The sequence below is a fragment of the Pseudochaenichthys georgianus genome, chromosome 2 (genome assembly GCF_902827115.2).
Source record: "Pseudochaenichthys georgianus chromosome 2, fPseGeo1.2, whole genome shotgun sequence".
NCBI classification, from domain to species: Eukaryota; Metazoa; Chordata; class Actinopteri; order Perciformes; family Channichthyidae; genus Pseudochaenichthys; species Pseudochaenichthys georgianus.
In genome coordinates, this window is record NC_047504.1 from 3,985,088 (window position 1) to 4,129,266 (window position 144,179).

Here is a 144,179-nt window from a genome sequence, read left to right on the forward strand (position 1 = left end):
ACACAGTATTTCTAGTAACTACATTTGGTCCACATTGACAAACTACAACACTAAAGTGCTCTTACATGTATAAAACAGGATAATATAACAACCATGATATATAATACTGTGAAAAGATCCATTCTGCATACTTTTAATACTTGAAGTACATATAACTAGCTATAACTGTTGTACTTTAAGACCATAGTATTTGTACTATTACTTATGTAAAAGATCTAAGTATTTCTCCCAGCACTGCAGATAGATCGTACAGTATCTAATGTGTAGCCCGGGTTTAAATAGCATCTGCCATATTTGATATATTCAAGCAGAGTATCTGTAATCATGCTTAAAGCCAAACTGTCTTCTGGTATACTTGTTGTGAACACTCCCTCCTTTTAAATGTGAGCATTTGTGACAAACATTTGTATCTGCAGCACACTCTTCTCAAACTAGTATTTTTATTTTCATTAGCTAAGCAACATTTCGATTAGTCAGATCTGAAAGACAGAATTAAAGGTATTTTGAAGAAGCCTGATACAGCAAGGCGTTACCAGGAAAGGTTTTAATTGGAATGAGGATATGTTAACGATACTTCATTTACTCAAACCTAAATATGTTGCCTTGTTTTCCCTGCAGTGGTTCATTTATTAGATTACTCGATTGCTGAAGAGCTACAATTGCACAGAAGCATATTTTGAGTAAACATGCTACATCATGCGACTGAACCTTGGATAACACAAAGGACGAAAGAGACACGTTATGTTAACTTAGGATATCTTCTTGCAGGCATCCAACTCTTTCTGAAGGACGAATCACAATCGCTCTATCAGGTATTACAGATAAATGGGATACATAGTGATTTTATGCTGATGCTTTTGACACTTTATGTGTTGCTTTCAAGAGGCTAGATTTGTCAAAAGCCTGAGTATAAAAAAGGGGAAGGATTTAACAAATGATTTGATAAGAACACTACAAATTGGCTTCAGGTGAATAAATGTATGACTCATGTTATCCTATTGTGTGTACTACAACTGTTCCAACCACTTATACTGCCTTGTAGTGTTATATCACTGCCTAGTGTATGAATCACTGTCCTGTCTTTATTCTTAGACTTTCTTTTTATAGCAACTCCAACTGTCACTCGCATGCTGTCTCTGCCTGTCTCTCTCACACACACACACACACACACACACACACACACACACACACACACACACACACACACACACACACACACACACACACACACACACACACATATATTGGTAGATAACATTATCTAAAAGGGTTGGAGTGTGGGAGCTTGCGTGCGTGCGTGCCTGTGTGTGTGTGTGTGTGCATGCCTGTGTGTGTGTGTGTGTGTGTGTGTGTGTGTGTGTGTGTGTGTGTGTGTGTGTGTGTGTGTGTGTGTGTGTGTGTGTGTGTGTGTGTGTGTGTGTGTGTGTGTGTGTGTGTGTGTGTGTGTGTGTGTGTGTGTGTGTGTGTGTGTGTGTGTGTGTGTGTGTGTGTGTGTGTGTGTGTGTGTGTGTGTGTGTGTGTGGGTCATACTTGGCAGCCCAAGAAATGTGACCTATCCGTGGTGCAGCTGTCGTTCCCAACCTGAGGGAGCTGGGGGTGAAGCAGTGAGATGGGAGAGAGGGAGACAGATAACATGAACTGATTTAAGAACTAAGAGGCCTAAAAAGGTTTAAAAAATGTCAAAATGCAAAGGTAGGTAAAACACAGTAAATCAGAGGGCATGAGTGCTTTGACATTTGGCGAAAAGGTCTCTCTCTCTCTGGGTCCCACCTCTCTTCACCGGGGGTTAAGCTGTTGAAAGGGACCAAGGCAGTGGCTGCTAATGCTACATGATCTAGGGCGGACTTACACCTCCAGCCAGTGCTCGCTAAAGGACACGTAGCGACACAGGCTTTAGAAAATGGTTTGAGATGAAATACTTCACTCCACGGATCTTGTTACTTTACCTTGGACTTTGCGGGCATGTCCAGATGGATTCCTTTCGGCTTTAATGGGTGAGGTAAGATGCATTTCTTTTCTAATATCGGGCTAAGTTTATTTTAAGAAATGCTTTGGATCAGCGTATTAGTGCAAACCCATGAAATAACATTTGGAGAAAATCCAAAAACGAAAATGTATTATTTGGGATTTCTATGAACTCAAATGACACATTTACAAAAATATAGTTCACTTTCAAAGTGTTCATGACATTGCAAGAGAGAGATAAAGAGAGACATCTTGACTTTTGTCCCTCTGTAAATTCCAAAAAACGATCCTACTTTTCCCATAATGCAACTGGATAGCACCTCTACTTAGGCCACCCCACCTATTTTATTTTCACACTTTCATTTTCCTAGTTTGTCAGGCTTTGGAAAACACATCTTGACCTAAAACCAAAGCTGTAATACCCAGTTGATGTCACAATATAAATATATAATGTCACTGTTTTCTCAGGTAGCAATTCAGTAAGCTTTTTGCACTCCAATGCTGTCATTCTTTTATTATGAAATTATTATTCTGTCACTGTAAAATATTTGTCACAAGAACGTCAAAATGTGTTTTAATCCATTTGAAAAATCCACCAATGATGTCATTGTGTATCTGATAAGCACATAAACAAACAAGAAGTGTATGTAGTCAAACTGTTTCATACTCAAACATATTTGTAATCTAATTCTGATGTGCTCTGGTCCTTACAGTACTCAGTGTAACAGCCCAGCTCAAACATCTGCAGCAATGCAGACTTTCAGAAGAGGCAGAGAATAACTTCAGCACATCGAAATCAGTTACCAGAAAAGGTTAAAGAAGTCTAAAAGAAATCAAGATGGCTGATGGTCCAGGATCCAGTCCCGGCCTCCCATCTAAGAGGCCCAAAATCACCAAAGACAAGATTGTTCCGGATACTGGTTCATCAGAACCCACAGCGCCATTTTTCACCCGCAAACTCCGTAAAGCAGCAGTGGGAACAAGCTGTGATATCCGACTGCGGGTGTCCGTGGGAGGATTTCCAAAAGCTACTCTCACCTGGTACCACAACAATGAGCCGCTCCCTCCATCAGAGGCCCAGGATGCGGGCGGGCTGTGGATACGGGACTGCCGCACGAGCGACGCTGGCCTGTACACCTGCATGGCAACCAACGAGCTGGGAGAGGCGAGCTGCAGCGCTGTCCTGGCCATCATGGACCTCGGTGAAGGTAATCACAACCCTAACGGAATGACTCTTTCTTCAACAGGAAGCTTCAATCACATTTTCTTTTAAACAAGTTAATGCGGACCCCCGAACAGGTCCTCAAATAGACTCAATGGCATTCTTGACACCTTGTCTATTATTTGATTCTTTGAAACATTATCCCTGTCAGTGAAAGCTCACACACAATTATAGATACAAGAGTTTGTTTTGAGCATCAGGCAGTACACTTGTCTTCCATTTCTGCAGACCTGCGCTGTGAGATACTTGAATTAGCGTGTGTATGTAAGTAGAGACTTGGCGGAGGAGAGAAGTGACACCTGCCTTTGCTGTAGCTGCACGGCTGAACCTTTCGGGTGTTGATTGTTGCTGTTTACTGAGCCGAGGAAGTCGTGATGTTGGCACCTGGTGCATCTATTAGGATACATTGTGTCTCATTTGAGCCAGGAAACGTGGGGAAATTCCCCAAAGTCATGTTTAAGACATTCAAACTGTGACAAATCCTCAGACTGTATGACTGATTTGTAGGTAGACGCTCATCAGTTGTATCATCGATCTGAGCATCTGAAACGGATGTTTGTATTAGCCAAGTTCATGCTTTTTGATGTTACAGTATGACCACAGTTTAAACTTGCAAAAGTCATTTGTGTTGGTTGTTCTATTAGCATACATTCAGACATTGCTGACTCTCTTGTCTGTCCCCTGCCCTTATCTTTATCATGTCTCAAACTCTTAGTCTATTGCTCCCCTTTTCAGTGCACTTTGGAGCATGATATTCAGTAAACTAACAGCTTAGCTTGAAGATGCAATGCTCTCCATGCTGCAGAGCACTTGGAAGGGAATCACTAAGATGTCTTGCATGGTGGGTTTGAAAGGATTGTCTAGTATTTCCCAGGGTGTCTCATCACCTCTGCCTTGCAGAGATAAGAATAGCATTTGTCAGTGAAGCTTTAGTCTTTTTTTTTTAGCTCAACTCTTCTCTGTGCCACAGTGAATAACTCCACGATAAGTAGATCCCAGAGCCCTGTCACATTAAGCCCTGTATGTCCTTGTTTGCTGTAAAGGCATAGTACACAACATATTTGAGTGAACTCGTAGTTTATTATTGTAGTAATGGCTTTTATGAATTCATGTCGTCAACAAGAACGAAAGAGAACATGCATTTGGAATGAGATAACAAAACTTCCTGACACATATCAAGCTCACTTTTGAAATGTAGAAATCCATTTTTAAATATAGTCAACATATGATAGTATTTAGCTTAAACATGCAGTTGCATTGTGTAGCAGTCCATGACACCGTAGTTAATTATATCCAAACCTCAATTGAGAGGTGTTTTTTTTATTTCTGTCAAAGTTCTGCTACACATATAGTTGTAATGATCTTTAGAGCTGGATGACAAATGCATTGTTCAAGAATATAATGACATCACATCTAGTGGAATAAAAACTCCTGACCGGTTTGCGTCATCCATTTGTGTCAAGTGCGTAGAAGACTGAATAGATATTCAGTGAGATCATTGTTATGCCGGCTACATTTGATGGTGGTGGTGTTTCCTTGGCCTGTGCAGCTCACATATCAGTCGCGCTCACACTATGAGCTGGCACACACAGTCCAGCTGGCATATCACTCAGCACCTCTCTGTCTTGCTCTTCTACTTTTTCAAATTCTCACTTCAATTCAGCGCTACTTTCCTAGTTTTCACCTCTGTTCCTCAGTGCCTATTTCTGCTCTTTTTTTCATCTGTCACATGTTTTGTCTAGGTGCGCTAACTTCAGCTTCATTGGAGTTATGTTTAAAATGTATTTAACAGCTACAAGACAGCACAGATAGTATACCCTTATCGTTCTTGTCCGTAATTAAATCGATCTAATTGGGCTCTTGGAGCACAGGTAGGGTGACCAGATGCCCCGCTTTGCGCGGGACTGCACAGCATTTTCACGACTTTTGGTGCGTCCCGCAAATTGAGACGATGTCCCGCATATTTCATTTTGATTGGCTAATACGCTTTTCTTTAAAATCAGATGTATCCAATTGCTGTTGAGAAAGCAGGGAAGGCTATCATCACGGGGGTGTGTTTGCTGTCAATCAAACTGTAACACACGGCGGGTGCTGGTCAAGTGTTAACCAATGAGAGTAACTAGGCTTGTTTGAGACACATTAGAGGCTTCTCAATACTCAAATTTCCCCTCCTCGACTCCCCTCCTCGAGACTTAGACCCGCCCACAGGAGATGCGAGCGGAGGACCGAGGAGGGGAACCGAGGAGAGAGGAGGGGAAGCAGCAGACGTTTAAAGAAATGAGAACTCCTCTCCTCTGAGCGGTCATATTAAAGCGACGTCCGTTCATTATTACGTGGCAACAGCTGCATCAGCTGTCGGGTGTTTTGTCATATTTTATAATCTCTGTTAGATCAGCTGAACATTGTTCCCCCACATATTTACTTTGAATTCATTGAGAGTGCGGTATAATGAGACAATAACAGGCTACAGATGCACACACACACACACACACACACACAAATATATTTATATAAATATATGCAATTTAAAGTATGAGAGCACTCTCATAATAACGTAACACAATCAGAGACTGGATATATCCCCCCCTCTCTCTGGTCGCTGAAATGGGGAATTGAAATTACGGGCCAAAAGTTGTATTTGCAAGTATTAAAAGTAAGGACATCAAACCAACTGAGACCCGTCTGTCCGCGGCACCTAAACACTGTACAACACACACCTACACACTGTACAACACACACCTACACACTGTACAACACACACCTACATACTGTACCACACACACCTACAGCTGCTAAAGCATAATCAGGCTACAGCCGTTGTGTATTTTATTATGTGAAGCACTAAATGGTTTTAGAAAAATATGGACTCTTTGTAGATATCTACTAAACTAAAGCAAATAAAGAGAGTAGGCCTGTTATACTGAGTGATATATATTTTACACACTGCTCTGCTTTCTGCAGGACCTCACAGCTGTTCTCACTGTAAACATCGCGTTGCGATGAGAGCAGGTTCTCAAATAATATCCAGGGGATGCATGCAGAGCTGTCATTGGCTGAGATAAGTCCGGCCGTGCGTCACGCCTCCACCGTTCCCGGAAATGCATCCGCGGAGGAGCCGTGGAGGAACCATCAGTGTATCCTCGGTTATAGCTCCTCCAGAGAGCCTCCTCGATGCTCGATCCTCGGTCCTCGGTGTGCATTTAGAGAAATGAGACGTCCTTCAAAATGGCGCGCTGAAATTCATTTCCGGGTCACTACCGGAGGACCGAGGAGTCGAGGAGTCGAGGAGGGGAAATTTGAGTATTGAGAAGCCTCTATTGAGTATGTTTGTGTGGGACAATGTGGGCCACCCTCTCAACAGCACCCCCCCCCCCCCCCGTTTAATTTGGTTTATTCAACAGCATCCAATAAACAATGACAGAAAGTGAGGTCAAAATGCAGTAATAATTTAGTATTTTAAGAAATAAAAGTAAACTAAGGCTAACCAAGGCAGCAGGCATTATTCTATTCAAGTTTTTAGAAATGCATCTTCCAAATTCAACTAGTGTATTACCTGTAAACGTAGGCACAACATAAATTAATAGATCAAATAAAACCATAATTACATATGAAAACAGTCCAGGAGGGAACAAAAACATAATAATACATAAAATAAAATAGCTTTCAGTTTTGTCCATCACAGCAACAACAGGTGAGTAGGAATGTCTCCATCGAGTGGGATGTCTCTTTTTGAGCGACACGTTTCTTGTGAGAATCGCATTCTCGGTGTCTTTTTACGTCGTATTCACCGCTATGTGAAATTGAAAAATTACTCTTGCAAAGATTGCTAAAAACTCTCTGATGCGGCTTTCACACCAGCGCTTTTCAGTTTCTAGCTCCGAGCGGGAGCTTTTCTGGTTCAGCTCCGGTTTCCCTTTTCAGCTCCCGCTCTGTGCACACCGCCCACTGGCGCCCCAGAGCTGCCCCTGCTGCGTCATGACGTCACCGTTTACATCGCTGATTTGCCCCCCAACGGCAGCTCACAACAACAACAACAACTGCGTCGGGTCAATGATCGTGTTGCTTTTAATCACACGAAGCCAGAATAAATTGAATAACGACTTCTCCAACCTTATACTTTTCTCCAGAGTGCCGTGGTTCATTGTTTATTAATGTGTTTCTGCAGCATTTACCGACCGCTGCAGTGCTGCTCTTCCACAGGAGTTTATTCTCCCGTTAGCTCCCGGTTAGCTCACACTGCAGCGGCCGCTCTAAAGTATTCACTGTCCGACTCACACAAGCAGCTGATGCATATCCCCAGTTCCCTTAGCCTAAGTGAATGTGTGTCAGTCTGAATTGACACTGTTTGGTATCACAACGCTGTTATGAAAGTTTCTCTGGTATAAAACGGGTGATGTTGGCATAGCAACCGAAGCTAAACTGACTACTTGCATCCGATAGCTGCAATAATACAAAACAACACGTCTGCCTCTCTCCACGATGATCGATAACAGTGAACGGATGGTCAAAGTAAGGCACAAATAAACAGAATCACACGAAGCCTGGTTAGTGTTGCCTGACTTTATAAAGTGTGTTTATAGGCACTACTGCTTGTAGGCAGGCATAACAGTCGACCCATGGGAGGTGGGTTTAGTTTCCTGCACGCCTCGACGTAAGAGAGACGTAAGCGACGTCACCTCTTAGTTCCAAAGCTCTTGCCTCTGGACCGACAATTTTTTGGAGCTGGAAATGAAGCGGATTCCGGAGCTAAGAGCCGGCGCAGCTCCGGTGTGAACTGGAAAACCCGGCGCTTTTCAGGCTCTAGCTCCGAGCCGGAGCTGAAAAGGCGCTGGTGTGAAAGGGGCATGTGTATCGCCCTGCACTGGGTTCAAGTGTCTTCCCAGTCTTTGTTGTATGTGCATCTTCTTTTCTTCTTAGCTGTAGTTTCAGTTTCCTCCATTTTCCATAACCTGCTGCCTCGCCTGCGTTATTGACTGACCAGTGACTTTCGTTGTTGTTGTTTGGCGGGGGCCGCGGGGGGGGGGGGGTGTGTGAGTGAGTAGGCTTGTTTGAGACAAGCAAGACCTGCGCAGACCTGCGCAGTTGCGATCAACGTCTTGCTAGTGCGTGCATGATGGTTAGTCATTTTGTCCGACTTGCTCTGGAGGCTCGCCCACATGAGACTTTGAAATCTCGCGGGACAAAGACGCCCGCAGCCTTGAGAGCGAGGCGAGGCGAGTTGGCGCAGTTGCTCTCCACGAGCTGCGGAAGCGAAATGCTTGATGGGAAACGGCTCGCTGGTATCTCGAGCTGAGCGCTCATTGGTGGTTTTTACCACGTGCTGCTGATGAAACTCTCCAATTGGCTGGCAAAAGTTTGTTGTTGTTTTGTGTCAGTTTTACGTCGCCACATCCATTCCCATTTGTCATCATTGTTCCACAATGTTTATCATCATGAAATTAATATCTATATATTTTATACTATACTGCTTACCGTTTTCATACTTTATATATCTTAGCATATTCATACACACTGTTCATACTGCTCACAGGCTGATATCTAGTGTTTACCCCACTGTTCATTCATCATTCAATTCATTCTATATGTTATTCTGTAGATTGTGTACATTACTTTCCTCTTCACTGCTTGTTGCACCTGGTTAGAAGCTAAACTGCATTTCGTTCTCTCAGTACCTGTAATATGTGCAATAACAATAAAGTTGAATCTAATCTTGAGCAGGAACAAATGTATTTACTTAGTACATATCTGACATTAACGATTAAACACATTTGTGCATTCTTTATAAATGCAAACCGAGTCAAGCCGACTCCGGAGGTGGCGGTATGCACCTTAAAGTTGTTTGCAATCCGCCAAAAAACCGAGAGAAGAAGAAGAAGATGAAGAAGCCGTCTCCGATCTGTCCGACTTCAGGCGAGCTTTTTGAGACCTCCCCCGGCTGCGATCGGCTACTCTCGTCTACTTTCGATGCGAGCCGCAATAGAGGCTTCTCAATACTCAAATTTCCCCTCCTCGACTCCTCGACTCCTCGGTCCTCCGGTAGTGACCCGGAAATTAATTTCAGCGCGCCATTTTGAAGGACGTCTCATTTCTCTAAATGCACACCGAGGATCGAGCATCGAGGAGGCTCTCTGGAGGAGCTATAACCGAGGATACACTGATGGTTCCTTCACGGCTCCTCCGCGGATGCATTTCCGGGAACGGTGGAGGCGTGACGCACGGCCGGACTTATCTCAGCCAATGACAGCTCTGCATGCATCCCCTGGATATTATTTGAGAACCTGCTCTCATCGCAACGCGATGTTTACAGAGAAAACAGCTGTGAGGTCCTGCAGAAAGCAGAGCAGTGTGTAAAATATATATCACTCAGTAGAACAGGCCTACTCTCTTTATTTGCTTTAGTTTAGTAGATATCTACAAAGAGTCCATATTTTTCTAAAACCATTTAGTGCTTCACATAATAAAATACACAACGGCTGTAGCCTGATTATGCTTTAGCAGCTGTAGGTGTGTGTGGTACAGTATGTAGGTGTGTGTTGTACAGTGTGTAGGTGTGTGTTGTACAGTGTGTAGGTGTGTGTTGTACAGTGTTTAGGTGCGTGTATTGTACAGTGTGTTGTACAGTGTGTAGGTGCGTGTGTTGTACAGTGTGTAGGTGCGTGTGTTGTACAGTGTGTAGGTGCGTGTGTTGTACAGTGTGTAGGTGTGTGTGTTGTACAGTGTGTAGGTGTGTGTTGTACAGTGCGCAGATGCCGCGGACAGACGGGTCTCAGTTGGTTTGATGTCCTTACTTTTAATACTTGCAAATACAACTTTTGGCCCGTAATTTCAATTCCCCATTTCAGCGACCAGAGAGAGAGGGGGGGGGGGGCGTATATCCAGTCTCTGACTGTGTTACGTTATTATGAGAGTGCTCTCATACTTTAAATTGTATATATTTATATAAATATATTTGTGTGTGTGTGTCCGCATCTGTAGCCTGTTATTGTCTCATTATACCGCACTCTCAATGAATTCAAAGTAAATATGTGGGGGAACAATGTTCAGCTGATCTAACAGAGATTATAAAATATGACAAAACACTCGACAGCTGATGCAGCTGTTGCCACGTCATAATGAACGGACGTCGCTTTAATATGACCGCTCAGAGGAGAGGAGTTCTCATTTCTTTAAACGTCTGCTGCTTCCCCTCCTCTCTCCTCGGTTCCCCTCCTCGGTCCTCCGCTCGCATCTCCTGTGGGCGGGTCTAAGTCTCGAGGAGGGGAGTCGAGGAGGGGAGTCGAGGAGGGGAAATTTGAGTATTGAGAAGCCTCTCTTGTCGCACATTTGGTTTGTTGGGACCAGGGGCCTATACTACGAACCTGGTTCAACCTAACCTGGATATGTTTGAGTTAGCCGGTTGGCCTAATCCAAAACATACGCGCTCTCGCTAAACTGTACTACGACGCTGGTTATCAAGTGGATCGCTCAAGCCAGCCGTGTCCTATCTAGTTAGGTGCGCGTTCACATGAAAGGGGTGGTATTTGGAGCATTCGACCAATCACAAACATGGAGAAGCGCACTGACAGCGCAGCGTCATACTTCCTGAATGAAAAGTGAACTTTAATACTAGTCAAAAATGAAGAAGTTAAACTTTAAACATCCATGACTTAAACACTTGATCCAGGATCAAAGCCACAGAGCTGCACCTGCAAGGTGAATACAGCTGGGAACAGAACAAGTGTTTGAATGCGTACATTAACAGGTTTATGATATCACTGCTCCGTCTAAAACACGATCTGACTTCAATTACATTTGTCTCGAGTATTTCGTCAACTTAATGTGTTGCTTAAAATAATACTTCTGCATACAGTATGTGACACTGTGAGTGCTGCACGGCCAGACACGGCTCAGCTGACTCAGATATGGAGATATATGATACATTATGAAGTGATATGCCGCGGACTGTACTTAATGTACTCTGATCCGGTTACTTATCTTGTGGCCGATATTTAAGTAAGCTTTCTTAACGCTAATGTTATAATAGTCCGATTGCTCTGAAGATGGGAGGTGATATTCTATTAATGTTCACGTTCACACAGTCGGTGATTTTTGCCGGCCGTCTTTCCTGCGACGGCAGCTTTTCTGTATTTCCTTTCTCCTGTAATATGACTTGATCGCTTTAAACTCCGCACACTGAGCTCTGATTGGTCAGCAGGCGGTGCTTTCACTGAGTTGAGCTCTTAGCCTGCAACCTAACCTGGTCCCGACCAGGTTAGCCGCTAAGCATAAGTTACCATGGAGATCTAGCCTGCTAAAAAGAGAACCAGCTTCGTAGGACCGGAAAGCCGGAGTTTTCCCTGAATTTAGCCGGCTAAGCGAAAATCCTGCTTCGTAGTATACCCCCCTGGTCACCCTAAGCACAGGGGAAGTGTCGGTGTTTACATCGCTAGCAAAGGAGCTACAGGAGGCTTTAAAGGCCTATGCTAGCTGTGTCGTGCAGAACCGGGGGTCACGCAGGCCGGGTACTAACACTAGTTGCTATGTCTTGTGGTGTTGCACTTGATTGATGTGATGTCATGTAAGCATCTACGCTTGTTTTTGATCTTGAGTAATGTCATAAGAAGAACTGCATGCGTAACATTACAGCTGTCCGTATTTCCGACACCTGAAACTGTAGGGGCAGTAAATGACTAAGTGTTGCTTCAAGAGACTTCGAAAAAGCCCCCTTTCTGTGTTTCTTGCAATAGATAAATGCACATGAATGATAAACTGGTAAAAGACATACAAATAAATGTTTGTCTGTTTTCTGGTTCCGAGATGTCTCACTTTATCTCTGACCTCTGCCTCCTTCCTACCTCCTCTCTCTCTCTCTCTCGCTCTCCTTGTGCGTATTTATGGCCCGGTATGTGCCGAGCTGGCCAGAGGACTCGTACTCCACTGATGTGTGGATGCCGCCGGCCCCCTCTCCGATTGCACCAGCATACATCACAGATAATTATAGCTTCACCACGGTCAAGATGTGGCGCTGTCGCACTCAATCACGGTCTCGGTGATGAAAGAGAAGACTGTGTGTGTATGCCGGCGCAGGGGAAAGGCAGTGAGTGTGTATCTGTGTGGGTGTCTGTTATTGTGCAGTTACACACGTGTGGTCAGTTTTAATGGCTGTCCAGTCTGCTTTTGAGTGAGTCAGTTGGATGTCTGTCACTTTAAGATATCACCCTGAGACCAGACCAACCAGAAACCAGAGTAGTGCTGTGTCACAGGTCTAGACCACTTTATTGACGTCACCCTCAGGTTTACAGCGTTGTATTAACATACTGTCAGGCCTCTAAGGGCCCGATAAGCAGTCTGATAGAAGCTCTGAAAAAGCAGCACATCCGTCACGTGCAGTTTTTAAAACTACTTTTACAATATCAGATTACTGTGGCAATGGGACGCAGGAGAATTACAGATATGACTTGCAGTTATTCATGATTAAAAAAAAAGATATATGTATATTTTGAAAGCAGGGTTTTCCAACATGTGGGCCTAAAGACCTTTATGTGAAGTTGCTCTTTAGGGACATCCACTGGGCTAATATAAAGAAAATAATTTAAATTTAAATTTAATAATGAATGGCTTGAATGTCAAGGCAGTGATATCTTAATTCTTTACATCAGCTAGTAATCAAATCTAATGTGGTTAAAGTACATTAAAGGAAAATACTGAATGTAACAGATAGCATATTAACATGTGAATAGTATATACAGACCAATTCAATCAGATCCTGTCAAATACAGCACTAATTCTGTTGGAGAAAGCTGTTCATTTATTTGAGATGCAATTTCCCAGCAGCATGGACCCTAATATGAATACCAGAGGGTCTGTTACATCACCTGAAAGTGTCTATAAAGAGAGTGACAGCTTGAGAAAGAGGGCTCAGTTCCACAACAGCTCTAATAAAAGTTGCACCCAGACTGTGGTCAGCATTTGATATTCTTACACAGTCTTAGTAAAAGCCCCTGGTGTTCTATAATCACATGACACACATTCAAGGCTACGGCGTTATTGTCACCTCCAGCACCAAGGTTTATCAGCCGTCTGAAAAAGATCCCCCTCACTTGTGCCTTTTTCCCATTGTCTCGTAATGTATAGCAGTTGTAGCATAACCTCAACGGTGTTTGACAACATGTCTGCCTTGTAATGAACTTTTAAAAAGTCTCCGTGACCCACAGAGGACGGCAAAGGTCGTTTTGTATCCGTGTAGAAGTGTGCTTAATCTCCTGCTCTAACTGGGGGGGCAGGCTCTGTGAAAGGGGGTGCAAAGGGAAAGTACAGTACAACTGGAGGGGTTGTACTATGCAAGACTGGAAATAGACTGCGAAGGCTGGCTGTCAAAGTTGGGGAGGACTGGGGGGAGACAGGGAGAAAAAAGACAGACGTGGGATAATGAAGATGAAGTAGCCATTTTAAGAGAGCATATGCTGGCTTGACCAAAACAAGATTGTTGGAGAAATAGGCCTGTTGGAGCCATTATGAGGTAGTTGGTGGTGTGGTTCGATGGACTTGTTGGAAGACTGTTCATAAAGGATGCGTGTTTTTGGGGCATCTTGACGTTTTTTTTTTTTTTAGAGGAACACACAAAAGTAGCTATGTTACGGAAGGAGCTGCTTGATGCACGGAAAGCTTTGAGGAGCGCTCAGGAGGGCGTGAGTGGGCCGAGAAGCAAGAAACAGAGAGGTGAGTGGGAGCAGGTATCAATGCTAAATATTTGTTGGAATAAAATGGTCCAAGTAGGAGAAGGAGAAGGATCACACTGAAGCAGGGGTATTTACTGAATGCAACTGAGTGGAACAGCTGTAATGGAAATGCAAACAAGGTAATACACTTGAGGCAGTTATTGCCGCTGCCTAATTGGATTTAGTTAGCGTGTCCTCTATGCCTTGCACTATTGTACAAATCCCGAGCTATACATGGATAAGGCTTTTTACTGCAGGCTTTACGCTACATCAATCTTGTTTGTCATAGTGCAAGTATAGAAATGGCAAAATAAAGACTGTTGTTTTCTCTCAAAATGTCACTCTTAGTTTAAAAATGGTGAGGGTTTCATTTGTGACTCAAGAGCTGGGAAACAGCATGTACAATCTTGTTCAACTAGTCCTCACGTCGATAGAACACAACTATAGTAATCCCTTTAGAGGGCAAACTCCACGATCAAAATGTAAACAAAGGGTCATCCCATCCTCGAAGTCCAGAGAAACTCCCAAAAATGATTGACAGGTCTATAACCACATGGACTACGAGAGAATTAATGGTTTAATATAAGATGTTCTGATGCTTATAAAGGTTGGTTTTACAGTGGTACCATGTTTACGAAATTAAAACAAGCCTGATGTTATAACAAGTGAAACTCTTCAAGTATATATAAGTACTCCACATTTCTCATGTCACAAATGTGGCGTTTTAATGAAACGGCGAAAATAAATAACTGGCCTTCCAACTTGCAATTCCAACGGCTATAAAAGTAATAATTGAATGTTTTCTATCTGCATAAGACATTTGCATTTGAAACGCAAAGCCATGTATCTGCTCAGGCAGTGTCTGTTGTGGAGCGTGTATAGCATGGCATTCCTGCTCTCACTATTTCTTATCGACCCTTACATCGGCATCCTGGCGCAGAGATCATCTATAGCCGCTTGATGATTTCACATTCTCTGAATATTACGTTCAAGTGGATTAAGGAGACAGTACAATTAATGATCTTTTCTATTATCATCAGGCAGCTGAGGCAATACGTGGGGCTGAAGCCAACGCTGTTTCTCTGGTGATTAGTCTGGCAAAGCGTGTGTTTGTGTTCCATTCCGGTGGTACACAGCCTTTCACAGGGACCCTCGGGGATTTGGGGAGGATTAGGTGGTAGGATCGGGTTGCAGTGTGACTGTCAACATTAGCCACTGTCATTTAGGATTTCCAAACCGCCTCGCTTCCACATACCATCACTCATTTGCCTCGGGAGGATGATTGGGGGGGCAAATAACAAAGCGTCTTTGTGTTTGGTCTCTAATCTTAAAGGGCCCCTATTATACTGTTTTTCATCAATATATTATAGGTGTCAGATATATACAGAACATGTCTCTGAAGTGTGCTCGAAATACCAAACAGATCATTGCAGCTTCCCATAATCCCCTCTGTTTCAGCCCTGTTTCCAAAGTGCTGATTCTCTGTCTGTTACTTTAGATGAAAATAAGGAGCCCCTCCCCACGCCCCTCTGAGAGACATTTGGTTACAAAGAACACAATGGTGCTCTAGGAGGAGATTCGGGTGATAAGGGGGGGGGGGGGGGGGGTTACCTTGGCTGCTGATTGGCTAATGGTTACACAAGCCAAAACATCGTTATGACATCATAAAGTGTCCAAAATCTGATCAGCTCATTTTCAGACAGGTTTTTATAGAAATGGATCAGGATAAAAAGAGAGAGAATCTTTTTTCCTGAAACTCTCAGAATGTCTTTCCACAGAGGGGACACATGTTGATGTAGAAGAGACATGAAGAAGAGGGGACACATGTTGATGTAGAAGAGACATGAAGAAGAGGGGACACATGTTGATGAAGAAGAGACGTGAAGAAGAGGGGACACATGTTGATGTAGAAGAGACATGAAGAAGAGGGGACACATGTTGATGTAGAAGAGACATGGAGAAGAGGGGACACATGTTGATGTAGAAGAGACATGGAGAAGAGGGGACACATGTTGATGTAGAAGAGACATGGAGAAGAGGGGACACATGTTGATGTAGAAGAGACATGAAGAAGAGGGGACACATGTTGATGTAGAAGAGACATGAAGAAGAGGGGACACATGTTGATGTAGAAGAGACATGAAGAAGAGGGGACACATGTTGATGTAGAAGAGACATGGAGAAGAGGGGACACATGTTGATGTAGAAGAGACATGGAGAAGAGGGGACACATGTTGATGTAGAAAAGACATGAAGAAGAGGGGACACATGTTGATGTAGAAGAGACATGAAGAAGAGGGGACACATGTTGATGTAGAAGAGACATGAAGAAGAGGGGACACATGTTGATGTAGAAGAGACATGGAGAAGAGGGGACACATGTTGATGTAGAAGAGACATGGAGAAGAGGGGACACATGTTGATGTAGAAGAGACATGAAGAAGAGGGGACACATGTTGATGTAGAAGAGACATGAAGAAGAGGGGACACATGTTGATGTAGAAGAGACATGAAGAAGAGGGGACACATGTTGATGTAGAAGAGACATGGAGAAGAGGGGACACATGTTGATGTAGAAGAGACATGGAGAAGAGGGGACACATGTTGATGTAGAAGAGAAGAAGAGACATGGAGAAGAGGGGACACATGTTGATGTAGAAGAGACATGGAGAAGAGGATTTTGCATAATAAGTGACCTTTAAATCTGTCTTGATGGAGAACGCTGCGTGCAGCTCGCAGAATGAAGGCTGTGTTGCCGGGGTTGTCGTCTGACATTTCCCGTTATTGGCCCGAGCTATATTGTGCTTCAATATACTGACTGTTTAGTTTGATAGCACGCACAGGAACATCAGAGAAGGGTGTACCAGCAGCAGAATGTGTTTCCCCGTGGCACAGAGACCTGCTGCTGATGGAGCTGCGTGACCAGAAGGCATCCATCACAGAAAGCAGCCTCTGTCAGAAAGTCAATGGCTTTCCGTGAAGTCTGCTTCCTCTATTGTTGTGTTAAGCTAATTCAACTGAAGCGCTCTCCAATTTGCACCTCTCCTGATTGTTTGTAAAGCTCATTCAGTGTGTACTAATGTTCCGTCTCCGTTAGTATCGCAGAAGCCACATTTTGCAGACGCTTCAACATAAACTAGTCAAAAGTAATGCATGTGTTTTTTTGCCTTTGCATGTCTGAAACAGCTCAGCAATCAATAACGAGGATCTGCGTACTCCCATGTCTGAGGACACTGCAGTGCAGGGGACCATGTTGCCTTCGAAGCCTTTAAAGCAGGGGTGTCAAACTCAATTTCATCCCGGGCCACATCAGCATTATGGTTGCTCTCAAAGGCCGGTTCTGACGTTAAGAATATATAAATATAATATATATATAAAATAATGTATTATAATACATAATTTCCTCTGCATTGGACTATCATCGGATAGGGTAACAACTTCATAATTAACTACGTCTAAAAGCAGAAGTCGAGGGCAAATAATTGCAAGTCTCGTCAGTGCGCATGTCACAAAACAAGATGCATTGTGGGACATGTAGTTTATGGGCAACGTGCCTCTGTAAAGTGGCATGTAACCGTATCATACACGTATTATATTCTTTGCATGCTCTTGCCGGGCCACATTACATAAAGTTGCGGGCCGCATTTGGCCCCCGGGCCTTGAGTTTGACACCCCTGCTTTAAAGGAAGCCAGATTCAGAGCAAGACAAATGACATGCACCAATAGAATGTAATTATCTTTTCTCAATGGCTGATATTGTTTGATATCCCAGCCAGAGATGAGTTGAAGCGGGTTCTTTGTGGCTTTTAGTGAGCATGAAAAAAGAAAGACTTTTCCAAGAGAATGGATGCTCTCCACCGTATCTGCCCTCTCATTGGATGACGGTCATGGAATGTTGTGTAATGATGGAGTTATTGATCCAGGGCGTTTTAACGGTTACTTGGGGGTGTATCCCATATCACGCACACAGCCTTGGTATTGATTTCTGCACTCTGTGAGGGTGGAGGAGGAGTGGAGGCAGGCGCGAGTGCATCGAGGGAGGTTTGTTGAAATAACAATTACACTGAGCTGCATCTAGGTTTGCCTTTTGTCTAAGAGGGAAGGCTTTAGTTTTGGATGTGATTTAGATACAAAGTGCAACGAGAAAAGGCAACACGATAAAGACCCCGCTACTTCTTTTTCACGGCAGGAGTAAATCTCCTATTGATTATGTGTTCACAAGGCAATACATAGTACCATGCCTCACTTAACAGCGCTAAAAAGCACATCGCTCAGTGAAGCAAGTCGGGGACAGAAATGTGGACACGGATTCTGAGTAGATGGTGGAAGGTCTGCCTGTAATTATGTTTGGATTCATTTGTTGGAGGAGGTGTAAGGAGCACAGATGTGTCTGAAAAGAACAATTCATGTTTCTTTAGACACGGAGATGGAGGTATGAAGGAGGAGGTGGATGGGGGGTGGAAAGCAGGAACAGACACTTGTCACAGCTGCAAAATAAATGACTGGAAGAGAGAATTGTAACATCATCTTTGTCTGATTTACACAGGCCACTGTAGATCAATCCTGGTTTAGGGTGTACATGTCTTTTAATAGACTTTACCATTATTCATCATTATTTTCAGATCAAAGCCATTTCAAATCAATTATTTGTAAAGGTGTTTTGTTTAGGTTGATCTGCTTGTTAGGTGCATAAGGGAAACACATGTGCTCTCCCAGTGAATAGAGCCCTCTACTGCTTGAGGCTGTGCTAACCGTGATCGTTGTTTAAAGCTCACTTGGAATATATAAATAATGAATGCCTATCCTGAGGTCTGCTCCATTGAATAGAGAAGAGAGCAGGAGAATAGACTGACATGAAGAGGGTGGAGGAAGGATGTGAGGTTTGTATTCAGTGGCACCTTTTCCTAAGAAAACATCAATTCCACTGGCCCTTCCCCCTCTTTAATGTCTAGCCATCTCATCCCTTCTCTCCTCTCATCTATGCATCTCCTTTTCGCCTCCTCCCTCTTGAAGCTTTTCCCTTGTCTCCTATTCTTGCCTCCACTCTCTGCTCTTTCTCTCTTCCCTCTTCTCAATCCAACTCTCATCTTTCCTATGTCAACATGCTCCGTTGAAGCCAGTTGTTTCTCTCTCTCCTCCTCTTATCCAACACTCTCATCGCCGCAATAAAGACCCACACACACCTCAGACTTCCAACCCCCCCACCTCCTCTTGGACCGAGCGTGCTCCCGATTGAGGCAGATCGAGCAGAGGAGGGGGGGGGCTTGAGCAAACCAGCTGAGAATTGCCCCTCTAAAGGCAGAGTCTACGTCAGAGAGGGACGCTGTTCACATCAGCGGATACACACTCGGACACAAAGACACCTGGCTCGGGCTGATTTGCATTCGCCTCTCTCGTTCTCCCCCCTCCTCGCTGCCAGACTGGAGAGTAAACACACCCACGCGCAAAAGGCGGCCGCATCCCTGTTGTGAATCTGGATTTTTTTTTTATTCTTGTTCATGCCACACCCTGGGCTTATTCGGCTTGTTTTCCTGAGCTCATGCCACAGGTCATCTCGCACGCTTGACAGGAAGCACTACTTGAAGAGATGAAGAAAATCTGGTCCAAGAAGAGGTTTCAGGTTAGTTTGCTTTGGGGGGGGGACTGCTTTTAATGATTGTGTTGTGAAGCTCTATCCAGACAGATGTGTATGGTTTAACATATTGGCATGTCTTGCCACACCCTTTACCTGATAATGAGATGCAAATATGTTCATGTGCAACAGTGGTAAAAGGAACATGTTAGGAATATGCGTAACAACCTCACAAAAGGCATGCGATTCTGTTTCGAGAAAGCCAAAAGAGCGGAAGTGTGAAAAGGAGAACTGATATTTTCCAGCACGTTGTATCCGCTGATATGTTGAGGGCAAGTTAGGACAACATGTCAAAGAAAGTCAGCGCAGGAAAGCTACTAAGCAGAACAAAGTATGAGCAATCAAGACCACTTCTTAGGACTCTCTCATCGAAACACAAAAAAAGGCAAATTACCCCCATTTACATATTCAAACAGTCCAAATCTCCGCTGTCCCGCAGTCTATGTTATGAAATACATAGTTACATGTCGTGACAGTTTTGAGATATAATAAGTTGTTGTTTAGTAAAGTAGCAGAGAGAAAGTGTGTCAGTAGGCTACACTCCGTGGAGACATGAGGAACAGGGCTGTCAGAAGGGCTTCGGAGGGGTGAAGCTGATGGTGCCTTTGCCTCCTTTTTGAATCCTGCCTCAATATCAAACCCCTGAGAGTTTCTCTTTTGCTTCCAGCGGCAGATCTGTGACACTAATGCTGGTAGGATTTGGATTGCACCCACAGAGTTTTCGTTTGAAGCATTTGCCAAATGCAGCCTTTTCAAAAAGCCGCTTTTGGCTGGCTGTAGCTGATATGATTGCCTCGAGGCCATAACAATGGAGATCACGACAACGATGGAAGCTTCTAGGCGAGTCAAACGGCATGTTATCACAAGGCAACAGTTAATCAAATTGCCCGACGCAACGCGCACGCACGAACGGGGGGGGGTACAAGAGTGTGAAATGAGTCACTTCGCACTTTTGCTACTTTCCCTTTCCATCCACGGCAGAGCAGTGAGTCATTCTGAGGCGCTCTCCTTGGTGCTGATTGACAGAACGTCCGAGAAGCCGTTTCACCAAGTGCTTCATCAGCAGGGACACCGACTGAATCCAGATACCTATCATTTACGAAATGGATGAGTCAAGAATATTTATCAGCATTATTCTCATATGATCGCCTTTCAGAAGTTAGATCAGTAACTCCAGCTGTTTGATGTAATGCATACGTGGAACAAATGGGACTGTGTTGAATATAAATTAAATACTTTTAAACCAGTAAGGGTATTTTAATATGGTAAAGACAAATGAATCAGGACTTGGATAAGCTCCAAGAATGTGTATTATGATATCAGGAACAAGCAAACAAGGCATTTGAACATTTTGTAAAAAAATAAATAATATCACTTACAGTTATTTCTTAATGGGACATTTTCTTCTACAAATCAAGCATGTTGAGTCCTCAGTAGTGTTCACACCTTCACCTTAGAGTGGAGTAAGCAACAGACTTACTTTGGGGTAAAAGGGACCGGCAGTGTTGTGCTTAAGAATTGTTGTGTTTGTTGTTGAATAATGCATTTGACTTTGTATCTCGTTTCAGAGAACTGGGCATTCCACAAGGACATTTGGCAGATTTACCCATGGTGTGTTGTCAGTATGAGCTTTACTCCATTTCTGCTGTAGTATATTGTGTTCTCCTCTGTTAGAAAACAAAACAACCGTAGCTTTATGATTTAGCTCAGCCTGGTTAGTCTTCATGCACTTCATTGTGTATCTATTCCTTTAATAACTTGTATGTGTAAATGCTGTTGTAGCCTATATATTTCTGAAGCGGGTTTATTCGCTTTTCTGCTCGACTGCTTCCAACCAGAGTGGGTTTTATTATTGTACATCCTCCCCCACAAAGCAGTATCTTTTAATCACGTTGTTGCCTCTCAGCCTCGATGTTTTACGGTATAATATTTGGCAAAAATGTTGTGCAATGTACGATCCAAGCCAAACCAAAGGCTTGCTGTACTCTACTCCAAATAATATTTACAGTACAACACATGAAATATATTCCCTCATGATTACATTGCTGAGTCAATTTCCCTCACCTTGTGTGCAAGCTATTTAACTTCATTTGACGCAGATGGGTGAATCTAGGAACACACACACACGCTAATGTAATGAGTTAATGGTAATTGTTCATGTTACATTGGCTTTCTTATCATTAGGCAGACCTTCTGGAATGATCTAATCCCACTTGATGCGAGGCGCAATGAGGCTCAACCTATTTTGTGGTTGTCGTCCTCCTCCTTCACAAGCTCTCTAACCAGAACACATATCTGTCAGCCAGCCGGCAGTTTGGCTGGTGATTTTAGACGCTAATGGGTACGAAGAGGATTGGTCGTGTGGGTGAGAGAGATGCTGGTTTCCATAGTAACGGTGCTCTCCCGTCTGCCCTCTCTTGCTGCCACTATGGAAGTGAAGTTTTCCGCTCCTGCCGAAAGCAAAGCTATGGTAAACCTGCCTGTCTGATTCATCTTCTGACCTTTTGATTTTTCTCGTCCCTCCTTGACTTCATCTGTTCACCCTGCTGATGTCATGTGGTCTGTGTTGTGGTTTCAGTGTGTGTGTGTGTGTGTGTGTGTGTGTGTGTGTGTGTGTGTGTGTGTGTGTGTGTGTGTGTGTGTGTGTGTGTGTGTGTGTGTGTGTGTGTGTGTGTGTGTGTGTGGTGCATTGTGTTCCCTTCAAGAAAATCCGTTCTCCATATCATCTTTTCTGAATTATTTTGCTTTTGCATCTTCCTTATAAAATCAAGCCTGTTATCAATGGATGTTGTACCTGTCCTTCTTTCTGTTGCACACATTACTTATGTTTTTGTGATTTTTGTTTCTGTGAACTTATCTCTTATGACATTTTCTAGATGGGTGGCATTTTCTTCATTGCTGATGCAAATCACTTCATGTTGTTCCACTCATACTGATCTTTTGGAAAGGTTACCCAGTTATCATCATAATGAGGTATTATGAGGTACTGTGTTTAATGACTATAGCAGGTGACCTATTTATATAAATATGAATCTAAAGAAACAAACCGATGCAGACTGATCAGAGAGTAGGGCTGAACGATATGTCGTGTCATGGCGATAACCGCGATATGCGCATGCGCGATATTCACATCGCAGGGACGTGCGATTTCATTAATTATTTTTTTTAGGACGTGCGATATTAAGTAGGCACATTAACTCAAACACGTCATGTTACAATTATTTTGCTGCTTGCTACAAAAGGAAAACTTGCGCGGCTCTCATGTCAGGGGTACTTGAGTGAGTGACATGCAGGCTCTGCATGCACAGCACCAATCACAATCATTCTTGATCAGATCACAGCAGGCCCCGCCCCGCTAGTTTGCAGACCACCAAAACACCGGTAAAAAATGAGCGAGGCACAGGAGGACAATACCGGGGAGAGAAAAGCAACATCTGCCACCTGGAACTATTTTGGATCCAAAAAGGTTCTTCTCTTCTTCATTCACAGGTGAACCCTGATTTGAGGGGAAGCAACATGCATTATCATGACATGTTAGATCATGACATGGTATGATGAGTCAATCAGTTAAGATCCAGACTTCCGTGACTAAAATCCTTCATCCGGTTAAATATAGTTAAAACAAACGCAATATATATCGCAGGGGAAACAAATATCGCAATGTCAGTTTTTTTCAATATCGTGCAGCCCTATCAGAGAGCATCTTTACATTACCCCGCCTCCATGTACCAGCCATCTTTTCATAAGTCACAGCTGGCTCCATGTCACGCTCAAGCTTCAACCCATTTGATTTCACATTCGGGGCCCATCTCAAGGCCCCATCGAATTCTGTCTCGCTAAGCAAAAGTGAAAAGTCATTTTCACCGGGTCTCTGTTGTTAATATCCCTCTCCTTTTCCCCAACTCAATTTCTCTTTTCCCGATTTCCATCTTCTTTCCCCATCCGAACTCATCTCTTTTTGCTTCCCTTTATTTCAGACTCTGAGACCACAGAAGATGAGACCACAGAACCTCAGATGGAAACAAAAGAAGGGCTCGGGAGGCACCAAGACAAGGCCGGACGGAGAGGACCTTCAGGTAGGTCATCTAAAACATATTGCTGAGGTTGTGTACACATTTTGCTTCTCCTGGATTAGCTCTTCAAAGATGTAATTTCACCTTTTTCTTATGTATATTTTTATAGTATGAAACATGCATTACTTGTCAAAAATGTGCAGCGGGCAGCATCCACAGAGTCAGTAGCTATTTAAACCTTATTTATAGTCAATATGACTTACTGCAGCACCAACATCACTGCCAAAAACACACTTCTTCAAAATGATGACTCAAGGCAGATTGATATATGTAATGGAGGTTGTTATCAAGCCAGCCAAAGCAGTGTGTTAGATCAATTCAGAAAAGAAGGGTCGTCTATTAATCAGAACGTTGCATCACCACAGAATGTGACGTCCATTTCCCATGAATCCCTAATGCTGTGATGCAACAAAGTGACACACTGCCCTAGTTTCAGCAGGGAACCTGTCTCAGGTCTGGATCCCTCTGCAAAAAAAAGATGACATTGTTGGATGAATGAGATCGAAGATAAATGCGGCAATTATTTTACATTGTGTGCTTTGACAGTTTAAATCAATAAGGAAATAAATATGGGGCATTTAGTACAGCAAACCAAAGCACAAGAGCAGCGCTCAAAAGAGAAAGGACAAGAGAGAACAAGGAGATGTAACAGCTAAACTGACAATGGGGGGGCCAAAACAATATTTGCACCGGGGCCAATCACAACCTTGTTACGCCACTGGGTAAGACCATGGAAATTGTGATTTGTTTTGGGCTCATTTTCTGACATCTCATTCACAGTAGTCTGTTAAACAAGACAATCCCTGGAAAGATCAATAGGAAATGATAGTAATTGTTAATTGCAGCCATGCAGTTTTCCTATTTAGATCAGGGTTTGATCACAAAAGCACAGTTCTCGGTCGTTTTTACCCTGTCTTTAATTAATTGTGACAACAACAAGAATTACTTGCCTTTATTTATTATATAGGTTTTTGTGCATGGTAAAAAATTGAAGAGTGTTTCTTGTTCTATCCCATCAACCTATTTGGTCTAAAATACAGAAACCAATTTCAATTTAGAGTGCTTTCACTTTTGACATGACGATGGCCAAATAAATGTTCACTCCCCACGATCTCGTTCGTAATGCAAATGTAAAAAAAGGATTTGCCTTTCCTATCAGCTCAAGAATTCCTCAAGACTATTCACTCATTTGCTAAAATGGTGTCGGTGGACTGGCGTCACAGAACCTGCCTGCCCTCAGCGCCCGTTCCTAACTGGGCAACAGGATGGCTGAATATAGATCTCTAACATTGACACCTGCACCGAATAGACATTTCACATTCTTCCCTCGCTTGTTCACAGTGTTTGCACTTTCTAGGCTTACGTGTTGGCGGGCTGACTACGCCCTCATCACATCCCTCCTGAGACAAGAAGCAGAAAAAAAGAGAATATCAAATGAGGGAGGGATGGATGAGGTGATGCATCGTTTGTTCTCTTCTAGAAGCAGATTCCTGTTTCCTCTGCTGCATACCAAAATGTAGAACGCCTTGTTAAAGACAAAGAGGATGCTTCTTAAATGGTGCGAAATATTTCGTTTTGTTTGACTTCAGACTGATTTGTTTAGATCTAATGTGCATGCATGAGACAGATTGTTTGGGAGAATTCTCCATTAGCTTCGTAAAAATACTGCAAGACAACAGAGAGAAATGAAAAGCAGCACTTTAAAGCTCAATATGTCAAGTCTGATCTGTGTGATATTTCCTTATAGTTCTGTTGCTGATATAGTTAGTTTTTCTGATTCTGGCGCTGAGTCAGTACAGTTTGCGATGGCAGTGGGAGCCTGCCGTTTTATATCCTCGGCACCATCGCTGTTTCAACGTTTCCGTCGTTAAAGCAAGATGCTGACTGCCCTTTCTTTTCGCTGCCAAAGCATTCCCGTCTTCGTTGCTCATCACTAAAACGTCAATCATCACCTGATTTGCGACGGGGGAGGATCTCTCTAAGTGGTGCATGCTCCAGCAGAGTAGCCCTTACACATTTGATTTCTTGTTTCCACGCAATCAATAGACCCTTTATCCATCCTAGCTCTTTTTGATGCTTAATGATGATCCTGCACTCCACTTTACATCACCAGTGGTCCGCGGACCACACATTGAGAAGCACTGCTCTAGGGAGTGACCCAGCCCTTCATATATTTTTCTGTATGTGGCCCTCTGTGAAAAAAGTGTGGACACCCCTGCATTATGCAGACATAAAACACAATATAAAACATACTGTATATTTGTGATTCCTTTTTAATGTCTCCTCTCTGCAGGGGAGGGAGGCGGGATGATGGACTACAACCCAGATGCGTCGGATCGCAGGGCCACACTCCCTGGTGGCTATGACCCCGTGGTGGAACGAGAGCTCCGAGCTCTAGGATCTCGCCCTCCAGGGTCTCGCCCTCCAGGGTCTCACTTGGACCCCACAAACCCTGCCAGGCAAGCCCTCGGAGGGGCTCCCGCTGAGGGAGCCCCCCCTGTCCGTCACCTGGGTGTGGAACCGCTAATCCGGGCGTCTCACGCTAACCTGGCACGGCCTGTTCAGGGGTCAGAGGAAAGTGTTTCTGTAGGCAGCGACTACTATGGGAGCATGTTCAGCCTCTACAGAGGGAGGACTTTTTCTATGCCGTTATAGCACATGGCATTTTATTTTTATGATCCCACTTTAACATAAAAAAAAGACTGGCCACAAACCCTAAATTGCAAAGAAATCCCAAGACATAACATCTGCCATAGACCCAACATGCAAAAACTGTATTCCATGTAATAAGTTCCAAAACTGTTAATTTTTTTTACTCTTATTTCATATATTCAAGCTTTTTTCATACAGTGTTGTTTCATTTTTGATGCCACACTTTCCTTCTGACTCTTTTTGTTGCTGTGAATGTGGTTTTGTTTTTATCTAACAATGATAACATATCCCTCTTAATATCATTGTTCATATTTCTAAAGCCATTAGAGAGGACTCAATGGCACAATCTGCTCAAATGTATTATTCAGCACTTTTGGAAACTGTGATGACTCTTTTTACCCACTGCATGTTTTGTAGAGACACCCCACACTTTTGGATTACACCATATCTTTATAGGTTTGCTGTGGCTTGCATGGGTGGCTGGCTTTGATTCAAGATACTATTAGCATGAACACAATTTAATAATCATGTAGTTCACAGGTTCTTTTTAGGCATGATGTTTTTGTATTTGAAGCAGGGGCATTTTGCAAGAGTTCACGTTGTAGATCTGCATTTTTGTTGCTGCATCATGCCTACAATTTCCAATTCAGTTTTTAAAAAATAATGAAATGTGGGCTAGACTTGATTTCAATTCCTATTTCTGCCATTTCATTTGACTTTGTCTGATGTGTTGCTTTCTGAAAATGAGACACAGACTTAACACAAGAAACTCACAACATGAAAACAAAATGACACAAATGGACATTCATCTGTTTCTTTCTTACTATTCCGACGCCTATGGAAGCTGCACTTGAGCTCTAACTTCACACCTCCATTTCCCCTCAATCCTTCCTCACCCCTATAGGACTCAAACTGCTGACGAATCACAGGGGCTCTCCTCCCGTGTCCCCCTGTCTCCTCCCCAGCACAAAAACAGCATCCCAGACCAAGAGCCAGAAAAAAAAAATCCCCAATCTTCTAAGACAGGCCAGGCATCAAGTGTTGTCATGACACCCAAACTGGCTCGCGCTGGGCCCAAGATATTCGACAAGGTTTGTGCTTTTGAGGGAAAAAGGGCTAGTGTGGATCCATCAGGAGGATCTAGATCTGGCCGAGCGGCTTCCTTCGACTCAGACGACAGCGGAAAGAAGTCAGGAGGCCCGAGCAAAGACGAGGAGCGGGTCCTGCAGGGCGCAGCTCAGAAACGCTCAGTGTTCAAACAACGGGCCTCGTCCTTAGAGGACAAGACGAGCTACTCGCAGAGGGTGCAGAGCTACCAGAGCAAGTTTGCAGAGGAGCTCCAGAGGATCAAGAAACTCGTGGGGAAACCGAGCTTGAAGAAGGCGTATTCCACCGAGAAGCTGTCACAGAAGGAGAGGCTCACTACGGGGAAAGTAGAGCCCATTCCTCCCCAGGTGGTTAAGAAGTTGGAGGAGAGGGAGCGAGCCCTGGAGGAGAGGAAAGTCGGGGAACAGGAAGTGGGCAGCAGAGTGCAGATGTCTCCACAGGCCCAGGGCAAAGGTCTGCAGAGTAACAGCCCTGAAAGGAGAAACATGACACAGCCAGATTCACAGGCGGAACCAGCGGATAGCTCACCACGAGGAAGAACAGGGAAAATCTCTGTTACCATGGAGACGGCGCCAGTTCACCAGTTACCAGGGCAACCATTGCCAACAGCCATAAGAACAAGCCTCACCAGGTTTGAAATACAAATGCTCTTTTACTGATTCATTCTAAAATGCATTTTTCTTACGTAAGGTGTGAACAAATCTTGAAGCAACATTTGAAATTGACTTCACACTTCCTTGAAGTCTGATTAAAAATGTTCTACTTGTCAGTGTTACATAACCATGTTCTTGTCTTTGCACACAGGGAAACCCTACAAAGCTGTCCTGAAGCTGACAAGGACGCACCAAAGTCTCAAAAATCCTCATCCCCCAGCAGAGACCTGGGGACAAAGAGGGACAACGGAGCGGGCCACAGATCACCAAGCCCCGACGGGAAGAGAAGATCTCCACTAACTGTGAGGGAACCAGGGTCCCAGTACCCTCCCAAGCCCCCCCGGCTCGCCCCGTCACCCACTCCTTCCATCAGCCCTCGCGTGAAAAGGAGGAAGGCCGAGACGTCGCCCGCCTTGAAATTGAACATCCCCACTATCCTGCTGGATGATGAACCCATGGAGACAGAATGTGAGGCAGACAGGAGCAACGAGAGGAGCCGGAGGAAAGAGGGGAGGGTCCGCAGGAGCAGGAAGGGTCGTTCTGTTCAACCCAGGTCTCCGGAGGAAGGTAGGACACATTTGTAGAAAGAGTAGCAGCAGCTACCACAGAGGAATGTAAAACCAAATGCATAAATGTTTAGCAACACCGTTCCAATAATGGCCACAAGCTGCACTGTCCAAAAATACTTGGACTAAATCTAAAAAGTTAGTTATGACTTCTTAAACGGGACCTCTTGTTTTCAGGGGGCTCGTCTGATGACTCCTACCTGTCTGCTGATGAGGAGCCAGCGGAGGGCCCGAGGTTTGAGAGGCCTCTTCAGGACACCAAGGCATGCAGTGGGTCAGAGGTGACGCTGACGTGCATCGTCACTGGGAGCCCGTTCCCTACAGGTACCACAGAGAACATTTGGCATACAGTATGGAACGCCAAGGCTCATTTTTGTTTCACTCGCTTGGAAGAATTGTAAAAAAATATGTTTGAAAAGGAAATAATACAAGAAATCCAGGAACGCATTTGTCCAACAATAATGATTTCAGGAAATCAGGAAATCAGTTTTAAGTCACATCATGTTTACTGGAAGAAGGTATTATGTATGTATTATATTATTAATATACTTTTCAGCCAAAAGATAACTATGTTTACTGAGGAAACAACCCAGTGGGACAATCCTTCTTGAAAGCCTGCAAAAACCGAAACCAATGGGCTTTATTCCTCACTCATCTTCGTACGACTGACTGGGCTATATCTGTTTTTCAGTGGGAGGGTTTTGTAACGTTTGTCATCTGCGTCGTGAATGTGCTTTTCTCTACCTCCTCAGTGACATGGAGGAAGAACAATGTGGAGATGCGCAGCGGGGCCTTGCAGTTGGTTAACGCTGAGGGGGAGAAGCACAGCCTGGTGATAAAGCAGATGAGTCCGAAGAGCGCCGGGTCGTACTGCGTGACGGCCGTCAACGCGGCGGGCAGCGCCACCTGCAGCGCCACGCTCTACATCCAGTCAGGTGAGGAGGAGGCGGGGGATGGATGGTGCCACTGTGACACATCTACAGGCATTTCAATGAACACACTCCTTGAAATACATGTTGACTCACACACACTTTAATCCCCTGCCAGCCCTCCTCCGCCTGACATTCTGTCTTAATGACAACAAAGGCCTGCCGGAGCTCAGCATCCCGAACCGGGGGCTCCTCGCAGCGATAGTTACCATAGCAACCCATTAATTCTCAAAGGCAGAATCAAAACGGCAGACCTGCCCCGTCACACAAAAGGTCCTCTGAGTCCTAAAGGCAGGCATGGCATTCAGAGTAAACACTGGAAATATTGCTTGTGGGAAAAAAGGTCGCTTTTACAAATGTACCCGCGCGGTGTGTGTGTCTGTGTGTTTATATTGTACGTGTGTACCACTCCTAAGAGTACACTCAGCTTGTGTCAATGCAACCTGCACCCCAGTTTTGTCAACAAATGTGAGCGTGCACTCTGGTTCTGTCTCAACAGCAGCGTGTTGCCATATTAGGCCAGTGGAGTCTTACTTGCCGGAGTATTTTTAGCCGCCCTCTTGTTCTCCCGGGTAATTGCAGTCTGCTTTATGTCGCCGTGCCAGATTACTGCTGCCGAAATCATAGTGTTTCTCATCTCTAGATTTCATGCTGCAGGGGCTTGGAGTTGTCAGAATGTTCTGAGAGATGATGTGAGTCACTTTAACTGGGGACAGAGGAGATCTATGGCCGGGTGATTTCAAATGTATAGAGGAAAGTGATTTGTGTGCCATAAAGGATGTCCAACCTCAATGTGATGACAGAGATTAACTCTCATTTATGATTAAACATCAAGTAATTATATTTCCCACAATATCCTCCTTATTTCTTCAGATGCTATCATCTTTGTTGGAATGCTACAGACTATAACAGTGACAGGAAGCAGAATAGAGGATGGGGCGGAAAAGAAAAGGTTAGCTGGCTCTGACTGTGCAGCAGTTGTGTAAGAGTTGGCAGGTTTGCGTAAATACTCCCGGGACTTATCCCCTGGTGCACAGACGCCGCTCAGAGATGTGACTCTAGGTAGGTTATTCTGTTGTTTTTCCTTTCAATGCCAGTGTGATGACAATGTATCTGAATCCCAACCTACCTTAGACAAGAAACCTGGTACTTTTCTATAATTCAGTCATTGGATGTATACTTGGATGTATTTTTCTGCTCATGCTGACAAATCTGTCCTGGTCTTGTTTGACCTGCAGATGACATGTATGCGCTTTTATCTATCCACTCTGCTTTTCTCCCCATGAGAGGACATGTTTTGATTCTCTTCCACGGATGGATGTTATACATTTTCACTTGTCACACTGTTATCAGCGTATGCCAGCGGTGTTACAGAGAAAGTGAGAAAAGCGAGGATAAAAAGAAAGAGAAACACGGAGGAGTCTAAAGAGAGGGAGTGTAGGGTGACAGTTTTATATTCCTCTATCCAGCAGCGAATTAACTCTGACTTTAGCAGAAGCTGCCGGGACTCCAGACACAGTGTCTGCTCTGGAACTCCATGGAGATAAGCGAATGATTGGGTCAGGGATTAAGGGATTAATTCATTATCTGTTTAGTCACAGACACTTCAGAGAGGTCCCTACGCTCCCCCTGTGTGTGTGTGTGTGTGTGTGTGTGTGTGTGTGTGTGTGTGTGTGTGTGTGTGTGTGTGTGTGTGTGTGTGTGTGTGGTGTGTGTGTGTGTGTGTGTGTGTGTGTGTGTGTGTGTGTGTGTGTGTGTGTGTGTGTGTGTGTGTGTGTGTGTGTACGTGGGTGTGCATGGCCCACTCATCTATAACTCTCTGCTCTATGTTGCCAACTGCTCTTCCTGGCAAAGATAGTCATCTCAGGAAAAGCAAGCAAAGACATCAGAGCCCTGACAGATTGGTGCATTCAAAAGGTTTAAAGAGCCTTCCTGGTGGAATGATAACCATATTCCATGAGATAAGCACTTAAGTAAGGAGAGACCTCCATGAAAACTCCCCAGTTAATGAATGACAATTACATTTTCAATACATAATAGCTCATTTCGCCATCAACTCAAGTGAAGGTGAATTAGAAGTAGCTGAAAGTCTGTTATACATATTGCCAGTATCTTTCTCCTTTTCTTACAGAGCCCACCCACATGCCATGTGGGAAACTATCCGGGGCCTTGAAAGTCAGTAGTAGGACGCAGTCAGAGGAGGAGTATCTGAGTCCTCAGGAGGAGGCCATGGAGCTCGAGGAGTCTCCTGCACCGAGGAAAAAAAGAGTCCACTTCCAGGAAGCTCCCTCATTTCAGGTAGGAGGAGGAGCTGTCAGGAACAAAGTCTTACTTTAGTTTTAAAGCTGATCTTCAGGACTGACTGACTGTCTAAGGATGCATACATCCCCCAAGAAATATGCTAACAATCCTAAATATACTGACCGAAAACAAATAACTAATACTAATACTGAGGTGTGTTGTGATCCTGTGAAAGGTGGCCCCATGTGACCAGGAGGTAACTCCAAGTCAAGATGTCGTCATCTCAGCTCAGGTCGCAGGGCAGCCCAATCCCATGGTGTATTGGTAAGACATCTTTCCTCAAATACATTTTCATAGACGCCATCTTCTCAGCCAAGGTCACACTCTGTAACACACCCTCCATTTAACACCTGAGTATAAACCACTGTGACAGCCACTTTATTTTTGACCCAGGTTGAAGGACGGAGTCTCTGTGAAGACAGCGGGGCGCTTCGCCGTGCGAGACACAGATGACGGCACGGCTGAAATGAGAATCAGCTCAGCGCAGAGGTCAGACGCGGGGCAATACGTCTGCATGATCACCAACGAGTACGGAGCCAAGCAAGCTGAGTGCAGACTGGAGGTCAAATGTGAGTCATGGAGAATGAATGTGCCTACGTAAATATAACACATATCTTCTAAAACGTCTGTTTTTTACTCATCAGCGTCTGCAAAAACAGCGCTGAAAATCACCAGCGAGGTTAAAGGTGTGGCGGTGAGGGCCGGAGAGTCGGCTGTGTTCGAGTGCCGCATTTCAGGACCCCCCGACGTGGATGTGGACTGGCTCTCCAACGGGAAGCTGATCCAGCCGGCGCTGCTCAACTGCAAAATGCCCTTTGATGGCAAGAGGTGGGTTCATGCATGTTTGAAAATGTATATTGGTGATGTCTGCGTGTCATTAATTTGGCCTCAGTGTTGATACGAGATGAAACGTGGGATGCCTTTAATGCCTTGAATATGTATCTTGCCCTAAAATAAATGTTGGTTGCTGGAATCACTTATATCCTTGGAACGCCAAAAGATCCATTGTTATGACTTGATATGTAACTGGTAAAGCGCTTTAACTGGTTTATCCAAGATTAGAAACATTTCAGGACCAAATAAAATCAGGCATTAATGCAATTACACAGGTTAAAAAAAACTTGAATGAATAAAGGTGTTTTTCTAATAGTAAAGTGATTTTTAAGATTTCACTGTCTTATCTTGCAGGTGCCGTCTGCTGCTAAATTCAGTACATGAGGATGATAGTGGAACATACACATGCAAGCTAAGCACCGCGAAAGGTAAAGTATTAGCTTTAGTTAAATAACTCCCAAATATTTCCATATATTTCAATTAAATTAGTTTAGTTTATTTATTTTTTCGAGCGTGTAAAACCAAAGAAAATACAAATGAAACAAAAGATGATACAGACATGATACAGTACTATACAAATGAATGCAATAACTAAACGAAATATTTAAATAATAATTGAATAATCTATAGTATCATTGTCTGATAACAATAAACAACAACACTTTAGCTAATAAAAGCTGTAAAAAATGTTTTGTGTGAATATGCTGCATAAAAGCTTGTTGCTAAGCATTGTGTGGTTCCGTCCACAGAGGAGTTGACCTCAAGTGCGAGCCTGAGAGTCACGCCGTCCATCGAGCCTCTGTTCACCCGTAAGCTGGACATCCTGGAGGTCATTGAAGGTCGCACTGCCCGCTTTGACTGCAAGGTGAGCGGATCCCCTGCGCCTCGCGTCACGTGGATGCATTTTGGTAAGAAACCACAGTGCCGTGTCTGATACTGAACATATAACGTGGTTTTCTAGATAGAAGAAGTGTCTGATTGTCGTGTTCATGCTTTCAGAGACGAGAGTGGAGGAGAGTGATAATGTTCGCATCCTTCAAGAGGGGGGTCGTCACTCGCTTGTTATCACCCACGTTAGCAGCGACACAGAAGGCTTCTACACAGCGGTCGCTCAGAACATTCACGGAAAATCTGATTGCACCGCTGAGCTCTACATGCAAGAGCCCCGAGCCGCCATCTCCTCTCACATGTAAGAGAAGTCATTCCTATGTGTCATTTTAAAGGCTTCAGAAGGGGAATAAATAAAACCAAGCTGTCAGTAAGGAAGTCAGAAAGCCTTCATTTTATCTCTAGGGAAAAGAAAGGGGAAAAGGAGTGAAGCTATGTGACAGGAGTTAAATAAATCCGTTCAAGTGGACGCCCTCAGATTTTTAAAATCAATATCTTTGTTGTCCCTCCAGGGCCAAGCTGGAGAAAATGCCATCCATCCCCGAAGAGCCAGAAGTGCTGGAGAGTGAAGTGGAGAAGAGGAGCATGCCGGACTTTGTCAAACCTCTGGCTGATGCGGAGGTGATTGAAGGCAAAGAGGCGCTGCTGAAGTGCAAAGTGTCTGGTCTGCCCTACCCAACCATCGCCTGGTACCACAACGGCAAGCGCATCGAGAGCAGCGAGGAACGCAAGATGAGCCAGCGTAAGCAAAAAGCAAAATAGCAAAGTTCAATTTTCCGGGGAGAAGTTGGTAAATAATAAAGTGTGTGTGTGTTCTTCAGACAGGGATGTCCACAGTATGGTCCTTCGGAGCGCTTGTCACGCTCATGGGGGCGTCTATAAGGCGGTCATCTCCAACCGATTGGGAAAAGCAGCCTGCTATGCACATCTATACGTCACAGGTGCACAGGGAGGGGCTTACGTTCTGATACCACAGTCAAGAGATTTCAATATGTGCTATATTATATGAATTGTATTTATCATTTGAAAACAGATATTGTTCCTGACCCCCCTGATGGCCCCCCAGTGATAGAGGCTATAACAGGGAAAACAATAAGCCTCAGCTGGAAGAGGCCAAAGAGGCTGGACCCTTCTTATGGTAGGTTTATTAGTTTCTAGGATACCAATATCTTTTATCCGCAATCTTGCGAAATATCTTCACCCAAAACATTTGAAAGAAAAATTACTTTACATAAAACGCTTGCGGGGAAATCTATTTACAGCATGCCCCAGATGCCTTCTGTTTTTAAGAACATCATCAGGACATATTTTTAAAACAAAACGCCTTTCTTCAGATGCCGGCTCCTTGCTCTATGTGGTGCAGCAGCAGCCTCTGGGCTCCATCCAGTGGTCTGTCGTGGCTTCCAACCTGAGGGAGACCAACTACACGGTCACCTCGCTGTCCAAAGGAGTCCGCTACGCTTTCAGAATCCTCACCTCCACTGGGAAGACATTGAGCAAACCATCAGCCTCCACTGACCTGGTCCAGCTGCTGGACAGAGGTGACACCCATGAGAAGTTGCCCATGCATCATCTGAGGTTATGATGTTTTGCTTTCATAACATGTTTCCTTTTACAATCTTGTCCCCCCTGTAGGACCCTATTTGAGAAAAGCCCCAATTATTCTGGACAAACCGGACATCGTTTATATGGTCGAGAACCAACCTGCAAGCCTCACCATCACACTGAACCACGTGCATGCCGTTGTCACCTGGAAAAGGTTAGTCCATCTATCCCCAGCAGTTAGAGTTATTTGTACAAAAGTCATACACTTGTCTGCAGAGTGTGTGCTGCTAAAGAAGATCCTGTGTAGACTTTAAAGGACAACGGTTGATTGCTCGTGTGTAGCCCTCTAATGTCTTGCCTGTGTCCTAGGAGGGGGGTGGTCTTGGTCAACAGACCGGGGATGTACGAGATGAACATGCCAGACGACGACCAACACACCCTGAAGCTTCAGCGAGTCCGGAGCACAGACATCGGGCAGCTGGTGGTCACGGCCAGCAACCAGTTTGGCAGCGACCTGTGCACGCTTCAGCTGGCGATGGCAGGTCGGTTTAGTTCAGGGAGAAGCACACATGACACAATTTTCATTTCTGATTACATTCAAAGGACTCGCCGCTTACTCCTGGCAGTAGTTAATGACAACAAATGGCAGATGTGTGTAACTTAATTTGAGCTTCAGCTTTCACACATCTAAATAAAGCTTCTCTTAAAATGACTTTGGCAGAACCCTCATGGGTTCATCTATTTAGATTACTGGGACCAAAAGAATATATAGTATTTCTAGTATAGTAGTATAGTATGAAGTGGTATTTGAGGGAAGTTACTTTCAACTAATAATCCATAATGTTTTAGATTTTCATATCTGTCTGAACCTGTTTGACTTGTTTCTCTTCCGTAGTTGCTCCCAAGTTTGAAACCATCATGGAAGATGTGGACGTGCACATTGGGGAGACTTCACGCTTTGCTGTTGAACTTGAAGGCAAACCAGACCCAGATATCATGTGGTACAAGGTAACAATTGCTTAATATCAGATAAGACTGTTTCCTTTATAGTTGCTGTGGTACTGAAATCGTATTGTTGTTGTTTGCAGGACGATGTGCTTCTCTCTGAGAGCAGCCACTTCACATTTGTGTACGATGACCCAGAATACTCCCTCGTTGCCCTAAACGCCCGCCCCGAACACTCCGGTGTTTACACGTGCACTGCAAAGAACTTAGCTGGCTCCAACTCCTGCAAAGCAGAACTCACGGTCCATACAGGTCTGCAAACACACTTTTCACAGGACAGATGTATCATAGAAAAATTGCAGAAATGCTGTGAGTGAAAAATAAATAAATACTGATTCATTCTCAATCAATTTTGTTTTAAAAATCATTCAAATAGGTTGACCCAAAGACCTTTTGCTCCATTTTCTGTTGATCTTTAACATTCAGTTTAGATTATATCCATTTGCCGACGGCAGCACACAGCAATATAAGCTGGTTGCTGTTGGAAATTGCACCGCTAAATCCACACCATACGGGCGGGACCACCAGGTGTTTAGAGACTACAATATGAAACCATCTGTCACTATGCTGACACACACACACACACACACACACACACACACACACACACACACACACACACACACACACACACACACACACACACACACACACACACACACACACACACACACACACACACACACACACACACACACACACACACACATAATGATAATGGCTATGTTGATGCTCCCTGCAGAGCGGAAAGAAGCAGCAGAGCCAATGGAGGACGAGGGAACCATTCTGAGGAAGATGAGGCGCTTGACGGATTACTATGATATCCACAAAGAGATAGGGAGGTGAGTGTGTGTGTGTGTGGCTGGCCACACACTCATGCTATCCCCCTTCACACACATTGAGCTCTAAGGGTCGGGCTGTGGGGGGGGCGGGGAGGCGCACCTGCTTAACAAGGGTTAACAGGAACGAGAGATGAGTCACCCGTCTGAGTGCAGAGAACCCATCAGCCGACTGATAAAACATTTCGGTGGAGACGGGCATTAAGTGAGAACTGGAGAGCATTGGGAATGACAGAGGGGCAAATCTTTTGTCTAACAGATGGTTTGGGAGGGCAGTAAACTCAAAATATAATTTCTTCTCACAAACACTACAGAAACACACTCCTAAAGAATGAAAGTTAATAATAAGATGGCAAAGAATATTTCATTATTTCATTAGTGGAAAAGGGCAAAACCACCAATCGTTAATAGTTTCTATTGATTTTTACATTTTCCAAAAAGAAAATACCAGCAATAACTCAGTACCATGTACGGAGTATTTGCATAATTGGAATCCACACACAGCATTCATCGTCCCAAGAGCATTAGAGTATTAAACAATGGTGTTGTACATGAACAATACAATCTCTCAGCTTAGTCAATTATCTTTTAATCCTTACAAGATTCGGAGGTTTCTCCCAATATGAGTTACCCAACCTATACAGTATCTCAACTTTTCTTAAGTCACAACATCAGATATCAGAAATGTCCACAACAGAAAGATGTCACCCCCAACCTCTTTTTCATTATAGCCTGTACATCGCTAAAATGAATAGAAATTGGTGACCTTCAAAAACCCATGAAAGTGGACTGGGGAGTTGTTGCCCTATGAAAACATGTATTCCTTCACTAAGATAAGGTTAGAAAATGAAGAAACAATATCGCAAAGAAATTGTTGACTGTTTTAATAGGGCACATTCGTTTGACTCATTTGCAGATTCTCTGTCCCCATTCTTAAAAAGCTATTTGTTTAGGTTGAAAGGCTAGTGAGTGACATTTGAGCTGACATGATTTTGTCCAGACACTGTTCACAAAGGTCAAGAATGTATTTCCATGCATAATAGTTATATTTCTGATCTATGCCCTAGAACAGGGGTGTCAAACTCAAGGCCCGGGGGCCAAATCCGGCCCGCCACTTCATTTAATGTGGCCCCACAAGAGCTCTGAACGAATATAATAAGTGTATTATACGGTTACATGCCGATTTCTGCACGTTGCACATAAACTACATGTCCCACAATGCATCTGGAATATGAAATTTTTTTCAGAATTATATTTTTTTCAGAATTTGAATTTTCTTCCAGAATGTGACTTTTTTTATTTTATTTTTTTTAAATAATTTTGTGACATTCTCACTGAAGAGACTTCCAATGATTTGCCCTAGACTTCTGCTTTCAGACGTAGTTAATTATGAAGTTATTACCCTATCCGATAATGATAAAATGCCGAGGCAATAATGTAATACATACGTTTATATTAAATATTTACATATGTCTTTTCATATAGTCTAAAAGTCACAACCGGCCCTTTGAGTGCAACCATAATGCTGATGTGGCCCGTGATGAAATTGAGTTTGACACCCCTGCCCTAGAATAAGGTCACTGTAGTACACTTACTTACTTTCTAGTGTGACTGTCAAATAGAAAAACAAGTACCGTACTTTTCGGACTATAAAGCGCACCTGCATATAAGCCGCAGCAGCTAAATTGTCCGTCTGTCTTGCTCTCGTTCTGTCTCTCGGTTCCACTTTTACTTTGGCGCGCGACCTGTCTCACTCTTTTCCAGCCTCCAGCTTTTCCTGCTGGAGCCCGCCGCTTAGAGGTGGCGGGCGCGGACCGGTCATAGAGCCCATAGAGTTAAAGGTGGTTAATTGTACCTGTAAAATCCAAATATTTAGGAGGTTCCCTAGTGGCCGTTAGCTGTACAAAAAAAATGGGGGAAAAAGTCGCGGTTTATAGTCCGAAAAGTACGGTAGTTCATGTTTGGTAATATGTTAAACCCACTTCCTGATGCAGGGGTGCCTTCTCCTATGTGAAGAGGGTGGTTCAGAAAAAGGGAAAGGCGGACTTCGCTGCCAAGATCATTTCTGCGGGAGGAAAGAGGAAGGCCTTGGCCCTGGGAGAAATGCAGCTGCTGTCAGAGCTGGACAACGAGAGGATTCTCTGCTACCACGACGCCTTTGAGAAGAAGAGCGTGGTGGTACTCATCACAGAGTTGTATCCTTTCAGTGTCAATTCTTAATCCATGGTAGGAATGACATACTTTATCATGCCCTTTCTATTCTCTATTATCCCTTCACACATGTGCAAACTTGTTCATAACTCTACAGCAGTGTAAAAAAGTACATTGCTAAGTACAAGTGCTCTCAAAAGCATCTGAAGGGCAAAAAAGATCCAAAGCATTAATCCTTATGTCTCCTGCAGTCCCCCGGAGGCATGAATGAAGCGCAGCGGAGCTCTTTCTCTCTGACTCATCGAGTGGAATTAGCAAGAGATAGCATGCGTGGGAGTTTTGCTCATTTATAATTCATTGCTCGTGGACTGTGCATTCGAGTCACACCTCTTGTCTCTTTTCCTCAACTGCTTGTGTGAAGATGTCACGAGGAGTTGCTGGAAAGAATTGCCAAAAAAACATCAGTGAAGGAACTGGAGGTTTGTGTGCTTCTGCTCCCTGCATTGCGCTATCATTACGTAACATGACTGTGAAGCTCAGGCTCTTGTGTTCCAACACAGATCCGCTGGAGTGTGCAGCAAGTGTTGGAAGGTCTTCGTTATCTTCACCAAAAAAGCATCGCCCACCTTGACATAAAGGTCAGGCCATCCCACGCATGGTGCTGCATCAATGTATTTATTTCCGATGTATTTATAACTGTTTCCTGTTGTAGCCGGAAAATATTTTAATGTCAAGTCCCGGGAGTGACCAGATCCGAATTTGTGACTTTGGTAACGCCATAAAACTGGAGCCCTCTGAGGAGTACTACAGCAAATATGGCACGCCAGAATATGTCGCACCAGAGATCGTTAACCAAACTCCAGTCTCCACGGCAACAGACATATGGTGAGCCACCTGTTCTCCAGCATGGAGATGTGAAAAACACTGCAGGCTCTACCTTACTGGCAAGGAAATACAATCTCTTTCATGTTGTTCCACTCTGTATTCATCTGTGCTGCTCTCCCACAGGCCCGCTGGTGTCCTCACGTACCTCTGGTAGGTTACATACATTTACTTTTTCCTTCTAACATAACCAAACATGTTCTCATTTGGTGATAATGTGTTTTTGTTGCTTTCTCCAGCCTTACTGGTGTGTCTCCTTTTGCCGGTGAGAATGATAGAGCCACTGCCTTAAACATCCGTAACTATAATGTGGCGTTTGAGGAGAGCATGTTCGCTGACCTCTGCAAAGAAGCAAAGGGATTTGTCATCAAGCTTTTGGTGGCAGACAGACTGTAAGCATATTTGACTTTGTCCTTACATGAACATGCCATTTTTTCTTTTAACAGCCTCTAAATTCCTCATATATATGTATTTTCTCTTCTAGGAGGCCAAGTGCTGTCGAGTGCCTTCGTCATCCTTGGTTTAAGGTGAGTTGTCATTTAGAAAGTTTACCACCCGGCCCCTAAACTATATGTGTTATAAGATATTCTTTCAAAGAAGGTAAAGGATTGTGGCTTTTTTTGTCTTGCAGTCAGCCATGGACAAGAGCATCAACACATCCATGCTAAAGCAAGTTTTGTCAAGAAGGAAATGGCAGGTAAGACAATCAAAATGTATTTCATTTGTGGAATCATCTTTAAAGTAGGAATTTAGTATTGTACTGCTGTTTTGCTGTCGTCTTTTTTCATATAGTGTTATATTATGTAGGATAAACTTAGTAAAAAATTACAAAAATTGTCGTATTAGACATAATCCAATAATAAATTAACCTCTATAAGTGTTGGGATAATACTGGAGATGGCATAGCTTTATTTCCAAAATTAACAAACACTCTGTTTCAGTCCGTATGTTGTCTTACCGACTCTGAACTGAAGACTTTGTACGAAATAGGGAAATGAAGATACTATCTCACGATGTCCTCTATTGTGTTTTTCAGCGTTCCCTTATCAGCTACAAATCCAAGATGGTGATGCGTTCGATCCCAGAGCTTTTGAATGAATCAACCAACCACGTCTCCATTGTTGTGGCGCGGCACTTAAAAGAAGGCACCCCACCCCCCTCCTCTTCCTCCGACTCCGATGCAGATGTGGACGAGCTTCCCTTCATTCCTATGCCGCTCTCTATGGTCTTTTCTGGTTCCAGGGTCTCTCTCAACGAGATCCCGGGGGACGAAGAGGGTACTGCATGGCCAAGTGTTGCCGCTGATCGCTCGAGGAATAAGGACAACATGGAGGTGGAAGGTACGAGAGAAGAGGCTTACAAAAGCAGGAAAGATGAAGAGGAGACCCCTGATGAGGACAAAATGGAACAGACGAAAAGAGAGAGCCTGAAAAAAGAATCAAGTGTGGAGATGGACGAACCGCAGACAAAATCCAGACGGGCAACCATGAGGAGAGGGAGCTCTGCTGACTCCGCACTGCTTCTCCACATTGACCCAGAAGAGGGAAATGCAAAACAGGATTCAGAAGGAAGTGACAAGAGCCTGAAGAAGGCTGTTTCCATGGAACTACCCAATCGCAGCCCCAGCCCCGGGGGGACCAAGTTAAGCCAGGAGGATTACGCCCTGAAACTGGAACTGATGAGGCAGCGGTTGCTCAGGGGAGGGAACGCAGACAAGAAGATGAGCGGCCTGCGAGGGCCCTTGTTTGAAACGCTGGGCATGGAAGATGAGAGGCGGACGGGGTCTCTCGATAGGAACGTGAGGAGATCCAGAGCGGGGCCATCAACTCTCACCAGAGCCGCCTCTACAGAGACGACTACAGAGGACACGCCAAAGACCAAAGTTTTCTGTAAAAGCGTCTCCTTCAGCCAGGGGGATTCTGAGCCCATGCCCCTGCACCGCCGGTTTGGAGCCCCCTTAGAGATCCCATCCGTTGGCAATGGCAGCATAGAAGGGAAGAAGCTACAGGAGGCCACGTCAATGTCCGCGCTCACAGAACAAACAACGATGGAGTCTAGATCTGCAACGCCTACAAAAAAGACTTCCTTTATACTCCCAACAGCAGGAAGAATGGACCAACAGAACAATGTGAAAGAACGGAAAGATTTGCAAAGTATGAATGAGAAGAACATGGATGAGATTATCGAGAAACGGACCAAAACCCAGTTAGAAAAGCCAGAGGAAGTAGAATCTGATTCTAGATCCCCTTCTGTAATTACTCCTATAATTGTAATAGAGGAGGATGATGATGAAGAAGAAGAGAAGAAAGAATATCCCGAGTTGCATATTAATGAAAAAGGTACAAAGGCAGAAGAAAATAAACCATCATCTGCATATGCAAGTGTTTTTCAAGCAGTTGCGGGGCAATCTCACACATCTGAACAACACGCTGCTATCAGAGCCACAGAAAGTCCAACATTACCCGAACACCCCGCAGTGTTCGCTAAAGTAGCAACTGCTGATCGATCTCCCAGTGTTATTTCCACATCATCCAACCCTGATCTCACTGCTGCCCGCCAGCCTGTGCTCAGAACAGACATCAAAGACATCGGCTCAGAGGAGGTCTTTGAAGCGAGGTTTAAGAAGCGGGAGTCCTCTTTGACCCGTGGCCTTCGGAAACTGACCAGAAATAAATCAGAAGAGAAATCCCCCCTACTAAACCGGAAGGAGGGCGAGGCGGGGGAAGATGTTTACAGGCCGGGGGCAAGGGGGGCACCTGTTGAAATGGTGCCCAAAGGACTTCAGGAGAAATCCAAATCGGTTCAAGATTTAAGAGAAGACGATAAGGAAACAGGCCTCAGTTTGATCGGGAGGTTTTCCTTGCGGGCCAAGAGGTCATCGTCCGTTGATAAGAAGGCTGAGAAACCAAAGGAGGAAAAGCCTCAGGAAGTGCAGGAAGCGGCTGTGAGCAAGAGGGTTTCGTGGGCTGTCGGTCGCAGTAAGTCCCTGGATACAAAGACGGATGAGAGAAAAGCTGACGAGTCTTCGGTTTCTGCTATGAGGCGCAAGTTTGAGTCCAAAGTAGCAGGAATCTCGGCCAAAATAAGGACCAAATCAGAGGAGAGGAAGGACGCTGGGGGAAGTCAGAAAGAGCTGGTGCTAAAGGATTTGAAGAAAGTCAATGACTCCCCGGTCCTGGCAATGCGACATAAGTTCGAGAACCAAATGGCAGGAATCTCCTCGAAAATCCGCAGTCAGTCTGAGGAGAGAAAAGAGGATGAGGAGGGAAAGAAGACGCCCCTGTTCTCCCGCCATCGTCATTCCCAATCTGAGGGGCGAGGACTCAAAGGAATGGGCATCCCAGAGAATCAGCTGGCGAAACAGACCGGCTCCGCTGCATCCAAGGAATCAATTGAATCCACTTCGAGCATGCATTCCGAGAAAGCCTCAGAGGCGGAAAGGCGGTCACGCTGGGACAGGTGGGGTTTGAGGGGAAAGAAAGACAAAACCCCCTCTCAAACTGATCTGCCTTCATCCGTCCCCAAGGAGGAGGGTTTGTCAAAAAGCCGCTCCGCTTCGGATTTCGCTCCAGTGTTCCACATCAAACTGAAGGACCACATCTTATTGGAGGGGGAACCTGTCACTCTTACCTGCCTACCAGCTGGAAGTCCACCTCCAGAAATCACATGGACCATAGGTATCTGACCTTCCAAAAGATTCAGTTTTGTGCTTTAATAAAGTAGCTGCTATTCAGTCGCTTCAATTCTCTGTGTTTCCCAGATCGGAAACCGCTGGTGCTGGATGACAGAATCAACCTGATGTCCCACCCGGATGGAAGGCAGCTGCTCATGATCCCAAAGTCCAGTCGGAGGGACGATGGAGTTTATGAATGTGTAGCTACCAACCCCATAGCTGCCATCACCACCTCCTGCACACTGTCCATTGCTTGTAAGTATCCTATTTAGACTATAATTATATCATCACCCACAGAATAACCATTAGGATATCAAAGTCAAATTCAAACCAGCATTTTTGTATTCATTCTACACTATGGAGATCAAGAATTCACAATAACATGGAGTAATTGTTAAACTAGTAATAATTGTGTGGGTGAAGTATTCCTTGATCGTTGTTATTGAATAGAATGAGGTTGCTGGCAGCTGCGAAATGGAAAATCTTATTCATTCATTCTCAACTGCAAATGATCACATGGAGCGAGTTCTCTAACCAGAGGCACAGCTGCTCTATTGCCTTTCTCGCAGTAATTATCATCATGAGTTGAATTTTACGCAATTGAATTTTAATTGCGGGAAGAATGGTATGAATATTTATACAGTTGGAATACATATTAATGTCAAGAGATGAACTTTACGGTAGATTAATTTAATGGATTTTTGTCCCTTCTCGTATCCATCATGTAATGGATCCACTTCGAGCATGCATTACGATGTATCACTGGATGTGGATATCGAGTACACCATTGCACTTTATGTGCTGCTGCTAATTGGCTATCTTTCCCATTGGTTGGGTTTTATTTATAAATCTCTGCTTGGGTTGGTTCCCTCCTACATTTGCACATATATGTGTCAAAGAGAAAGTCCATATGGCCTGCGCTCCCAAGATGTTATTCAGATGCTGGTCCCTACAGTGAGAACACAACTGGGTAAAACAGCTGTTAGATATGCTGCCTCCACAGCTTGGAGCAATGTACAGAAGGAGCTGAAACTCTCAGATGTAGTCACTATGGGGGAATTCAGGTCCATCTTAAAGGACAGAGAACACGACACCATTAGTCGATGTGAGTGCTCGTATATCCTGAAATCGTTTTCAATGTTGCCAGTTTTTGAATGATTTTAATAGTTTGTTTTACTTCGCATATTGACTGGCTAATGTGCCATTTTATTTGTGTTTTACAGCTGTATTTGTCTGCCTTTCATGTCTGTGTTTTATATGTTAGATTTTAATCTCAATGAGTTTTTTTACCTGGTTAAATAAAGGAACATAATGGGGAACAAATTATGCTTCCTGTGATTTTGGAATGATCACACTACAAACTCCAGTCATGCCTTTGCTGACAGTGTGTGATGAGAACAACAACAGGGCTTAAATGCATCCCATGGTGCTCACAAGGGCAGCGATAATTATAATGAGACCTTTCAGGCTCCAGTGGAAAATTCATTTCTCAGACGTCTGCTGAAATCCATTGCTTTAGAACTTTATTTGTTATTGCTTTGGACATGTAGTATTTCTAATCTCATCCACTGATGCTATTTGTCTCCCTTTGATGATCTCATCAGCAGTGTGACAAATACTTCAGACAGCTTATCTCGTCTGAAGAATTGGCTCTATTGTTGATGCTGGTGCACAGGCCTCATGGTAAACACATTTTGAAATGAAGGATTGGTTGGTTTGGTGTGACGACAAAACTTTGTCTGGTTCTATTTTTCTACCCTGGGCTCTATAATGTGTGTGGTATCTCAACATGACATTTTGATGCAAATCAATGTTTAATAAGTGATTGCTTAACATAATTGTTTTGTAAGCTATTGTGAATTGATGACAGAATTCAAAGTAATATATGTCTTTTCCCACAATTTGAAGGTGTCCCAAAACGCCCAGGGACTCCTGAAGTCCCCCAGACTTACAACAACACTGCCTTGGTGCTCTGGAAGCCGGCCGACACCAAGCCTCCATGCAGCTACACCCTGGAGAGAAAAACAGAAGGTGAGCAATTATTGTCATTTGACAAACCTTAGAAGTTCCCCTAGCTACTTTTTAAATGAATAATTAAGCAGCATTCAGCTCATTGAAAAAAAATGTAAAATACGTTGTGAAGGGGAAATGAGTTAGCCCATGAAGGGATAGTGACTTTACCAGTGCTGCTTTCAAACCTGTTGTATCATAATTAAGTGAATGAATATAAAGTCATACAAACTCTGGAGTAGCAGCCTTTTTATTAAGCTTTTTGGTCTGATGGATTTCAGTCTGGCATATATTGCCATTTAATCTTTGCCAGGCAGCACTGATGTAGGTACTCACAGAACAATGCGTCACTACCTCATTTCCATTTTAATGCAGGTCTCTTTCAGCGTACTTTCATAACCAATACGTTACGATGACAGGCGATTACTCAGCAGGCAATCTGAGCATTAACTTGTTTGTAAATGCAGAACATTTTACCTTGTGTTTCAATTCAAGCCTTCAGTCTTCATCCATATGCATGTGCAGATATCTATCACTTTGACAACACCGCCATCTGGTGTTCCATTTGTGATCTACAAAAAATATTTGCTATTCACATCAGGGTTTATTTTCTATATTCACACATATCTATCCCAATCTGCAGGTGATCCCAACTGGCTGACTGTGGCCTCTGGAGTGGTCGACTGCTACTACAATGTCACCGACCTGCCAACAGGGGGCGTGTTTAGGTTCCGCATCGCCTGCATCAACAAAGCAGGACAAGGACCGTACAGCAACTGCTCCCATCCAGTCAGCCTGGACTCAAAAGGTAATTAAAACACACTCAACATGTACATTACTGCAAAGGGAGATTATCCTGCACTGGAACACACTGAAAAGACAAAGCAGAACTCCACCTTAACCACCATGAAGGTAGAAATCACACATTGTAATTCTTGTGCCAATCTGTGTCTGTTCTGACAGCTGGAGGAGCGACGCCTGCTGTCGCCGTTATAAAGACAGTTCCAACTGCACCTGAACCAGTCGTCTCTTCCTCTGTGACTGTGCCTCCACCCAAGCCAGTCCAGAACAGCGCTCCCAGGATAGCCTCCACCATCGCTTCCACGTTCACCTCTCCAAAAGAGGCAATCTCCCCTGTTACATCCCAATCTAAAACAGTGGTCACTCCCACCCCTCTGCCATCTCTGCCTTCGAACCCTCCACTACAATCTGAAAAAATAAGTTCCTCTCTTCCCTCTTCACCCCCAGTCAAAGCCCCTCCACCCTTTGTTCTCCCCAAACCCCTGAGTCCAGTGAATGTGGTGTCTCCCATGACTCAGAGCCCACCCATGTCACCGCTAACAGCTCTTGTAACACCGCCATCAACACCAACCAAACCAGCCTCTGTGCCCACATACGCCCCCACCACCACCACCATCACAGCTCGTGTGATCCCCACTCCGGTCTCCTTTAGCCCACAAGTGCTCCAGGCTTCTAGCCTTAGCCCTTTCAGTGAGGGGGCCAGCACTGACACCAGAGGCACCCCATCAGGACGCACTACGCCCTCCACAACTCTACGGCAAGGGGTTCCACAGAAACCCTACACCTTCCTGGATGAGAAAGCCAGGTAAGACCAATACTGACCTTTTGGGGGAACACTTATTTGATTTATTTACTGTTTTTGTCTTATCATGCGACTGTTTTTTTTGTTTAAACCAGGGGTCGCTTTGGAGTGATCCGAGAGTGCCGCGAGAACGCGACGGGTAACATCTACATGGCGAAGATCATTTCCTACAGCCAGGAGACCAAGCAGGACATCCTGAAGGAGTACGAGATCCTGAAATCCCTCCACTACGGAAAGGTCATGGCTCTGCACGAAGCCTACGTCACGCCGCGCTACCTGGTGCTGGTGGCGGAGTACTGCACCGGCAAAGAACTGCTGTACAGCCTCATAGACAGGTAGGAGGAAGGGTATAGAAACACATACTGAGAAACAGTAACTCTGACAGTATACGTAGCATTTTACAGTTGCAGTCTATTTGGTGACTTGAGCCAACTACTTTAATTCGGGGCTAATTGTACTCTTCTTTTAGTAGAACAAATTATAATAATAGTAGGAGGGTATTTATAGAGCTTATGTTCAGTTATTCCCCTGGGAATTAAAAACATTATCACTTTATTATATGATTACATTCGATCTCAGGAATTGGGAGATCTGGCTTGTATTAATAGACACTAATTCGTATTTATTTATCTGGGGATGTTGCTAATTATGTCCTTTGCTTACTTTTCCTGTCTGAGTATTTGATTATTTTTGATCCTCCTCATTGTCTTCCACAGGTTCCGTTACTCTGAGGACGACGTGGCGGGTTACCTGGTGCAGATCCTCCAGGGAGTGGAGTACCTCCACAACCGCCGCGTCCTCCACCTGGACTTAAAGTCCGACAACATCCTGGTGACCAACCTCAACGTCATCAAGATCGTGGACTTTGGAAGCGCTCAGGGCTTCAACCCGCTCAGCCTCAAACAGCAGGAGTCAGGAGCGGGAACACTGGAGTACATGGGTGAGGACAACGACCTCTACTGACTGATTGAAAGTACAGATGCTTTTCATTTCTGTAGTTTAATATATTATCAATCTGATCCCAGCTCCTGAGGTGGTCAAAGGGGAAGTGGTTGGTCCCCCTGCAGATATTTGGACTGTTGGAGTTGTCACCCACATCATGTAAGTGAAATGTGAATTTACAATCATAAGACACTGGTTTACAATATTGAAATATAAGTAGATGCCTGGTAGATAATGCATTATCCTTACAATTGAGGAAAAACTGAAGCCATTGTCTGTGTTTACATCCAGGCTTAGTGGTCATCTGCCATTCGAAGATAAAGACCCTCTGCAAGTGGAATCCAAAATCCTATTGGCAAAGTTTGACCCCACAAAACTGTACCCAAATGTGTCCCAAAGTGCCTCCGCCTTTCTCAAGAAGATGTTGAGCAGTTACCCATGGTGAGTGCCAACTAAATTGTCCTTTACACTTCCTGTTGTAAAGAAAATTAAACTATTTTGTGTGTGTTTTTCCAGGGCGCGTTCGACTACACGAGACTGCTTCACCCAGGCCTGGCTGCAGGACTCCTACCTGATGAAGCTGAGGAGACAGACTCTCACCTTCACCTCCGGCAGACTCAAAGAGTTCCTGGTGGAGCAACAAAGTCGGCGCTCAGAGGCCGCCACCAAGCACAAGGTGATGCTGCGCACCTACCAGGGCTCCCCCAAATCCCCGGCGCCTGGGACCTCACCGCAAGTTCCCAGCCCCAAGTGAGATGACGGGGGAAATGAAGCACCACACATGAGAGAAGGATCTGTCATAAAACACCTCAGTGAAACATGGAAAATGTCAGACTGAGGTTAAGGCGCAGAAAGCTGGATACATCTTAAATATCCAAAGAAAAGACAGGAGTCCATGTCTAAAAGAGATGAGATTGATGAATTGGTGGAGTCCAGAACTGCTCAGAAACTGTTAATCCACTAAAAAGACACCGGATGTTCTTTGCTTTCCTCTCATTGATTGCACAATTTCTTAGTCACATTGTGAATTCTGAAAGTACACTGTTTGGTTTAGATGAACATTGGTCTCCAGATCAGCCTGGAACAACCTTGTTTATGTCACCTTTTTAGTAGTCAACAACTCATGTGAATGTACCAAGCTGCTATTTAATTTTTGCATTTACATTTTAAAACTCAAATCCAAAAATATGTTTTTTTTCTCTTGAACTTGTTTATTTTTTCATGTTAATTTATTTGCATGTGTGTGCCTGCGCGAGCATTTTTGATTCACTTTTTTGACTTAGCATCGAGGCAAAAGAATAAAAGTATTAAGGAGTGTCTTTGTGATTGGTGTTAAGATTCACACGGTAAACATGAACTCTTTTAGGGTGAGCTAGGAGTTTTTGGTACAATTTCTTGTTCTTTGGTTAAAACTCATTTTAAGAAACAACGAAAAGCAGTCTGTAATGCAGATAACATTTTACTTGGAAAAGTCATACACTGGTGAATTGCTGTGTTCCTCTGTATTACCCGTGGTTGGTCAGGTTATTTAAATCGTGATCACCCAGTCAGTGCCTAAATTGGATTAATATCCAAAATATTTATCGTGTAAATGTTTCTCCATTAGTACTAATACACAATTGATGAATTATTTGATCAAAGCAAACATTTGACTGCAATATTTAACATACACACAGTACATGCAGTCCTTGTAATAATAGAACGTCTTGTGTATTGCGCTATCACAGTGTTCCTTTTTGTATGAATTTGGATGGTTGAAGATTTGTAAATGTACCAATTTGCGGTGTTTATATGTGGGAAAAGTTGAAGATGTTTTTATGACATAGTATGTAATAAACTATTGATACAATTGGGAATATGAACTTGCTTCTCTCTGTGGAATAGTTTTGGACTCTGCGTTTCCTAATTTATGATGTCAAATATCTGGTGTCTTTGTAAAGTGCATGTATTCTTCTTACACCCAGCATTAAGCGTATACTATAAAGAAACGTGTCACACAAATCACACACTATACAAATAAAAGGTAAAATAAAGGAAGAACTGTTGGAATACAAATATATATTTAATAAACAAACGATATCTTACATAATATATAATTTTAAAAAGCGTATTAATACCCACGCAGCCAGACATTCCCCTGCTACCGTATTTCGAATGAGAAATAAATGTACACCAGGCAGAGAGACGGCATTTGTGCGACGCTCCCTGACTAGAGGCAGTTTCAAGGGGACCCAAACTGGGCGTTTCTCTGCCACTTCTACAAAAACACCACTTCTACGAAAACTGTTGCTGTTGGGCAAGTTTTCACTTACATTAGCTATTGCACAACAACTACAGTAGTACAGACCCACATATACATAAACGAGCAAGTCGATAAGTAGCACATGTGGTGAAAACGGCGTCATTATAGTGTTGTGCTGCGTAGTATCACAGAAAGAACCGTTAGCTAAAGTTAGTTTGTTTTGCTATCTGTAGCCTAATAGTAAATTACGTAAGGCTAATGTAAATGCCATGGACGCATAGTTGAGCATAGGCTACAAAAATACCCATCGTCAGAAGTGTAAAGGGCATAATATATTTTTTCAAGCAGTAACTTTTACTGTTATAAGTGCTGTGTGGCTAGCCTGCTAGCTAAGTTTTGAGTAACTTTGTTACGGCTACTTTAAGGGACCATCTGCAAACTTGCAAAAAGCAGGAGTGGGAGTGTTGTCCGCAGCCATTGCCTTACTGCGCCACTTTAAGTGAAATGGGAAGCCTTGAAACCTCCATGTTTGTATCTTGAAATTGCGAGCGGAGTTGAGCACCATATTGAATCAAAGTTGCCATTTCCTTGACAAATATTTTATTAAGTTTCACACTTCAAACTTTAGCGTGTATCCGACATCGGACGTGTAATGGACGTGCTGTAAGATACTTTTTGCGATGTTTCCCGGGGTGTTTCGGCTTCTTTTCCGTACATGTTAAGTTGGTTTAACACACCGAGTCTGCGATCAATCTGTAACTTTAACGTGTGAGGTCAGCACTGTAGATCAGACCTGGATGTGATGGACAATCCGTCCTCAATAATCACCCAAGTCAGCCGGGATGAAGAGGGGAGTAAAGCCGCCGGGGAGAAGGGTAAGTCTTTATTTTTGTCCCGGTTGTGTTTTGCACTCATGTCCCCCGAAAAAAGTTGTGCTGCTCCGTGAGTGAAAGTTCACGATCTTCATTTCAGACCGTACTGAGATCTGATTTACTTCAACAACTTTTGCACTTGTGTGAATAGCAACATTAGTAAAGTGGATTAAAAGTCACAGCACTAAAACTGTCACTGTTTCTCACTTCTGAATATTAGGGCTGCGGCCCTTTGGCCTTTGATGAAAGTAAAGGAAGTGACGTACCAATGCAATTATGCAGCTATAAGACATAAATAAAAACATGAAAATGTCCTACAGGCATTATCAGTGATCGAAGAAATACTCAGATGTTTAACTTAAGTAAAAGTAGCAAAAGTATATTGTAATACAACATGTACCGTTGAAAGTGAAAGTCATGCATTCAAAGTCTGACTTAAGTGAAAGTGCACTTCAGAATCATGTGATATGAATGGATTATGATTACTGATCAATTAATGTGAATCAAATCTGTTATCACTTCGTATAAATGGATATATTAAATCCTCAAAAGTGTGTCTGTGTGAAAATCTTATTATTTTACGTGTTATCTCTTCTATCTTGCTGCCATGGCTTACATTAAGTGTATTTGTATTACAACGCTGCTCTGTTTACCTCTTAATTCAATAACGAAGCTGTAACATTGAGATGTCCTCAATGTAACACTAACTTTATCAGTAGTATTTATTCACTAGCATGCAATGTTAGCACCGCTGCTGTACACAATCCAATGAGATGCCACAGAGTGTAAACACAGGTTACTGAATAATCCACTGTCTCGTATCGTTTCCTGCAAACCACAGTAGTATTTCAATAGTCTCTGATACTTAAGATATGGTGGATAGATAGGCCTACATGATAAGTGGCTGGAGTCATGCAGTGGCCTGCTTGTGAATGTGTGTTTTTAATCTTTTACATAACCTCTTCTCCACTCTTTGAAAACATGCTGTCTCTGTTTCCTGCATTAAGAGATATCGACATGATGAGAACCATCGAGAAAACGTTCAGTTTCTCTGAGACTCAATAAGAGGATCATTTTGGTCGACTAAAGTTCTATAGTTTGAATTCTAAGCATTTAAGGGTTATACATTTGCTTACGAAATTGAAATTCTATAGATGTCTAATGGCTGCTCATGTACGGCCATCTCTGATGTGGTATGTAAGTGTTTCTCAACGGCACAACCGAACAAGGTGTTGCTTAATAAACTGAGTCATGTCACTACGACTGATAACATCTTTTATACGCTTAGAAATTCTCTAAACTTTTCAATTTCTAAAACCCTTTATTTAGTACAAAACTATTTTATTCTTAAATGTCACAAGCTGACAGGAGTAGTCTCTTGCTGCATTGCAATAAAATAGATAGGCCTGAAAATAGTGTCAAAGAAGGGCTGCTCGATTATGGCAAAAATCATAATCACGATTATTTTGGTCAATAATTGATATCACGATTCTTAAATACCATAATTCATTGACTTTGAAAACATCCATTTATTGAACTTTAAAACAAAAATAATTTGAACAGTATCTTTTTCAAATCAAAAATCTTTTTATTTAGTTTCGACAATCAATCAATGAACAGTATCTTTTTAACTGTTGATTACCCTGAACGTATAATTTAACTGAAAAACCAATGCAAAATAAATGATAAATGTACATTTAAATAAATAATATGAAAATAATAAATACCAATACAGTGTTTCCCCTACCATTGTCTTGTCTTTTTATAATACTTATTTATAGCACCAAATTGCAACTAATCTATCTACAGTCACTTTTCACATTGAACATGTGCTCTTTTATTAAATAAACTAAACACTTTTATTTTAAGTTATGAGTTTAGTGTTTTTGACCCTAGAAACACAGATGCATTAATCAATAACAATAATCCAGCGCTCCAGAAAATATCCCAACAACAAATATATTGCAACCTAACGAGCTTTTGCATGCTGTTTCTGTTTTCTTTCATTTGAACTTGAACGTTTTATAACCATGACATCACTAACTAATCTAAACGTTTCATTAGTTTGTTTTATTGGAGAGTTTTGTTATCCCCTGAAAGTGTAGCAGCTGTTTAAAAGGCCCTTCAATTCACATAATGAAACTTCTCTTCAAGATTAAAGCACATTTATACATGTTTCTCAGCTGTCAAAGAGGCAGACATTATTAGGAGTGGGAGCGTCGATTACACAAAATGATTAAGGCTTTTAAAATGAACCCTGGGTTGATAAAAGTATTGCACACTGATGTCACGCTGTGATAAATCAGCATATGAATTATTCAATGTTTATAAGTTACGGGACAGGAGAGAACATGTTGAGGTAGGCATTTCAGGAATTAGGTTTTGGTTCTAGGTAGAGTTGCATCTTGTGGTATTTTATATTTTTGACACATTGCTAGTTTACTCCAAGCCTATACATGCTTTTCTCTGCATTATTGAAGTCTTAAAGTGAAAATAAAATAAAGCCCTGAGGATATTTAACAGAGACTTCGACCCCATTTGCACGCATACAAAACAAACCGAATACGATATCAAAAAAGTCTTCCGTTCACACGAGACGCTATAGTACATATAACGGGCCTGTAAGTGGCGCTCTACTTTCGCCACAAAATACATCAAAAGCAGCGATGAAGACCCCCGAGCATGGTTGCCATGGTTGCCCTTCTGTTTATGCCCCGTGGTGGATTTAGCAACATGTAGTTCATGTAATTCTCCATGTCCACTTGTTGCTGATGGTTGTGGTAGAGGAGCTGTAGATTTTGCACTAACATCTGTAGCATGGTCAGACAGTAGCTACTGACCATGCTACAGCAGTGAGCAGGAGAGGCGGGGCTATGGCTTCATCGTTATCAGAAAATGATCATATAGGGCGTACACACGGAGCCGTTTGGCCCTCCAGAGCATTCCGGTTGCAGAGCTATCCACCTTGGGACCCGTTATCGCTTGCGGGGTCCGTTTCCGCGTTTCCGTTACGGTCTCGTGTGAACTAACGGACTATACGAAAGAGAAAAGTAGCGGATACAACCGTTTGCGTTGTCGTGTAAACAGCACCTTAACACAGCATTAGACATCAGAAGATACAAAACCTACAAAATGACATTTCTCTTAAATAACTGTGTATTCATGACCTTTTATTTGTTGAATTAGTAAGAATACAGCAGTGTAAAGCAATGTGATGCTCCAAAACAGCTACTAATACTTAAGATGGGAACATCTTAAATGTATTTAAACTTAGATGTAGAAATGGTAGAGCTAAAGTTATTTAGTTGTTTTGATAATTTTTCAAGCTAAGATTGTCAACATATTATATTTAATTACAATATTATCCAAAACGTGAAGATTTACTGCTGCCTGAATGCAAATTACAAAATCAACTTAAAGACAATAATGATAGTGGTAATAGTTATGGCGCTCTACAGTGCATTTAATCTGCATTTGAAATATGTTTTAAGAACAAGACAAAGACCATTGTTTTGTCTCCACATTTGTACAGATTGTATTGGACTGTACGTCCAAAACACATTCTTTGATGACTCAGATTTAGGAAGACGGGGGATATTTTGTTAGCTGAAGTCGGCAGTATGTCAGCTGTAATCTATAAATTCCTTTTCTTCCGTCCCTTTTATGAATTAAAAACGCTTACACTGTGTTTCAGGGTTAGGGCAGGTCATTTTATATGGTGAAAGGCGTGTGAAAAAGTATTGAAGCCAAGGGACACTGGAGGAAGTGAATGAGGGCAAGGGAGTGAACGCTGGAAAGGATATGGACTCAAAGGAGGGAGTGAGGTCACTAGGGAGTGAAAAAGGCAACAAGGAGAGCAAAAATGAATTTAGGACATAAGGGAGTGATTAATGTCATAAGGCACTGAAAAAGATCCTTTATTTATTTCACAGCTAAGATGTGTCAAATTACCAATTTCTTCTTCCTAGCTGAACGCTGATTTGCCATGACAGTGACTGGGAAGAAGCTACATGGATTTGTGTGCATAAGCCCGTTGTAGCTACACTAAAACATGAAGGCAGCAGCAGCAGCTTCCTCCTCTGATACCCGTCTGTTTCCTCTTCCTGTTTTGGCCTGAGCGCGGCAGAGGCCAGCGGAGGGTCAGACAGGATTTGAATCCAGGAGGGAATGGCAGGGTTTGAATAAAAGAGCGGAGAGAGACGCACAACGGAGGTTTGTGTGTTGGTAACACAGACACGTACGTAAGAGACAGAAAGTGTTAATAGGAGATTTATGGGACAGGGCAATTGGACATTTGGCTTGACACACTTTTGTGGACGCTGACATAATCTCAATGACTGACCTACATTTAAAAGGGAATGGTTGAAGAAGCACTTGGTAAATTGTTCACCTGAAGAAAATAAAGTCTAAAATCCTTGATCACACGTTTACATTGTAACAGCAGGGACAACGCACATAAAATAAAGAGTACACTAATATACTAAATAAAGAGTAGGGTTGATCAATAACGCAACAAAACACAATTGTAAAAGAAGATTGGACAAGCAGCATTTTGCGTTCTTTTTTTTACCTTGAATGTCTTAACACTCATTTTTGGTCTCCACCCACTTTTATTGCACTATTGTCAATAAAACGACTTTACAATACCGTAGAAAAACAAACAGTTTCCAGGAAGTTTTAAAGCACAGCCAAGTACTGTAAGGAGTCTTGTTGTTATTTTACCTGTTGAGCTGCACAGGTGCACACTTCCTGCTCTGCCACAGCTCAGCGATCAACAGATAAGCCTGCGAGACGAAACTCAATCACCTGATGCCAACATTTGCTGACAGGAATCAGCTGGAGAACAATTCAAGTCACCTCCGATATGCACCCCATAGCTATAAGTTCATGGGGTTAGGATGTGTTGTTTGCTTACTGTGCTGTGAAGAAGGGAAGAATAAGCCATTTTTTAATTGGCTGTTAATGGTTAACGTCAGTTGGTATTTAAAATAGACAGACAGAATGCAGCTCGGTGACCGCCTCTTCCTCTCTGCAGGCTCTCCCCCGGCTCCTTCCTCCAAGAAGCCCCGGAGCCGCGGCCTCTTTTCCAGCCTCTTCTGCTGCCTGTGTCGAGACCAGCCCGACCCCCCGCCGGTCAACAACAACGCCCCCCTGCTGGTGGAGGAGAACGGAACCGTCTCCAAGGTGTGTGTACCCCTCGTCTCTCTCGTGGCGTGTTTCTCCTGTTTTGACAGCAGTGGAAAGATCAAATCTGTGTTCAGAGACGAGCCAGATTATAAGTGCATTTACATATTTTGTTCTACGTCTGTGATCCCTCAAATACTTGTATATACCTATTGCTGAGTGCTGGTTTGAATACATATAATGTAGTGTTTTTTTTTTTAGAACCAAGTAAAGCCACTTCTGCATCCAGTGAAGTCAAAAGACTCGGGAAAGATCTGTGTGGTGATCGATCTGGACGAGACGTTAGTTCACAGCTCTTTTAAGGTAAAGCAAAACGGTTTGTTTCTATATATCTTAGGTTTCTATATGCAAATGAAACGGGGGAATTCAGAAATCTACAGATGCAAACAGATACAATAAGTAAGATGAACTCCTACATGTTTATACATGAGATGTTTCTTTCTGCAAGTCTGAGAAAACGATTGTTATGAGAGCAAATGGAGCAGCGCTTAAAGAAAACAATGGCTGCAGTGTCTCGCCCTCATTTCTTACATCATGCATGGACTTAAAGAAATAATTTGTGCTTTTTTTTTATAACAAAGGGGCTGTAAAACACATAGTTGTCCCCTGTGATCACATTACAGCACAAGATAGTTATGTTAAATAGCAAAACAAGTCTTCATCAGGCCCACATCTCCACATCTGGTTGTTGTTGTTGGCTCTGCCGGCGACATTTTAGTCATCGATGACAAATGCCAAACCGAAATGAGCTGTTTGTCCAACCCAAATAAACACAGACGCTCCTAAATACACACACACTCACTCTCACACTGCAGACTGTTTGTCTCTACCTGCTTCTGTCCTGCAATAACACCACAGTGACATTTCATACGGTAAGAGAAACAATGTAGTGTTTTGTAAAACAAGCCTGCAGCCATTCCTGGAAGTAAACAGACTTTCTTGTGACTTTATATTGCTGTTCAGCCATGTTAAAGGAGCGGAATACAAATACTTTATTCATCCAAGGGGGATTTGATTTCTAAGAAAGATGCTCCACTTTAAAATGTCCAATAAAAGTCCAAATAGAATACAAATATTTCAATCCTTTAAAGGTGGGGTAGGTAAGTTTGAGAAACCGACTCGAGATACACTTGTTGTTATATTCCATGGAATGCTCTTAACATCCCGATAGCAATAAATATCTTAAGTGCTTTGACAAGAAATCCATAAAAAACAATTCATCTGTGGAAGCCGTGGCGCTGTAAAAAGGACGACCAATCATCTGAGCCGGCCCGGCTAAAATAACTGGATGGCCTACCTGCCTGTCAGCCTTCCACCTGTGCACTAACTTATCTTGTGCCCTCATTGGTCATGTGCGTGTTGGAGGAGGGGCTCTGTAAGGAAGTGGCAGATTTTCTCCGGTTGTGTATTTTCAAATTCTCACGCACTCGAACCGGTTTCTCCAAAATTACCTACCCCACCTTTAATATTCAATGTAATCATTTTGTTTGCCCTTCCAACAGCCTGTGAACAATGCAGATTTCATCATTCCTGTGGAAATAGATGGAACAGTACACCAGGTAATGTTTGCGTCACACACAATGTCCTTACTGTGTTGTCATCAGTGCCTCACTGCCCTTGCGGTTGTTCTAAAGTGCTGAGTGTAGAAGCTGCTGCCGGTGTTTAAGGGATGTGAAGATGGAGATGCTTGACACTCTGTGGGTCTGGGCCTGATTCAAGTAATCCAGGATAGGTTTGTTCAGACAAGCAAAGCCTATTCCGTATGACTTGATTCAGGAACGCTACCCTTCAGCCTCCGACGCCACGGAAAGGAGACAAAAAAGGAAGAACTTCAAGGAAACAAGTCTTTACTTTAGGAGCCAAATGCTCTCAGTGATCTATACGAGTATCTTCATATTAAGTTTCTAATGATGTACATCCACTACTACACCCATGTGGCACAGGAAGCAAAGATTATTTTATACATCAAAAGAAAGCGCCATGGTTCTTCAGACAGTGAAGGTTTGTAGAAACATGTTTTATTTTGTAAAAGCAGCAGCCGGTTTGATACATTCCTGTGTTTTCCAGGTGTACGTGTTGAAGCGGCCGCATGTCGACGAGTTCCTGAAGAGAATGGGGGAGCTGTTTGAGTGCGTCCTGTTCACTGCCAGTTTAGCAAAGGTGAGAAATACTGCCCTGCTGCCAACTGCTGCTCAGTGTCAATAAGTACAGACCCAAATACTTGTACACTACATAAAATTGTAGTTGAATTCAAACTAAATCGCTGAGGGAAATTGAATAATTGCAGAAGCCAGTGTTGTATACGGGGAATTTGACTATTCACATTTTAAACAATTTAAAATTAGAGGTAGGACGTAAGAAAAAGTGTCATTGGGAAAAGGTTTTACAGGGTGGGCAAAATGTGTGACTTAAATTTGGTAGCACAATAATGACTTGAAAGTTGGCACCGACCATAACTGCTCACGTCCTTTTATTATTGTATTAACTTACAGTCAATGTACACTTATTCTTACAACTGACGTTATCAACCTTTAGCAGCGAAGGCTACACTTGTCCGTGTTGTTTTTTTATTTCTGAAAGCTAGCGTTGGTTTAGGAACGGATCTAATTTATGTGTTTCTTTTGTTTCAGTACGCAGACCCCGTCTCCGACCTGCTGGACAAGAGGGGCGTTTTCCGCTCCCGCCTGTTCCGGGAGTCGTGTGTCTTCTACCGAGGGAACTACGTCAAGGACCTAAGTCGCCTGGGCCGGGACCTAAACAAAGTCATCATCGTGGACAACTCCCCCGCCTCCTACATCTTCCACCCCGATAACGCAGTGAGTAAAACACACCGCCCCTGAGTCATGATCTAAAAAATAACGTTGATGCTGATGACTTGCGTTTTCATCCAGGTGCCTGTGGCCTCGTGGTTCGACGACATGTCCGACACGGAGCTCCTGGACCTCCTGCCTTTCTTCGAGAGGCTGAGCAAAGTGGATAACGTCTACACGGTGCTCAAGCAACAAGGGGCCGCGAGCTAACGGTGTTCTCATCTCAGCTCTGAACAGAACGGCGTACAGATAAAAAAAATCACCCACACCGGAGAGGCTCCAGCTCTCACTGCCAACCAGACTGCTTCACAGCTAACCGAGCCTTCACCTCCCCAGAATCACAACAACACTTCTGGGAGTCTTCAGTGACTTCGATGGCGTCATCACTGCCACCTCCTGGTCAAACAGAAAACTCCTCTGAAAATCAGCTTGTAACTTTTCTCCTAGGAAAGCATGGATGAATGTTTTAGGATATTTCTGCAGTGTCACTGAACTTGCTAAATCTGTAGCCATGAATCCTTTGGACACAGACTGGGTACTGGACTTCTCTCCTCGATGCACAACATGCAGGATTTTGGTAAGCAGGAATCAAGTGAAAAGGGTAGATTTACGTACAAATAACCCTCGTCGGTCTTGTCATTGAAAGAGAAGATAGTGTACGCGTACTGTAGATGTCTGTTTTTGAACAAAATTCACTTCACACCCTAATTCTTTTCATGCATGTGATCCCTCTTTGTCATTTTAGAGTGATGTGATCAAGTATTTTTGAATAATCATGACAGTGTTATGGATGAATCTGACACAAAAAAAAAATATAATCAGGAGTTTATAATTCACTAATATCAAACGGATTGGACAGCACTTTACAAGTACAGTCCCCCCTCTCAGTGCTATTGAACTGTGTGAATTTAGGTCAGAGAAAATCAATATACTCGTCTAATCCCTTTTTAAAATAGTTTTATAAGTGGGAATTGAGCCCTATTAAACAAGCAGTAAGACACTAATAAGAAATCCAACCATCTGCACATGACAGTGCTAGGGCAGCTGATTTCGAAAGGTGGTTTAAAGCCTGGTGGACAGCCAAAATGAGAAACAATTGACCCCAGAGACAAAAGGACCAGGTTTAATTTTTCTCTGATGGGTTCTGGTCCTCGTTTTAAAGCCACTGACGAAACTTGAATTTCTCGCAGCATATACAGGCTGTTTTAGCGGCGGTATGATGCAGGAAAGGTCACAGTTTGGCTTGTCTCAAGCTACAAAGTGCATTTTATTTTTCCCTAAGCGGTACACATTGGCTGGAAACTATTTCAGGACTTTATAATAGAAATGTGTCGAGATTCAAAGGAAAAATCCACGCTGTGACACTTTTAATAAACAGCTATTGGTATTTTGCACCTCTTTTCTGTTATTTGGATGGATTCTGTTGGATTGACATGCCGTAAAGGTGAGGTAGTTCTAGTGCAGCTACAATTGAGTTTAATAGAGAAGAGGTAGACAGTCAAAGTACTGATTCTGCTTATTATTCACTCAAAACGGATATCAAAAAATGAATGATTTGACGATGGAATTGACTTTGAAAACTCATTGACCACATTGGGTCGTACACATTTAAATCTGTATATTTTTATAAGCTCTATAAGGTGATGTTGGTCCAGCAGTTTGTCAGAGCAGTGTTATTTCCCCCCCTCATATGCGTTGACAATACCATGTGTTGACACCGTAGATTTGACGAAGAGCCTCCATAACAGGGGCAGGGATGACAATTAAATCCGCCATTTAAGAGCTATAACATTATTTTTCTATGTTTAACAAATATTGTCAATCACAAGTCTTTCCTAAATAATAACTGATTCATTTTTCTCACCGTGGAGTGGTCCTCTTATACAATATTTTGCAATTCGTTTTCCAAAAGGGGAAACATTTTTCTTGCTGTTTTTATGCAAGACCTGATTGGTTACCTCGTATATTAATAGGTAATAAATGCATCGGAAACGCCAGCAAATTACTAAAATGATAGCATCATACTGTTGTAGGCACATAACAGGGTTGTCATTTTTGGTGTGTGTTTTATGTAAACCATCATCACATGTCTCAACTAGGTTCATTGCTTTGGTTTTTTTCATTTCCTTGGCAAACAGGATTATGAATAGGAAGTCATTTTGATTACATATAAACCCAGTGATGTCACTACAGGGGCCCATTCACTGATACTGTACTTCTCACACATTCAGTAGATATGTATATTTTGTTTTGCACAGTAATACAGCAAACAAATGTTCATTAATATATGGAATATTCATGTTACTGTACTCATGATTGAATAGATGTAACCTTTCATTTTTCTTGACCTGTTTTATCATACCAAATTATATATGGACTGTATGTAATAATGCCATTTCCTCCCCATAAATGCTAAATGAAAAATGGTCCAAGTGTTATTTTGTTGATAATTTCTTTTTTCTAAAACAAATAGATTGAAAATGTAGCATTTGTGAAAATGTGGGTGTAGGCTATAATATATATTTTGTTTAACATAACACATAAACAAATATTTAAAATTCATTTCTGAATTCGCTATGTTTAATTGACAACTTCTCCCCTGTTAATCACAACATGATTAGAAATAATTTAATTAAAGAGGGTGCTGATAAAAGGTAAGCATATATCGTTAATATATAACTACTAAATATTAGTATTCCATCAAAATAATATGTTTTCCGGTCACTTAGGGGCACCATAACAGGCTGTAAACAAATATTGTCAGTGTATCAAGATTAATTAGCTACCTGTCGGCCAACTTGTTAGCAAACGTTTGCCCAGTTACACAACACAACTGGCTGACGCAGAGCAACATTATAATTCATTTGGAGTCATGTTGATGGGGAATTGATGAACGTAAGTTGAATGATTACTCTCATTTTATTTATATAAACACGTCAGAGAAATATATCTTCTTTCTCTATTAAATTATTTTTCACAAATTAGCTAGCCATCCAATAGGTAATTTGAGAAGCATTAGCTAACTCTAGCTCAAGCTAACTAGCTAGCCGCTAAAAGTCTGCCTTCGGTGCATGTGAGCTAATGTTTACACGTTGTATTTGTAATTTCAACCTCTATTTATTTCCAATTATTAATGGTGAATGTTGTATTAAATGTACCAGAAGCTATGCTTGTAATGCAATAAAATGCATTTATTTAGCAAAAAAAAATTAGCATTGATATTAGAAAACGGTGTCAGTGCATTTTAATGGAATATTCTGTTAGAAGCCATATATTACATGTATTTGAACCATGTTATTAACCACTGTTACTTGCTGTTTTATTTTGAGGAGTTTTATCAGAGTACAATAATGTAAAGTCAATTACAAATCAGGCAATTAAATAGCATCTACATGGTAAAAAAGGAATAACTTGACATGCCTCAAGTTCTACATGCACGGTCTGTCTAACTTGACTGAATACCATCAATTTGAGTTACATTCAGTACAGGGAAATGCAAACTGTTAATCATGACAAATAGATGTTTAACAGTTTAAGGTGGCATGAAAGTTTCCCATTTTGCAGTCACTTTCTTTTTCTCACTTTCTTTCTCTCAGAGTCACTTTCTTTTTTCTCTCTTCCTCTACTTTTCCTTTACAGTGAGTGTGGCACTGCTCTTGGCCTTGCCCAAGGTAAACTTGACCACCCCACTCATGTCCACACTGGTGTTTTTCAAGGTGAGTTTGTGGACCGTCCCGTGGCTTTCCAGACGGACAGAGGGGCCCGCCTGAAGAGTCTCTCCATTTAAAGTCCACAGAGGAGCCTTGTTTATGTCTACAGAAACCTCACACTGGAAAGATGCAGCCTCAGGCTCGGTTACCTCATCATCCTCCAGCTCTTTCACCATTACAAGGGCTTGGGCTGCACAGAGGAGACAAGTGTTATCATGGTAAGAAATACTAATTCATAATTATTTTTTAACCTATAAGAACTCATATTTCACAACTTACCTTCCACCATCAGTTTGGCTTTGGATGTGTGCTCCCCGACCTCGATGGTGTAGGTGTCCTCATCCTCCACAGACACCTCCTGGATCACCAGTTTGTGTGAGCAGTCTTCAGACAGGATCTCAATTCGATCAGAGGAAACCAGCTCCTCACTGCCCTTGTACCAGGTTGCGCTGGAGCGTGGCGTGGAAACGGTGCATTCAAGGATCACGCGGTGTTTCTCCAGGGCCGTTCGATCTCGCAGGGGTTTTACAATAGAAACAGGGAGTTCTGAAGTGAAAGGACATGTTTTGAGACTTTTTAATTGGACACTTATTAAGATGACAACATCCTAGAACAATTCAACTTTAAAGTAAAATATTAATCTCATATGAACTTACCTTCTACTTCGAGGTAAGCTGTAGATTCAAGATCCTTGGCTACAAAGCGGACTTCCCCAGCATCCTCAGCTTTGACGTTACACATCAGAAGGAAGTGTTTGGACCCTGAAGGTGAAAAAAATACATAGATTATCTTTGCTTTCTGTGTTTTCACAGACCGTGCAATTTACCATTTGCCCACCAGAGGTCAGCCTACACCCTATAATCACTAGTCCAGTAACACCTTTCTATTCATCCCTATTTTAGTTTTGATCCGTTATTTATTATACCATAATCTTGTTATCTCACTTGTCTAACTCTACCTACTACATTTAGATATTAAGCACAATACATTAGGTACTATTTAAGTTATCTTATTGAAATTAGTCAGTCCTATCTATAATAAAACCATCCTTTGTTACCTTCAGTGCGGATCTTGATGGTGCTTGTGGGCCGGATCTTGTGGCCTTCTTTGAACCACTCCCCAGTGACCTCTTCCAGAGAAACCTCACACATGAAGACAGCATTCTGGTCCTCCTGAATGTAAAGGTCCTCCAGATTGTGCACTATCTCTAACTTATGCTCTGCGAGGTGAGTAAAGAGATATAAGAATCAACATCATCTTTCTCATCCTGTAGAGGGAGATATTATATAAGCTAAAAACAAATTTGCAGTGTCTACACACACAACCCTTAGAATAACCCTGAGAAGATAAATATCAAGACGTTTGTTTTACGTTGCCTTTTTGCTTGAAATAGTTTTTAATATTTAATGTCATGTGTTTTGTTGCAGCTCCTGTTACTAACCATTAACCTCCAGTGAACAGGAAGCGTTGATTTCCCCCGTGTCACATGTGTATGTTCCAGAGTCAGCCCGGGTGCACTGCATGATCTGACAGAACCGCTTCCGGCCCATGGAGTAGATCCGACAGTTTTTCCCCGCCTTCAGCTCCTTCCCGTCCTGATTCACAGAAGCAAAGAAACCCAGGTATTCCTTCTTCATCTAAAATGAACTCAGTACATCTGTTTTTAAATTGATATTTTCTACAGAATTGAAACATATCACTTTTTGTTTTCATTGATATCAAGCAGGAATTATTCTATGTTTTTAGAAACACATTTCTTTAAATGCTTTTGTCTTAGATGAACACATCAATAGCTCCGTGAGTCTCCATCACATCTTACATTTCTCTGCAATAAGCCAAACCATAGTCTACAAAAAATGAGAGCATTTATTGACTTGTTTTACCTTAAGCCATTTGACTTCGATGTTTTGTCTGGAGAATTCACACTCCAGAGTGACTGGAAATTCCTCCTTCACACTGACATCAGTTAGCAATTTCAGGAAAGACACCGGAGTCTCTGTTTATTTAACAAAATCAATCAATGAGCCAATGAAATAACACTTTGAAAACGTATAAATTGACCCCTCATATTTTTGGGTTATTTACACATTTAGATAACGTTAGTTTCAAGGCCAGAATTTACCTTTGATGGTTAGCCTAGCGCTGGTGCGCGCCCTTTCAGCTGTGAAGACAATAGTGCCCGTGTCCTCCAGGGTGAGGTTGGACAGGGTGAGGCTATGGACCAGGCCATTGGTGCTTACCCTCCACTGGTTGTTCGCTTTCACCCTGATGCCATCCTTCTGCCAGATTCCCTCCACATCTGTGTGGGATAGCTCCACCTCAAAGGAAGCAGTCTCTCGTTCTAAGGTCTCTTGGTCAGTCAGGCCTTTACGGATGGTGATGTTACGAGCTGGATTGGAAGACATAAGGACGAGTTATTTAGCGAGAGGAGTGAAAACATTATGTAGTGGAACCAGTTGAGTTTATAGCATCACAACGCCATGGTCCATTATCACAGTGTCATTCAGGACACCATTTAATAACAGCATGGCTGTGTTTCAGAAACCTTTTCACACATACAGGTCGAGCCCTGCTATTCTTAGTATCTGTTTGCACTGTGACACACTGTGAAAAGCACCTCCTATATGTACTGTTATCGTGTTGCCTTGATGTCATCTGTTTCCTTTTCCAAACATTAGAAAGGATTCCGTCTGTTAGTTCTGAAACAACTAGAAGATTGATCTGTTTGTCACCCTCATCGTGCCCCGGATCACTTACGTTCTACATTGAGCTTGACCTGCGCCCGGTCATGCAGAGTCTCGCAGCGGTAGGTTCCCCTGTCTGACAGGTTCAGGTTTTGGATGCTGAGACTGCGTTTACAGCCGTTCTGTTCCAGCGTGTGGCGGGGGCCCGGCTGGATGACCACTCCTTGCCTCATCCACTGAACCTCTCCCGTCTCCAGGCTGATCTCTGTCTCCAAGGTGGCGTCTCCAAACTCTTCCGCCATGACAGCTTCCATTTTCTTTATAAACATGACCTGAGCCTCTGAACATTATGAGGAGACACGGAAATACAGGTTACATTGAACTGCTGCTTTGTGTTAATACTCTCTTTTCCTCTCATTAAATAGTTACCCTGAACTTTGAGGCTGGCTTTGCTCATTTGTCCCTCCGCCTCTGCTGTAATCTTAGAACAGTCCAACATCTGGCACTTCTTGATGAACAAGGTGTGGCACAGGCCGTTCTGGTTTGCCTGGAAACGATCGCCCAGCGTGATTGGCTCATTGTCTAAGAGCCAGACCAGCTGGATATCCTCAGGGGACACCACACACTTGAACGTAGCATCTTCTCCTTCGAGCACAGTGGTGTTGTGGAGCTCTGTGAGGAACTCCACTACTCTTGGCACTGAAGAAACATACAACAAGTGAATGACCATGCTCGCTCTCTTAAGAAAAGACAGACATTCTGATCACAGAAAAAACTCACTCTCAACTTTCAGCATTGCCACGCTCCGGTCGTCTTTGCTCTCACAGGCATACTCTCCGGCGTCCTCTTTGATTAAACGGTGGATGGTCAGGCTTCTCTCAACTCCATCCGCCCGAATAGTGAACCGTCTGCCTGGAACCACCTCCTCTCCGTTCCTCAGCCACTGGACATCTGCTTTTGGCTTGCACACCTCACAGCGAAGGGTCACCATACCGTCTGCATGGGCCACGGTGTCTCGTAGTGGCATCGCAAACTTTATCCTCATTTCTTTAATACAGAAAACAACAAGTTATCATGTTGTTCCAGTGCTCAACAATTTTATCGAATGACAACTTGAAATTAAAATGTTGACCTTTCACCAGCAGGCTGAAGCGGATCTGGTCTGTGTTGACGTCACATGTGTACTCGCCAGCATCAGAGCGTCTCAAAGGATTGATTGTAAGGGTGCGCTTGTGGCCCTCCACGAGAGCTTGGGTACGTTCACCTTCAACAGGCGTCCAGTCTTTCATCCAACGTACCATGGCGTTTTCCTTGGAAACGTAGCTTTCCAAAGTCACGCTCTCTGCTTCGTAACCTGTCACTACAATGTCATCCTCCTTGTTCACAAACGTAACTGGAGGTTCTTCGATAGAACAGGAAACAGAGTCATTTATAAGAAAACCATACAATCCTATTGATAATCATATCTCTAGGGACATCACTGGGTGTTTACCTTGAATCTTGACCACGCTGATCATCTTATCGTCCCCAGCATCGCACACGTATTTCCCAGAGTCTGAGGGTTGCACATTTGAGATGATAATTTTCCTCAGAGTGCCACAGCTCTCAATGTAGGTCCGGGAGTCACTGGTTAGCAACTTCTCATGACAGAACCACTGGACGGGGGCGTTGGCACGGGACACTTCACAGGCCAGGATCAGTTCATCGCCTGCCACCATCTCCTGGTTGTCAGGGTCATTTGAGTTGCCAATTATTGTCACTGGAGGCTCTAAGGAGAAGAGACGAAGACAGATGATAAATGGAAGGAGTTATGTCTAAACCAAATCATAAACAAATTCACTTAACTAACTCTACCTTCTACTATAACATGGTAGCTGATATTGTCATCTCCGACATCCAGGAAGTACTCTCCTGAGTCTCCAAGTTCAGCGGCGAGGATGACCAATGAGCGGAAAGCCCCTTCTTCCTCTTGGCAGAACCTTTCATCGTCCTCAACACGACAGTTGTCCTTGTACCATTTGCCGACAGCATTGGCTCTGGAGAGCTCACACTCCAGCACAATGTCATCAGAAATCAGAGATTTCAGATTTGTCTTAATCTCTGACTTCCTTAGGATCTTCACTGGTGGCTCTGATAATGCAAAATTACATATTTAGAGTCAACATGACATTTTGGTGTGCTCTAAAATTGCATTTTGGGACAGAAACCATCTCCAAAACATGACCTCTTACCTGAAACTTTGACCTCAAAATCTATTTTATCATCAGCAGCGTCACAGGTATATTTCCCAGAATCCTCTGGGGTGGCAGAGTGGATCGTCAGGCGATGGATGAGCCCTTCCTCGGTGATTGCAATGTTACTGCTCTCCTCTACTTCTCTGCCATTGAGCCACCACTTCACTTCGGCACCGGGCCGGGACACTACGATCTCCAGGACGATTGGTTTGCCAGCAAAACCCTCCAGTTTCTCCAGCGTGTTTTCTGGACGAGTAAGAGTTACTGGGGGCTCTAAAGGAAAAGTCGGATTCAAATCATTGAATAGGAAAGAGTCATACGTGATATTATTCCCTTCAAAATATTTAGATGTTTTGAAAAGTCACACTTATTTCTTTCATCCTTACCATCAATAGTGACCAGGAAGGCCACAGAGTCATCTTCAGTGTCACAAATGTACTCCCCTGCGTCATCCACAGATGTAAAGGGTATAACAAGCCGGCGATGGGCCCCATCCACCTCCAGGATCAGGCTAGGACTCTCCTCTACCTCCATGCTGTCTTTGTACCAGCGGACCGGGGCATCCGCCTGAGAGATCTCACAGCTGAGCTCCATCCTCTCGGGTGCCGAATGTGTCAGTTCCACCTCTGGTTCACTTGGGGAAATGATTCTTACCTGGGGCTCTGATGCATGAAGAGGATAGTAAATGTAACTGCACAGACTTGTATTAGATGTATAGTATATCAGAAAAAGGCACAAAGACAAATCTCTGTCTTACCCTTGACATTAAGTTGGAAAAAGACAGAGTCTCCATCTGTTTCACAAACATACTCTCCGCCATCGTCCACTGAGCCGTTGAGGATGGTCAGCCTCCTGTAAGGACCTTCAGATATCAGCTTTACATTGTCACTTTCATCCTTCTCCTGGCCATCCTTATACCAGCGCACCCGCCCACTGGAGCGAGACAACTCGCACTGCAGGTTGACCTCCTCTGAGATGTAGCTCTCCATCACAATATCATCCTTAGGGTCCACAATCATCACTGGAGGCTCTGTTGGAAGTTTGAGGAAACCAAGGGAGGTCAGATTTATAATGCAGCTTCTGTTAATATCCATAAAGAGAGAGGATTTGGACTGTATTGCAAATAGATATCTTTTGAAACACTCTTCGGAACAACAGCAGGCAGAGATGTCCCTGTACCTCTAACATTGACGGTAAAGTCCATGCTATTGTTTCCTGTCTGGCAGGTGTAGCCGCCAGCGTCTGAAGTTTCTGCAGAGCGGATGATCAGCCTCCTCATGGTTCCCTCTGCCTGCAGAGTGATGTTTTCAGTGGGCTGGATCTCACAGCCATCCTTATACCTGGGACACACAATATCACACACAGACTACTGTAACACACATGGAGTGGAGTGCACCAGCTGGGCGTAAGCTGGGCGTAACTCTACGTCCGACGTAGAACCGAAGGTTAAGACCAAACTAAAGTTATGACTAGTGCACCACTTAGACTGAAGCCCTGTATGCGTTGCGCCCGGGTGTAACTTTTACGCCTAGTATGGAGCAGGCGTAAATCGGAAAGACAGACTAGTATCCATAGTAACGTAAAATAGGCAAGAAGGATATTAACGATGGCAGGGCGTCTTGTTTACATGTTTAAAAATGGCGTTGCTTGGCAACAATTACTGTTTTGCGTGTATTCACGTGGACGCGCATCTTAAGACCAGGCGCAGCTACGCCCGAGACTAGTCAGGCTTGGTGCACTCGGTGTAAATTCGAATCACTACGTCGGACGTAGCTAAGCCCGACGTTAGAGTTAAGCCCTACTTTTTTACGCCCATCTGGTGCACTCCACTCATGGTGACCAAATAATACTTTATTATAAAATACAAAACTTTATATCAAGTCCAGTGATCAATGTTACTATGGGAACAACAACACACAACACAAGTGATTCCTCATTTTCTTACCACACGACTTCGGCATCGTCTTGGGAGACATTGCATAGCAGCACGACGGGGTCCAGCTCCATGCTGCTCTTATGAAGCTCCTCTTCTGGGATCGGACTGAACTCCACAGAAGGACCTGAACGAACACAGGGAGAAAGGAATATGGGTTTTTGTTTATTTACATGATGCAGATAAGTGACTTATACAAATATAAAATAGGAACTGAAATGTATCAACTATTAAAAAAAAACGTTGTACCTGCAACGTCCACATTGAATGTAATGACATCTCCGGAAGTTTCACATGTATAAACTCCAGAGCGGGACGCGTCAGCTGATTGAATCACAATCCTCCTCATGTTCCCATCTGATTGGATGTTAAGGCCGTCTGTCACTTGGAGCTCCTGGCCATCTTTAAACCAGCATACTTTTGCGAAAGGGTGGGAGACTTCACAGTAGAGTACAATGGCATCACCAGTTCCCACCCTCTTGTTGCTGTCCACGTTTGACTGTGGACTGAATTGGATCACAGCAGCTATAAAGACAAAAAGAACAAATTGAAGAAACTCCAAGAAATACATAAATCCCAGACGTTTAAAGAAGCTTTTAATTTCACAGAAATACCAGATGTTACACCTACGTATAACTTTGAGCACAGCTGAATCCCGGACTCCATTGGCTATGAACGTGACCTCTGCCGAGTCTTCTGCGGTGCGAGTTCCACAGATTACCAACGAGTGCCGTGTTTGGGACTGTTGTAATGAAAACCGTCCGCCATGCTGCAGTTGAGCGCTGTTCAAAAACCAAGTTCCAACCAACGGTGCAGACAGTTCGATGGAGAACTTCGCTTCTTCTCCTTCCAGAACCTCACAACCTTTGAGCCTGCTGCAGATCTTTGGCCCAGGAACTGAGGAAAAAAACGCAATGACAAGCAAACAAATTATTCAGTTTTGTTGTGTCATCATTACTTTACAAGGAAGACTATTCTTACGAAGAATAACACATGTATAACTGTATTTTACAGTAGATTCCTCACCTATATGGACAACTTTGGGAAACTCCACATGGCCGCTTCGCCCGTACTTGTTGATGCAACAGAGCCGGAACCGGTAGTCGCCCTCGCACGGAACGCTGTCGCTGGTGATATCCGCTGAAGTGGCGCTCTCTGAGGTGAAACACTTATGCCACTCTTGGGAGCCCACTTCCTGTCGCTCCACGACAAAAATGGATCGGGTGGAGGTCTGGCTGTTGGGAGCAGTAACCCAGGTGAGAAGAGCGCCGTTGAGTCCATCCACATTCATTGTGGCTTCCACGGGGCAGATAGGAGGAAGATGTCTTGTTGCTAAAAGAGAGAAAATACAAATAATATCATGAGTCTGTTTTAAGACGCAAAAAATAGTTCAATTAATTTCCCAAATGTACCTTTGACTTTGAGACGTGATGAAGTCTTGGATCTTCCTGAGACAAAAGTAACTACCCCTGTGTCCTGATAGGCCACGTTGACAAAGACCAGAATGTGCGTTGTGCCAAATGACTTCAGGATGGTCTGCTGAGTCTCGTGAAGCATCAAGCCGTCTTTGAACCAGAGGATCTCCATATCATCGTGCTCCACCTCCACGCAGAACACAGCGTTCTCCCCCTCCAGGACCTCCAGCTTCCGGGGCAGTTTACGAACGATAGAACCTGTAAAGTAGATACATTAAAATCCTGGCTGCTTGAAAATGTTCTAACTCATAACAAATCTTGAATACTGCATACCCTCATTCAATAAAACAAACCTTTAACTGATAGCTCTGCGATGCTCTTCCCCCCATCCGGCATCTCACAGAGGTACACTCCATCGTCGTCCATCCCAACATCCTGGATGGTCAGTCTTCGTGTGGTTCCTTTCTGCTCCATCCCGTATTTATTGCTGGGCATCAGCCGCCGGTCCTCCAGGTACCAGGCGGAGGGGAGCGACTCATCAGGTACCTCACACTCCAGCACGGCAACATCCCTCTCCTGTACCTCCACGTCTCCTAATGGACGCCTGAACCGCACAGCCGGGCCTAAAGACCAAAGGGAATGGCTGAGTTAAGATGTTTTTAAAGAACAAAAATGAGTGGATGAGTTCTAGATTTTTGATGATTTTAGTAATGGTAACAACATTACATATTTCCAGTAACATGTAATAAGGTGTAGGGGGATTATGAGAACAAAAGCTGTGTCCGAGAACCATTTTTCCATTGTAGTAAAACCTCTTTCCAATCACTTGACTGTCGAATGCCTTTGCTGAACCCGTTTCTAAGCCGCGTGCAGTTGCTGTAATGGCACCCTACATTATCTACACATTAAAGACTGGCATGTTGACCCGACGACTTAACTGCCACTTGTGATAGAGGCAGCTGGCACGACGCAGGGCAGTGCGTATGAAAAGGCATGTGCCCCCAATACTTATCTGCCCATTATCAAGGGATGAGAACAAAATAATTAGCCACTTTAAAAAGTGATTCCATGCATTTCAACAATGCTCACAAAGCTTACAAGTGCCGCTTGTGGTTGCATTTGGGCCATTAGCTGTTCCTAAAATATTTACTAACAATGGCATAGAATCTCTGGTTATATCGGCTCTCTGCTGTTATTTAGCAATAATGAAGATTATCTAACAGTCTTTTGGAATTTTGAACAGCTCTATACTTTTTTATATTTGATCTACTAGTTAGAATTGCAGGACAAGCACCGCGCCATCTCCTACCTTTGACTGACAGGTGAACAGCGCTGAGGGTGTTTCCGAGCGCGTTTGAAGCTGCACACACATACAGTCCTGTGTCTTGCACTTTGCAGTACAGAACCTTCAGCGTGTAGTACCCCTCTCTGTCCTCGAATATCAGGTGGCGCCTCCCGGGTAGTAGTGGAATCCCATCTTTCTTCCAAATGATCTCCGGCTTTGGCTTCCCTGTCACAAAGCAGCGGAACTTGGCGTGTTTACCCTCTTCCACGGCAAACTTCTTGGCTTTCGACGCCCTGACAGGTGGCTCCTCGATGACCCTCGACAGACTGAGCCTCCCGCTTCGTTGCTTCGGCGACCACTGGCTGTTAGTTTGACCGTTCGACGACATTTTACTCTCCTCTCGCTCCGGTACGAGCTCAACAAGAAGGACGGCACCGACCAAGGCCTCGCCGTTGCAGTTGACGGCCCTGCAGGTGTAGACTCCTTTGTCCGGCATGCGCGTCCTGTAGATCTTCAGCTGGAACCAGTTGCCACCTTGATTGCTTATATTATAGTGTGCACTCTCAAATATATCATTCAGCTTCTTCCCGTCTTTCTCCCACGTCACCTCAGGCAGTGGCGTGCCCCAGATTTTGCAGGAGAAGGCGGCATCCTCTCCGCGGTCCACGCGCAAAGAGAGGGGCTTGATGAGGAATCGTGGTTTATCGTCAGACGTTAAATCAACCTCCTCTTGTTGTTTCCCGTGTTCACCGTTATTCACCGTGCAGTATCCATTCTGATGTCCTCCACATTCTCCATTTTCTTTCATTGGTGGCTGCATACCATTGACCTGCTGGGCCTCTCCCTCCACTTTTAGAGAGGCTGCTGCACATGTTTCACCTACGCTATTTATGGCCTTGCAAATATACTGGCCAGCATCCTGCAGAGTCACTCCAGTAATGGCTAGTGAGTAAGCTTTCCCCTCCTCAGAAAGCTTGTAGCGTCCCTCAGACAGGATTTGGATGTTTTTACGCTCCCAGATCACGTCAGGACGAGGGTCACCACCAATTTGGCACCTCAGGGTTGCGTCTGTGCCACACTGTGCCAGCACAGGGCGCGGGCAGCCCAGAACTCGAGGAGCACCTCCGAAGATATCCATGATAAGGTCACCCTACTTCTGGTTTGAATGGAGACGTTTCTTTTGCTGTGGGATCACCTCAATAAGAGCCTCTTATCTTTTGCGCAGGAGCTGTAAAATAGAGAACATGTTTATTAAATCACGCACAAACCCGTATTGGCAATTTAAATGACTACATTTTGTTCTTGTGCCGACTGCAGCACAACCTGAACCTGACCGTAACCACATGATTGCATATCAATTGTGAGATATCTTTGAGAAAAATCTTGAGTGTGTTGATAAAGGACTATTTTATTAACTTAAATCCGATTAAGATAGAGCAAGAGAGGGTTTTAAAGAGTTTCAAGTATTTGAAATACTTATTGAAGTTAGCAAGGCTTACCTGGGGTTTAGTCAAGATGTTTATCACATGCTTGTTGGTTTAATAAAGGCGTTTTTGGCAAACATAAACCACTCACATCTCTCAGCTGGTGCTGTAAATCATTGAAGTGTGTATTTATAAAGTAGTCTGTCCAAAAAAAGCAGCGGTGGCCATGTGTCACATAGCCTACAAACTGAGCCACTAACTAAGACAAAACGGACCCATTAGTGTAGTATGAATCAAGCATGACGGTATCCTTTCTGATGGAATCTATTTGCGACTTTGCTTTGTTGTCATTTAGCTTCATTCCCTACGCTATTCCTGTATACCTCTATTGCATTCTAACAGCCTATGATTTGATCATGTAGCAGTCCATAACATCCGTCTCTCTTGTGAGTCCCATTTGTGTCCCTTATGTTGTCAGCATCTATATTTTGGCTGCTGTAAAGTAGGACTCAACACACAACTGATGCACATGCTCTGAACAGCACAGATCAGGCACTCATGCTAATGTCTTGGCTCAAAAGAGAGCTCTTGGTAGTACTACAGATATTCTGACAAGTCTGAATGATCAATACAGATATGAAACCGGCCTAAATACTCATTGAGCATCATGTTGGAAGTGATTATACTTAACTAGTCCTAATGTCAAGAAGCAGTGTGTAGAGACGTATACAGTGATAGTACAGCTTTTAAAAGTGACTAGAAAACCCACAGGATAAACGTACCTCTATAAGGGTCCTTAAAGCATTCTGTCTCTGATGTGAGGTGTATCTGAAAATGTTGTTCTCGAGACGTTCACGCTGGCATCTGTTCATTCACGTGTCCTTTTTTTAAAATGATTCTTAGTTGGTAGAAATGGTAGCTTTCCTTCTGTTGCTCTGTGAGTGTCCTCAGCTCTTGTTCCTTGTCTCTGGTTTGTTGTTTGTGGACCAGGCTCACATTTAGCACACCTCCTGGTCACTGAGAGTCATAGCAAGCGAGGACAAATAACTCTTCCATTCACACTCGGTGTCCAGGAGTCAGACAGTGACCGCAGTCCTTCAGCCGAGTGCTCGGTTGGTGCGTCAGCTCTGATACTGTCATTGTCCAACCGCTAAAGAGGGAGGGAGAGAGTTGGAATTGGGGGTGGGCATTAAATGCTTTCGCAGCTGCTGCCACTGCAGGCCAACACCTAAAAATACCGGCAGCTTCGATGACAGTGGGCCAGATAAAGTCAGGCTGTCCACTCACAGAGCGGGCTCACTAAAGATAGAGGGGAGGCCGAGCTCTGCCATGGATCACTCGGCTCAACAGATATCCCCAGATAAGCGTAGGAGGAGAAGGACACCCCAACTGCTGGAGCTCCTTCAGTCATGAGTCATGCTGACCTAAAAGACACCATTAGAGATGCATCAGTGGAAGAAAAGGTTGATATAAAGTAGTGTTTCCCCTATTATTGTGTTGGAGGGGTGCTGCCCCCCGCCAACGGAGCCCCGCGTCCCTCTGAAATTGAAGGTTTAAAAAAAAAAAAAAAAAAGAAGATTATAATTTTTTTTTTTTAATACATTTTTTTTTAATATATATAGCACCACATTGCAACTAATCTATATCTACTGTCACTTTTTACATTGAACATGACCTCTTTTATTAAATGAACTAAACGCTTTCATCTTAAGTTGTGAGCTTAGTGTTTTTGACCCTAAGAAACACCGATGCATTCATCAATAACAATAATCCACAGCTCCTCTCCCTGCTCCAGAGGATTTAAAAAAGATATATCCCAATGCCACTTGAGACCTGTTCACATCTGGTCAATTGCTGTGAAACCTTAAGATATCTGGATGCCTGTAGTGCAGGGGTGTCAAACTCAAGGCCCGGGGGCCAAATCCGGCCCGCCACTTCATTTTATGTGGCCCCACAAGAGCTTGCAAAGAATATAATAAGTTTATTATAATGTTACGTGCCGCTTTACAGGAGAACGTTTCCCATAAACTACATGTCCCACAATGCATCTCATTTTGTGACATGCGCAATGAAGAGACTTGCAATGATTTGCCCTAGACTTCTGCTTTCAGACGTAGTTAATTATAAAGTTATTACCCTATCCGATAATAATCCAATGCAGAGGAAATATTGTAAAATTATACATTATTTTATATTTATTATGTATATTTATCTATGTATATTTATATAGTCTTAAAGTTACCACCGACCCTTTGAGTGCAACCATAATTCGAATGTGGCCCGCGATTACATTTGGTTTGACACCCCTGCTGTAGTGCATTCAAGTTAATTGGACAAGGCTAGGAATAAGATGATATGACACATGACGAATATCAGTCACCTCTCTAAATGGTGTGAAACAATATATGAGACTTCGGTGGATAGGGATAGGAGGCCCAAAAATAAAGAAATAGACGTGATGTTGGATTTGTCTTTCCTCCCGCAAATACCTGTTCTTTCCTAGTTAACAAAAGGCTTCACCGTGACAGTTTAGTATCCGGTGCAGACACTTGTCGCCTGCGTTCTCAGACGATAGCTCTCCAGTGGAGTGTTTTGGATAGCTAAAGCCGCCGATACACACTTTAAAGTGTCGTCAGTGATGTGACTTTCAGTAACGGTCACATACCTTTGTGGCAGTTGTTGGCTTCAACGTTCTTGGCATACCTTCTCACACACAGATGTTTGAGTAGTTTGTGGCACCACTAAGGCATCTCTCTTTTTGTCATTTTAAAGACATGGCTACTTGGTGATAAAGAAAGTTAAAGAAGTCAAAGAAAGCGATGTTTCACTTCAATAGACACATTCGTTTCTAAAAGCATAAGTGCATTTCAATAGACCACAGAGACCAACGGGCGTATGCTTTTCAGAAGGTGACATTCTTACCCTGGCCAGTAAACCATTTGCTAAATGAATAGGAGAGTCGTTTGGAGGACTCACACCACACAAGTGACTCTATTTAGGGCTGTCACTACCTCTCACATTCTCCTCCACACAGTCATCCCTGCAGCTGTTGAATACAATGTTCTCCTGGAATCAAAAGCACGGGAAGCTCTTTGTCCTGAGAGTGGGTTTCAATATCAAAAGCCAAAGAGGATTGAGACCTCTTAACAGTGTGTCAATCAACCCAGTTCGTGGAAGAGGATTCTTTCATGCAATCATCATGTTCTATCAGAAGGTATGGAGCATTCCCACACTGACACTGACACAAGTGGAACTGTCTTGCGCACAATTGTCCACTAGATGGAGCTAGAGATGTATTTTAAGAGGAAAATCATTTGAACTGAGATGAGATAAGATCAAGCAACACTCCGCAGAATTGAAAGGAAATGGATTAAGGAAGTTTACTCTTTGAGGCACACAACTCTGTCCTTCCCTAATTTATGATGGCAAGTCAAATATCATCATCAGCACAGCATCAAATTGAATTCCATGATATGTAAGTGCTCACATTGAATGATAAACTGTGTGACCAATTCCAGACAAAGTCATAAACGGAATAAGTCATAAACGGTATTGAGTTGGAAATCTGAAATGTAGACGACAAAAGCCAGATGGTATTCTTTCAACAAAGTTGTCTCAGTGTAAAACTGAAAACCTTCACTCCATGCTCGCGGGGAGAAGAGAACAATGTACAGAAAAGTGTGGCTTTTTAATTGGAAGTCTGTGGAAGCATTTGGTACGAGGAGGAAGACGTTAAGGACCCTAGAGAGTAGAAGAAGCGTGTTGAAGCACACGTACACACTGTAGTGCAGACCCCCCCCCCTCTATCTTAAACGTGAATGAATGTATACTGGGAAGGGACACACTGAGGTGGTAATTATAGAGATGTGCAGAGTGGGGAAAGAGACATCAAACATTTGTGTCAGGTTGACCTCTGACATTATAAGCTCCTCCTTCCTCTCAACCTGCGAGCATGCTGGGAGAAACAACAAGGGATTGTGGGAAAGACAGGAGGAGGGCTTTTCTTAAATATAAACAACATCTGTGTGTATGTGTGCGAGGCATCCATGTATTAGAGCTCAAATTATTATTATTAGATTTGCTTTTTCTCCTGAGCATAATTTTAGCTCAGATTCACATTTGACCCATATCGGGTTATGATGCAGGCTGGATAGGTTTTTTAAATGATTGATTGGAAATACAGTTTCCTTATTCAGCCATTCTGTGGGAAACTAACATGTTCTATGCCATGGGATATTATAGCAGTTGCAACAACAACAAACAATCTGTCAATGAAAGTTTAACACATTAAACTGAAGACTAAACAATCTCGCCTTTTTAACTATTACCAACACTTTTTCTATTGAGTCAGGCACGATGAGTTACATTTATACAGTCTATATTTGTCCTCCCCCCCCCCCCCCCCCCCCCCCCCCCCCCCCCTCCGGTCCTAGCAGGTAAAGTAAATACATACATATATGGAACGTAAAAGAAAAAAAAATGTATAGATAAGGAAATAAAGAATAATAACAATAATACATGTACCCATATGTATACCCACATATATATATGTACATACCTACACCCATACCCACACATACACATATATATATACACACACATACATATATATATATATATATATGTACATACCTACACCCATACCCACACATTTACATACACATACATACACATATATATGTACATACCCACACATTTACATGCACATATTCAAACACACACATACATACACATACACATACATACATGTATATACAAAACAAACACACATACATTCATAGTCCCCCCTTTCTTCCTAACATAAGTTCAGCTATGTCGGCTATCACAGAGCCCCAGACAGATTCAAACATTTCTGAAGAGCCCCTCAGGTTATATTTAATCTTCTCCAAGTTCAGGTATAACATTAGATCTTTAAGCCATAGAGATGCTTTAGGGGCTATTGAGGATTTCCATTCAAGGACTATTCTTCTACGTACTACCAATACTTTCATACATTTTAAGTTTAATCCAGAAATTGATAACAGGAGTTGAAAAATACATTTCACCTCAAGGTCAATCTCAAAGTTTCTGTAGTGAAGAAAGTTATTTTTTCCCCCAAATCCTACATAATACACATAGGAACAAATGGCTTTGGTGCAGTGGCACACACACATCGTCTTTTGTATGAATATTTCATTAACATAAATGTGTAATAATGCTACGTCAGCCTTTATCCTCTGACCTCATGGAGATCAAACGTGTGACCTTCAGTCTCTGTCATTCCGACCTCTAGCCAGCCCTTCTCATATTCCCCTCTCAAACTACCTGCATTGTTCCAAATGTCACGTTCCCATGGTGTGGACGGCAATGCTTTTAAAATAATAAATCCTATAATCTTTTCAATATTACAGTTTTGTACTTACATCTTGTTGCATCAGTATAAGAGCTATCAATTCAAAAGCAGATTTATTCTTGCGCACATTTAATCAAAAGTCCCTCTTGAGAGTTAAGATCTTTTAGCCGCACTGAAGCTTTCCACAGTTTGTATTTGGTGTAAACTCGGACCTGTATTTTGTGTTCTGCTGCGTACAGCTGATACACTCCGGTCTGAGGATGTGGCCTTTAAGTCAGCTCCTTATTGTACTTTAATAATGACAGTCAGATGTTGTATTGCAGATAGCATTACTTTCATGATCAGAAGCAGATGGAGAGCAACCTGAAAGAAAATGGACACTCATAGCTGATAGAGGGCAGAGGAGCACTGCACTGCATCTTCTCTTATCACTGCTGCCATTAAGGTTTCAAAATGTATATTTCTTATCTGCAATTTATGTGTGTGGTAGAAAATAATAATAATAATAATACATTTAATTTATATAGCGCTTTTCACAGTCTCAAAGTTGCTTAAAATCTACTGGTCTTTAACTTTGAAGTTAATTGACCCACAGAGTCTGGACTGGCTAAAATAACATATTTCTAAGAACTAAGAGCGACTCAACCCCCTTCCGCACAATATGATTGGTTGATGCCTTCAATCACTTAAATGTAGAACACTGTTGGAAAAAGCTGCGGTCCACCGAGGACAATCCTTACGGAGGTCAGTGTCCCTGAACGCAGCAGAGATGAGCGATTTACAGCAATAGTGATGTTAAAGCGGGCTTTAGCGGCAGATGTGGACGTAAATCACATACGATCATCAAGCGCACACTCAGAGGGACGTGATGACACATGTGAGGAGAGGAGTAGATGCCGGCACATCACTGGGTCGCCACTGGCAACCATCTGCCGTACCTACTGGCCTTTCACGCTCTTACTTCCTCTCTCCTCGCCTTGTTGCATTTTTCCCCTTTGAGAGGGTGGCAAACACGTTTCTTTGTAGATTTTCAAACAAGAATTGCAGTACGTAGTTAAATGTAGTATTCTTAATATGTCAGTGTGCCACTCGGCAGCATGTGTGTTACTACACCCCCACCTCATGTCAATCATGTGCTCACAAACACCCTCACAGCTGCTCATTGTGAAGCCCATGCGGTTAGTTGGCCTTAATTAACTGACGGCTCTAATTAGTGGCAGGTTATCTGACGTGTGTGTGTGTGTGTGTGTGTGTGTGTGTGTGTGTGTGTGTGTGTGTGTGTGTGTGTGTGTGTGTGTGTGTGTGTGTGTGTGTGTGTGTGTGTGTGTGAGAGAATAATTGAGGCAGAGAGAAATGTAAATTCTGCAATGTGTGTGTGTTCTAATGATTGTGAATGTTAGCAATGTGCTATTTTACGATTCATAAGATCTTTGGAAATGTAACCTTGTGTTACTGTCCCAAAAAATGAAACTACTTCCTGTTTACTTTTTTTCCTCTTAACTGGTCGAGGGCTGTGGTGTTAAATTAGTCATACAACTAAATACGGAGCACTTTTTTCTTTAAGAATACAAATTAAAATCACAGAAGTTAAAGATAATACTGATTTCTTGTATTAAAAGTACTATTTTAAGATTTGTATACAACAAAATGATGGTGAAAAAGTTTCACTTTAGAGACGAAACGTGTCATTTTTGGTTGGATAAGGACACTCAATAGAGTATTGATATAGAGCCAGTGAGACAGGTATAGACCAGGGTTATTTAAGGGTCTGTTGTTATCATGGCAACCAATGTGTGTATGGGTGTGTGTGCACCGCTAGCTAAAGTCTCCTCCACATGAGCCCTACGCAGTTACTTTCCTATCTAATGAGTGAGAGAACGACTTCACTCAGATTCACTTGTTGCTGCTTTTCCTCTCTCCTGGGTAAAAATAGTCCTGTCACACGTTTCTTACAGTAACCATGTTGTTGTTTATAATAATGTATCCTTATGCATTCAAGACATTGAACTCTCAGCTTACTCATACGTTTAAATATTGTACCCTTATAAAAGAAAATCCAGTCAGTCATTTTTAGTCATTAATAATGCTGCATTATTCATTGTATATTCTTGCTGATGGTTGGAAGTGGTTGGAATTTCTTTCTTCACATTCGCCTTCCTCGCCGTTTAATTAACGACGTAGTTGGCCCAGTATTGCTTCTGCAGCTTTGATGAGGGAAGATAATGATAGTGTGAAACTCTGGCTTCACACACACACACACGCACACACACACACGCACGCACGCACACACACACACACACACACACACACACACACACACACACACACACACACACACACACACACACACACACACACACACACACACACACACGTGTCTGACAATCCATGGCATTGTCATCATTATCACCATCACTCGAGGGAAAACACACAGAGAGAGGAGAGAAACAGATGTCAGATTGGAACTGATGATAATTCTCTTCCCTCAAAAGAGTACTTCACACACGTGCTATCTGATTGCCATGGTTACATTTTACACCTGTCACATGCAGACACAGACGCCCAATCTCGAAATAGCTTTTTTTCACAATGGGAGAAAAGCACCTGATGTTTTCCTCCAGCAGCAGCAGCACATTTTTTATCTGACTTTATTTGATCAGATAAAATATACAAGGACATTGTTTATTCTTAGATTTGAAATGACGAATGGTCGGCAACAAAGGGGTGTGGCTCTAGGGAGTAATGAGTGGATGAAGTCAAACGTGAGAATGAATGAAAGTACTCTTCCTGATTGACCTTTCACTAACCCCGTGACATTTCTTCAACCCACATTACCAGCTGCAGCAGTGGATTAAATAGTACCAGGAAAATCCTTTAAAGTTTGAAAAGTAGTCAATTAAGTAAAGGAGGGATTATATGAGTTTGGCTTTATGGTCATTCATGTGCACTCGTACAACAAGGTGAGATATTTAACACAACTTTCCCAAACTTGAGAGGTTTTGTTCCAACTTGAGGGGGAATTTAAGTGATTATTTCCCTCTTTTTACAATTATTCTGAGACAAAATGAATGCAGCACTTATGACACACTTCGCAATTTTAACGGAAGGAAACTTTGCGTGTCCGCACCGTGATTCGAATCGGCTCTTCTTCCTTCGCCCCTTCGGAATTTGGACGTAGTCGTTTTTCCGTAATCCTGACAACCGAGACAAAAACCTGATGTCCTTTGTGATGACGCATAAACTCGTGTGTAAGAGGAGGTTATCTCTTCTATATGCTCTGCCAGGTGATGAGCTGTTAACGTCTCGTTGGCTCCCTGGTTGACGAAGCGCACACAGGAGGCATCGATTAACACCTCCATGATTACATTGTTACATAACAGTTAGCACGTGCACGCTATATTAAACTGATCATCCAGTGATTCCCTGCACACACGGAGAACTATATGGCAGAAAGTCCGAGGAATGGAGAGTTATGTAACTGCGCAGTGCCCACCATGTGCCACTTGATGGAGTCAACCGGGGCTAAAGAGAAATCATGTACTGGTGTGTGTATCAGTGTGTGTTCGTGTGAGTGCATGAAACACTGACTGGCAGATTGGTTGCAGTGAAATGTCAGCTGCCCACACCATATGACATGCTGCGCTGCTATTTGTGTGTCCATATCTAAGTGTGTGTGTCATCCCTTCATTCACAAGGCAGTGTGAGAGAGCAACAGGCAGACAAAGAGATGGAGAGACAGCAGGGAGAGTCAAATCAAAACGGCATACATTTTGTTCATTACATAATATTCATTTAATGTGGTGGTTTGTTTCACTCAAGTTACCACGTACTAATATCCAGCTTCGAAATGTTAAAGCGGCCAGCAAATCCTGCCGTGATCAGATTGAATGAGTTTTCCAAAAATGAGGCTTTTCTCAAACAGCTGACCTGCAGCAGACCATAATCCGCATATTTATTCATGTTTTTTGTTGTGCAAAAAAGATTAAAACGAATTCAGATATACATAGCAGGTCCAATTCTTTGTGTCAATAGTCCCTAATCTACATTTGTTCTATTAAGATATTGTTTATATAATGTTATAAAGGCTGTATTTTTTTTTATTTTACACAAAAACTTCTGAATTGCTTGGCATTTAAAATAGTTTTTAAATAGGTGAAGGCCAACTTTGAGACCTGCTATATACTTTAAAATGTATATACTTTAAAATATATATACACACAGACAGACAGACAGACAGACAGACAGACACACACACACACACACACACACACACACACACACACACACACACACACAGACAGACAGACAGACAGACAGACAGACAGACAGACAGACACACACACTCTCATTCACACCGCCTGCCTCCTTCTCTCAAAACATTGCATACGTACCGTCTCGCCTGGTGTATTTGCATCACAGGGTGTTCTGCTGGGGTGCAGATCCGTTGTCATGGAAACTAAGTAATGGGGTTAAGATGGGGAGGGGTGTATTTGTGTGTCTGTCTGTGTTTTTGTTTTTCTATTTGGCTCTGCAGCAGAAGTGTCTCATTGGGAGTGTGTCGCAGTATCACACATGACTCCAGATTGTGTTCAAGTGTGTGTGTATTGACGGAATGAATAATGGATAATAAAAGGGGAACAGAGAAGATGAGGGCTTTCTGTGCCTTGGTAGGACTCTTATTGATTTTCCGCAACAGTCTTCCAATGCAGCTGACCGTGGATGTGTCTATCTATCTGTGTGTGTGTGTGTGTGTGTGTGTGTGTGTGTGTGTGTGTGTGTGTGTGTGTGTGTGTGTGTGTGTGTGTGTGTGTGTGTGTGTGTGTGTGTGTGTGTGTGTGTGTGTGTGTGTGTGTGTGTGTTTTGAAAGCATCCACCAGACCTCTCTCATCCCTCCCCACCACAGTAAATCCATCTCTCAAGCTCCCTCCTCATTAAGTCGCTAAGATCGGTCCCACAGGCCCCCGGAGAGAAATCCATGCTCCATGGTGTGTGTCTGCGTGCATGCATTAAAGTGTGTTTATTGTCCTTTATCCCGATTCCAATCCACGCTCGTGTTGTTTCATGTGTGTGTGGCCAGTGAGATGATCCTGCAGGGCTGTAAGACTAAATCGAAATTCCGTTGTTCTTTTCCGCAACAGAAGCTCAGAGGGGATCTGGGAAATATTTTACTTTGCTTTCAGCTTCATATTGGCCCCCAGAGGCTCCCAGTGTGAATCCATTTCCATTCCACCGAGTGTGTCCGTGTGTGTGTTGGAAAACATCCATGTGCTTTTCCCTCGGTAAGACCAGCACAAATCCTCTCACCCTTACACTCTTTTACTAGATTTCAGGGAAAGGAGAAACGTCAGTATGTGATTCTGCCCCATCGCTTACATCCTTGGTTTGCATTACAGATATAATATCCAACATCTTCGCATTAAAATGTCTCAAAATCACTAGACCTATGTGATATACTGTGTTGAGTTATGTTACATTATCCGCTATGTCGTCAACAATTGTAAATATCCATAATTGTAATCGGCTTGCGGTAAAAACCTCCTTTGCAATAAACAATAAGGGAAGGGTGAGAAACACACCCACTGACCAACTTCACAATACACCAACCACGTCATATGTTATTGTTTTGATTGAGACCCCTAGTGGCAGACACTTACAAATTCTGATTTAGCTATATTAAAGTGGACCTATCATGCTATATTTGAACAATATATTGTAGGGCCATACCTATATAAAGTATATAAATATAGTTTTTTTTTCAAAATACCAAACAGATCCTGCATTTTAGCCATGGCTCATTTCGCTCTATTTGCTCTTTCCAGGCCTGTTTTTTCAGGGGCTGATTCTGTGATGTAGCTTTAATGCAAATGAGCTGCAGCTGACCACGCCCCCCTGCAGGAGAGGGGAGCATGCTCTGATCAGCTGCTGGGCTGTCAGAAGAGGGGGAGAAAAAGAGATCTCCGTCCTCCGTGTTTTATTCTTATATGATTATATAGTCATTATTCATGTGTGACCTGCTTCATCGAAAGCAGTCGCATTTACCCGAAGACACATTTTGAGTTGTATACACTGCTCGAAAGAGGAGATTGCTAGCTTTCTAATGATATCAGGATTGTTGTTGTACTCCAAATATTAAGCGAAATATGTCACATTATATAATGACTGTCACCGAGTCATCATTTTGAGAAAAAGGCCTTCAAAGTTTTCTCTTCTCTGGAATCCATCGATCTGATTGGTTATTAGCAAATTAGCAAAATACTACGGAGGGAAGATATTTTCGTTTGGATTACTGGTCTGGGGGAAGCTCGCGAGTGTGTGTGTGTGTGTGTATACGTGTGTGTGTTTGTGTAATTTTGCGTTTGTGTGTATTGTGTTTGTTTCCCGGGGAAAACCCTCAGGAGAAACACCGGCTGTTGTTTTGCCTGCTGTGACGTTAAATTACTCCGTTCTCCGCTTGTAATTATGCCGTTACAAGCTTCAAAGTTGTATTTATCATCTGAATATGCCGAAACAAGTTTAATATTCTGAAAGCCAAGACTTTGTTTAATTGAAATCAGATAAAAAATATGTAACGGACCCTGCCGTGTTATTTATGATTACTCTACGCTTACATTCATAATTTCAGCCGGAGGGAGGGGGTGCGCTTCGCTGCGGAAGAGCAGATTGCGAGTGATAGGTGCCTGTCATCTTACCTTTACAAGCTTAAAGAATGTATTTATCGTGTGAGTTTGGAAATAAAAGTTTCATATTCTGAAAGCCAAGACTTTGTTTAGTTAAAATCAAACAAAACACCCGAACCCCGAAAAAATAGTTTTTTACACAAATCCACGTTTATTTTGAAATGAGCCGGTGCGACTTCCGACTGATTTCGATAGAGCGGGTCACATTTGTTTTAAAGCTCAATAAATAACAAAGAAGACTTTTGACCGGCACTTTTCGAATTTTGTCCGGAAGATTTAAACTTTAACGAACATGTTGACCGGTGAAAAAAATCTAACTGAAACTCTGCCGCACTCTGCTCGTTCCTTTGGAAGAGGCGGAGAGGTGGGTGTTTGTAATCTGCTGGTGGACTAACCGGAGAGAATTACAGCGAGGGAGGGATTGCAATGAATAACAGCAGCAGGAGCAAACGCTTGCCTCTGGGAGGGAGAAAAAGAGCCACAGCGGAGAATAAACAAAAGGGCAACCATGGCAACCATGCGCGGGAAGCCTTCTTCGCTGCTTTTGTGGCAGACTACAGCGCCACTTACAGGCCTGGCAGCGTCTCCAGCGCTTTCGAGTGGCAATGGCCGGCCGTGGCCCAACCCCACATTCCGGATAGGTGGAGAGTTGCCCATATAGGCGGAGCTCCTCGTTCCTGACGTCAGAGAACTTTCAAATCTGTATCAGTCTGTATCAGATCCGTTGCAGCCCCGTTTTTAGAGATTTGGGTATGGAGGAAAAGAGAGGGTTGTGTTTTCTGACACTTGGTGAGTTCCCTGACACACCGGGGACACATATTCATGTATAAAAGACGTACAAGATGCATGATAGGTCCCCTTTAAGTTGACTCCCTTCACATTCAAAACAATCAACCATTTTCGGCACACCTCAAAGTGTGCAGACATTATTGTTTGGAGACATTTTCATTTCTAAAAAAGTGTCCTGGAAAACGGTTTGTCCTCCAAAAGTTGACAGCAAGTAGAAAATGTTCCATGACTCCAGGGACGTGAGATAATTGTAGTCTGACTAGCTAAAAACACAGTGAGGTCGGTCAGGCTATTGCACAGCTTTCATTTTAATGTCTCACAAGTTGATTAGGAAGAACGAGAGGAAGAACTTTCGATGTGCCGTCCTTTGAGAGTATAGCTGAAGGCAAAAGGTCAGAGAAGACGAGGCAAACTTAAATAACGCAACACTCTGTTCACACTACTTTAGAGTTAACAAAGTTCACATTTTGCATATTGTCTTACGAGCTGTAGACACCAACACTCTCATTCCTTTGTTGTCTTTATCATGTCATAATTACTACCATTTCCCTGTATCTCTCTCACACACAGCAGTATGGACACTAGGGCTGCAGTCGGATAGTTTAAAAATCAGCTCCTAAATTCTAACCCTATCGTCTATTCCTTGACCTCTGAGTGAAACGTCACGGGGTTAAGGGATAGTGGATAGGAGAATTAAAAAGGACTTAGGAGAAGAGACTGTGGCACTTTAGAGAATCCGAATGCACTTTCACTATCCGACGTGTTTATGATGCAGCCGCGGACGTCATTGTGTGCGTCTGCTGCTGTGGGGAAACTATGGAAACCACAGTTTTCTATACAGCGGACTACAACATGGATGTTCAATAAGAACGAGGGACTACTGTAACCTCATCTAGAGACTCTGCTCCGTGCTCTGATGCTGCTGCTTTGCTTTATGAACGTGGACAACAGAGAAACATATTCTTCAGGACCAAAGTTGGAATTGAAATAAAAAAGGAAAGTGAAACTTCTGCTCATCACCCTCTCCCTCCGGTCCACATTAATACCAATGATCCCAATACGTATGATTGTATGAACTAAAGATCTTAAAATCAATACAGATGTATTTATTATAAACGTTAGTCCTTAACATCTATCACTGTGTATCACCATTCAAACATCTTTTAAAAGTTGAACAAACTCCACACAGCTCAGTAAAGACTGAAATGTTGACTTTATTTGATAATTTCAGTGAAAACTAACGTTCATATTTCTCTTTTTGATTATAATACTGATGAACGTTCAAAACAAAGCACTTTGGCAACTTACCACCTACGTTTTAAAATGCTTAATAAGCACCGTAACTTTCATGATATAATTTCTCGGTCATAATCGGTTGTTTCCGTGAACGGCCGACTGTTGAGTGACGGCAAATGCTGCGGCTGCAAGGCATTGTGGGGCAGCATTTTCGCTTCTCCTGTCGGTTAGGGAGGTCCAGTGGTTCCTAAGCTAAAGGAGGCTATAAAGGAAGTTTGAAACCTCCTTTCCTTTCACTCTCATCATTCTAGAGAATTCGAACGGCACTTATCATGGCTGCCACTGAGGGACTTCCGGGTCATTTCACTCCTTTAGGAAGGTTCCTAAGCTAAATGGACTATTCGACTTCAGCCTAGACCTCTACCCTTCTTCCTTAGTGTGAAACCTAGTTGCTAGGCAACACTGAGATCAGCATTGTTGTGTATTGTCATTTTCAAAAAATACTGTGTTGTAGTTGTGTGTGCCACTTTGTTAGCGGATCATCAGCGGAGTTGACAGGGGACATGAGGACATCTGTGTGTGTGTGTGTGTGTGTGTGTGTGTGTGTGTGTGTGTGTGTGTGTGTGTGTGTGTGTGTGTGTGTGTGTGTGTGTGTGTGTGTGTGTGTGTGTGTGTGTGTGTGTGTGTGTGTGTGTGTGTGTGGTCATTAATCTGGGTTTATGGGTGCATTCTGTGGGTAAGCTGCAGAGAGAGCCTGTTGTGACATATTTCCTCCACTATCAAACTTAAAACTTTGCAACATCAATTCTCAAAGTATTTCTCCCGCTCTATAGCTGTTAGTTTTATGAATGCGCTGCTTACTCTTTCTTCAGTATCCTTTGTTGATGCACACTCCTTGCCTTGTGGTGTTTACTGTGCACACAGACCTACAGTCAGTCAAACAGTGTGTTACACTACAGGAAACTAATCAAATGAATATTAATTAAAGCATACAGTCTGGGTAAAATTAGGCTTCTTGATGACAAGTAACCAAATATTCACCCAGAATAATTGCTTTTAACCCTAAACTTAAAACCAATAAAGGAGCAAAGCTATTTCCTACTTATTTAAAGTAATAGAAATGTATTCTCTCATGAAAAACCACAGTTTTTAGTCTGCCGATATAAACATACAAAAGATGTTGGGGGTTTTCCCTTTTTTTCTGTACTATACACACTCCAGAAAAAACACACCAAGCCGATTTCGGACGTCGTAGATGTCGATAGATGTCTGGCCGTCGATGAGCGTCCTGTCGCCCTACTCAGATTGGTGTGTCCTGCACCGTCGTGTCTTTTCGGCCGTGCCGACACCTCCCGCCGTCGATTCGACATGTTGAATCGGGAGGCTGTCGGCCAAAGAAATCACTCTGATTGGCTGTTCAGCTAGCGAATCAGTGCATGAGAAGCGAAGCGGAAGTGAGGGACCCAAACAAACTATTAAGAAGGCAAATCGGAGATTTAATTGAACTCCAGCTCTCGACAGGTTCGGGAAAGCCCCGTGAGCTTCTCGTTGTAGAGTGAAAATGGAAGGCACACGCTATTTGTTGTTTGTTTATATCACGCAGTCTGTTCTTCTTCTCTCGGTGTATCACGCAGTCTGTCTTCCGGTTGTTGCCTCTTTTGAATGACGAATACACACTACCGCCGCCTGCTGGTAAGGAAAGTCATTGCTACTTGGCCGTCGGCTGAAGTCTTTGCGGTGTGTTCCAGTGCGACTGTTTGGCCAAGACGCAGGAGACTTGAGGCGACACAACAGTCGTGTTCCGTCGGGACGTGTCCTTTGGTGTCAGTTTGGTGTGTAGGCCCCTTAAGTGCATGTCAATGGTCTGCAAAGACTAAAATACCTGTGTTCCCTTCAGAGGGAGTTTCTCTCCCACACACTTGTTCTACTTCCCCCCAAAAAATGCATACAATTCCTTGATGATTTATCCCTGAATCGACAATAATAGTAATATTTTCCATTACCTGGATATTCATTAGCCAGTTTTGTGTCATACTAACTTACTCATTGTACATATAGTATTACATCATTCAACACTTAAAGGCAGGGTGGCACGTTATGATGTATGTATTTTGTGCAAGTATGTCTAATCCCCATGAAGAGCTCAGATCACAGCATATCTGCAGATCTGGATGAGACGCCATAGTAGCCAAAGAATATAGAAAAACCCCTGAGGCCACATATTAGTTATTTTGAAGTATTATATCTAAATATACTAATCAAAACACATGATTGATGTGTTCATGTCTCTGCAGGCTGAACCTGTCAAGGAATGAATAGGTTACAAAACACATGTATTTTGAATTTCACAATATGTTAGTTATTTAAAAGCAGTGCCCCTAAAAAAGCACATTTTAAGAGAATAAGGCCAATCCTTTCGTTTCCTCTCGAGCATTGCAGTCTGTTAAAGATCTGGTTTAACTGGATGTTTCTGTCTTAAGCCGTTGAATTCTGCTGAGCCTGTCAAGTTTTACAGTCGAGTGAATATGTGTAGTTTGTAGATACAGTGTGGAAATACTGTACCCTTATACGAGAGGAGCTCATTGTTTGTGACTTGTTTATTGTAAACAAACGGAAGCTCACCTATCTGCTCTAGTTGTGCTCTTGCCTCCTTCTTCTATGAGCGATACAGATGATGAGAAATATCATAATGGTTTTTTACAGTTGGTATGCCATCATTTAATGTTTGCAAAAGTCTTAGTATTAATCCTCTCTTGGCTTGCTGAGGCTTGACTTGTTGTCTTTGAACAGTGTAGGTAAATGTGTGTGGCTTGAAAGCATTTCAGGGGAATTAAAGGCTTCATATAAATATCATGGAGGGAAAGAAATATGAAGCTAAAAAACCAAAGAATTGTCATGATAAGAGTAATAAATGTCTTGGATAGAAACACCTTAAAACCTTGTCTGTGTCAGTTTGCGAGAAAAAAAGTCCTCATTCAAATGCAAATGTTGTTTGTTTCAAAAGGCCCCACTCACAAGTCTCCGAGGTGTTGATTCTTATGATAATATGTTTATTCTCAGTATATAGTAAATCCCTACAGACCAGGTTTGTTTTAATCCAGCTTTAATTGGCTACTTTAATCTCAGAAATTAGGTGTAATTTCTCTGCATATTCCCCTATCCACAGTAACAAAATGTAGTTCTGAAATATGGCAGATGTCTTCTTTAACATTGCATAAATGTTTTCTAGCTTTGACTTTGAAGGGCACTCAAGAAGAATCCCACAGGAGAAGCCACCAGTTGTATTTTGGTCAGTGGAGGATTAGTCCGGTGGGAGGTGGTGTTGCTTTGGATGGGATAGGCTGCAGCATGCAGGGTGGAGGGAGAGGGGGGGGTCTGTATGTCAGTTAGCCTTTCAAGGCTGTTGGTAATGTAAATATTAGTGTTGTCATGTATAGGTGTGTGGGAGGAAAGGGGAGCTTTTAGACTGGTTGGCTAGTTTTCATCATATTTGATTAGTATCATCAAAGACCCTCTCTTTCCTGCTTCCATCACTTTTCCCATTATAGTGCGTGTGTGTGTGTGTGTGTGTGTGTGTGTGTGTGTGTGTGTGTGTGTGTGTGTGTGTGTGTGTGTGTGTGCGTGCGTGTGCACGTTGGTAGTTTTCCATGAGGGGAGGTTGTGCGGGCCCCAAGGGAAAGTCTTCACGAGGGGAGGAGTCAGCAAAGGAATTCTGTGTGTGTGTGTGTGTGTGTGTGTGTGTGTGTGTGTGTGTGTGTGTGTGTGTGTGTGTGTGTGTGTGTGTGTGTGTGTGTGTGTGTGTGTGTGTGTGTGTGTGTGTGTGTGTGTGTGTGTGTGTGTGTGTGTGTGTGTGTGTGTGTGTGTGATTATGAAAATGAAGAGGGAATGCAGGGGGAGGTAAAGGTGTGGGGGTGTATGTGAATGAACTCCTGTTGGGCAATAGCAACTGTAGAAGGGAAGCGGAAAACTCCAATGTACAAAGGTTTTTTTTCTGTCAGGGAATAAAGTTCTATGGCACAATCTGCAAAACAAAGTGTCACGCAGAGAATTGGGAAGATCACTCTGCCGTGTCACTTCTCAGTTTGAATTATATTAAAAGTCTGTGGAAGGACTAGAGAGGCAAGAAAGAAAGGGAACGAGAGGTCAGTAAGGTAGAACTAGACGGAGGAAGAGAAGGACATGCTGTCCGATAGAAAGACAAAGAAATTGTTTGTTTTGAGACGCCAGTGTCCTTTTCAAGGACAAGCAGACATGCCACTGCTGTCATGTGACTCCTCCTCTTCCTCGCCTCCTCCTCTTTCTCCTCAACTCCTCCCTCTGCAACTTCCACTTGTCCCCTGTCTGACTTTTTTCTCTCAGCTTGGTAACTTTCTTCTAGCTCTGCTGAAGTGGAGCTGAATGTAAAAAAAGGCTTCCTTCAGCAATGCCAGTGAGGAAAGACAAGTTGAAAGCAGCAACTATTTTCCTTAACTTACTCAACTCTTTCTGTGTGTGCTCCCTAAAGAAACTACAGTAGGCTATAGGGTCCTCCCCTAAACAGGCTCCGTTAAGAACGTCAAACTAAGTAGTGTATATGTGATGCTGTTAGACGGTGTGGAATAAGCTGATTGTGACCCAACTTTAAGCTACTCTTGCTCTGGAATTTCTTTCTACCCGTTTGAAAACTTCCCGCTGACCTTTGAGCCAGTTTGTGAGCAGAGGTCGTGCAGCTACTATCTGTCAGGGAAGAGAACACCAGTTTCGCTTTGAATGGCAGTTACAAGCAGTGCCTTAATTTTTGAAAGCCTCAGTTAAAAAACACAAGAAAAGCTCTGGATCAAAGGATGTTAACACTGCATACCACTGACAGTAAGCTGATGAGGCAGATATGACTCGTTATGCACTCATTGTTTTTCTAAATATGCATATATACATTTTCACACATTGTTCGCCTCCCAGTTGTCACAGTCTTTGTAGGGGTTACGTATTTTGATCTTGTTACAATTAGCTTTGGATGCACATTACTGTAGCAGCCTTTTTCTAGCTTCAGGCAAAACATTTCTACTAGCATAAATGTCACCTTGGTTTTACATCAACAATCAATCAATCAATCAATCAATCAATCAATCAATCAATCAATCAATCAATCAATCAATGTTTATTTATATAGCCCAATATCACAAATGTTACATTTGTCTCAGTGGACTTCACAGTTTGTACAGAATATCAGTATGGCAATACGACACCCTCTGTCCTTAGACCCTCACATCGTACAAGGAAACACTTGCGGGGGAAAACCCAGTTTAAAGGGAAAAATGGGAGAAACCTCAGGGAGAGCAACAGAGGAGGGATCCCTCTCCCAGGACGGACATACGTGCAATAGATGCCGTGTGTAAATTGAAAAGATAATACATTTGCAACATAGGTAGTCCAAATGTTTGGAAATGCATGTGTGTATAATAGGAAGATGAATCCACGAGGATATCCATCCAGGACCACAGCCACGACTCGCGATCCAGGGCTCGCGATCCAGGACACAGGACCGCAGGATCATCCATGACTCCGGATCCCGGCGTATATAGACACCAAAAAGAAAGACATTTTGGGAAGCTGTGTTAATCGGAACATGAGAGTACACAGGTATAGACAGAGAGAAGGAAGAAGTAAGATGTCCCCCGACAAACTAAGCCTATATCAGCAAAACTAGGGGCTGAATCTAATCAGCCCTAACTATAAGCTTTATCAAAAAGGAAGGTCTTAAGCGCACTCTTAAAAACGGATAGGGTGTCTGCCGCCCGAACACAAACTGGAAGCTGATTCCACAAATGTGGAGCTTGATAAGAAAAGGCTCTGGCTCCCATTGTACTTTTAGAGACTCTAGGAACAACCAACAACCCTGCATTCTTGGAACGCAATGCCCTAGTAGGACAGTAGGGTATAATGAGTTCTTTAAGGTAAGATGGCGCCTGCCCATTAAGGGCTTTGTGGGCGAGAAGAAGAATTTTAAATTCTATCCTGTGTTCTATAGGGAGCCAGTGTAAGGCAGCCAGAACAGGAGTAATGTGGTCCCTTTTCCTAACTCTGGTTAGTGCACGAGCCACAGCATTTTGAATCAGCTGAAGCGACTTGACTGACTTCTTCGTACTCCCTGATAATAAAGAGTTACAATAATCCAGCCTAGAAGTAACAAATGCATGGACTAGTTTCTCTGCATCGTTTTGAGGCAAGATATGCCTGATTTTTGCAATGTTACGTAGATGGAAGTAGGCGGTCCTTGAAATTGATTTTATGTGGGCGTTAAAGGATAAATCCTGATCAAATATAACACCAAGATTCCTTACAGTCTCACTGGAGGCCAAATTAATGCCATCCATAGTTAGTATATCTTTAGATAATTTGTTTCGTAGATTCTTCGGGCCAAGTACAATAACTTCAGTTTTGGTCGTGTTTAACATCAAAAAGTTTAAGGTCATCCACGTTTTTAAGTCCTTAAGGCAGTCTTGAATTTTATTTAGATGATTAATTTCATCAAGCTTGATTGATAAATATAGTTGAGTATCATCCGCATAACAATGAAAGTTTACAGAATGATTCTTTATAATATTGCCTAACGGAAGCATATATAATGTGAACAAAATAGGTCCGAGCACTGAGCCCTGTGGCACTCCATGGCTAACTTTGGTTTGCGTGGAAGATTCATCGTTAACACGTACAAACTGAGAGCGTTCAGATAGATAGGACCTAAACCAGCCTAAAGCAGTTCCCTGATATGCCAACTAAGTGCTCTAGTCTTTGCAATAGGATGTCATGGTCGATAGTATCAAATGCAGCACTGAGATCGAGCAAAACAAGAATAGAGACAAGTCCCTTGTCTGAGGCTATTAGAATGTCATTTGTGACTTTAACCAGAGCTGTCTCTGTGCTATGATGTGTTCTAAAGCCAGACTGAAAATCTTCAAATAAATCATTGTTTTTTAAGTAATCACACAACTGTTTTGCGACCGCTTTCTCAAGAATTTTTGAGAGGAACGGAAGATTAGAAATCATGTCATCTTGTTTTGCTAAGTGCGACCATAATGAGTAAGTAGCAGCGTGTTATAGCCAGCCTCATGACAGCATGCAGTATAAAGAAGTTTACTTAGCTGTGAAATGTGTGGATGTTTTGATAGCATTAGGAGTAAACCGATTTCCAACCACAGACTCTCTTATCAGGAGACTGAGCTCATGACCCCGTAACCATTTCTGATGATGCTCATTTTGAATCCTTCACACTGAATCCAAACCAGACAGATACATACAGAATCACATCTTCTGATTTTAAAGGGAACAACATTCACATTTTGCGGACACTTCTATGCGTGTGAGCAAACCCAGTGTGCGTAGATGCTCGGGTGTACACAGTACAGTATGCATGCGTGAGTGTGTGGGACACAGTGAGGGGGACAGTGGCTCTTTGTTGCCGTTGCCAGGGTGTTGGATCAGCCAGACTGGCAGTGCCTCGGGCTCTTTTCTTTCTTTATCCTTTCATTCACTCTTTCACCAGTTTGCTTGTGGCTTTGCTGCATTACGTAAAGAATAGAACATAATAAAGTGTAAAATAAATTATGTCTGGGAATAGTTTTTTCGATTTCTCTTTTCGAAAACTACTGGCAAACCAGACAAACCAGACAAACACTTTTCTTTTCGAGGAGTCTACATTGTTTCACCAAGCTCAGAAACACACAGAATGCCGGAAAACATCTTGGGAAATCTGAAAAGTTGGCCTTGGGTTAGGTCTGTGCTCTCCAATCTATAATTATTACAGTTTAGAAGATAACACCATGTGTACTGGATATAGTTTTACAATTTATTTTACACTTTCTTTTCATTTATTTCATCCTGTGACCGGGTCTAAGAGACACAGATTTCAGGGTTGTAATTAACCCTGGCAGGCAAACCTGGTTCTTTCCAGGATAAGCTTCAATATCTAGATATTGAAGCTGGGCTGGATATCAAGATGGGCACGCACAATTATATGAGAAATAAATCCTGATGAAGCCTGCTGGCGCGGTTAGGATTTTATGATTTTAATACGAAGTTATGAAAAATAAGGACGCCAGCCTCCCAGTGTGAGAGGATTTTCTGCCCGGTAAAGATATAAATCAAATTCTCAAAGTGTATGATGTAATGATCAGTGGAACCTAAAGGAAATCAAGCTCGTGGGAAAAAAAGTTTGTCTTTCAAATACCTACTTTGAAGCTTTACATTGACTTAAACTAAATAAATACAACAATTATCAGAAAGCACATATCTCGCTATGTCTCTTTGGCTTTATTTCTCCTCCTTCCCTCACTTTATCATTCCTCCAATTATATCCGTAATCCTTGTGCCAGATTAGAGGGATGTGCAGGACCTCCTGTGTGTGTGTGTGTGTGTGTGTGTGTGTGTGTGTGTGTGTGTGTGTGTGTGTGTGTGTGTGTGTGTGTGTGTGTGTGTGTGTGTGTGTGTGTGTGTGTGTGTGTGTGTGTGTGTGTGTGTGTGTGTGTGTGTGTGTGTGTGTGTGCGTGTGCGTAAACGATGCACAGATCTCAGAGATTACTCGATCTCTGTCATCATCATCATCATCGACCAAGTGGAAACCGTCAAGAACCCAATTTGCTGGCGGCCGACATTTGTACGAGGAATGTGTTCAGACAGCTTGTGAAGCAACCAAACCAAACCTGAGCGTCTCCATGGTGCCACGGTGATGTCATGATTGTTGTCGAATTTTGATCTATAAGCTGTTGTATCTCTTGCTGACGTCGGTGATTTGGATCTGTAGCAGTTTTCCTTTGATATAAAAGCCCACCTTCATAATTCCCGCCAGCTTTCCCTTTAATTGAAGCTGGCCTGGAAGGAACCAGGTTTTTTTTGGCACATGTTCGGATCTATAAATAGCACCAGTCTGTCTTTTGTGTCTTCCCTTTTCGTTCACAGTATGCCCTGGCTGTCATGTGTTTTCTACAATGTGCATGTGCCTGGGCTTCTAAAACTGTATTTCTGTTCTCTGACAACCTAACTTAAACATGTAGAGTGAGAAGGTCATGGGTTAAGTTACTTCCTGTTTGACTCCTATTGTGTCTTATCGACTGTTTTCTCCTACTGTCGTCACCTTTATCTGTGTTTGTGACATATTTTCAAGAAGAAGGATGTTGGACCTTGAATTCCACAGTAGCAGACGGGCGAGAAATCTGGTGTAGACGAGAGTCACACATCTGGTATCCATGGTGTCAATGTTATTACCCTTAGCTGTGATTCTTCTTTTTATAGGACGGTCATTTCAATGTCTTCACAAAGCCCTTAATTATTTATTACGTTCTGGTTAAAGCGGTAATCCTCTAGCAATGTCTCAAACACAACATACATTTTCAAACATTGAAATGTGAGAAGCTGGGCGCTAAGAGTCAACAGAAAGATTCCACTTTCCCTATACACAAACACCTGGGCTGGGAATTTGGAGCAGGTGTGTGAAGTCTCTTTTTGGGACCAAGTCTCTGACCATGATGCTTGCTAGATTTCTTGTTTTCCTCAGTTTTCTCTTAAACTGGGTTTGCTCTGAAACCCAACAAAACCATTACTGGTTTGTTTACGTGCTTTATACGAAGGCAGATTAGTGATGACATTGGCACTTTAAGCGTTAAAGCTGCCAATAACAGTGTTGTGCGTCATCGTAGTAACAAGGGCAAGTGTCACCAGCTAATGCTCCATGTTTTGGGCTAGCATTAACAGTTAGTTGTTCTAACACATTGTACATGTTTGGTCATTTTCATTTAAAAACAGTTTGGAGTATAACAAAATGGTGGATTAATACATTCATTATGTCCATAGACTCGTACTTTCTTCTCCTCATGTAGCTGCTATAAGACAGCTTCTGCTTTCAGCTTCTGCTATGGTCTACTGGCTTTCTGTAACAAATTGTCTGAAATGATGACACGGCGAGTTCAACAGAAGGAAGAGAGAGTTGGTCTACTCCCTCCGTCAGTAAATCAAACGTTTCACGAAACTTCACTAACTTCATTGTCTTCTTTGATCTGATTAAAGTAGACAGCCAAGTCAGTTAACACACTTGCTTACACATTGCTAAAATAACGTGGCCATATTTGCCCCGTAGCCCCTCCGAGAGCGGTCTGAGTCTCAATGTGTCCTGGTTGTTTTCACAACATAGCTGACCATTGTGATCACAATGGACTGATGTTAATGCCAGGTCTAAACAGGGCCGTTGTTATGCTATGCATTTGCAGTCTGTGATGACAGGCTGATTTACGGGGGCACTTTGAAAATGGAAGAATTTACAGCGTCCAGGGACGGAGTATGTGAAGGGTCATGTGAGAAGCAGCGTGGCAATTGTACGCAAAGAAAGGCACGTTAATCGCCTGGGAAGCGTATTAAACAGCTGCAATTTGATCGTTTCGAGTCTACAGTTGTGGTTGTTAAATAACTACTGTTGTGCTTTTACGATACTGCAGTGTATTGTGGGAGTCCTGGAAGCTCCGTGGGCTGAGAAACACTGCATAAAATGTGGTGGGATGGATTTTCACTCCTGGCTGTGGTTAGTCCCTTCCTCGCTACTGCCTTTCCCAATACTCCCCATTGTTGTAATATAACCATAATCCAACAATAATATCTCAATATTCCAAAAGTCACAATGTTTTTGAAATCTTGTGACGGCCGCGAGAGAAGACAATACATGTTAGTCTGTGTACTCCCCCCTGAAGGAGGAGGAATGTCTTTGCGCGACAAATTTCCTCCCCATGTGAACAAAGGGTCCCACTGTCCCCCCCCCCCCCCCCCCCCCCCAGCACAGCTCAAATACCAATGAAAGTAGCCAGGACATATGTTGGTGCCACTCAAGGCCGTCTAGTTAACATTTGTGTAAAAGTCTACCTCTATAGTTATTAATTTGTGTTGATTGCAGCCTTGCCACTGTATCCAATATAAGACGCTTGTGCATATACTTAAATTACTCTCAGTTTAAGGACATGTGGCAGCTCTCTCGGGTATCAGAGCAAGAGCCTCGACAATATCTCATTGACATTTGTTTCTACACATTTGTTTATTTTGAAGCAACATTCCAGAATAAGGTGAGACTGCTCAGGGAACACACATTTTTATCTTTGCCCAATCAACTTCAGATAGCCTGTCCGTATCAGAGAGTTCAGTTAGTATGGAGCCACCATAGACGTTGGCTCTCTCCATTTGTGTCAATCAGTGCTGGGCTTCTGTCAAATAATAACAGTTTGAAAACGCTGGTGGTTCCGGTTAGATTCTTAAGCATTTTGAAAGGCCCCTACGTCACACTTGGTCTAAAGTTCAGCACAGCTTGAATACTACGAGGGCAACCTGCAGCCAAGTGAAACATTTACAAAGCACTTCCATAAACACCTTTTTAGGGAGAAGACTCCTATAGCCAGAATGATTCATAGCTTTTGAATGTTCTACAGACTCCGAAAGAATCAGGAGAACGGAAAGACACAGAATGTTTAACAATGTAACACAAAGATATCTGCAAAGTCTGAAGCCTTTTTGTATTAAACCTTGAAATGAGACTCCATTGCCGTATGTTTATCACATCTAATGCTAATATGTTGCATTTGTTTTCTATAATGATATCACTATTACTCCCTGTGTTTATACCACAGTGACATTCCAAAGGCCATGTTTTACGTCTTCAGCTCCCTCACTGTATGCATAGCAGAGCATTGTTTGGGGTTAAACAAGAACGTAAACTGCATTAATTATGGGGCTGAAGCCCTCCGTCACACGCATTCAAACTCAGAGGGAGGCTCAATCTTGGTTTTGCTTTTTTACTTTTTATTGACGGGGGGAAAGACTTCTCTGCCGCGTGGGAGGTCGATTTCCCACATAATTAAACTAGCTCAAATACAAACCCTGCAAAAGGAGAGTGTACATAGAAATATGTTTGAATAGAAGGTGTGGCCACAGCTTTGGAGACAGGTGCTGGAAATATGTTCCCGCACATCCACAGCTGTTGACATGATGGGCTGTGAAGCACATGTTGTTAGCATCCCAATGCTCTTCAGTGCGAGAAAGTGCACCACAATCCAGTTTCGATGGGCTCTATTGTGTTGTGGCAAGCTACAGCTATTACCTGGTCATATACACCACCACGGGAACAACACATCTCATTCTTTGGGGTGGACTGTCCCCTTAAGGGGTTTTCAACCGTAACTCTTGCATAGCCTTCTTCTTTCTATTGGATCTATTTCACCCTCATGAATAGAATTAGAACACATTGAATTCAATACACTGCTGGTTGTCTCGGTCCTTTTAGACCAGGGGTCTCAAACTCAAGGCCCGGGGGCCAAATCCGGCCCGCCACTTCATTTTATGTGGCCCACATAGCTTGCAAATAATATAATACGTTTATAATATAATATGCCCATAAACTACATGTCCCACAATGCATCTCGTTTTGTGACATGCGCACTGAAGAGACTTCCAATTATTTGCCATGGACTTCTGCTTTCAGACGTAGTTAATTACTAAGTTATTATCCTATCTGATAATAATCCAATTCAGAGGCAATAATGTTATATAATACATAATTTTATATATATATTATATATTTATATAGTTACAATCGGCCCTTTGAGTGCAACCTTTATGCGAATGTGGCCCGCGATGAAATTGAGTTTGACACCGCTGTTTTAGACCCCTTCTCCACGACAATTATTAGGGACATGTTGAACTTTTTACTCACAGCTTAAGTTACTAGTTACTTTAATTATAATGCGTAAAAAAACACAAATGATATATATTAGATTATACATTTTGCAAAATGTTGCTGAATTATTGAATAATGATTGTGTTTAATAAATAAATGACCAGCATTAATAATCTTTTATGTAATGTTATAATTTATTTATTATTATTAGATGTTCTTGAATTGGGTACATTGAGCTGATTATACTTACTAACCAGACTTTTCCTTGTACCATAGTCTTACTGTGTGGTATCAGTACTTTTATGAAGCATGTCATATATCTGAATACTCCTTCCACCTCTGACACCCTCCTCCCTGCATAGTCTAGTGACTATAAACAGTAGGAAGTTTACTACAAACACATCCAACAACCCCCACCAGCCTGCCAACAAGGACGACCCCCCCCCCCCCCCTCCTCCTCCGTCTGCCTGCGAGGTTTCAATGAACAGGAAGAGCACTTCGTGGTTTCAGGGGACGTAAGGGTCATGAGCTAAGGTGGCAGCCATAGATAACAGATCAAACGGGGGCTAATAAGCTGTAGCTCTCCGGCACAAATATACATGTTATACTTCTTTTTGGTGTTGAGCTTTCCTGCACCAGCTTGAGTTTAGAAAACTCTTTGTCGGTTCAAGGACACAGAGTATGTCAGGGGCATTAGGTGGTTCAATCATTCATTTAAAAGCCTCTCAGTTAAACTTTATGGCGTTACTTAAGATTTCTGTTAGGAACACTAAGGTGGCGCTTACTAGTGTAGCTGTTTTCAGTTCCTGGTCGTGCGTCTAATTAAATACAATTTAATGACTTTCCTTGTTTAGTAATCGCTGATCGTTGCCAACTTGAACAATGAAATCTGACCTGAACTCTTAAGAGAGCCCTCCACACGTTTCTCATGATGATTAACGCATATTAATCCTTGTGACACTATGGGTGCAGTCAGTCAAGGACCTTTTTGAGTGTTGCAGAAATGTGAATGTATGCTTAACACAATGGGTTAGCTTCAATAAACACATTCCAGTCACGGTCTTTTGAGTTTCCCCGAGGTGAAAGGACTTTAGAATCAATGGCATGGTATCTTTGTGCAGGGCATATTGACCTGAGACAGAGAGGGAAAGCCAAAGGATCAGTGGATTCCTCCCATTGCATTCCACGTGTTATCTTTGCTATGAGTATCCTTTTCATCCAACTTCTCTCACAGCTTTAATAACCTTTCTTCTCTTTCGGTGCGAGTTAGCAAGTGAGGCACTTGAAGAACTAGTTCAGCTTTGGGTAATCAGTCACCTGCAGAAGTGGACTTTCACCTTTCGAGCTCTGATTTTATCTCTCCATGTCTGTCGTTCACTTTTTCCACTATCTTGCTTTTTTTAGTTGCGGACGTCCCTGTTTGTACTGTACACTAATACAAGTTCTGAAGGGCGTTCGAGTCGTCCGCACCACCTACCCCGGTCAGAAAAAAGCAATAGATAGGAGTAAGAGTGAAAGAAGAGGAAGGGAAGCGGTGAGAACAAAACCAGGAAGTTGAGCAAGAACAACCCCTCCCCTTTTGTCCTATACTCCTCCGTTACTAATGCCCACACCTCCTGAACACCACCACTCACCTGTCCAGTTTCACCCCTTTTCCACCGCCTCCCCCCTCTCCCCCTTCCAAAGCTCCTCCTCTCAGGGCAGGTGAGCCAGTAGGCACTATAAAGGGTTGGCTAATGTGGAGCAACCTATCTTCTCTGCTCTGGGTAGTGCGGAAGAACAGGAGGCAGAGAGAGAGAGAGCGAGAGTGGTGTGCGAGAGAGAGAGAGGCGGAGTAGGAACGTTGCAATTTAAAAAGACAATTGGATTGCCTGTTCTCAGACTTGCGTTGCAACCATGGGGCTGGGAGTAAGTATTGGAGCTTTGTCACATGCTTTGGACTCGTTTCTCAGATTCTTTAGGTTAAGATTAAGCTGGTTGTGTTTTTCCCTTTTGAGCCTTCACTCAAGTTTTTGTCTCAAGTTATTGCCTGAAGTGCTTTGCAAATCGGCTGTGAACTTTGAGGGAACTCTTTTAAACTCTTTTAAATTGGAAACTTTTATGAGAGTTATTCACAGTCCTTTTGACAATGATTAACGCAGCTTGTTTGAACAGCAACGTTGACACTGCTCTCGGCTCTTGCCATGTAGGAGGAAGCTGCAGAGCAAAATTACCACGTGTGCTCAAGTGCTATGTTATTTTGTCTCACTTTCTTCAATTCAGCGAGGGAAAGAGGAGTACAAACTCGCAGCCACGTCAGATGGCGGGGACAAGACCTCCAAGAAAGCCAAGGCGCTTAAGAATATGGAAGAACTCAAGAAAGAAGTTGACCTGGTAAGTGAAAAAAAACTTTAAATAAACCTATAATTTACCTAAATACTTGTGTGGAGCTATTTCAGTGACTCAAACCCTCAAACGTGTTTTAAACTTTCGAAATCCATCTTCTAACTGAAATGAACAGGCGTGAAATAGAACGACCTTGTTGAGCTTTAAAAGCGTGTCCCCCCGTTAACATATTTTGCCTGATTTAGACCATGTTGGTCACTGTAAGGCAACACGTACGGTCACGGCAAAGACACAGTCACGGCTGAGACAGACCGCTGCTTTGACCTCATGGCTAGTCACATGAGATGTAACCGTCTGCCCCGTGTTTCATAAAGATTGCTACTTACACCCCATGCGTGTACTGTCACATGTCATTAAGGAGTTCACAGCCATACTTAACTTCTAAGTCATGCTTATGTGGATTACTTTTCTCCGCTTCAGTTTCTTAAAATACTCACTTTTACTGCAGCCTGTAAACGTTTTATTATTCTGCTTCTTAGTTATTTTCATACTCTTAGATCACGTGTAGTCATCTCTAGCCGCAGAAACTAAAGTGCAGAGTTGGTGCATAGAGTTCCTGGTGGTTTCCTGTGTAAAACAGTCACACAATTTCCACTGGTGTCAGCGTTTTCTCAGTCTGTATCTGAAGCTCTCAGAGGTCATTTCCCAAGGTCACTCTTGCATTAACTTCATCCCGTAGTTAATGAGAAGGGCTAATTAATAACGTCAAACCACTTGCTGTTCTGAAAAAAAATGCATTTATTTAAGTTGTTAATAATGATTTAAGTTAAATGATCTCGACTTATTGTAAAGTTTACCAAGTATGTTCTCACGTCTGCCTTTAGCCGTAAACTAAAGAATGTCCTCTTCAAGACAAAGCGTCTTTTAACTCCCGTAGGAAAGTGTCCTTCACAAGGTCAGTTCACAAAAGGCACATTCAGGTGTCATGTTCATCTCAAAGCTCGAAAGCAGACATTACTGAGAACTAGTGAAAGGTTTGATAATAATAACATTATAATCCACTTCTGAACGTGTTGCTGTATGATAGACTTGTCTTTGACTCTCACAAGGTCACCAGTTGAAGGTGCAGATGAATGCTGTCAGTTTGTCGCAGGTGTGCCAAAGTACAACACACTGCAATGACTTGGATGCTTGTTGCCAGTTTTAATATTAAGTGCAATTTTCTCCACATTCCAGGCTCAATGTCACCCAGCAGGTTATTAGGCAGTAAAATACGCATCGTGGTGACATATTAATGATAATTGTTCTTAACTCGATCTCAAAGTCCTACCGCCACTGAAGGTCATCTCAATGCCATAACAGCCGTATCGCCAATAGGCCATAACCTCCCTAGCATATCATTTACTGGGATGAACAGCAGGCGGTGTCTTTAGTGACTCTCATGCATTGTTTTTCAGAGGGTTTGGAAACATCGCTGATTCTCAGATTTAAGCGAGAATGAAAGAATAATTGACCAGTAGTAAAACAATAATAGGTCGGCGTCTTTATGCCGACACGTTAATGATTATTGCACCATTGTATTTGCGGCATCGTACAATTAAACGAGGCGACAAAGTCCAGCTAAAGACAATAGTAGCTATCCCCATGGCAACATAAAGCTGTGATCAAGGAAATGCTAAATATAGAATTTGACAACCTCAATAGTGTTTGGCCTTCAAGACATGATCCAGATATGAGCCGTAATAGTGATGTTCCTCTGTTAGGCTGATGCGAAACAATGGCATGGCGGGAAAAACTGCAATTTCACCCATTCCCTCCACTAACCTTGAGTACGCATGAATGTAAAGTGACTTAGTTCCTCCCTTACAGCTTAGGACCTCACATTGTTATAATGTAAATGCATGTCTCATACAGTGGATGTGAAACATTTACCTTAAATGGTCAATGTAAGCTTGTACTTAAATAATACAATGGGTCCTTTAGTGGTGTGAACTGACGCCTCATTCATCCCTCAGTCAGTCATTCATCAGCCGGGAACACATCACCCATGGGAGTCAACCAAATAACCATGCGATATGTACAACAAGCTCAACATCGCTTTACAATAATGATAACAATTTCCTACATGACACACGTACATAATGATAGACTCATCGTTAGGATGTAGCAATATGCGCAGCTTAAAGACAGTAATACAATGCTGAAATGGAAAATTCCACACCAGTCTATCACAACAATAATTTGTCACTTATGTGAAGGTGGTAAAAACATTTGGTATAGAGATCACAGTGTGACCGGTGGGAGTCAGATATTATTGCAGATGACACGGGGATAATCAGTATTCATGCCTGGCTGTAGGCGCTATTCAACAAGCACAGTGTGGGCACGCCCGCTTCTCTGCATGTTCGTTTGCAGATCCACCGCCATTTGAATGTTCGTCCCCCGGCTCATTTCAAGATCAACAAATAGCTACTTCATTTCACGACTCTGGTATCGACGTGAGTTCGGCTCTACCCAAAACACGAGCGCTACTCCAGCAACAGTTTGAATGAGTCCAAACGCAACCCAGCTTAGCTCTGGTTGTTTGGCTGCCACTTCCCCATCATCAGCTGACTCTCAACGTCTGCTTCAACTAATCTTAAAATCACACTGTACGGCCCGGCGTGCGTCCTGTAATCCTGATCAGATGGCCCACGTTGCCGTGTCCTCTTTATGTTCCCCCTGTGTCCCTCTGAAACACAGGACATGTTTATAACCCTCAAAGGAGATCATATCTGCATACGGACTGTTGCTACTAAAAGTCTCACCATGTCTCCCTCCTCTCCATAGGACGATCACAAGTTAACCTTGGACGAACTGCACAGAAAATATGGTACCGACCTTGCCAGGGTGAGTAGTCTGCCTTTGTGTGTGTACTTTTTCAGTGTGTGTGTGTGTGTGTGTGTGGGAGCCACAGGGAAGATCTCCCTGTACAAACTGAGGTCAAAAGCACACACATACAGGCAAGGAAGAGAAATTGTTGTTATTAGGGTGGACTGACCCTCTTTCACATTGTACAAAAAGCCATGGGCTTTACCAAGCACCACACACTTTATCCCATTACACAACCCGATACAGCCCCAAGCGAGCCAAATGCTTGACTGATGCTGATTATCCACTGAAATCTGAGCTGTCTGCCCCAAAACAAAGACTTCATTCACACGGGAACACCGGAAGCAAGCAGAGAAAAAGAAACCTTCAGTCAAACTCTACTTTTCAAATCTGCAAGTTTTTAACATTTGGAAAACATGACCTTGTTGACGCTCTTAATGGCAACAGAAAGAAGCCGGTTGTCCTGTCTCTCACACTGTGATACCACACGCTGCAAACAAAGTATGTCGTCTTATTATGGGCTTGTGAATGAAGGAAGCAGTCATTTTAGGATTACTGACATGTTTTCTTTCTGTGGATGTGTTTCCGATCGCTTTAACCCTACCTTACCTCCTGAAGTCAAAGCGAGGTGTTTACCTAAAAGACCTGTTTTGATAGTGTTTCCCTGCACTACACTCTCCTCACATGTTTCACGGTATGAAAGTATGCGTGCTATTGACGCTAAACCTGTTTTTCCCGTCTCTTTTAGGGTCTCTCCAACGCCAGAGCGAAAGAGATCCTGCTTCGAGATGGCCCTAACGCCCTCACACCTCCCCCCACAACGCCTGAATGGGTGAAGTTCTGCAGACAGGTACAAGTGACTTCTTCCCAGCAGGAAATACCCGTTTGGGAGTGCAAGATTTACCATGCAAAACCTTAGGCATTTGCATGTTTAATACAAATGAACTGAGATCCAATGCAAGATGGGACTTGAAACTTGATGTTGTTTTGTTCGCAGCTGTTCGGTGGCTTCTCCATGCTGCTCTGGATCGGTGCTCTCCTCTGCTTCCTGGCTTATGGTATCCAGGCGGCGTCTGAAGATGAACCCGCCAACGATAACGTAAGGAAATGTTTCCTCGAGTGTGATATTCATCAAAGAAAGATTCAATGACTAACGTGCTTTTCTCTCCTATGTAGTTGTACCTGGGTGTGGTGCTCTCCGCCGTCGTCATCATCACTGGATGCTTCTCGTACTACCAAGAGGCCAAGAGCTCCAAGATCATGGACTCCTTCAAGAACCTGGTCCCACAGGTGAGCTTTTCCTGACTTATGTGCAAAATGGCTTAATGTTTAATATCCAGTGGCTCAAAATGTTCCATGAATTTCACTAAACATTATCATTTCACCTTTTGTTCGTATAGCAAGCCCTTGTCCTCCGTGACGGCGAGAAGAAGAACATCAACGCTGAGGAAGTGGTGGTTGGAGATTTGGTGGAGGTGAAAGGCGGCGACAGGATCCCTGCTGATCTGCGTGTCGTCTCCGCTAGCGGCTGCAAGGTGCGAACCTGAAACACGTGTTTTAATCAGAGTTCACGGGCATCGTGGCTTGAAAGAGCACATACGCTTCCTTACATCTGATAATGAACGCTGACATTATTTTCATTTCTCAGGTGGACAACTCCTCTCTGACCGGTGAGTCAGAGCCTCAGTCTCGTACCCCCGACTTCTCCGCCGACAACCCTCTGGAAACCAGGAACATCGCCTTCTTCTCCACCAACTGTGTTGAAGGTAGAGATCTGACAATTAGCCGACAAGACAAAATTCACCGGGTCATCATTTTCTCTCAACTTCACCACCTCCATTTCTCTCTCTAGGTACTTGCAGAGGAGTCGTCATCAACACCGGAGATCGTACCGTCATGGGTCGTATCGCCTGTCTGGCTTCCAGTCTGGATGGTGGCAAAACTCCCATCGCCAAGGAGATCGAGCACTTCATCCACATCATCACTGGCGTGGCCGTCTTCCTGGGTGTCTCCTTCTTCGTCCTCTCCCTCATCCTTGGGTATGGCTGGCTGGAGGCCGTCATCTTCCTCATTGGTATCATCGTCGCCAACGTGCCAGAAGGTCTCCTGGCCACTGTCACTGTGAGTTGTAGTGTTCACCATTTCTGTATCATTTCTGAATATATGATCAGTGTAAAGTATTTAATACTTGGTTCCCGTCTGTAGGTGTGTCTGACCCTGACCGCCAAGCGCATGGCCAAGAAGAACTGCCTAGTGAAGAACTTGGAAGCCGTGGAGACCCTGGGCTCCACCTCCACCATCTGCTCCGACAAGACCGGCACCCTGACCCAGAACAGGATGACCGTGGCCCACATGTGGTTCGACAACCAGATCCACGAGGCCGACACCACGGAGAACCAGAGCGGTGCCACCTTCGACAGGAGCTCCGCCACATGGGGCGCCCTCGCCAGGATCGCCGGCCTCTGCAACCGCGCCGTCTTCCTGGCAGAGCAGTCCGGTGTCCCCATCCTGAAGGTAAGATGCTTATTGCAGTAAGCCTTCAAAAAAAAAGCTCAAGTTATTCCACTTAAAACCCCCAAAACATAGCGGAATGTACCCTGATCACCTGATGGAATACTTTCCCTCCTTATAACATTTTGTTTTATTGAATACAATACCCGTGTGATTGCTGAGATGCAGAAACTTTGTTTGGGGGTGACTTGGCAAGAAGCTTTTTGGATCCCAGCAAAATAAAGATGCAGCGAGGCTTCACTACACATCTTTATAAAAAGCACTCAAAATAATTGAAGGCCTTTTCAGAAATATAAAGCCGCAGCTATAGCAAGAAGGTGGCTCGACAGAACCATTGATTTCATTCTAACTGAGTACTGACTAGTCTGTTTCTACAAAGAAATACAGAAAATAGTGTTTTATGCTATTGAATGATATTCAAAGGGTTGCTTTTCTCTCTGTGTTATGTCAATATTCACTCACAGTATATTATAAAAGAAGAAATACTAATTATGTCGACATTTTGAGTCAAATCCACTAATCAAACACTTTGTCGTCTGCTTAAATAAACAGAGAGATGTAGCCGGTGACGCCTCAGAAGCGGCCTTGCTGAAGTGCATTGAGCTGTGCTGTGGACCCGTTGGCGACATGAGAGACAAATACTACAAGCTTGCTGAGATCCCATTCAACTCCACCAACAAATACCAGGTAAAACCCCATTGGTTGGACATTTGAAGCGGGACATGTTGATTTACGCCCTCTAGTGGTTGGGTTTGATTATGTCTCTGTTTCTTTGGAATAAGGGCAAGTCATTCAATCCACTCTTCCTCTTGTCCTACAGCTTTCCATCCACAAGAATGCAACACCTGGAGAGTCCAAACAGCTGCTGGTGATGAAGGGCGCCCCAGAGAGGATTCTGGACCGCTGCTCCACCATCATGATGAACGGCAAAGAGCAGCCTCTGGACGACGAGATGAAAGATTCTTTCCAGAACGCCTACGTTGAGCTGGGAGGACTCGGAGAGAGAGTGCTAGGTAACACATAGCTTCATTCTATAGCCTTGGTCGGAGGAGATATGTGGACTTCTGACGAGCATTGTCTGCCTTTCTTCCTCAGGTTTCTGCCAGTTCAACCTGCCCGACGACCAGTTCCAAGAAGGCTTTGCGTTTGACACAGAGGAGACGAACTTCCCCACTGAGAACCTCTGCTTCATCGGCCTCATGTCCATGATCGACCCTCCTCGTGCCGCTGTGCCCGATGCTGTCGGAAAATGCAGGAGCGCTGGAATCAAGGTATGCAACTCGGTCTATATCTATCATTTCAAAAGCAACACCTCACTCAGGTTCTGCGTTAACACTTGTCTTCCCTCTCAGGTTATCATGGTGACAGGTGACCATCCCATCACAGCCAAGGCTATCGCTAAGGGCGTGGGTATCATCTCTGAGGGCAACGAGACAGTTGAAGACATCGCTGCTCGTCTGAATGTCCCCGTCTCTGAGGTCAACCCCAGGTTAGTACACAGCTGAGCTGAATGACGTCGTGCTTCTAGACATGTCTCTTTCTTTGTCCCTAAGTCTTGGGCTAATGGAGCACAATGCAATCAGCATTGCTTAATGAGGCCCAGCGTTCTACTCGTTAAAACGTTGTTGTCATTAATTCACCGTAGACAAATCCATGGGTCTCTGAGCGGGTGCCTAACTTATACGCATCATGTTTAAAAGGATGTGGGATTAAAACGGTTAGCCTAACGCTGCTGTGATGTCCTCTGCAGGGATGCCAAGGCCTGCGTCGTGCACGGCGGTGAGCTGAAGGAAATGACCCCCGAGCTGCTCGACGATGTGCTCAAGTACCACACTGAGATCGTCTTCGCCCGAACCTCCCCGCAGCAGAAACTGATCATTGTGGAAGGATGCCAGAGACAGGTTAGCATCAAAGAGAATTTCAAAAACATTTCACTGACGCACATCAGGACTTAAAGCTTTCAGAAACATACATCTTGACACACTAACGCTTCTTCTCTCTTCTCTCTGCAGGGAGCCATTGTGGCGGTGACAGGTGACGGTGTGAACGACTCTCCTGCTCTGAAGAAGGCGGACATCGGTGTCGCTATGGGCATCTCTGGGTCCGACGTCTCCAAGCAGGCCGCCGACATGATCCTGCTGGACGACAACTTTGCCTCCATCGTCACTGGAGTGGAAGAAGGTAACAGATTGGACTTAACAGAACACTTCAAAGCCCTTTTGATCTGACACAATACTAATCACTCTGCTCTCTCATCAGGCCGTTTGATCTTCGACAACTTGAAGAAGTCCATCGCCTACACTCTGACCAGTAACATCCCTGAGATCTCCCCCTTCCTCCTCTTCATCTGCGCCAACATCCCTCTGCCCCTGGGAACCGTCACCATCCTCTGCATCGACCTGGGAACTGACATGGTGAGCTCTTTGACACGACAGAGGGTCTTATTTATAATGGCTGTCATATCAAATATTGAATTGACCTTTTGATTTTGTTTTCTCCCAGGTGCCTGCCATCTCCCTGGCTTATGAAGAAGCTGAGAGCGACATCATGAAGAGACAGCCCAGAAACCCCAAAACAGATAAACTTGTAAATGAAAGGCTCATCAGTATAGCCTACGGACAGATTGGTAAGCTTTCCCGAAGTATATTGAAGCATTGAAACAGAAAGACTCTTTTTTTATCTGGAGCCATGACACTGCTCTTCTTCCTGTCCGTTAGGTATGATGCAGGCCACAGCTGGGTTCTTCACATACTTCGTGATCCTGGCTGAGAACGGCTTCCTCCCCATGGAACTGCTGGGCATCAGAATGCAGTGGGACGACAAAACTATAAATGACCTGGAAGACAGCTACGGACAGCAGTGGGTAAGTGACGCTCTAGTTTCTAAGCATGCTCTGACATTCAAGTGTTAAAGGGAAGATTATTTGAGCTAATGTTCTTTCCCATTTCCCCTCTACCAGACATACGAGCGCAGAAAGATCATAGAGTTCACATGTCACACGGCGTTCTTCGCCAGTATTGTGGTCGTCCAGTGGGCCGATCTCATCATCTGTAAGACCAGGAGGAACTCCATCCTGCAACAAGGAATGAAGTATGTACATCTAAACACTTTGTAAAATGATCCTGGGCTTTTACAAAAGTTAACTCTGTTGCCTTGCCTCCAAAGGAACCGTATCCTGATCTTTGGACTGTTCGAGGAGACAGCTCTGGCTGCTTTCCTGTCGTACTGCCCGGGCATGGACATTGCCCTCAGAATGTACCCCCTTAAGTGAGTAAAGCACATACAAAACATTAAATACACATTATATAGGGGCAATTTACTAAGTTCCTATGCCACTTAGTCGGTACCTAGTCTGAGCTAAAGACTTCTGATGAACTAAGTACAGCAAAGTACTTGGAAATGATCTTGTGGAAGGTGGATAATATCTTGTGTCGCTGGTCATTTCCACTCCAGAGGCAGAATGAAGCCGGAGAGCTTCTGTCTTAACGAGACTCTTTGCCCACCAGAGTAAAATCGAGCGCCATGAAAGCATGTTAGGCTCATTAGCTCACACGTAGCTGAAATCCCACCGTATGTTCTCTCCTCATTGTGTTGCCTTTTCTCCTGCTTCTGCCTTTAATCTTCCAGCCCTTCACCCGCCCACTCCCCTTTCTCTCTGCCGATGTTTGACTAACCCCGGCTTCTCTTCCTTTCCCTCTGAGAGTCTAGTGCTCCTATTTCTGTCTCGTCTCTGTTTGTTTTGCTTCTCTGCAGGAATGAGTTGAACATAACATTTGGCTGAATACATCAGTTAAAACATATTTGCTTTTGCTTTGAACAAGCTCTGGAACAGGCCACACTTGAAAGACATGTTTTTTAAAGTCCCGATGTGATGTGCTCAATCTTTGTGTCTGTCGATCCCTATCTTAGGCCATGTTGGTGGTTCTGTGCCTTGCCCTACTCCCTCCTCATCTTCCTGTATGATGAAGGCAGAAGATATATCCTCAGACGCAACCCAGGCGGTAAGATCTTTTCTCCTCTCTTAGTACACATTTTGGACGTAATGAACCAAAATGATTTTCTTATTTCCCCGATGAGAAATCTGAAAATGTGATGCCGCTCAAAGTGTCTCTAAACACAAAATTGGTTGTGTTTGTTTATGGTTTAATCAAATATTCCTACTTCAATAACCATTAGAAACTCCATTGGTTTATCTTTAAAAAAAAAAGGCCTGCAGAACTAATACAAATCTCATAAATACTATACTTCTTGGAGATACATTGCTTTCGACCATACTTCTTTGAAAATGTAGAGTTTTGAGATATCCTGCAAACTTAAAACACGTTTCTGTGTTCTACTATCACTGCGTCTGCACCCAGACCAGGGAACTGTGACGGGTGGCTCGGCCCAGTGGGATCTCAACCCTCAACGCTGCCTTTGTTGATGCATTGTTCCACCCACGAAGCTGAGCAGAACCAGCATGCAGGCCTGGCTCTAAAGCAGCTGTATCTGTGTGTGTGTTAGTGTGTGTGGGTCTGTAACATCTGAGCCCCGCAGCACAGATCAGTGAACATCGCGTTGCCCATCCATGCTGAATAATGTGTTTCAATCAGACCGAGGAAACCAAGTTAAACTGCATGGTTTACACTTTCTAGGGATTCATCTGAACAAAGCGACTCAGAAAGAGATTTTCCCACTGTGGCTAAAAGCTAACTGCCCTTCAGATAATTGTTTAATCATGGGCCACAAAAAGCTTTAACTCAAGAGTGGAAAACAAATCTAGCACGGTGATTTTGATCACTTAGGTCAGGGGTGTTAAACTCAAATACACAGTGGGCCAAAAAAAACCTGGAACTAACAAAGCTTAAATGATTGCCAGAAAAAACAACATTAAATAATCAGGTGCATTCATTTCTTATGGCTCTATCTGCAGCTTTTCCAGAGTCATTTCTTATGAGTACATTTCTCCACAGGCCAACAACAGCTTCAACAAAACTATTTCCCTCAACAACAAAAAAACATGCCCTGTTGTCGTGAGAGAGAAAGTGCAGAAGGAAGCATCCATTGAACTCAGTGTGCTGCTCTGTGATGCTAGTTCAGATACTTGGCATCTCGTCTTGGGTGCAAGTTCATCAATATACCGGCGGGCCAGATCTAATAGTAATTAGAAATTATCCTGCGGTCCGAAATTAAATCCACCAAGGGCCTGATTTGAGTTTGACATGTGTGCCTTAGGTTCATAGGGTTTACCGCTTATAAATAAAATGGAGATTTGGTTAGGAAGGCCTGGCAAAAGAAGGTCAATTAGGTACACAGTACACTGGCTTCTATTAACGTGTATAGTCCTTCCGGTGATGGGGAAGTAACTTGCAAAATGTATTATATACGAGATTTATTTGAAAGACACCTTTCTTAGCAATATTTTCAAGAAAGTCTAATTCAGGACGAAAATAGACATTTAGATGGCAGATGTGTGGCAAAACGTCCCGAGGATGCCCCTAACTCTTCTTTTGTCTCCTTTTGTCTTTAGGCTGGGTGGAGCAAGAGACATACTACTGAGTCCCCACGGAGAGCACAGTCAGTGTTTCATCGTTATTTACTGCCACGTTACATATTTCTCTGAGATGTTGCTCAGACCTCAAAAACACAAAGCATGGATGAATATTTTGATGTTTATGTCATTCACAATAAAACATTTCCGCACCATTTTACATTGACGTCCGCTCAGGAATTTGTTTTGATATTTTGCACACACTAATGCTTCTCTGACACATGGAGGATAAAAGCAGGATTAGCTGCAGGATGTTGTTTCAAGGCTCAATAGATATGTACCAGTGAGTCAGATGACCCAGGCGGACGGGATTATCCACCTCAACAGGTCCCGAACTTCGGTTCTGGAGCTACATTTGTTTAGAAAAGAGAGGAACATGAATTTAAACAAAAACAATAGTGATGAAAGAGAAAGCTTTCTCTAATCAAAAACGGAAAATGTAATCAAATGTTAGCGTTAGATTAACTGTGTTTACTTGGGACTCAAGTAACTGATCGCCCCAATCAAAATCAGTTAATTATCTGTTGATTGACTCTTCAGTGTTATCTGCAACATCACTAGATTTCATCATGAAATGTTTACCTTCCCCTGGGTTTATCTTTACCTGGCCGATATTAAGGAAAGCCTGTCGGGCAGTGTGTGTGTGTGTGTGTGTGTGTGTGTGTGTGTGTGTGTGTGTGTGTGTGTGTGTGTGTGTGTGTGTGTGTGTGTGTGTGTGTGTGTGTGTGTGTGTGTGTGTGTGTGTGTGTGTGTGTGTGTGTGTGTGTGTGTGTGTGTGTGTGTGTGTGTGTGTGTGTGTGTGTGTGTGTGTGTGTGTGTTATCAAGGGCCAGTCTACCACAATGGTGTTAGCAATAGATTGCTAACACCATTGCTAGATTGTTAGATTGTGTGTGTGTGTGTGTGTGTGTGTGTGTGTGTGTGTGTGTGTGTGTGTGTGTGTGTGTGTGTGTGTGTGTGTGTGTGTGTGTGTGTGTGTGTGTGTGTGTGTGTGTGTGTTTGTGTGTGTGTGTGTGTGTGTGTGTGTGTGCTTTACCATCCTGGCCACAGATGGGTTGCTTCACACACAATTAGACACTTAATACTAAAAGTTCTGATAGTTCTTACCAGTTGAGTTAAGTTACAGCAGTGGGTGCTGGTGTGAGACACACAGCGAGAGTGCTAATACAAGGATGGAGGGATGTAGAGAAGTGGGAAGAAAGGTTGATAGATGGGAAAAAAAGCGAGTCGATTTGACAACAACGAATATCTGAGCACTCTTTTAATGCGTGTAATTAATCATCTTATTGTGATTTGATGCTTAAACTGTTGTGCATGGCTGCTTTCCTGATGATTTGTCACGGGGAAAGAAAGCGAGAGAGAAAGACGAAGCAGACAGACACTGACATTATCATACCTTCATCCTTCATTCACAAGCAGGGCCCCTGAACGTGCCTGTTGCTATGGCAACTCATTTGCAAGTGCTCTCTCTCACTTGGTCTCCTTCCGTCCAACATCTAAATAAAATCTGGGCTATTTATAGAGTGGCCCTGGCAACACGCAAAACTACACTCATGGCACATGCGTGGACTTGAATGCACTCACCAAAACAAAAATATGCACGTGCACCCCCAAATATACGTGGGTGTGCCCGCTCCTCCACAGAACCTGCTGTGTGTCCATCTGGGCATTAAGTCCACCTGTGGTTTGGTTTGTTTACCAAGATTTTGTTTATTTGCTGTGTTGTGTTTCATATTTTAGAGAAGTGAAAGCCCTGAATAGATAGCTCTCGCAGTGAAATCTTCCCTCTATCTATCAGGGTTATCTTGTCAGTTGGCGCAGATAGTATAACTGATAAAGTCCATTAGAATACACAGGGAGCCTATCTGAATACAAAAGTACCCCAATGCTGGAGTTTGCTGCTATTAGAAACGTGGCTTTTCTTTTTCACTGGTTTGCCCTTAGAAATGTATGAAATATGAAGCTCTGTTATGGAGAGAATGTAGACTTATGTTTTCCTCTCTGTACACACAACAACAAGTGGCTGAATTCCATGGCTGGTTACAGGCGTAGATCAAGGGATGAAAAACCAAATCTCCCATTTGTGTTTGGGATAAAGGGTTTAAAAGCTTCTGGAACGGATCCAAATACAGGTTGCAGTACAGCTAAACTTGCTAGCATGGCTGTAATGTTATAATCGACAGGGTCTCTGCATGGAACACACCCCCCCTCCTACAACTTCCATCTCTGCAGGGGGCGTCATAGGTCAGGGAGCCTCCTGGAGCTTGCAGAGATTCATAGTGGCAAGTATGTGCAGCCCATATGCTGTAAAGGGGCTCCACTAGTTAAGGGGAGAGAGGGAATACTATCAGGGGCCCCAGAGTTTAAGGGGGCCTGGCCTATCCTTGCTGTGTAATCCCAAGCATCACTTTTAAATCACTTTTAATATGCAAATAACTTTTGTGTTTCTAATTTAGTTTCCCCACTTTTTATTTAGATGAATCTAACCATTAGTGTTGGTATTTAAACTATCAAACAAGTTATGTAGCCGCAAGCCAGGCTCTATCAGAAGATGACAAAATAAGCAGTAAAGTTTGCAGTCAACAATACTTAGTTTTACAGAGTTATGTGCCAAATACTTTTTGGCTGGGTGCAGTTGCCCGGCAACCAGACTGTAGGAAGAGTTGTTAGCAGATTGTAATTTTTATACTTTTTTACTTTACTGGAGAGCCTGATAGCTTCTCCTCATTTCCAGTCTTTTGCAAAGCAAAGCTGGGCAAAACTAAGCTTACTTCCCTGAAATATTCTGTTAAGGAACATAGAGAGATATGATATCACATTTAACACAACTCCGGGTCATGCATTATACATTAAGATGTTTTGTTCGTGCATGAATAGTGGGGAAATAATTGTGTTTCTCTCAAGCTGTTGCAGCAACTAGTCTTTATCCTAGTAGATAGTTATTTATACTTTAACTCTGGTACTTGAATTCGATTATTATCTTATTATCTATCCATGGTGAATGATGTGTGCTCTGTGTGTGTGTGCGCTGCATGACAAACCGAAGAAGAAGAACAAACGCCCCGCCTCCATCCGTGGGGTTACCATGGCAAACGGCGTCGACGTCACAATGGCATGAACGCCGTCTATAAGTATTGGAGGGTCTAACGCCGCCGCTCGCGAACTCGGATGTGTGTCTGGAGGAGGGACACGTGCTGAAGAAGAACAACACAAAATAAATAAAAAAGAGGACACATCCACGAGTTTTAATATTTTTTATTGTACATATTTTTTAAGGTGGAATTTTGTGTCTCAACTTTTTACTTGAACTGGGAAGAATTGAGCAACCATGGGACGAGGAGTGAGTATAAATGTCTATTTGTTTGACTTTTTTTCTATTTGATGCATTTTAATAAGTTCATATTAAGATATATGGTGGGGGGGAAAGATGGTTTTAAAACTTCGCCATTCAACAAGTGGTTTACTAAATGAATGTTGAGGGGGGAGCTGGACTACCACATGTGTTAAGATGAAAAGCAAGCTTCCTTCTCTCCAAATGCCTGCTACTTTGTACTTTCAGGACTTCCACATACAACTCCCTTTCATTTAGCTGTCAGGGAAAGTAAGTCGTACGAAATAAGTTTCCAAAGCACACAAAAGATGCTTCACAGTGCCTTTTAGCCGGCTCGGTGTCCGGTTACATAACGGGAAAGGCTTGTACTGTCAAAGTTTCGCGAGCTAACGGAATTAGCAGCGACGGTACATCTGTGGAAGTGAGCGGCTGCGGGGTGTTATTTCACGGTGTGGACTTCTTCATTTAAGTCGAAAAAGTGTTAACATATATTCCTGATACATGTTTTGGGTATAGGAAGTCGTTCCCTCGTCAATGATGTATTCCACTCAGTAGGGGAAAAAAACGTTTCCATTTTCAAACATTTTGCTAGTTAAGTATTGCATTTCTTGCAGCTGTGTATTCTGGGTATAATGGCTTGTTAGTGGGAGGGAATATGGTAAAAGTCTAGCCCACATTTGTCCCTTTTCTGGGAGATTTGATTTGCTGTAGCTCCAATTTATCTGAATGCAAATCTGCACTCTTTTAGGCTGCTTTTTAGACTCAGTTATGTGAGATGCACACTCAAACAATGCAGTGTAGGAAATAGGCATTAAAGTAGACCATTAGTAGATCATCCATAATCTCTGCTGCTTTCTGCATACATCATATCATGCAAATATGGTGAGCCATCCCTGACAGGTCTAGCAAAAATAATACATGTTATGAGTCTAAAAGTTGTTACTAAACATTGTAGTATGATGTTTTAAGCTCAGTAAAATCTCCATCTTTTCTTCTGTCTTTTTCTCCCCTTCCTGCAGAGGTGTTCGGCTTCAGTAGATTTTGCAATAGCTTTCATTCACATGTATTATCCTATTCTTTATTAAAAAGTACCACTAAATCCACACAATTATTTTAACCGTTCGCATCCTTTTAGAGGGGGTCATGTCAAAAATGGATTATTTAAACCCTTGTAGATTACAAGTAGCCCCTCTGTTACTGTTCTGTTTTTGCAAACTTAAATTGGATGGGTTGAAATGAAACTCTGAAATATCAGTAATCGCCGCGCCCTGCCATGCTGCGCAACAGAAACATTCATTATAGATTCAGCCCGTGAGGAATGGAGAGTTGGATGTAGGGAGCAAAAGAAAGGGGAAGATGGACAGAGAGAGATCTGGCGGGAGATGTGAAGCCTCCTTCAGTCTCGCTTCCTTTCTCCCTTTCTCCAAGACGCTCATTTAAGATTCTGAAAACCTTTGCTGGCTTTCCCTTGGCTGCTGCTGGGTTTTTTTTTCCTTCCATATGTGAAGAAAGAAATGCCCTGCCCCCATCAGACCTCCCTCCAATTCCCCACTGCGTCTCCTTTCCTTGCCTCCTCCTCCTCTCTCCTAATGTATTCAGTGCTGGCACAGACGGAAAGCTCGACTTGGAAGAGCTAATCGACAGAGCGAGGGTTTGAGTTGTTTAGCACAGGTATAAAAAAGGGGATAGTTATGTTTTAATTTCTCTCCGTTATGTTTCAGACATTTCTCCATCATTTTCAACAAAAATAAATCCGAGTGAGCAGACAGGAGGGATATGTGCTTCAGAGAGGGAGGTGGGGGGCGGGGGGGGTTAAGAAACACTAGTTGCCGCATTGCCTCCGTAGAGCAACTTCGCACCCAGACTTGATGGAGAGAAGAGAGGCTGGGGCGGGGCTGAAAACTGATATATTTCTTTAAAAATGTACTCTGATGAAGAAGCATCCATTCAGCTCTTAAAGTTACAGATACTTTAGAAACAGGAGCACGTAAATCATGATGTCATTTCTCCGTATAATATTAAATAAGTTCTCCTTATGAGCGATTGTAGGGAATAGAAATACAAATACATCCCAAGACTGCAGAGCAGGACATGGGAGACAGCCGTTGCACGTCTCACAGTATGAAGGGATATCCAGCTGAATGAATCCTAATCTCACCTGAATCAACCGTTTCTGCTTTATCTCCCCAGATGCCTGCAAATATTCCTGTTTTCAATATAAAGATATAGCACTTTGAAATGGTGACATTTTGTGCGAGGAAGTCAGGCATTACTTTGTTTATCTTTTGTAGATGTTAGGAGTGTGGATACTGGTAGATGGTTTGATGGAGGGCATACACGGTTAATGGACGGATGAGCTCTGGCGGATGTGGCAGATACCCGGTGTTTGTGAGCATGGCTGAGCGTCTTTGGAGAGGGCCGTGTGTCTTTATGACAAAGCACACGGGAACATCTTTCTCTTTAGTGGCCAGAGACGGCAACAGTGGACCACCATCCAACCTCCCCACGTCCGAGAGAGGCTTCTGCTGCTTGTTTTCGAACTGTTCTCCCCACTGTGCGCTGACCTCGCGAGACTTCACCTTCACATTCATTCTTTACAGTCCGTCTCCCTCTTGTTCTCTCTGTTTGTACCTGGTTACCTCCTCTTTATCTCCCCCCCCCCCCCCGAGGATTTAACATTCTTTCCGCTCGGCAGTCATTGTGTATTAACTGGGGCTTTTGTCACACGCCACCCCTCATCTGTGACAGCCTTTCTTCCTTCTCTCTTTCACTCTCACTCCATCCCCAGATCCCTGTTTTCATCCCGTTATACCCTCCACTTTGTTGTTACTTTGTCTCCTTTCCTTTCCCTCTCCTCTGGCAGCCTTCTTCATGCCACCTCTCTCTCCTTCTTTGCCCGTGTTTGGCTAAGCTTCTGTGACGGCTCTTTGAACTTTCTCTGCAAACCTGTTGCTCTTAAAAAGTGCAACACTTAATTTCAGAGCAGTCCATTTAACTCGGAGGAAATATGACATTTTCCGTTCCTAAAACAGTCGTGTCATAATCCAAATGTTACAACCTGAGTCACTTGGTAGTTTGAAAATGACGTCATGAAGAGACGGGAACTTTGAATATTGGAAACCAATATGTTGGAGACATTTAGCCTTTCCCCCGCTTGAGGAAATGATGCGACTTGTAGCTATGGGGTCTTGGCAAGTTAAAGTCACTAAGGGCTAAGCCCTGAAAGGGGGGGGGGAAGGCATGAATTTACTGGTTCATTCATTCTAGTTCAAATCGTCTCCTGATCGGTGTGGAAAATGTTATATTTACCTATTTGTGACCAAATTGATTTGTTGGTCTTTGCTTACAACCTTGCTACTTTTCTAATCGATAACAATGAAGATAATACAATGAGGAAAAAGCGTGTGTGTTTTAGAAGAGTGTTGTGCCTCAAAGAAAGTTGTCACATTTGAAGTTATTTAAGAAACACAGATGTGTCGACAGTCAGGGACAGATTTATCACCCATTTTGTCTTGTGTATATTTGTATTTCTTTGTTGAGGAACCTGTGACCTCCACACTTCAGTTGTGTGTCTGACATTAAACCTTTGACATCTTTGAGGTCTTGTAGCAGGATGGCCTTTTGGACCGGATTGCAATGTAGAGTTCTAAGAATGTTATCGTGCCAATGATGTTAAACTTTCTACACTTTAAAATGGTTCACACTGTTCTGTCCTCATGACAAATAACCAACAAAAGCACTGTAGGTAGATGGGAGAAGTTATACACTTTCAGCAAGTGTTGTGCGTCACCCTGGCAGTAGAGAAGTACCCACAAAGTATGCAACAAGGAAGTGCATTGATTCACTCACTCACTTGTGTTCTTTTGAAAGAACGCTGAAAGTCGCACAGGACGTGCGGAGAGTGTTAAACACGGTGTAAATTAACACACTCTCCTTTCCTTGTCTGAATACAAAAAAAGAGGAGGAAATGAAAGGAGGAGGGGGAGACATTTGGAAGGAGAGTTGGGGTATTGGGGAGAAGGGGGAGGGGCGACAACCCTTGAGTCTGTCCATTGGCATGTCTGAAGAGGTGTGGCTAAAGTCGCCGGTAGCAACGTGTGTGTGTCTCAGTTGAATGAGCAGCTTGTTTATCTGGCATTAGGAAGAACAGTTCATAGGAATTCTGCCCGTAACAAGTGTGTGCTTGACCGACCACTCTCTCCTGGGGTTTCTTTGAGACGTTTGTTCTCTGGGGCGAGGAAAAAAAGGGGGTTTGGGGGGGGGGGGGGGAAGATGCCTCATTCTTATCTAAGTTGTGTTTTTGTGGGGTTTCAGTGCTATTCGGAGCGGCGCATTCATTCAACTATTGGAATCTCAACGTTTTTCTCACACGAGTGCTGGCTCTTCTCTTCCTATGTTTCTGAAATGCTATTGATTCAGTAGCCTGTGGACACAAGTCCAAACAAATACCCCTAAATAAGTTAAATTTGTGTCCACTTTTCTGTGTCAAGCGTTTAGGAGCCTATTGTTTCAGTTTGTGATGCAGCATTTATGAAAGTTTAAGTTTCTTTAGGTATGAAAAGAGCTATTGAGGGAGCCCTTCATTTGTCTATAATATGTCATTTACAAAATACACTTGTTAGTTTAGACGGCGATTATTCTGCAGATCTTTCTCTAGATCAATGAAACATTTCTCAAAGTCCAAAGTGACTGTAAATGTTAGTCCAAAAATGTAAGTTTACACATTTAAATATCTACCAGTAAATCCACGTTTTTATAAAGTGACAACGGAACATTTATTTGTTGGTTTTTAAATGAGTCTCGTAAGTCCTACTGCCTTCTCGTGCTTTAGTTGTCCTTTGGAGATCAAGCCTGCATTCCAAATGTGGGGTCTGGACAACTGTTTGTGAATTATTTGCCTAAAGCCAGATGGCCCCCGGTGGCCCTCGGGGGTCCAGAGGCTAAGATGTATCCGCAGTGATCCAGAACCAGGCGCAGTGTTTTCCCAGCTTAGCTGGCCAGGGGGCTGGAGCAACAATAACAACATGTGCCGGATCACACACTCTGCTCTGCTGACTCCCTGGGAAACTATGGAGGCTAATGCAGCACAAAACAAAACAATATTAGTTAGCATATCTCCATGACTGGGACTAGTGCAGGACGTCCGTATCTAGTCTTTTGTGTCAAATTATATATGGCCTATAGAGTCTTTAAAATGGCTGCTGCACACTGGACATGCAGACAAATGGCTCATCAGTAATCACGTTGGCAGCTTCCCCCTCCCTGACATGATGACACCTATGATCCCTGGACAAAGCTGAATCATATAAGGGCCTTAACTGCTAATCGATGTTGGCTGCTAGTGTTGCCATCTCCTGTTCCCTACCTGAAACACACTTAAGCTTAACCTTCTCCCCTGTCTGTGATTTACACACACAAGCCTACACACCTGTTAAGGGACATCTCGGCGCTACTTAATGGAGTGGCTGTTGTATTTGTTGAGTAATAAAAAAAAGAATACATCTTAAATAGTGCAATATAAATACATTTCATTTCTATGAGGCTGTACTTGGGCACAGCTGTGCAGTTCACACATCTCTATTGTTTCGTGGTATATTTAACTGAGTTATCAGGGTCTGAATTCACATTGGTGGTTTGCAACATTAAATTGATACATTTTAATAATTATTTGTTTGCTTAAATGTCCGAAAAGGTGGTTTTCAGTCTCTGAAATATTGAGATTTCTTGCCTTTCTTTGTTTTTATATCATCGTAAAGTAAAATGTTTGGGTTTTGGATTGACAAAACAAGACATTTTAAGAGAGCTGGATAACATGTAATAATGAAGTTAGGAATGGGGACTAAATACATTGGAGGCTCGTACAGATGCAGTTGGCAACTCCCCTGATTGTTGGACTTTTTCTAAGCCGCCGCACCTCTTCAGTTTACCTCCGTATCTCTCCTTCTCTCTGTCAGTCTGTCAGGCTCACCTCACAGCATACACACTTCCAGAAGACACACTCTTTGTGTCCCTGTTGGCAGCAGTGAGGCTGATAATGAGAGGGGATGCTATCGAGGAGACAGCGGAGAGAAAAGGGATGGCTGATGGTGGGATAGGGGACGTCAAGGCAAGACGCACAGTCGCAAATGAAGCACATCTCAATGTGTGTGCTTCAGGTTTAACACAGACATGTTCACTTTTAATGAAATGTGTTTTTTCCTCCGAGATCATTACTGTCGGAGTTGAAAATAACCAAAGTGTGATTACCGTTACATTATTCCAGAGTGGGTTATTGTTCCACTCGGTGGTCTGGCTGGGTCACTTAATCGACCAGGTGATTTTCTGAAAAAAATCCACGTGAATGAATGTTTTATTCGCTCGGACTGTGACGCCATTGATTGGAAAACGTGGGTGTTGTCCAAATATCTGTCCCCGTGCCTAACCCGTCCCACCGGGCCAAAGAAAGGCACTTATTTTCCAAATGACCCAAAAACACTGCTCCTTTTGCTTTTAACTGTCAATGCCTACAGTTCTACATTGTTACTGTTGAGCTTGACTTATCCTCGAAGAACCTTTTTTATTCAATCACTCAAACCAAAATGCAGAACTTTAGTGTCAATGTGCGTTGGACCAAAGCAAAAGGAAAGTAGTGTTTTGAAATCTGCTCACAACAGAGGGCCTTTCAGAAGTTTGAAAAGTCCTTAAAAAGTGGATCCCCATAGAGTTGTTTTTGCCGTGGCAGATGGCTCCGAAGCCAGGATGCCAAACTGTTCTTTTCACTCTGCTCGTCCAACAGGGCTTTTCATCCCCCAGGCGAACTTCATGTGACGCGTAAAGAGGTGCCTCTTTCTTTCCTCCACCGTCTGTTAAAGTGTCCGTCAGTTTGTCTTCTCCGTTTAGGCCACAGTTTTTCCCGAAGCTGAGACTTGGCTGAGTTTACGCTTCTTTTTTTGGGAAAATGTCTGTCTCCAAGTGCTTCCAAGTGCATTGACCGTGTCCGTGTCACGTTGCATTGAACACCGACGCAGTGATGCTCCTTGGCCACAGTCCAACGCACGTCACTCACGCGTGGGCTTTTGTAGCGACACAGGAAGGGTGTAGCTCTAAAGTCTCTGATATAATATATGAATACATTTGAAGACCTCAGGCCTCAAAGTATTCCATTTTAGGTTGTGACGCAGTCACGGTAAATATCAAGATATGTGGGTGGGTATAATCGCACTAATATATTTGTCAACTGTGGCGCACTTACCTAGAAAGGATGCATCTCCAAAGCATCAGAGAGTAAACCAATGCTAACCAGCTCACTGCGTGTATCCTTATGTTACTAAACAATGGTCGTCCTTCCTTCTCCTCCGCTGTGTCTCCAGGAAGGACGCGAGCAGTATGAGCTTGCTGCGACCTCGGAGCAGGTCAGCAAGAAGAAAGCCAAGGGGAAGAAGAAAGAGAAGGACATGGATGAGCTGAAGAAGGAAGTGGATATGGTGAGTGTCCTCTCGAGTGTCCGTATGACCATATCCCACCCTCTCGATCGTGCTCCCATCATTTCTCCCACATCTCCTCCCTTCACGTGCCTCTTCGTGCTTCATTCTCAACCTAATGCTCACCTTCCATTCCCCTCCTCCTGTCTCTCTTCTCACCTCCTTCATGTCTTTTGTTGGCTCCTCGCCCGTCCATTCCTTCCTTCCTTCCTCTCAACTGTGAATGTTTCAAAATGAAAGGTCAGCCGCGCACACTGAGCTGTAAATGTCACCTGCTTTTCACACACATGCATTGAGTGGAAAACACACACTGAACTGTCTGACACCACCATCTTGTCTCCGTGTGTCCCTGCAGGATGATCACAAGCTGACCCTCGATGAGCTCAACCGCAAATATGCGACAGACCTCAACAATGTGAGTGAAGTCTGACATGAGCGTCTCCACTTATCATGCAGGTGATTGAATATCAGCGGAATACTCGCTGCAGCTTGCCTTGCTGAGGGAAGGATTCGTGTGGCTTGGGTGAATACAAATGAGGACTCTGCTTCAAGAGAGAGGGGATCTCCTCTCCTATCATGGAGGAAATGTCACGGAGGATGTGATTGGTTTTCCCAGGGTTTCTTAAAAACGAGTTGAGAGCGAAAAAGAGTGGGAAAGTAAGAAGGGGGGGTGATATCCGACTATTAAAGTGCTTTCTGAAGATGTCTAAAGAAATCTAAGGAAAGCAGTTAAACAATGCTTCAGAGTGGCTTTTCTTCCTGTTCACGCATGCAGGATCTCCTAGTCTTTAGGACCAGCCTACACCCCCCCCCCCCCCCCCCCACCACATTCAGTCACACACTCCAACTAGCCTTCTCTCTTAATGGATCAAGGAGAATAGTTAATCAGTGCCTCCAAACTGGGGTCTCCAGGCTCCGTGTGTGTGCGCCTGCATGCATGTGTTTGCAGCTCTGGTGAATAATGGATCAGCTGCCCGAGCCCCTGTGCCCTGGTTTCACAGGATCCCATTGGCCGCTTCTTGTTCCTCCTCCGTCTGTTTTTCGTCCTACCTGCTAGTGAAGGACGTGGCCCTGTTTTTCTGTTGATGCCGTGTCGCTAGGCAACTAGTAGCATCTTCCCCTTGGACTTACATATATGCCAGGGAGGTGTGTGTAGTTGACTGGTAAACAACCAGCTCGTGCTTAACACGTGGTTGTGTTCACATCTTCTAACAATGCTTTCCCTCACATCAGGGTTTGACCGGTGCAAAGGCCGCTGAGATTCTGCTTCGTGACGGGCGCAACGCCCTCACCCCTCCTCCCACCACCCCAGAGTGGGTCAAGTTCTGCAAACAGGTAGGCTTTGTTGTAAGTGGCCCAGAAGCCCACCATGACTGACGGCTTGTGTTCAGCGTAAACCAGCCTCACTCTCCTAATGGCATCACTGCTGTTGTGTGTTCCTGCAGATGTTTGGGGGTTTCTCCATGCTCCTGTGGACCGGCGCCCTCCTCTGTTTCCTGGCCTATGGTATCCAGGCTGCAATGGAGGATGAGCCTGCTAATGACAATGTGAGGAGAGCTCCTAGTCGTCTCTGTGCATGTTTTTATGAGTACAAAGCATTTTTATGATGCTTTTTGCGGATGATTTGCCTTTCACAGTTGTACCTGGGTGTGGTGCTCTCCGCTGTCGTCATCATCACTGGATGCTTCTCGTACTACCAAGAGGCCAAGAGCTCCAAGATCATGGACTCCTTCAAGAACCTGGTCCCACAGGTTCTCACATTTTAAACTTGTATTCATTTCATCCGTTTATCTATAGTACATTTCGATAACTGCATTTTGTGAATATGCTAAGCTCACAAAATATGACAACCATGGTGTTGTCACCATGCCAACTCTTAATGATTATGTTAATTCAAGGTCTCACCCACAACAGACCCCTCTTGACATCTGAATCTTATTAGCCCTCTTAAATAAGAAGAGGTTAATTGTGAAAAACTGAGCTTTACATGCAAGATGTGAAAGTATAACAGACAAAAAAGTCGTCGTTCTCACCTTCTCCTTCTCCTCCATTTCCCGCTCTGTAGCAAGCCCTGGTCGTCCGCGATGGCGAGAAGAAGTGCATCAACGCGGAGGAAGTGGTGGTGGGGGATTTGGTGGAGGTGAAAGGTGGTGACAGGATCCCCGCTGATCTGCGAATCATCTCCGCTAGCGGCTGCAAGGTGGGTGTCCTCGTTATTAAACTTGGAAACCACATGAGTTATTTTTGCTGGATCATTCAAACTCTCATAGTTGAACCAAAAGCAATTTGTCATTGTTCATTTGTAGGATCCAAACCATTCTATGTGAAGTCTGACACTCAGCCCGAATGGAGTGAACCCTTGTCTCATATCACATTTGATCCACAATGCCACAGCCGGCTGTTCTAGGTCACCCCGACTGTGAAGCAGTTTGCCCTCTTACATTTCCTTTGCAGTCTCTATATTAATAAAGGGACTGATTCCTTTTCATGTGACTAATGGCCGTCTTATTATGGGGACAAAAACAAGTCTGTGACCCACTAAACTTTAGATCAAAGAGCAACCCAATTACTGCCCAGACTTTCAGCTTCTGAATCATCCATTGTTACATCGTGCCACCTGCCTCAGCATGGTCTCAGGGGTTAACATGCGGAGGACGTTTGTTCTCCCCCCTGAGGAAGGTGCTTTGAGGCGGATATAGCTACATGTCTTTCTTCCTTCAATCACAGTCTGTTTCATTGCTCAGGTGGACAACTCCTCTCTGACTGGCGAATCAGAGCCCCAGACTCGTACCCCCGACTTCTCCAATGAGAACCCACTGGAGACCAGGAACATCGCTTTCTTCTCCACCAACTGTGTTGAAGGTATGTTGTCAGGATCAACAAAGCCTTTTAGAGACCCTGCTACATTCTTTGTCTGCCGTTTTCAAAATCTACTCCACCGTCTTTGCTGCAGGAACTGCCCGCGGTGTTGTGATCAGCTGCGGAGACCGCACCGTCATGGGTCGTATCGCCACGCTCGCCTCTGGACTCGAAGTCGGACGCACCCCTATCTCCATCGAGATCGAGCACTTCATCCACATCATCACCGGCGTGGCCGTCTTCCTGGGTGTCTCCTTCTTCGTCCTCTCGCTCATCCTTGGGTACAGCTGGCTGGAGGCCGTCATCTTCCTCATCGGTATCATCGTCGCCAACGTGCCAGAAGGTCTCCTGGCCACGGTCACTGTGAGTCCTGGTGTTTCCCGTCTAATAAAGGTAGATCTATGAATCCCTAAGAAAACAACTGACTGAGCCAAGCTGTCCCGTCTGTAGGTGTGTCTGACCCTGACCGCCAAGCGCATGGCCAAGAAGAACTGCCTGGTGAAGAACTTGGAAGCCGTGGAGACCCTGGGCTCCACCTCCACCATCTGCTCCGACAAGACCGGCACCCTGACCCAGAACAGGATGACCGTGGCCCACATGTGGTTCGACAACCAGATCCACGAGGCCGACACCACGGAGAACCAGAGCGGCACCTCATTCGACAAGAGCTCCGCCACATGGGGCGCCCTCGCCAGGATCGCCGGCCTCTGCAACCGCGCCGTCTTCCTGGCAGAGCAGTCCGGCCTGCCCATCCTCAAGGTAAACACACGCAACTATATTAACTTTCATCCTTTGTATTCAACACGTTTTTCATTTTGTGTAGGTCTTTAGTTTGTGTGCTTATGTGGGCACGATTTAAACGTTTTGTAACACTGACTCGTTTTCCAGTTTGAATGTAAAATGAGTTCCTCTTCCCCTTGTTCTTCTCTCACTGATAGTTTTGCTTCATTTCCAGTAATGTCAACAACTGTTAAGTGTACTTGATAAACGACGAGTGTTCCAGTATTAGTACTCCTGAAACATTATATTAAAACAAAAAATGATGAATTCAGTCAATGGTGCCAAAGTAATACATTAAATCACACACTTATGTACAAATGTATTTCCCTGTAATTTGTATTTGCAAATAGATTAGCCACCTCACGATCTACAGATGTTTTTCCATTCAGGCCAACAGGCTTGTTTTCCATCTCACACCACTCTCCCTGGAGCTCACACATTTGTAACCACATCATTATTCCCAACCCCACCTTCCAAAACACACAGCGACACAAACAAACAGCCAGATGCGCGCACGTCTCCTGGCACCCAGGCTTTCCTCGGTGCTCTGTCTCTCGTGTCCATCCTGTGATAATAACCTGTGTGTGTGTACGTGTCTGATTGTGTACACATGTATCTGTGTGTGTTAGTCTGGCTGGCAGCATGGCTCTAATGAACCATCATTCTCTCTCACTGCTCATTATGTTTGGATGGACTGCTGCGCTTTTAAACATGGAAGAGAGATTCCCCAATGGCCGTTGTTTTTTCAAAATGAATAGGTGAAAGTGTGCCCACTGGTAAAGCCCGTTTTTAACCTCACCTGGAGAGGGCTACTGGCCTCCTACGTCACTGGAATGTACTGTGGCTGGTCAAAATGCCACTACTTGGTTTAATTATTTGCATACCCACAAAAGAAATAAATACAAATAAGACTTAAATATGCCATTTTATTATTATTAAATAAATCAATTTAAAAGGCCGTTTTATACCTCCCTAATATTGCCCTCTCAGCCCTGCTGCAGTCTGCTGATTATGTCCTTGAGTCATTAAGTCATTAAAGCCAATTGAGGATGTTTGTGATTCAGACGCAGACTATTTATAGAGAAACCACAATTTCCCGGCAGAAACTAAAAGTGTGCTTCTGTGACTCCTGGTGACCTTTGTGTGTGTACTTAATGTTGTCCTCCTCCACCAGAGAGACGTGGCCGGTGACGCCTCTGAGTCCGCTCTGCTGAAATGTATCGAGCTGTGCTGTGGGTCAGTTTCAGAAATGAGAGACAAAAACCTCAAGATCTCTGAGATCCCGTTCAACTCTACTAACAAGTACCAGGTATGGAAGGAGATTGGATCATTCCTCTTACAGTAAATCCAAAATGTGTGAATACGCTTTGCAGATCCGTGTATTCCCCAATAGGTGTTTCATGGATAAAGCTTAAAGGTCCTGGAAGCTGCGCACATAGCTTTTGGCTTGCTCTCTTTTCATTTGATCATCCGTTATCGGCTCTTTCATACCAACATGCTCGGCCTGATCTGTTTTTATTTTGGTTCTTTTCCTGCTAGCTTTCCATTCACAACGGTTCAGCGGGGGACGAGGGTACCAAGCACCTGCTGGTGATGAAGGGCGCCCCAGAGAGGATTCTGGACCGCTGCTCCAGCATCATGATGCACGGCAAAGAGCAGCCTCTGGACGACGAGATGAAAGACTCTTTCCAGAACGCCTACCTTGAACTCGGAGGACTTGGAGAGAGAGTGCTCGGTAAGGATAGACGGCGGAAGGAATTAACAAACGGAGCAGAAACTGAAATGACTGCTCAGAAAATCACTTAATTGGGCATTTTGTCCCAAGCTGCTTTTTGACTCGTATTCTTTCCAGGTTTCTGCCATTACAACCTGCCCGACGACCAGTTCCCAGAAGGCTTTGCGTTTGACACAGAGGAGGTGAACTTCCCCACTGAGAACCTCTGCTTCATCGGCCTCATGTCCATGATCGACCCTCCTCGTGCTGCTGTGCCCGATGCCGTCGGAAAATGCAGGAGCGCTGGAATCAAGGTAACTCGTATTAAAATGGAAGTTAAATATTTAGTTCACATGAAGCTTTTTCAGTTGCCTGTTCGCTTGGTTGGTAGTAAATGTATGCACAATGTGTGCAGTTGAATGCCCTCCAAGTGACCTAATAATAATAATACATCTCTTGTCTATAATTCACATGCTTGATAAAGTGTCCCTCTTATCCTAGGTCATCATGGTAACAGGTGATCATCCAATCACAGCTAAGGCCATTGCAAAGGGTGTTGGCATCATCTCCGAAGGCAACGAGACTGTTGAGGACATCGCTGCACGTCTGAACATCCCAATCAACGAAGTGAACCCAAGGTAAGGACCCTACTGAGGAGCCCCGAGTGGAGTTATTAAGGGGACACAAAAGACAACCGTACTTCAAGGTTATGTCCTGGGCCCCATTTGGGTCGGAATAAGGTTTCAGCACTACCCTGTGTTTTAAATTCAAGGCTTTTAATATTCCATTAATATATATAATATTAGTGCAATTATTTATTAAACTATATGATGTCAACAAGCCCTGTGTTTTGTTATTGTTTTGACCGAGAGCAAATGACATTTAGGTAACTTAGTGTCTTGGTATTCTCTCCAGAGATGCAAAGGCCTGCGTAGTCCACGGTGGAGACCTGAAAGATCTGTCCCCAGAGCAGCTGGATGACATCCTGAAGTACCACACGGAGATAGTGTTTGCCAGAACCTCCCCGCAGCAGAAACTGATCATCGTGGAAGGCTGCCAGAGACAGGTACGCTCTAATCCAACGAGCCTCTGCGGTTCAGAGCAGTTCCAGTCCCTCACAGCGTGTGCCTCTGCCTCGTTATGTTGATTCACTATTTAATATTTGATCCATACCCCCTAATGCTTATTTATGATGTTTGCTTTGACCTGATCACTAAGTTGGCAGAATAATCAAGCACAACATCTGTCAAGCTGTGACCTCAATGAATATTCACAAGTGCATCAGTCGGCAGAAGTGAGTGTTGTGGGGACTTATTTACTTGAATGGATGTTTGTTGCGGAGTATTGCCTGATCGAGACCACAAACAGTCTTTTCTTAGCCTTTTACAACTAAGGAAACCCTGACTAAACTATTTCTACTGAAATGGAAAATAACCCCGGCGGTAATGAATGTTCTAAATAACGTATTCCAGTGTGTCCGACATGGTGAAGGAGTGGGAGATGTATTATGACAACTCAGTCACTTCAATTCAGTTCCTCCATGTCCAAGTTTTTAAGATCAGACTTTCGAGTTCAAACTAATAATATCTTTACAAAAAGTAATGTCATAAATATTTAAAATCTTGTATTTGTTTGTTTTCAAGGTAATCCCTTATCAGCATGCAGCACATCCACTGATTATTATCACATGTCATCTCTGACCACCTCTGTCTCTTGTCTACTTTGATCTTGTACTGTCAGATAAAGATGACTTGCTTTGAATCAGAGGCGTTTTGATTACACACGTTAAGAAAATAAAAGTGTCATCTGACATCACGAATAGTGACTTTTCTCTGACGCCTCACTTTTCTTTATGAAAAACTGTGTTTTTTCCAAAAAATTGGATCGAGACATAATTTTTTCTTGCAGTTTATCTTAACTTTCACTCACTTTTCTTTCTTTCTGAAAATAATTGTCATGTTTTCCTCAACGCTTCTCTCTTCTCTCTGCAGGGAGCCATTGTGGCGGTGACAGGTGACGGTGTGAACGACTCTCCTGCTCTGAAGAAGGCGGACATCGGTGTCGCTATGGGCATCTCTGGGTCCGACGTCTCCAAGCAGGCCGCCGACATGATCCTGCTGGACGACAACTTTGCCTCCATCGTCACTGGAGTGGAAGAAGGTAACAGATTGGACTTAACAGAACACTTCAAAGCCCTTTTGATTTGACACGATACTAATCACTCTGTTCTCTCATCAGGCCGTTTGATCTTCGACAACTTGAAGAAGTCCATCGCCTACACTCTGACTAGTAACATCCCTGAGATCACCCCCTTCCTCTTTTTCATCATCGCCAACATCCCTCTGCCCCTGGGAACCGTCACCATCCTCTGTATCGACCTGGGAACTGACATGGTGAATATGGACTGCTAAAATGATGGTTCCCAATAATGTAGTGCAAGTTAGGGATATTCAAAATCAACAACATTCTATAAAAGCCATGCACGTTTTTGAGTTTGACAGGAGCATGATGAAACTACATTTTTCGGGGTAAATGATTGGGTTGCTTTGCGCACCACATCTATTCTTAGCTCTGTGACTCGTGACAACCGAGCTGTGAGAAAACCGTCTGATTCTGGCTCCTATAAAGTGATGTGTCAACATTGATTGTTTCCTGTCTCCCAGGTGCCTGCCATCTCCCTGGCTTACGAAGCAGCCGAGAGCGACATCATGAAGAGACAGCCACGAAACCCCAAAACAGACAAGCTGGTGAACGAGAGGCTCATCAGTATAGCATACGGACAGATCGGTAAACACCATTGATCAGAAATCTTAAAGTAGAACCAGGAGTTCTTGCATGGCTCCATTTTGTAGGTTTTTCTGGAAAGGCAGCTCTGTATCTGGGAGCTCAAAGGTAACTTGGAGTGCACCAGAAATACTGTCCCACAAATCTGAAATATACTTGTGGTGGTAGCCGATAACAGCTTGGCGGACGTTAATATACCTGGGCGGCCTGCCCAAGTAAAGTCTGTGTGTGGGAAACCCTGAGTGTCCTACTGATACAGAACAGTAGTGTGTGTTTGTGACCGAGCGGGGCCTGTGGCTTTTGGTTTTTCCCTCTTTGGAAATGAAGCCAGGAATAGGTTTGACCCTCCTGGACTTCCTTTAGTTCCTAATAAGACCAAACATGTTATCTCCACTGATTTTCCTCCAACATTTGTTTTTAGAGCTATTGCACAAATGAGCATACCACTTATAAGATGATGTCACTCGCTAATACAAATTAACATCATTTAGAATGTAATTATGTTTTTAAATATTTTCTAAGGCTTAGATGAATGGGTCCTACAATGCATATACCCTCTTGATATAACTATTTTTCTTGACACATGTTCATATTATTGTGTGTCTTTGCGATTCATTATATCACATATGGTTTAGTCCCAAAATTGCCTGAAAGACTAAATAATTAATTGTATTTTTCCCTAAACACCAAATGAGCCATTTGTTTTCTTAATCATTCATTCATTCCCGGTGGAGCTTCCAATTCTAAATGGACTGATTAACTGCCTTCACTAACTCTGTCTAAACATAATGATAGCCCTTCATTTAAATATGATGCAACTTCAGTTTCTGTGACTCACTTTAAACATGTGACTTCCTCCAGGTATGATCCAGGCGCTTGCTGGTTTCTTCACGTACTTTGTGATCCTGGCTGAAAATGGCTTCCTGCCCTCCACCCTGCTGGGCATCAGAGTGAACTGGGATAATAAATATTTGAACGATCTGGAGGACACCTATGGACAGCAGTGGGTCAGTAACATCAACTGCACACACCACAAGTAGAAGGTAGTAATGTTGCCGGGCGCAGCTGGTCAAATGTGTTTTCTGTGTGTTCCACTTCAGACTTACGAGCAGAGGAAGATCGTGGAATTCACCTGCCACACCGCCTTCTTTGTCAGCATCGTCATCGTCCAGTGGGCCGATGTTATCGTCTGTAAGACCAGGAGGAACTCTGTCTTCCAACAGGGCATGAGGTAAGAACAAAAATGCCCCGGCATATATCTTTCAAAGCGGCAGTATCCTCTTCAACTCTCAGCTGTAGATGTTTCATCACAACTGATACTTCTATTGGTATGATGGTGTAGGTATAGAAGAGACACATTCTCTGCTAATAAAACAGCCGCTATCTTGAATGCCATACCTCCTTTTCAACCTTGTGCTAGGTCCTGTCTTTCTCTAAAAAAAAAACACCTCTGGAGATAGTGTAATTTGGGACTTAGGCTGGAGTCACACGAGGACGATAACGCAAACGGACCGAAATCGTGAACAAAAAAGTATTCCGTCCACAGGCACCAGAAACGTGTCCGTTCACATGAGACCGCTCGAAAGCGCTGGAGACGCCGGGCCTGTAAGTGGCGCTGTACTTCGGCCACAAAATACACCAAAAGCAGCGAAGAAGACTTCTCGCTCATGCATCGTTGTCATGGTTGCCCTTCTGTTTATTCTCCGCGCTGGATTTAGCAGCAGAGGTGGGGTTTCGCCGGTCAACATGTCCGTTAAAGTTTAAATCTTCCGGACAAAATTAGAAAAGTGCCGGTCAAAAGTCTTCTTTGTTATTCATTGAGCTTTAAAACAAATGAATAACGACTCTATATAATAATATAAGAATAATACACGGAGGACGGAGCCTCTCTTTTCCTCCCCCTCTCCTGACAGCTTGTCAGTATCCGTGGTCTCATGCAGCTGCTGATCCAGTAATGAGTGACCCGACAGTAAAAATAAACATATTTATAACTAGTTTAGGTAGTTTGAGAGGTCATTAAAATAGCGACGGGTGATCTAACTGGAAGTGTGTGTTTTGTTCCGCTCATGGCTCCATCACAGCGGGCGGAGCTGCAGGTTATCATGCAGAGCTGCGTGTCTCCTCTCCTGTCCGATTAGACTTCACTCGCGTTGATGTCCATATCGATCCAATCTAGCTGGAAGCTCCTGCTGGGTGCGCTGTCCTGCGAGACACCGGGACCTGGCTCGAAACACTGGGGCTATTGCGTCATCGTTATCAGGAAATGATCGTGTAGGCGTAAACAGGAGCCGTTTGCCCCCCCCCCCCCAGAGCGTTTCGTTTGCAGATCTACCCACCTTGGGACCCGTTATCGTTTTCTGCGTTTCCCTGTCGGCCTCGTGTGGCCGAACTGTCTATCTGATAGAGAACTGCAGCAGATACGACCGTTATCGTCCTCGTGTGGCTGCAGCCTTAAAAGGCAATTCACATTGTAATTCACACCAGTGGCTCAGTATGAATAGTTCCTAAGATGGTGGTTATTTTTAGTCACTGAAATTGGTTTGTTTGGGTCTCGGAGTCTTAATTGTTCCCCTTTGTTTTCCAGGAACAAGATCCTGATCTTTGGTCTGTTTGAGGAGACCGCTCTGGCTGCCTTCCTCTCTTACTGCCCCGGCATGGACGTGGCCCTCCGGATGTACCCTCTCAAGTGAGTAAAGCGCAAAATCCCAGCCTACGATGCAGCAGTAAGCCGTGCACACATCCAGCCCACTCTGTAATACTCCACCCACCGCATGCTGGATCAAATTCTCATCTATGTTTCTGCGCGTGTTTTTCAGGCCCAACTGGTGGTTCTGCGCCTTCCCCTACTCCCTGCTCATCTTTATCTATGATGAAATCCGTAAGCTGATCCTCAGACGCAGCCCAGGAGGTGAGTCCAGGATCCATGTTTTGTTATCTTCTCCTGTGTTTTCCTACCTCTCCCTCCCTCGCTGTTGTTTCTCTGCACCCTCTCCTCCTCCCTCTGGATCATTCTCATGCTTAGTGATTGAAGAGAAACTTCTTATTCTTCTTAGTTACATTTCCTTTCATTATAGAGTCTCCCTGTAATAAAGTATCAAGATTGAATTGAATTGACAATGATTTGCCTCTAAATCCCATGGGTGTTTGTTTTCTCTGCCTGTGTGTCCAGGTTGGGTGGAACGGGAGACGTACTATTAAAGACCCGTCAGCCCATCAGTCCTGTCAGCTCGCGTCTTCTCCACTCCCGTTGTTGCATGAATATTGTCTTGCTGCTCGGATTAAAATGTTAACTTCTGTGAAAAAAAATCAGAACATGTTTTTATATTAGGGAATGCTTGATACTACTATTAAACAAATAATGAGATGGAACGTGCTGATAATGCTGATGCTGTTGATAAATGATAATGCTAATAATGAAATGAACACTGAACATTGACATGACTATGCGTGCCTTGTTTCTGAAACAGGACCAATTTTATACATGTTTTTAACTGTTATAAACATTCAATAAAAATGCGCTCGAGTCAGGTCCCACAAGTGTTCCCTGTGCTTATTTATTGTCCGTTTGTCCTCCAAATATTGTACTTTTTACTCCACAACATTTATCTCAGATTTACTTACTTTGAAGACATATTCATTATTACAAAATACAATCCAGAAATAATTGACAATGTGTTATTACATATTAAAATCAAACTTTGATGATCCCTTGGTGCCATGTGATACCAGTGTGTGTGCTTATCTCACTACTAAACTGTTCATAAGCTTTAGAGCGAGTAAGATCAGTAGATATATATAAATAATGTAGCCTTATAGGAACTTTGTGAAATGAGTCTTGTCTCTGAGTTACTAAGGATGTTGTGGGTGCTTTAATTGACCAAGATCCAATGGGGTGCTTCATCCAATATGTGGGAGTTTAAAGTATGTGGTCTCTATCCTCCAACGCAATACTTGCAGAGTCTTGATACACACACACACCCACACAAGAGGCGACTTGAGACTTTAAGAAGAGGCGAGCAAAAAAACGAAGGAGCTCGGCATCCTCCTACATAAAAAAAAACAAAAACAGTTTTGAATAAATAGAGAAAAGGAAATTCTACATCACCCTAACACAGGGGTATTCAACTAAAATTCAACGAGGTCCAGTTAGAGAGAATGTCCCCATGCAAAGGTCCGGAACATCAAAATGTCTAACTTGCTTTATGAATTAGTGTGATATTGATGTAGCTGTAGCTTTATCAACGTCTGCATGTAATCAACAACTGACTGCCAATCAAATAAAGAAAGTACAATTCAAAAACAACAATATTTATTGTCTATCATTGAACTATACAGATATACAGTAAATACTGTGGATATGTGTAATGTTCCTCTCGGGCTGCATTTACAAATAAAATAGAGAAAATAAATGAAATATCTTTTGAAAATATGTGCATCTTAAAAGTGCTTAATTTTAGATAAATACAATAAAGTGTAGCAGCAGCTTGAGTTTCCCTTTTACTTTGTTAACCGTTTCACATCATGACTTAACAGTTTCAGACGATTATAGAACAATATCAGTCTTTACACATCATAACAATTGAACAGTTTTAAAGTTTCTCTTTCTTTTCCTCTTATATTGCAGTCCAACACTCACTTTTTTAAAATTCAGTGTGAGAATTGAGCTCGAGCTTGTCCTGCCAGGAGTTTAAATCTGGGCTGAAATGGTGTCAGGGCCATTCTCATACACATGCAGGTGCTCATTGGTTACAGTGATGCAAACACAGGTATGGTGAAAAAAGAGAGAACTATTCGAAGTAGAACAAAAACAGCATAATAATATACCATCTGACAAAGGCCTGTGCTATAATGCTTCAATTAACTGGCTATTCTTTATAATATACTCAGATCAATAGGAGACAGAGATGTTAAGTTATAAATCAAGGGTTTTTATTATTATTTACAGCAGGGGTGGGGACCTTTTTTCCTTTCAATTTTTACAACATCCTCCGAGGGTCGTACAAATGATTGAACTCAACCTCAGCTTAATACAACTAAAATCACAGCCCATTCATGTGGCCTTTCTTTCATGCTGTGCAAAGAAAAAGCAACCTCTTAATCCAGATATCTCACCATGACTCACGCATGCATGCATGTGCACGGTTGTGGCATGACCACCAAAACAGAAAGATATGGACACAAGATGTGTGCAAATGTATTTAGTATCCTATCCATGTGAACATAATTTAAGTGTGCTGGGGGGGACCTAACCTCCTCTAGGGGGGTCCGGGGGCATGCTCCCCCTGGAATATTAAATATTGTAGTTAAAAGCATCAATCTGGTGTACTTTGAGAGCAACATGAAGAGATCTTTGGATACATCTTTCAACACCCATATGAAACAGAACTGTAAGCAGATTTTTCTTTTTGGATATTTTACAAATCACTCCCCTTTTAAACTCTATTACAACTTTTTGTTACTGTCATATAGTATTTATACCTGTTTTTCATTTAGTCTCATTAATAACTATAAAATGATCATATCAAGGTGTGCCTTAACCTCACTGAGCTGAGGTTATTTGAGCCTCTCAGGAGAGAGCTCTCTTCCACCTGGTTGTCGAAAAGCTTTTTAAATTCGTTAGCATAGCTAGCTAAACAGATGCTAATAACAACAGATCGCCATTGTGCTTACAACTAAAGACACAACCACGTAAACACTGTGGCATATACGGCTCCTTATGGGTACTGCAATATTTGAAGGGCTGGAGCGGCGTTCCGGTGCTCTCTCTCAGCACTTCTTTCAGACGAGACATACCACGTCCACGTGTGAAGACACGTTACGCTCGTGTTGTGATCAAGGAACCTGTCCTTGGTCAGGAAAAACAGGTACTCACTTGTTTAATTATTTTTGCGGTCTAGATTTCTTCTTTTTTTTTAAGTGAGAAGTTTCTTTCTTCTGAACCACACAACAGTAATGCTTGCTACATCTGCTATAATAATAATATATGCATACATCCTTTAATCCATCAAATAAATGTAAATGTACAGGTGACGACAAAAAAAGGTAAAAAAAAGACACAGCTCTATATGCTTTCTCCTACTCTTCACCAACATTTGTTTTAATATTAAACCACAATAATATCATAATCATATAATGCTTATATGCAGCATGTGTATCGAGTAAGCACATCCATCACGCACCCCTATCTGGATCAAATGGTCTAGTCCGTACACGCTGGTTTACATTATTGTGATGCTAGGTGGATGCTTCAGGTAGCCCAACACTTCAGTAAAAAGTGTTACCTAAACAAAAGAAGGAAGATAAGCGAAAACAACTCGTGTTTAAGTTGTATCAGAAGAAAAGGTGAGCCTGCCAGTGTTAAAAACCTGCTGTATATAAACCGTAAATCTAAATATGAACGCATTGAGTGACACAGGACAGGCTAGCTGACAGGTATTTTAATTAGCCTAAAAAGCTTATGTGTAGTGGAGTAGAGGCATAAAAGAGCAGACAATGGGCAATACTAAAGTACATATACATTAAATATCTACAGTAGTCATTTTAGCTAAGCTTGTTAAGTTCCACTGGTAGCAACAAAACTGTAGGTGTGGCTAATTAACAGCTTAATTAATTGTCGGCTGTGTTTGACAGGCATGACGTCATCTTCAGTGAGGCTTGTATAGACTAAACTACTCAGTGATAATATGTACTCTTACTTTACGTAAGCACTATTTTGTCATACTTAAGTGTTTTTTTAATTGATCTAACTTTATACTTTTACTTCACTACATTGTAGTGGCTCAGTCAGTAGGAGCTTGGTCTGTGAGCTGTAGGGCTGCTGAACAGACCTAAATATGGAGTGTTGACTGCTACTTGAGGTCCCAGTTCACCTCCTGGGCCCTGCCGTGGTGCCGTTGAGCAAGGCACCTGACATCCCCCGGACAACTTCTACTTCTCACATTTTCCATTCGGGACTTTAAACGTCCCATGACATGCTTTTCCGGTTATTACCCATCCCCTTGTGTGTTATGTAGCTTTTTCTGCATTTAAACGGTCTGCAAAATCAGCACTGCGGGTGCTAGTGGAGCCTCGCAGATGGGGGTGCTGCAGCCCCCTCAGCACCCCCTTCTCGCGTCCATTCGCGATGTCTCACTGTCTCGCAGACCCCACGCAGGCAGCAACCAGGAAATGACACCAGCAGTAACCCAGCAGCGAGCCGCGCCAACGTCCCGCCAACACGGCACCCAGACCCCACGCAGCATTCTCATCTGTTTGTCATTACTGGTGTCATGTTCTATTTCGTATATGGCTTCGCCCTCTAAGGCTATCGCTATCCCCCTGCGTACCCGCGCAGCACTGAAACACTTGTAGTCCACGCCCACCCGCAAGGTGGGCCCCACCCTCGGGCTCCCTTCCGGTATAAATAGGAAGGAGGCCCGACAATCTGCTCCCTCTTTTTCTTCAGCACACCATTACTGAAGCACAAGAGACACTTCAATTGCAGGGTAAACATGAGTAACAATTGTGTGAGAGATTGTGCCTCATGTGGCTCTGGGTTCATAATGAGTTATGACCATCACAGATAAAAGCAGTATGCGAATCCTGCCTGGGGTCAGAGCACGCGTACGGGGCTCTAAACCAGCAGGTAACATGCACACACTGCGCCCGTCTCCCCTCGGGCGACAGGAAGCGGAGAGCGGACGCTCTTGCTGCTGTGGCCGAGGAGGACGATTGGCCCGTCCAGGCTTACGAGCCCACGGACGGGGGCCGAGTGCGGGGCAGGAGTCCGACAACTCCTGCCCCACCTCCCTCCACGGTTCACCGTTCGGTTCTCCCCTCCCTCCTCTCCCCCAGACGGGGGAGACAGAGTCGGAGCAGGGTGCCAGCTTGGCGGCCGAACATGCTTTCCCCCTCTCCGTCACCACAGCACTACCGGCGATAGGTGGCATCCTAGGGGAACTGCCGGAGATCATACGCAAGACGCCTGCAGAGATCTCCCCGTTCTCCACGGTCAGGATTGACCCGATCTGGCCACGCTTCCCGGCCATCAGGAGGTTCCAGGAGGGGGCGGTGGCGAATCCGAGGACCCTGAAGGCTCCGGTTGCCACATTTGTTCCTGGAAGGGTTCACAGATGCTGGTTTCCCAGCCACCCCTTCTCTGGAGCCGAGCCTGACGGCGTTTTTTGGGGTAAGACAGGCCAACATAATCGCCGGACGGCGCCCTACGTTGAGCTCCCCCAGAGACCAGTATGTAGCCCGCCAGGCCGACCGGGGCACCAGGTGAATAACATCGCGCTGCTCTCCAACTCGGTGGTGACACTGGTAGAGCGGTCCACCACCGAGGCAGAGGAAATCAGCAAGGCGGCCAGCACGGCGCTCACTCTGTGCGCGTCAGTCGCTGTCTTCCAGGCGAGGATTTCCGTGTGGGTGACACAGATCCAGCGCCACCTCTGGCTGCAGCAGGCGTCTGTTACGGAGACGGCCAGAAAAGTGCTACTGGATGCTCCAATCAGCCCGGACGGGCTGTTCGGACCCCATTTCCACGCCATGGTGGAGTCCATGAAGACGGCCGCGGAACAGGCGGATGGCATTCGCCAGCATGTATAGCTGGCTCCAGCCTTCTGAGTGCCCACAGCGGCGCCCGCAGCAGCCGCGGCGTCCACGCCGGCCACAGGAGGCCGCAAGCGGAGAGACGCCCACAGCAACTGCCTCGGCATAAGACTCGCCCTTCGGCGGCTGTAGGGGCTCCGTCCCACATCTCCGCTCCCGCGCCACCCCAGAGACAGGGTCTCCCGGCGGCGAGTCAAAAGGGAGTGAGGCTCCCCCGCTCCTGGTCTGCTCCGCGAGAGCCTCCGAGGAAGCAGATCCAGTAATTAAGCCGGCTGCCACTAATCTGTTGATTAAGTAGACAGCAGGGCTCCCTGTAGAAGCTGCAGAGCTCGCGGCATTCCTCTGTCCGAGATACGCCTCCTACACACGGTCATAATAACCCATGAGCGCCGTTATAACGCCTCATGTGGACAGCACTGCAAACACCTCCACTCATCCCCTGAGCGTGTACACGCCTCGTAATTACAGCCGGAGTGAAACGCAGCGTGTGGAGGCTTCCTCGCAAACCTTTCGCCTCACGGGCAGTAGCGGCGAGGGCAATGGCGTGGCTCGTCACCATGACGACCATTACGGAACATCACAGAGAAGCCAGAACGGGGGAATGAGCGGTATTCCAGGCTGAGTGGCCCCAGCGGCAGCGCCCACAGCGTCAGGACTCGCTGCAGAAGCCTGCTGGTTTTAACCTATCGGTTAATTAACTGCAGAGCTTGCTAATTAAGCCGGCTGCCACTAATCTGTTGATTAAGTAGACAGCATGGCTCGCTGCAGAAGACTGCCGGTTTTAACCTCGGTTAATAACCTGCAGAGCTTGCGGCATTCCTCTGTCCAAGATACGCCTCCTACACACGGCCATAATAAACCCATGAGCGCCGTTATAATGCCTCGTGTGGACAGCACTGCACACACCTCCATTCATCCCCTGAGTGTGTATGCGCCTCATGATAAGAGCCGGAGTGAAACGCAGCGTGTGGATGCTCCCTGGCGTGGCTGGTCGCCATGACGACCAAAAACACATCTTGAGCACGTGCGCCGATGGATGAGCAGGCTGATCAGCAGAGGATACGCCCTGCAGTTCGCCTCTGCAGCCACTACACAGAGGAGGGATGAGAGTGTGCTTTTCTCTGGACGACCTGCTATTTGCTGGCTCGCTCCAGGGAGGAAGTCGCTTTACAGACGGTACATCTCGTATCGCATCTGTCAAAGCCTGGGTTTCATAATGAATTGGAAGAAGAGCTGTCCTCTTCCCTCTCAGACAATCGTTTATCTGGGAGTGGAATTAAACTCAGCCAGCATGAGAGTGCGGCTCTCGCGAGTGGAGGAACTGACAGCTCTCCTCCGGCGTGTCACAACCCACACAGCCCTATCCGTGACGCAGCTGCTCGGTGTTGGCGTCAGCTGGTCACGTGGTGATCCCCCTGGGTCTCTTCCAACAGGGGGACACTCCAGAGGTGGTTCATTCGCTGCAGAAGCCTGCTGGTTTAACCTATTGGTTTATAAACTGCAGAGCTCGCGGCATTCCTCTGTCCCAGATATGCCTCCTACACACGGTCATAATAAATCCACGAGCGCCGTTATAACGCCTCGTGTGGACAGCACTGCACACACCTCTCATCCTCTGGGCATGTATGCGCCTCATGATGAGTGAAATGCAGCATGTGGAAACTCCCTCGCAGCCCTTTTGCCTCACGGGCAGCAGCGGCGATGGCGTGGCTCGTCACCATGACGACCATTACGGCACATCACAGAGAAGCCTCTCCCCCCAGCAGTTCCATGGGATACAAGAAACACTCCTGTCATCCCAGGAACAGTGTCTTGCGCGGTTTTTAACCCCGCTATTTTTCAAAATCTCGGAAACGAACGGGGGAGTAGCCCCGTTGCTGTACAATCAAACATGTGTTGATTTGCACAGACAACAGGCCACGGCTAGCCTACCTCAATCGCCAGGGAGGAGTACGATCTGCGCAGCTGCTGTTCTGGGCGCGCACACACACGTTGCTCTCCATCAGAGCAATGTATATTCCCGGCGAATTGAACCGAGGGGCTCGCAGAGCGCAGCAGCCGTTATGCGAGGAGTATGGAGACTCAGACCGGTGTCACGCACACTGGCGCCTCAGTGGGATTTGGCTTTGGTGTTACGCGCACTAAGCAAAGCCCCATTTGAACCTGATCAGGTTCCCCTTAAACTGTGTTCAGCCAAAGTAGTACTGCTTTTGGCTCCATCAGAGAGAAGGGTGAGTGATTTGTCTGCTGTCTCTGTGGCTCCATCATGCCTCCGGATCCAAGGAGATGGCAGTTCAGCTGTTTTACGCCCTAACCCGGCTTTTATGCCAAAGGTCATCACAAGCTCTTTAGAGTCGAGAGCGATCACCTTGGATGGCTTCTTTCCCCCTCCTTACAGGTCGGAGGAAGAAGCCGCGTCTCATCTCCTCTGTCCTGTGCGCGCGCTGTCCTGCTAGTGGCGCGCACGGCTGCCTTGCGCCATTCTCTTGCTTGCTTGTGCACTATAGAGAGCACTCGATCGGGAAGCCTCTGTCTGCACAACGGCTGTCACACTGACTGTGTGAAGCTGTGTCGCAGGCATATGTCACCTCTGGGGTGGAGCCCCCGGAGAGCATCAATGCGCACTCCACCAGAGGAATGTCCTCCTCCACGGCTTTGCACGGAGGAATGTCGGTGGAAGACATTTGCACTGCTGCATCTTGGTCTTCCCCCTGTTCATTTATTCAATTGTATTTGAGGGATGTCTCC

The 144,179-nt window shown here is 43.7% G+C and overlaps 5 protein-coding genes across 6 annotated transcripts; 4 read left to right on the top strand and 1 right to left on the bottom strand.

Annotated features, from left to right (window-relative positions):
* Positions 1-1,593: 1,593 nt before the first annotated feature.
* spega (striated muscle enriched protein kinase a) lies at positions 1,594-50,019 on the top strand. 2 transcript variants are annotated; one of them, XM_034098293.1, is made up of 42 exons: positions 1,594-1,999; positions 2,679-3,173; positions 23,494-23,592; positions 25,883-26,048; positions 27,146-27,979; positions 28,153-28,568; positions 28,745-28,891; positions 29,320-29,502; positions 31,628-31,794; positions 31,973-32,061; positions 32,191-32,366; positions 32,442-32,625; positions 32,986-33,059; positions 33,381-33,539; positions 33,631-33,820; positions 34,032-34,261; positions 34,341-34,460; positions 34,553-34,657; positions 34,854-35,060; positions 35,155-35,278; positions 35,434-35,606; positions 35,960-36,072; positions 36,153-36,321; positions 36,812-36,911; positions 38,903-39,103; positions 39,481-39,538; positions 39,620-39,697; positions 39,772-39,944; positions 40,068-40,094; positions 40,181-40,333; positions 40,426-40,468; positions 40,573-40,638; positions 40,978-43,618; positions 43,702-43,869; positions 45,523-45,645; positions 46,268-46,432; positions 46,588-47,230; positions 47,323-47,562; positions 47,944-48,167; positions 48,253-48,328; positions 48,461-48,610; positions 48,686-50,019. In XM_034098293.1, the coding sequence occupies exons 2-42, from the start codon at positions 2,804-2,806 to the stop codon at positions 48,921-48,923; spliced, it is 10,062 nt and encodes a 3,353-aa protein (XP_033954184.1). In that variant the 5' UTR covers positions 1,594-1,999; positions 2,679-2,803; the 3' UTR covers positions 48,924-50,019. The 2 variants fall into 2 exon arrangements, with proteins under 2 accessions (XP_033954184.1, XP_033954190.1); XM_034098299.1 differs by having other exon boundaries at positions 1,594-1,994.
* A 399-nt stretch (positions 50,020-50,418) lies between these two features.
* On the top strand, positions 50,419-61,704 carry LOC117458117 (carboxy-terminal domain RNA polymerase II polypeptide A small phosphatase 1-like). Its single transcript, XM_034098387.2, has 7 exons — positions 50,419-51,286; positions 56,319-56,467; positions 56,669-56,770; positions 57,970-58,026; positions 58,535-58,627; positions 59,098-59,283; positions 59,359-61,704. Exons 1-7 carry the CDS (start codon positions 51,214-51,216, stop codon positions 59,485-59,487), a joined length of 789 nt encoding a protein of 262 aa, XP_033954278.1. The 5' UTR covers positions 50,419-51,213; the 3' UTR covers positions 59,488-61,704.
* An 800-nt stretch (positions 61,705-62,504) lies between these two features.
* obsl1a (obscurin like cytoskeletal adaptor 1a) lies at positions 62,505-75,098 on the bottom strand. Its single transcript, XM_034098349.1, has 25 exons — positions 74,745-75,098; positions 72,563-73,766; positions 71,607-71,876; positions 71,251-71,511; positions 70,865-71,170; positions 70,469-70,735; positions 70,088-70,363; positions 69,851-69,965; positions 69,085-69,245; positions 68,663-68,935; positions 68,292-68,567; positions 67,903-68,178; positions 67,526-67,801; positions 67,164-67,439; positions 66,804-67,073; positions 66,452-66,718; positions 66,101-66,370; positions 65,745-66,011; positions 65,110-65,376; positions 64,871-64,983; positions 64,429-64,582; positions 64,045-64,206; positions 63,644-63,748; positions 63,267-63,533; positions 62,505-63,177 (listed from the first exon to the last, which is right to left on the bottom strand). Exons 2-25 carry the CDS (start codon positions 73,674-73,676, stop codon positions 62,900-62,902), a joined length of 6,567 nt encoding a protein of 2,188 aa, XP_033954240.1. The 5' UTR covers positions 73,677-73,766; positions 74,745-75,098; the 3' UTR covers positions 62,505-62,899.
* Positions 75,099-102,422: 27,324 nt separating this feature from the next.
* On the top strand, positions 102,423-114,075 carry LOC117458111 (sodium/potassium-transporting ATPase subunit alpha-1). Its single transcript, XM_034098373.2, has 23 exons — positions 102,423-102,586; positions 102,941-103,051; positions 105,833-105,892; positions 106,623-106,724; positions 106,872-106,973; positions 107,051-107,164; positions 107,275-107,409; positions 107,523-107,640; positions 107,727-107,995; positions 108,080-108,388; positions 108,938-109,072; positions 109,206-109,398; positions 109,481-109,656; positions 109,738-109,874; positions 110,136-110,286; positions 110,398-110,566; positions 110,645-110,799; positions 110,888-111,011; positions 111,103-111,248; positions 111,345-111,475; positions 111,551-111,652; positions 112,295-112,386; positions 113,895-114,075. Exons 1-23 carry the CDS (start codon positions 102,575-102,577, stop codon positions 113,921-113,923), a joined length of 3,072 nt encoding a protein of 1,023 aa, XP_033954264.1. The 5' UTR covers positions 102,423-102,574; the 3' UTR covers positions 113,924-114,075.
* A 2,983-nt stretch (positions 114,076-117,058) lies between these two features.
* LOC117458103 (sodium/potassium-transporting ATPase subunit alpha-1) lies at positions 117,059-136,379 on the top strand. The gene is made up of 23 exons (XM_034098360.2): positions 117,059-117,254; positions 124,595-124,708; positions 125,061-125,120; positions 125,939-126,040; positions 126,151-126,252; positions 126,343-126,456; positions 126,771-126,905; positions 127,450-127,567; positions 127,659-127,927; positions 128,015-128,323; positions 129,519-129,653; positions 129,884-130,079; positions 130,197-130,372; positions 130,560-130,696; positions 130,974-131,124; positions 132,050-132,218; positions 132,297-132,451; positions 132,722-132,845; positions 133,704-133,849; positions 133,943-134,073; positions 135,427-135,528; positions 135,659-135,750; positions 136,012-136,379. Exons 1-23 carry the CDS (start codon positions 117,243-117,245, stop codon positions 136,038-136,040), a joined length of 3,078 nt encoding a protein of 1,025 aa, XP_033954251.1. The 5' UTR covers positions 117,059-117,242; the 3' UTR covers positions 136,041-136,379.
* Positions 136,380-144,179: the final 7,800 nt, after the last annotated feature.

Bases quoted from the DNA above. Each gene is read 5' to 3' on its own strand.
- obsl1a (XM_034098349.1), bottom strand. From the start codon at position 73,676: ATGGATATCTTCGGAGGTGCTCCTCGAGTTCTGGGCTGCCCGCGCCCT. The intron at 68,568-68,662 runs GTAAGACAGAGA...TTCATGCATCAG, and splicing joins TTTCCAACTTAATGTCAAGG to AGCCCCAGGTAAGAATCATT. The intron at 63,178-63,266 runs GTAAGTTGTGAA...TCCTCTGTGCAG, and splicing joins AGCCAAACTGATGGTGGAAG to CCCAAGCCCTTGTAATGGTG.
- spega (XM_034098293.1), top strand. From the start codon at position 2,804: ATGGCTGATGGTCCAGGATCCAGTCCCGGCCTCCCATCTAAGAGGCCC. The intron at 27,980-28,152 runs GTTTGAAATACA...CTTTGCACACAG, and splicing joins ATAAGAACAAGCCTCACCAG to GGAAACCCTACAAAGCTGTC. The intron at 35,061-35,154 runs GTGACACCCATG...TCCCCCCTGTAG, and splicing joins GGTCCAGCTGCTGGACAGAG to GACCCTATTTGAGAAAAGCC.
- LOC117458117 (XM_034098387.2), top strand. From the start codon at position 51,214: ATGGACAATCCGTCCTCAATAATCACCCAAGTCAGCCGGGATGAAGAG. The intron at 56,468-56,668 runs GTGTGTGTACCC...TTTTTTTTTTAG, and splicing joins AGAACGGAACCGTCTCCAAG to AACCAAGTAAAGCCACTTCT. The intron at 58,027-58,534 runs GTAATGTTTGCG...TGTGTTTTCCAG, and splicing joins TAGATGGAACAGTACACCAG to GTGTACGTGTTGAAGCGGCC.
- LOC117458111 (XM_034098373.2), top strand. The intron at 107,996-108,079 runs GTGAGTTGTAGT...TCCCGTCTGTAG, and splicing joins GTCTCCTGGCCACTGTCACT to GTGTGTCTGACCCTGACCGC. The intron at 108,389-108,937 runs GTAAGATGCTTA...TTAAATAAACAG, and splicing joins CCGGTGTCCCCATCCTGAAG to AGAGATGTAGCCGGTGACGC.
- LOC117458103 (XM_034098360.2), top strand. The intron at 131,125-132,049 runs GTACGCTCTAAT...TTCTCTCTGCAG, and splicing joins TGGAAGGCTGCCAGAGACAG to GGAGCCATTGTGGCGGTGAC. The intron at 135,751-136,011 runs GTGAGTCCAGGA...CTGTGTGTCCAG, and splicing joins CCTCAGACGCAGCCCAGGAG to GTTGGGTGGAACGGGAGACG.